This window comes from Leptodactylus fuscus, chromosome 6, assembly GCF_031893055.1.
Source record: "Leptodactylus fuscus isolate aLepFus1 chromosome 6, aLepFus1.hap2, whole genome shotgun sequence".
NCBI classification, from domain to species: Eukaryota; Metazoa; Chordata; class Amphibia; order Anura; family Leptodactylidae; genus Leptodactylus; species Leptodactylus fuscus.
The window spans coordinates 122,401,058-122,545,236 of record NC_134270.1 but is presented as its reverse complement, the minus strand read 5'-3'; the positions used below and the strand labels follow the sequence as shown (position 1 = coordinate 122,545,236).

Sequence of the window (144,179 nt, the reverse complement as noted above, 5' to 3'; positions counted from 1 at the left end):
ATAATGTCAAAAGTTTATTACATATGCCCATGAAAAGAAAAAAAAAAGTGGTAACCTCTGTGGTTAATTCTGTTCCTTTTTCTGTCCTTTGAAAGTTGGAAGGTATGTGTTATTATGTAGTTCACCTCTAGGGTGGTGCCACACAGTGTTCCGAAGGCAACTTTGGCTGTGAGTCCTATCTCCTTACCCCTTTACGGTAAAAAATGCCACCAGGACACTATCTGCATAAAAACATATCAGTGTTTTAAACCAAGATCTAGAAACATGTGTGTTTGAATGCTTAGAAGTAGAGATCCTCACCTACAAACCTACATAAGGGCACAGTTACAAAAAGCTACAGATCAGTGGTCTGAACTGGGCTGTACAGACAAACGAGTAATAATACATTTGTACTTTGTGTAACCCCTTAATATCAATCAATTTGCAAAATAGGCAAAAAACTAAAGTAAATGTATATTGATCGCGAAAAGCATAGCAGTGAAGCACTCAGTAAGAATGAATAAGGTCCCAACTCTTATTAAGGACCTGTAGTTGCCGGGTCCCTAGTATACAATCCAATAGATCTTACCATTCCTTAATTGCTTTTCATGTCACTGCCATTTACCAATGGTGTAACCCTTTCTATACTGTGGAAGCAAAAGGTTGAACTATTACCTGCCTGGCATTCTCTAAAACAATGCAATAACATAGAAGTACTAGATACATTGGTATTAATCCCATTCCCGTATCCTAATTTGTGCCTTAAGGATACCCCTATATGTGGCCACATATTGTTTTTGCAAGTTGAGCATTGTGACTTCTAGCCACAAGAAATATTGCTCAACTAGAAGTCATGGCCCACTAGTGATTGCAATGTGACTCACTCCATTTACTAATCTTAGTGAAGGAATCATGGTGTGACGAGTTCCAGCCAAAATTGCTATGCAGCCCCAGCCTTAATTTACTTAATGTTCTTTTGCATCCTGTATGCAGGACCGTTTTGAGACATCCAATGGCCAACTCAAAGCCATATATTCTTTGCAGGGTGTTGTAATGTGAAATACACTGTAAAACACGCCTTTGGGGATTTATTATGCCCTAATGTCCTTTCTAACACAAAAATCACAAAGTGTGGGTGTGTGACTTAAAAAGTCATAAGTTTGTTACATATAAGGTTTTTACATGTTGGGAAGGGGATCTCTTGAAAGGAATGAAAAATACTTATCTTGATAAATCCTTCACTAGTCGATTATGATATGGTATATGACAGGGCCACAACACTGAACAGAGTCAAGGGGTCCTTGTATTAGCTTGTTCCTGGTGGTATATAAAGTGGTGCTATGTGGACCAGAAGGAAAATATGACAGAAATAGCCTCTGCCCGGAACTTCTTTTGTCGTTGGTGTCCATGATCTGCCTATATTCAACAAAATGATGCTGTCGATGGTTCGCCTGCTCCGGCTTTTCAGCAGTTCTCAAGCTGTCCTGCTGCTGAACTTGTTTCTCGCGCTGTGCCTGTGATTGTTCCTGCATCTTAGCAGATGGCTGGGATGCCATATAATGAGCCTGTTGTTGGTGTCAATGATCTGCCTACTCCATCATTTCAGTAGTTGTCAAGCTGGCCTGTTGCTGAACCGTGCCTGTGATTGTGTCACAGCAGCTCGCTGGGATGCCATATAATGAGTGTGTTGTTGGCGTCGATGATCCACCTGCTCCGGCATTTTGGGTGCTCTAAGAGCCACTTGACGCCTAACTTCTGGCTACTTTTATAGCTCTCCTGTTTTTAGAATTTTGTCACAAATTAGATTTTCTTTTTCCCAGAATATTTAAAATAGGAAAACTGCGAATTTGGATTAAAGGGGTTTTCCCATCCAGTGTGTCAGCACTGGAGCAGATCAGATAATATGCAAATGCATGTACACAATGGGCTCAGTGTTATCTGTGTGTTTACATAGAGAGATAACAGACCTGGCTTTTTCAGCTTGCTGCCAAGAGCAGCTTAATGTAGTATGTGAACATAAATTCATAACAGTCGTATAGCCATGTCATTTACTGGGATAAAAAGTAGCCTATGGGTTAATCGAGGTTACAAACTACGTATGTGCCAAATTTCATCCAAATCCATTCAGCCATTTTTGTGTGAAAGACTAACAAACACACAAACATCCAAACATTCAAACTTTCGCATTTATAATATTAGTAGGATTGGTGAAACTGAAGGTGCAGCCACTAGTGAGAATGAAGAACCTTCCATTTTCATGGCAGTGGGTGTTAGTTACAGTTACTAATGGGTTCAGCAACCTAGGACTGGAAAATGCAGCACCAATGTGAAATATGTAGCACCAGTGGTGTTACCGTATCCACCTCACAGCTGACAATCACAGATAGTATGGGGATGCTGGATTACAGGTCATTTCTATGGTAAAAGCAGGAAACCAGGATCCAACTGCTGCCAGGGAATTGAGCAAAGGGGCTGCAACTCTTCCCCTGAAGCCCTAACAGGAATTGCCTAGTATTCCCTAAAATTTATAACTTTGAAGCCGCAGATTGCAACCTGACTCTATAAAAGCTAGACTGTGTGTAGACTTGCCTATGTCAAAAAAGTCCCATAGGAAATGCAGAAAGCCGTTCAAATGATATAAAGGATACCAATAATACACAGTGAAAATGTCAATACAGATACAATGTTAATACATAGGGGAAAAGAAGGCATGCATTAAAGTTAGCTAACCTCAACAATCACCTTCCAAGTATACAGAGACAAATGCCCCCATCCAATCCGCTTAATAAATCAACAAGGACTAGAGTGAACATTATCAAGGCAATGGTTAACTGGTAGCTCCACTAGGTTCACATGCATTGTTTATGTGCATAGAATTGCTAACCTGTTACAGATCTTAATACCTGTGGTGTATACACATATAGCAAATACCAAGGGGAAGGGGGGGTGTCATCTCCAATAGTACCTAGGATAGTGCTGTCTTCCCCTGTCTATTTTCTCGTGGCAGTCGGTCTGTCACTGACCATCTCTCTGCCCGCACATACTATGTATCTAAGTCAATGTGCCATCACCAATAGTAATAATAATATTAGTATTTTATTTATATAGCGCCAACTTATTCCACAGCACTTTACAAATTGTAGGGTTCAAGCACAAGCAGAATGAGACATTACAGGGTAATAGTCAATTCATACAATGGGACTGAGGGCCCTGGAGGTAAAGGAGGTTCTTGATATGTTCATATGCGTTTTCTGAGATATGCAAAAATGTGTTCAAGTCAGGGATTGAGATAAAATAATAAAAAAAACCTCCCCAAGCACTCTAGCACCATTGCTTTGGTGCCCCCTGCCAGTCTTAGTTTACTTGGTTATAAAGGTTATGTCCTCATAACCAGTGCAGCCTGTTATTGGCCTGAATGGTGCAGGACACAAGTCTATTGAAGCCAGTCATTGACCGCAGCGGTCTTGTGGATGTTTCGGCATGTGGTATACATCAACACCAAGAGTCACCTGATGGACAATGTGAGAGAGTCGGAGATTAAATGAGTGACTTGTTTTTTATGCTATTTTCACACAATATTATTTGCAAATCTTACAAAACCCCGAGCTTTACCATCCACAACCAGCCCTTTTCAGTATCATTTTGCTTTTGTAAGTGTTCATGGTCATGTAAAATAGGCCTACATATATGGAAATTACGCCGCGCATTGCATGTTCCTTGGATATATAGTATTCTGCATATAACTCTTCATGATTCTGTGAAATATTCATCGCTCATTGTAACAATTCTGCTGTACAATGTACGCCATGTGTTCTGACTATCTGCAAGTGTGTAATATTGTTCGGCACCTTTATACATCGATGAAACTTTTAAATCTATCCTTTATTCTATTTCCTGTGTTTCTTAAAAGCGAATTACCCCAGGACATTCTATTCTGTATATGCGAAAGATGAAAATTTCCTCACTTCCCCATCATTATGTTTCATCTTATGCACCCATAATAACAAGGTAAGGCACAAAATACAGAAGCATTGCAGTAATCTGTAAGATATTGGAAAACGTTGCTATCATATGTGCAGGTCAGGAGCGGATCTTTAAATAAGGTTTCTTCTAAAGCCTTTATAATGAAGATTTATGCTATGGCATAAATGTTCTACTATTTTGTCTTTCCACGTAGAGAGCAGAGAAAATCGTTTATCATTACAAGGGATTGACTACCCACTTCAGATCCCAAGAGTATACGAAAGAAGAATCTAACAAGTAATAGGATTCCTTTGTAATAGAGAGGGTCACAGTGATGAGGGCAATTCATGATGGCGCCTGCTCTGTAATTTACGAACAATGTAAAAAAAAATAAAAGGGCGATTCCAGTCACTACTGGTATTAACGTCAATGATATATTATAGATTTCTTGATTAAACAGGAAAGTTAAAAATTCCAAAAAATTGTATTTTTGCTAAAGCAATGGTTCCCAAGATTTCTGAAGATGGGATCCAATTTTGGGTGAGAATTACTACCTAGTCAAAAAAAAAAAAAGTCTATGTGAAATAAAAAAAAACAATACATAGTGTAACAATGACAAAATATTCAGTCTTATACGCCAACATCAATCATAGCGAGATGGCACCGGAGAAACAATTCAACTATATAGTTAAAAAAAAAAAAAAAAGCAAACTATGTGCCTTATTTTCAGAAACTAGCTTCTCAAATGTGGGCTCTGTATTCAACACACACAATGAGATTTTTAAGTTCAAGACGACTTCTTGCTTTTGTTTTGATAGCGGCTCTAGCTGAGAAACTTATTTCACATAAATAGGAGATTGCAAATGGTATCAAAAATTTAAGAGCTTCTTTGGAAGCTCTGGGTATTCTTGCATTCTTTTGATCCAAAACTGGTCTACGTTCTGGGAAAAAAGGTCTAGTTTCAATATTTCATCAGTACACATTTCGCTGAGTTTTTCCATCCTATTTCTTGCAATTTGTTGAGCGCAACTTTCTAAAAACGGATTCAAAATCCATCTGTGACTGTTGGAATTGTTATGACTTTCTTCAGGGAAATATTCAAGAAGTTGTCGCTTAAAATTGTGCAAACTTAATTGCATGTCCACATAAACAGACTCAGAATTTGCTGTATCATTTATAGCTAAATCTTCCATTAGTTCTTGAGGATACTGGAATGAATCATCTTCCTTTTTGTCAAGTGATGTTGACTAAAGATCAAGTATCATTATAAACCCGATGATTTTTAACCCTGACTGTTACTGTATTAACATTGCAGCCTTGCTAACTGCTCTTCAATAGGCTAAGGCCCCACGGGATGACCTACAGCTATAAAGCGCTGCGGGAAAAACCACGCCAGGAATACATTGCGGTTCTTCCCGCAGCCTTTTAACCAGAGTTTTTCTCCATGGATTTTCTGTTACAATTAGATCTTTGGGGAAGCCAACGGCTTTTCCGTAGATATAATAGACATGCTGCAATTTCCAAAACTACGCCGTAGTGCATGGGATTCACAAAAATCCTATCTATTTTGCAGTTACTGTAAAACGCTGCGATTTTTCCCATGGCGTTTCCGGTCCGTGGGGCCCCGGCCTAAGGAAAACATAAGCAAAGAAGGCCATGCCAGCTTAGGCCCAGTTCACATCCACATTCGGCAAATCTGTTCGATCTCAGTTTTTTAAATCTTCAAAAACTAATTTCGAACTGTCCAGATTAAAACGCATTGATCTCAATGGATTTTAAAAGTAGTTTGTGCCATTCTGTCTGGTTTCCACTTTGTTGTACGGAGAGAAAAGTAGAACTTGCAGGACTTTGTCTCTGTACTAAAAACTAAAAATAAGGATTCCAGATGGACAGCAACCTATCTGGGTTTTTTTTTTTTTTTTTTAACATTGAGGTCTATGGAAAACGGATTACAAACTGATTAAAATCTAGTAGCAATAGGGGCCACACAGTGGCTCAGTGGTTAGCACTGCAGCCTTGTAGCGCTGGAGTCCTGGTGTTCCAGTTCTGCCAAGGGCAAAAACCCATCTACAAGGAGTTTGTATGTTCTCTCCGTGTTTGCATGGATTTCCATCCCATATTCCAAAGACATACTGATAGGGAAAAAATGTACATTGTGAGCTCCATGTGGGGCTCACAATCTACGTTAAAAAAAACTGATAGCAATCGGTTTGTGTCTGTTTTGCAATACATTTTTCCCCCTGCGCATGCTCAGAATGAAGGAGGGGAAGAAAAAAAAACAAAAAACGGATTGGTCAAATTGGACACAGTCAGTTTTTTGAACGGATACCCATTGACTAATGGATTCGGGTATCCGCTGTGTCACTGTTTGGAATCCTTTTTGTACCAAACCTTTTTTTGTCTTAAAACGGTTTGCAAGTGGACAGATACCAGACACAGATGTGAACCCAGCCTAAGAAGCCAAAGAGAACTGGAAAATAAGTCTGCATATTCTGATTTCTCATCTTTCAGGTATGTGAAAAGTTCTGCTCAGAACTCGAACATTCTTTTTGACACATTACCCTTGGAAAGTCACCTGAACATGGCTCAGAAGATTTCAATATAACAAAGTCATGTCTTCACAGATTTTGCAACACTGTTACTTTAATGGCATTTACCACTGTAGCCCAGGGCCCATGTAGCCTAAACGCTGTGATTTTGCTGCGGTTGAAATGCCTAAAGGCATTAGGCTAAAGGGTTAAAGGCCATGTGTTACAGTCACGTAGCGTTTTTAGCTAAGCAGAGTGAATGAGAGTTCATTTAACCTGATCCCCATACTGCAAAAAATTTAACATTTTCAGAAAATGCAGCATAATAATTTTACCTGTGAAAATACTGCATTTCTACTGTAGACTTAAGGGTGAGGCATAAATGAAAAACGCAGCGGAAAATCAGTTAAAGGGGTTGTCCAGGAAAAACATTTTTTTCTCTGAGGTTTGAGGAAGGTAAAAAAAACCCAAAACATATTCACCTTTCCCCGGCACTTCGGTGACAACCTGGATCCTTTCCTTAGGCCACTGATTGGTCTCAGATGTCACGTGCGATGGGACTTCAGGCAGAACAAGCCATGGAGCATTGAGGACAAGTGAATATGTTTTTCTTTAATTTTTCACCTTCTCCAGTATTCAAAGAAAAAAAATATTCTTCCTGGACAACCCTTTTGATAATGTAAGCTTTTTTGCTGTGTTTTTTTTTATTGGGTTATTTTTCCCTGTGTCAACTCAATAGCCAGTGTACAGCCGCAATAACTTAATCGTAGTTCTGCCTTCATTCAGCCGTATTCTGCTTAGTATTCCATTTTCTGCTTATTTCACTCAACTCTGCCTCTTATTATAGTCTATTTTACCTCGGGACCTGCATTTCATGACTGTATTCTTCCTCGTATTCCCCTGTATTCTGCTTTTTATTTCCCCATATTCTGCCTTTCATTCCCCTCTAGTCTTCCTCTTCTACCGCTCTAATCTTCCTCTTATTCGGCTTTCGCCACTATACTGTGCCTCTCGGAGTTGAGCACAATTGCTGCCACATACACCAGCCATAATGGCCACACTAATGCCTGTAGGGCAAGGCATCCTACACAAACATCTCATTGGTCCTCTAGGAAATGTAGCTCGTTTTAATGGAGGCTTCATTATTAAGAAGTACCTCCTGGACTACTTTTCGCAGAGGGTCCAATGTGAGTGAATCTGTCTGCCTACTCCCTGCCCTAAGCTGTATATGGTCATATACTAGTATAGAACAATATAGGTACCCTGCAGAGAATATCTAGGGTTCTATGTGTATGGAGTCACAATGGGTACACATAGCCATGTATGAGGCCTTACTAGTATACAGCCATATTAGGCCACTGACAGAGATGCCTGGGGTTCTATGTCTATGGAGTCACAATGGGTACACATAGCTATGTATAAGGCCTTACTAGTATGCAGCCTTATTAGGCCACTTGCAGAGATGTCTGGAGTTCTATGTGTATGGAGTCACAATGGGTACACATAGCTATGTATGAGGCCATACAGGTATACAGCCTTATTAGGCCACTTACAGAGATGCCTGGAGTTCCATGTGTATGGAGTCACAATGGGTACACATAGCCATGTATGAGGCCATACTAGTATACAGCCTTATTAGGCCACTTGCAGAGATGTCTAAGGTTCTATGTGTATGGAGTCACAATGGGTACACATAGACATGTATGAAGCCTTACTAGTATACAGTCTTATTAGGCCACTTACAGAGATGCCTGGAGTTCTATGTGTATGGAGTCCCAATGGGTACACATAGCCATGTATGAGGCCATACAGGTATACAGCCTTATTAGGCCACTTACAGAGATGCCTGGAGTTCCATGTGTATGGAGTCACAATGGGTACACATAGCCATGTATGAGACCATACTAGTATACAGCCTTATTAGGCCACTTGCAGAGATGTCTAAGGTTGTATGTCTATGGAGTCACAATGGGTACACATAGCGATGTATGAGGCCTTACTAGTATACAGCCTTATTATGCCACTTGCAGAGATGTCTAAGGTTGTATGTCTATGGAGTCACAATGGGTACACATAGCGATGTATGAGGCCTTACTAGTATACAGCCTTATTAGGCCACTTGCAGAGATGTCTAAGGTTGTATGTCTATGGAGTCACAATGGGTACACATAGCGATGTATGAGGCCTTACTAGTATACAGCCTTATTAGGCCACTTACAGAGATGTCTGGAGCTCTATGTGTATGGAGTCACAATGGGTACACATAGTCATGTAGGAGGCCATACAGGTATACAGCCATATTAGACCACCTGCAGAGATGTCTGGAGATATATTTGTACAGAGCCAGAATGAGATACTCAAATAAATTTCTGGTGTCATCCTAGTACAGAGCCATAATGGGCCACCGGATGAGATGTCTGGAGCTTTATGGAGATGTATGGGGCCCTACTTTTACAGAGGCATAATACGGCACCTATAAAAGAATGGGACCAGGAGATTTTATGACATAGTTTGTCAGATATAATTTTCTCCCCATTTCTCAGTAATACAGTACTGTACTAAGTAACCTTCAGCGGTGTAGTATGAAGCTGTCTGAAGGCTGAGTTGTGTTCATCTTAACGTCATCATATCTTCTACATAACTCAGAAAGCTATTATATGTGGCAATTTGATTTTGGTTCCAGTGTTTTTGTAGTACCAAGCACAGGACACCTGCCATATGATATTATATTTGCCATGGTTCCTATAAGTGTTTATCACTATAAGTGTTTATCGTATAATTGTTTATGAGAGTGACTAAAGTTCCATTTTACAACATAAAGCTCCATATCAAAACACTTCACAGCTGGTTCCTGTTACACAGCATGTGCTTTGCTTGGTATCCTGATGTAAATTTATTTCATTTATTTGCAGAACTGCTGTATCAGTGAGAAACATAACTTGCTGTGCAGTGTTGTACTCTATAACTTTCTGTGGTATGCCCCGCTTTTAAAGGGCAATGGTTGTAATGCACTAAGGCTTCTGTATAATGATACCATCGAAGAATTGAAGAGGCCCTGTTAATATAATCTGTTAATATGCGCTGCTCCAGATTGTGGTGTGGCAGGAATTTCTTCTCTAGCCCCCTCCATTCCTGAGTAATTACTGCAGTTAAAGGGGTTGTTCAGGAATATCAGTATTTGTGCAGAAGGCATAAAAAAAAATCATGCTCTATAGCTTTTACAGTAACTATAAGATTAACCTAACTAAAAGTACTGCCCTTAATGTTTCCCTGCCGGAGACGGTCCTTGGTGCTCTGTGCTGCTCCTTTCCGTTCCCGTGGTCCTCTAAGTCTATTAAATACTTGGGGGTGCACCTCCATACTAATCAGATGGATACCTACTTGTTAAATTAGCGTGATGGGACAACAAGGGCCTTTCATGGCTGGGCCGCATTAACTTATTAAAAATGAACGTCCTCCCCCAACTGTTGTATCTCTTCCAAACTGTCCCTGTGATTCTACCATCCCGGTTTTTCTCAGTGGTGGGGCAGGCTTTCAGCATGTTCATCTGGGCTGCTGGGCCACCACGGATCACCAGGTACACCCTGTTCAGGTCCAAACGGAGAGGCGAGTTGGCTGTCCCGGATTGTGCAAAATATTTTTGGGCTGCGGTTGCCACGCGCATTCTTGACTGGCACCACTCCGGTTGCTCCAAACTCTGGGTTGCTCTTGAGGAGTCACTGTATCCTTTACCTCTTACTGCTCTACCTTTGCTTCATAAAAGGCACTGGTCTGACAGTAAAACTCTCCTGCTCCCCTTTGTTGCTCCACAGAATCTGGGGGTATGCCGCCTATATGGGGCAACGTAGAAGCTCTTCACGAACGACAGTCCTTTGACTCCGATCTCGAGCAACCCAGACTTCCCTCTGGCACTTCGTTCCCCGTTCTTGTTTCACCCTGTGGGTGACCCGATTCTGTGGTTTAGGCAGGTCACCTCAGCCTCCTCTCTTCTTCCCCGTGCTGTCTTATTAGCCCAGACTTCACACCGACTCAGTTGCCCTCCACTGGCAACATACGCCACTCTCCCATTTCTACTCCTCTTTGAAATTTCTGGTGATCTCCATAGGGTTCTGCTTCCCTTTGAACATCTTTGCCTTTCTTCTTTGCCTCTCACCCACACTGTTTCTCTCCTGTACGGTATGTTGATGGAGGATCCTGATGGTGCCTTGCCTGCATTCACGGATAGCTGGGAGAGGGAACTGGGGGTCTCATTCCCACTGGGTGCATGGTCCTCTGCATTCTGTACGTGCCACAAGTTCTCGATCTCATGCAAAGAGCAGGAGACTAATTCTAAAGTACTTTGTAGGTGGTAAAGAGTTCCGGCTGTCCTCCATAAAATTTTTCCCTCCACTTCGGATAGATGCTGGAGGTATCACTCTGAGCGAGGCACGATGGTCCACATCTGGTGGGGATGCTCCCTTCTACACCCCTTTTGGTCTGGAGTTTGTCAAATTTACCTACAGTACAAGTTATGGGGGTTGTCTTGCCGGATGACCCGTCCCACTACTCCTTTCCATCTTCTCTCGTGAGTTCAGGAAACCCACCTGTAGACTCATAGGATTCATGCTAGTGGCAGCGAGGTTGGTCATTCCCAGACTGTGGAAGTCTCCGACACCCCCCATGCTCCTATCTTGGCTAAAGAGCTCCTTACACTCAATGGAAAGCCTGGTGGCTGAGCTTCAGCAAGACAATAGAGTGCATCAGCAGACGTGGCTCCTTTACAACCACTTCTACTACTCTGCCAATTTCCTCTCCTTTTTCCCGTCTGTGTCCCCCTGACTTTGCTTTTCTGCTTGAATTCTTCTCTTTTACTGATGTTTTTTCTTATTGGTTCAGTTGATTGCTCATCTGTTATTTTCATGATTGTATTTTGACTCTGCTGCATCACAGTATTATGTTGCCTCCGTTATTTCCCCTGCCTACCCCCCCCAGCTGCCCTTGTTGCCTTTATACCGATATCCCGCCCTCACTTCTAGCTCCAGGTACTGCCCCTCTCCTGCCCCCCTCCCCCCTTCTCCCTCTTTTGGTGTGTTAATGTAAAACTTCAATAAAACTTTTAATGATGAAAAAAATCATGCTCATCTGTCACTGGCGCACTACTATCTGCCATCGCTCTTTAGTCCAGTGTATGCCATCGGAAGTCCTCTCTGCGCTTCAGTCCAATCAACGGTCTCAGGAAAAGAAACAGTGACATCACTCACATGCGTCATTGGTTCCTTTCCTTAGGATGCTGATTGATCTCAGTGGTCATGTGCGGGATAAGCCCCAACACACCGTAGATCGGACGGCGGAGGACACTTGAGGACATTAACCGTACTATGGAAAGTTAGTGTGATTTTTTCACCTAACTCGGCCCCCTGCCCAAATACTGAGATTCCTGGCCAAAGTCTTTAATTTTGGTGCCTTGCATGTTTCTTAGGCTCTGTACTATTAGTTGGGTGATCTCAGGCAGGAACAGGAAAAGCTTAGTAAGCACGCCGCTTGATTATTTCTGAAATATCCATGGAAGTGAACAAAGGGAGCCAAGTATGTGTGGCAATGTCTGCCAGGACTGAAGCCACATGAATGGGAGGATCCCTGTAGTCAATATAGGTATGGGTGTCAGAGGTGGGACTTGCATATATTGCATTTATATCCAAGATGAAAATAGTTCTTTAACCTATCCTCAACAAATATACATTGTTCAATTACTGGATGGTAGTGTGAACTATCAGTTGCTTATCTATGGATGTTTCAGCTACTGTACTGTGATATTGGGACCTACGCACCTCTTTATCTAAGCTAACAAATGCCTACCTCCTAATTCCCCATTCCTTTTCAGCTAGTTGTACCAAGACATATGAAAGCATCAATTTTTATTTCCATGGAAGACTCTCTTAAAATAGTTTTTTGGATTCTTGTGTCTTCATCAGACTTCTAGGTATTTTAGGCCAAACATAATATCCTTAGTGGCTGCTGTATTCCAGGTAACAGGTTCAGTAGATGTAATGTTGGCTTCCAATGAGCATCTGCTGTATATAAAGTAACATAATAATAAATGATGAATATACATATGTGGATAAAATTGTTGGTACACCTTGTCTAATGAAAGAAAAACCCACAATGGTCACAGAAAAAAACTTGAATCTGACAAAAGTAATAATAAATAAAAATTGTTTCTGGGAGAATGTCCTATGGACAGGTGAGACAAAAATCAAACTTTTTGACAAGGCACATCAGGTCTATGTTCACAGATAGAAAAATGAAGCATATCTTGAAAAGAACATTGTCCCTACTGTGAAACATGGATGAGGCTCTGTTATTTTCTGGGGCTGCTTTGCTACATCTGGCACTGGGTGTCTTGAATCTGTGCAGGGTACAATGAAATCTTAAGACAATCAATGGATTCTAGAGAGAAATGTGCTGCCCAGTGTCAGAGAGCTTGGTCTCAGTTGCAGGTCATGGGTCTATCAACAGGATAATGACCCAGAACACACAGCTAAGAACACCCAAGAGTGGCTAAGAGGAAAACTTTGGACTATTCTGAAGTGGCCTTCTATGAGCCCTGACCTAAATCCTATTGAGCATCTTTGGAAGGAGCTGAAACATGCCATCTGGAAAATGCACCCTTCAAACTCGAGACAACTGGTGTAGTTTGCACATGACCAGTGGGCCAAAATACCTGCTGAGAGGTGCAGAAATCTCATTGACAGTTACAGGACTCATTTGATTCCAGCAATTGTCTTAAAAGGTTGTGCAACAAAATATTAAGTTAAGGGAACCATCATTTCTGTCCGGGCCTGTTTCATTAGTTTTATTTTTTTTTTTAATTCCATTGAAGCGAAAAGCAATGTCTGACTTTCATTTGTTCATTTTTCTAGAATTTTTATGTATTATTACTTTCGTCAGATTCAAGTTATTTCTGTGACCATTGTGGGTTTTTCTTTCATTAAACGAGGGGAACCAACAATTTTGTCCACGTGTGTATTAAAAACAATCTTAAGTCAGAATTGATGGCATATTATGCATGGCTTGTCATGAGAATGAGAAATGTGTATCCCAGATATACATTATTTTATATTGCAATGTAAATGTATTTTACCCAGGGCTAGATGGGGACAATATTTCTTAGTAGCTGTAGTCATGTGACTTGAATTAAGATGTGGATAATCTAATACAACTTCAACTTCTAATAAAATGCAACTAAAAGGTGTTGTCTGGGACTTAAAGACTGATGTTTAAGCCTTGAGCCCCATGTGGCATAAATGCTGCAGTTTTACAGTCCCTTGCAAAGTGACTCCCATTCACACATTCCTGAAAAATGCACACAATGGAAATGCTGCAATTTCCAAAATTGGCGTAATTTTGGAAATCGCAGCATGACAATTATACCTACAGAAATGTGGGCGGGTTTCCCTATAAGTGTAATGGAAGCAAAAACCGTGATGCGTTTCTACTGTGGCTTTTCTCGCAACGCTTTTTCTCTGTGGCTGGTACATGGGCGATAAGTGTCTGCTGAGGTCCAATCATGGGGTGATTGAGGTGGCTTGAGGCAATGGCGTCTCATGGATAAATTGGGGGCTGCATTTTTTTAAATTGTCCACTACTTATTGTGTTATACAAAAAACAGCGACCAATACTTTTTTCTCACCTGTCCACACTCATGTCCTGGGCAACTTCTGCTTTGGCCTCTAGGCGGCGCTACACTTATGTCTCCACTCTGAAGAACACCAGGAAAATTTGTACAGTGTCTTCAGCATCAGCTACAGCATACCCTGGAGGTGGCACCAGAGGGCGGCCAGGATCATGGACAATTGAGTAAAAATTATAGGCTGGTACTCTGTGTGAGGGTGGTGGGAAAAGGGGATCCTAAACTTGTGGTGGTGGGGTGTGTGTAAAAAAAGGGGGTCATACACTGCATTTGGGCTTTAAAAAAGGAGCCATATACTATGTGAGGGGCGGTATAAAAGGGGGCCATACACTGTGTGGGAGCCATAAATAGGGAAATCATATGCTCAGTGTGAGAGGTTAAAAAAAAGCAGGTTATATACTGTATGGGGGCCACAAAAAAGGGGTCATATACTGTGCGTTTGGAAAAAAAAGGGGTCATATATTGTGGAGGAAAAAAAAGGAGTCATATACTATGTGGGGTCAAAAAAGGGGGACATATACCATATGGGGGGGGGCAAAAACAGGGATTCATATGTCATGTGGATGGTCAGAAAAAGGGATTTATATATAGTGTTGGTAGCCTGTGTGGTGGGCCAGATAAAAGAGGCCACGTATTGTGTTGTGGTCCAAAAAAGTGGATTATGTATTGTGTGGTGTGACAAAAAAAGAGGGTTTTATATCGTGTGGGGGTCAAAATAGGGGGGTGTTATACTATGTGGGGGCCAAATAAGGGGATTTTTTGATCTACCAATGGAGGGGTGTGTTCTAATCAGGGGGGCCCCATCATGCAACCAAAAATAGCTGGATGGGTAGAACTCCATAGATTGGTTTGTAGCTATGAGGTCCATACAAAATTTCCGTCACAGTCGCAGTCATACACTTTGGTTACATAAAGTGAGGAGGGCAATGCCTCATCTCCTGACTGCACATCTTGTATCTATCAAGTTATTAGCCTAATTGGGTACTTTAGCTTCTTCGAAGCTAAGCTTCTCCTAAGGAGGAAGACAAACTAAGTAGTCTCCTCTCCCTCCTTACTAGAATAACCAAAATTGAGGACTGTGCCAACAGCTCTGCTTCAGTGTAAATGGTTTGATCCAATGAAAGTGACATAGTTCCATACAGAAATAACATATTGGATGTACAAATTCACGTTAAATAACATCAGGTAAGTAAGGAAAGAATGAAGAGGCGAGACATGTTAAATGTGTAAATATGGTTCAGAGGGAAGTGTTTTAATAAAAATCTAAACACAAGAACAAGAAATTAGCTGGAGGGGAAATCAGAAGAAATGTCATGAAATATTATTTTACTGAAAAAAATACTTGAGGCTTGGAACAAATTTCCAGCAGATGTATTTGGGAAATCTACAGTACGTGAATTTAAGCTTGCCTGGTATAAACACATGCACATCCTAAGATGGTAATAATATAAGGGCAGACTAAAGGGGCCATGTTGTCTTTTGTTTGCTATCAATCATATGTTTCTTTATTTCTGTGCCAATACTGTGAGAAGGTGAAAGCAAAGTGCTGGAATGTCACTATATCAGCCCCAGATTCCTGACCTATGTGTGGTCCAGGGCAGGTCTGGAATAGGTTTCAGCACCAGGTGCGGGTCCAAGGCTCATTACTGGGCCATATAAGGCTGCAGAGCCTGCACTTCAGGGCAGATCCTGGGAGGAGAGGAAGTCACTGGGTCTGTCCTGACACTCAGAGCCCTGTGTATAGTACAGTGTTTTTTGGGTTGCTGGTAGTATGTCACACATACAGTTAGTATTTTCTGTTTAGTGAGTGCTCAGATGAGCAGAATTTTGTTTGACATTATTTTGCCTGAAGTTAAGGCTGTATTTTATTTTGCAAATTTTTTTGCATGATGTAAAGGTTTATTTATTTTTCTGTTTTTCTTAAATAAACCGCTTTGCTGCAAGATTTGTGTCCCTGTCTCTGACTGGTTGGGTCCGCACCACTGCTTTTACCGAGCTACCTTCCCCACAGTACAAACAAATTAGTTCTTTATATAGTGTCCCACTGGGATGTTACATTCTTACTAGGAAACCCCTTTAATCCCTTACTGTGGGAATCTAATCTCTTCCATCCCATTTAAGTGAGAAGGACAAGCTGCAGTACCAGTCATAGGTCACTGTGCCTGTGTACATTTTGTGCTAGAGTTACTCCAGCTGGTAACAGCCTATTAAAACCTCCACAAAAAAAAACAAAAAACAGCAGCAGCCACAGACACCCCTGCCTGTGTAGACAATGAAACAGAACCACAGAGGTCCTGAAAGTCAGATCTCCACTGATCAAATACTGATGGTCTATCCTGATGGGCTTGGGTTCAGTGGCGTAACTACCGCCATAGCAGCAGAGGCAGCTGCAAAGGGCCCGGGACATTAGGGGCCCGGTGACAGCCGCTATCGCTGCTATCATTATACTCGGGGGTCTTTTCGGACCCCCGAGTATAATGATTGGCAGACCGGGAGAGGTAAGAAACATAGAAAACACTGTTACTTACCTCTCCACGATCCGTACAGGCTTCGACCTAGTCGTCCGACGTCACATGAGCCGGGCCATGAGCCAGGGTCATGTGACGTCTGACGTAATTGAAGATCGACTACTTCTGAGGCCGACAGCGTGGGAGATAGGTGAGTAACAGAGGTTTTTTTTAATGTTTTTCTCCCCCTGGGTCTCCGATTATTATACTCTGGGGTCTGAAAAGATCCCAGAGTATAATAATTGTTTATGGATGTTCATTATGGGGCATAATACTGTGTGCAGGGGCCACTATGGGGGATAATACTGTGTGTAGGGGCCACTATGGGGGATAATACTGTGTGTAGGGGCCACTATGGGGCATAATACTGTGTGGAGGGGCCACTATGGGGGATAATACTGTGTGCAGGGGCCACTATTGGGGATAATACTGTATGGAGGGGCCACTATGGGGTGCAATACTGTGTGCAGGGGCCACTAAGGGACATATACCGTGTGCAGGGGCCACTATGGGGGATAATACTGTGTGTAGGGGCCACTATGGGGGATAATACTGTGTGCAGGGGCCACTATGGGGGATAATACTGTGTGCAGGGGCCACTATTGGGGATAATACTGTATGGAGGGGCCACTATGGGGTGCAATACTGTGTGCAGGGGCCACTAAGGGACATAATACCGTGTGCAGGGGCCACTATGGGAGATAATACTCTGTGCAGGGGCCACTATGGGGGATAAAACTGCGGAGGGGCCACTGAGGGACATAATAGTGTTTGCAGGGGCCACTAAGGGACATAATACTGTGTGCAGGGGCCACTATGGGGCATAATGCTGTGTGCAGGGGCCACTATGGGGCATAATAGAGTACGCAGGAATGCGTAGGAGGTTGTCGGTCGAGGTCGTCGGTGTTGGTCGGGGGGGGGGGGGGGCATGTCAAAAGTTCACCACGGGGCCCCGCCATTCCTAGTTACGCCACTGCTTGGGTTTGTACCAAGGGCAGCATCAACATGGAGCTTGTACGTTCTTCCTGTGTTTGCAAGGGTTCCCACCTACTCTACAAAAACATACTGATAGTTTAATTGGCTTCATATAAAACTTGGAGTGGAATATGAGTTATAGTGAATTTGCCAGGTTGATGTATCTCTGTGCTGGCCTGCCTTGCTCTTTGCCCTACTGTGGCCAGTTTTAAAAAGTAGTGGCGAGCAGGACTAGAGTGAACAATGCGGTGCATCTTTGGCGCAAGAAAGGGCTGTGTACCAAAGATGCGCCATATTAACAACCATCTAGGTCAGAAAACTGGTATGGTTAGGTTATTAAATCTCCTCCAATGTGTTTGAAATAAGTAAGTTAGAATTTGGGGGTAACAGGGTCTTATGTGACTTTCTGTAGCGTGCTGCAGAATATGTTGTGCTACCTAAGAAAGAGGAAATAACTTAATAATATCAGTCTATGTAACATTCATATCCTACCTCCAACATGCAGCTTAAAATACAGTAAGGAAGTGATTCGCCCAGTTAAATTCTTTGGAACAGCACATCAAGTCTTCTAGCACAGTCCTTAAATTTTTAATATATATGTATTCATTTCCTCATCGTGTAAGTCCCTTGTGTAATTCAGTCATGCAGTTTTCAGGGAATTGATAATGTTGCCTTGGTCGTTGTGCATGCACAGCGCTAGCCTGAGAATCTGCTGCTTGTTACATTACGTCCCTAGGGAGGATGAAGCAGTGGAGATTATTTAAATGAAAGCTTTCATAACTAACCAGAAATAGATACACATACTTTATCAGGTGCACCGGCCGCAGCTTCTTAATAAGCACTGAATGAGATATTAACTAAATCCTCATTACAGACTGTCAGATACATGACAGAGAGATAGTTTACCGCCTTCATAAAGTTTTCTTGTTTTAAAGGGATTGTCAACACGAAATTGACCCAAGATTAGAACTTTTCATTTTTGTGTTAGTTTCTCCCCTCTGCCTCCATATCAGTAAATAATACATCTTATCTTCCATCCTTATAAGTGTTTAGTCAATGGGACACTATTATATGACGCTTGAAGTGCTGGGACTTTCTGCTGTAAGAGGGGGAAGTAGAACTTCTTCATTGAGTCTACATGGCTACTTTAGATAAAACAATCTATAAGTTATGGAAGATAAAAATCTATTATTTTTGACAAAGGCCACAAAATATCGCCGCATATATGATCCCGGCTCCCATTGAAATCAATGGGAGCGTATACGGCCCGCAAAACCTCCCACAGCGTAGACGTGCCAGATTACGAGCCAAAATACATCGTGTGAACCCTCCCTTATACTTATACGGAAAACACCAGCATTTTCTTAGGTATAATTGACATGCTGAAATTAGCATTTTTTTCTGCAATGTGTGGATGAAATTAGCTAGAATCCCATTCACTTTGCAGGTACTGTAAAATGCGTCTTTTTTGCTGCAGTATTTCTGCCACATTCAAAACATTGCATTTTGACAATGTGGGGCCCAGGCTTAAAGAGAACTTTCACCACAGCAACCACCTCCAGCTCTTTGCATCCTTCAATAGGTGCTGCCACACTGATTCTGGCACAGTTGGCTTTTTTTTTTTTACTTGACTCTATTGTTCCTGGGTAATTGATGGTGTTAGTTATGACGCCTGGCATGCCCATATCACCTCTGAGGTCCAATATCAGGCCTTTGTGGTGAACCCGAATGGAAAACGCCAGCATTTCGTTAGGTATAAGTGACATGCTGCAATTTTCAAAAACGCGATTGTTTTTAAAACTGCGGCATTTTCGCTATGGATTTTTCTCTGCAGTGTGAGGATGGGATTAGCCAGAATCCAATCCACTTTGCAGGCACTGCTTTTTTTGCTGCATATTCACAACCTGGGGCACTGGCATAAATTGGCTTTTTCAATGGTTTTTGTTGTGAGTTACTAGGCTGTGGTAAGTTATCAGAATCAAGATAAAGAAGGATTCTGAATGATAATCTGTTTTCCCTTAGCCCAAACAGCAGCACAACTGGGGTATTCCTGCCCCTATGAGCTGTTAGGACAGGTGGAATTTTTAATTACCTAACAGCTTTTGACCCCTATAAGAGGCCAGAAGACCTGCTCCTCCCTTGTGTTAGTAACAAGTATGACATAAAAGAACAATTTAAAAAATAGTACACACATCCAAATCTGTACAACAGTACCTCCTAGGGAGGGAGCCTTGTGCTGCTGTTTGGGCTAAGGGAAAACAGATTATCATTCATAATCCTTCTTTCCCCCTATGCCCAACAGCAGCACAACTGGGGATTTAGCAAGTATTGTTTCTCCTAGGGCGGGTTATCCTGGCAGGCTGATGCCAAGACGGAATGTCCAAATGCTGTGGCATCGGGCGTACGCCAGTCCAGTCTGTAATGTTTGGCAAAAGTCAATTGCGAGCTCCAAGAAGCTGCTGCACATATCTGCTCCAAGGAGAGGAACCGTGTCTGTGCCCAAGATGTCGCCACAGCCCGGGTGGCATGGGCTCGTAAAAATTCTGGAACAGGAAGCTCTTGGGCCCGTAGGGAACAACTAATGGCCTCTCTGATCCATCTTGACAGGGTTGCCTTGGATGCCTTAGAGCCTCTATTGTGGCCAAACACATTGACTAGAAGATTCTCTGATCTTCGGAACGGTGCTGTACGGTCTAGGTAAATACGTAGTGCTCTTACCAGATCCAGTGTGTGTAGCTTCTCCTCCTGCTCTGAAGCAGGCGAGGGAAAGAAAGCCAGCAAGGCGATTACCTGGTTGGTATTCTGAAGTGTGGGTACCTTTGGCAAGAATCCTGGGATGAACCTCAGCTGGACCCTGTCTGGAAAGAAGGTTATGAAGGGCTCAGAGGCCGCTAGGGCCTGTAGTTCACCAACTCTCTTAGCGGAGGATATTGCCAGCAGGAAAGTCACTTTAAATGATAGGTACTTCCAGTCCACTTCAGATAATGGTTTGAAGGGGGGTGCACAGAGCCCTTGTAGAACCGCGGCCAGGTCCCACCTTGGGACAGGGGGCCGTACCTGGGGGCGGAGCCTGGCAGCCCCCCTCAGGAACTGTTTGACGAGAGGATCTTGTGATAATCGCGTCTCCAGGAGAGCAGATAGAGCTGACACTTGGACCCTAAGGGTGGCAGGTGCTAGTCCTCTCTCCAGGCCGTTCTGTAAGAACTCTAGGACTGCATCTCTGTCAGGATCGTGCTGGTTGCCTGTACACCAGTTTTGGAATATCCGGGCGATCCTTCGGTAGCTCTGATTGGTTGCCTCTGCTCTTGAGTGGGCTAGGGTACTTAGCACTCCCTGGGACGATCCTCTGTCTGTGCGTATGGCGCGGTTAACCTCCAGGCAGTGAGGTTGAATTTGTCTAGGCCCAGGCAAGGCCGACTGTTCAGTGACACCAGGTTCCTGACTGGTGGAAGCCTCCAGTAGTTCCCCCGACTCATTAGGATGAGGTCGGTGAACTATGCCCTTTTTGGCCAGAATGGCGTGATCACTATTGCTGAAGTCTGGTCTTGCTTGAGTTTCGCCAATACCTTTGGGATCATCGGGATGGGAGGGAACACATATGCCAGTTCGAACCTCCATGGTATTGACAGGGCATCCACAGCCAAAGGGTTGTCTTCCCGGTACAGGGAGCAAAACCTTTCTACTTTGGCGTTGTGTTGGGTGGCCATCAGATCCACCTCGGGGAGACCCCACCTCCTGGTCAGGTAGTGGAAGATGTCCTGATCCAAGGACAATTCGCCTGCGGTAGGGCGGCCTCTGCTGAGTTGATCTGCTACAATGTTCAGGCGGCCCTGGATGTGTACCGCGGCCAGCTGGGAGAGGTTCCGTTCTGCCCAAGAGAAGATCCGGTTGGCAACTTGCAGGAGCGAGGGGGACCTGGTTCCTCCCTGCTTGTTGATATAATGGACTGCCGTCAGATTGTCCGACCTTACCTTGACCGCTTTCCTCTGCAGAACCGGTGCAAACGACAGAAGAGCTCGATGAACTGCGGTAAGCTCGCGCCAGTTGGATGAGCGCGTCCTCTCCCGCTGATTCCACGTACCTTGTACCGGGGTCTCCCCCAGATGAGCTCCCCAACCTGTGAGGGAGGCATCTGTAGTCAACAGGGTCCAGGCGGGCTGGACCGAGGACTTCCCATCGCGCAGATGGGTCCACCAGAGCAGTGTTTGCCGGGTGCTGATGGTTAACTGGATAGGATTCTGTAATCCTGTAGGACTGTGGTTCCAGACTCTCAAGATCTCGTTTTGTAATGGGCGCATATGCCATAGGGCCCAAGGAACTGCTTCTATGGTGGCGGACATCAATCCTAGGACCTTCATAGCCGTCCTGATGGTGACCCTCCGTGTAGTGGCTAAGTGATGAACCGCCCGAGCAATCTTCCTTTTGCAAGAGGAGGGTAGAGAGATCGTCATACTGAGAGAGTCTAGAATAAGTCCCAGGAACTGAACTTGAGTTGATGGCACCACCACTGACTTCTGCCAGTTTACCAGCCACCCCAGCTTGTCTAGTAGAGCTACAACGGTCTGCACCTGCGTGGTAAGAACCTCCTTTGAATGAGCCTTGAGAAGCCAGTCGTCCAGGTACGGGACTATGAATATGTCTTGAAGGCGCAAGGCGGCAGCGACCGGAGCTATGACCTTTGTGAAGGTGTGGGGGGCGGAGGATATGCCGAACGGGAGGGCTGCGAACTGGAAGTGCGCCTCTTTCCCGTCTAGGTATACGGCAATCCTTAGGAACTTTCGGTGTGCCGGGAAGATAGGTACGTGGAGGTAGGCGTCCTTCAGGTCCAGAGTGACAAAGTGATCTCCCGGCTGTAAAAAAGGCAGCACTGACCTGATGGTTTCCATGCGGAAGCGCACCTTGCGGATGAAATGATTCAGGTATCTGAGATCGATGATCATGCGCCACTCGCCTGATGATTTGGGGACCAAGAAGACTGGAGAATAGACGCCTGTGCCTTGATCTGCGCGGGGTACCACCTCCAGCGCGGCCTTGTCCACATACTCCTGGATTGCTTTCTCCAGATGAAGTTGTTTGGAGCCCTGAAGAGGGCAGGTTCTTACCATCTTCTCTGGCGGCTGGGAAATAAAATTGATCTTATAACCCTCCTGGATCATCTGTATGACCCAGGGGTCCCCAACATTCTGGCGCCAGGCATCCACATAGTGGGAAAGACGACCGCCCACCACAGGGGGGAGGAAAGGGATGGGGAGGGGGGGGAAGAGGTGGGGGGATTAGAAGGAGGCACGCTTACGCCCACGGGGCGCACCCCTACCTCTTCCTCTACCAGACCGCCTCTGGCCCCTGGCTCCTCTTCTGGGGCCTCCACGTCCACGAAAGGAGGAGCCTTGACCCTCCAAGGGCTGAGGCAGATTTTTCCCTGTGGAGTCGGCCAATCCCTCCCTGATGCGGTCGAGCTCCTTCCCAAATAGGCGGCCGGGCTCGAAGGGGAGGCCGCACAGGCTGTTTTTGGAGGTTAGATCGGCCCTCCAGGGCTTCAGCCACAAAGGTCGACGAGCGGCTGTGGACAGGGCCATTGACTTGGCGACTAGCCGGGTCTGGAAATGAGTGGCCTCCGTCAGGTGGTCCACCAACAGGGTGATATCCTTCATTGCCGCCAGAAGGTCGTCCCGGTCCACTCCAGCGTCGATGTCCCTGGAGAGAGAGGAGAGTTCTGCCCACAAACCTGAGGCTACCTCATTGGCCACAATGCCAAGGGAGGCTTGGGCAGAGGAGGCAGAGTACACTCGCCTCAAAGTACTCTCCACTCTGCGATCCATGGGATCCCTCAGGCTTGAGCCATCTTCAGTAGGGAGGACCGTACGCCTAGACAACTTTGCCACAGCCACGTTAACTTTTGGCGGGGGACCCCAAGTTTTCAATTGCCCCTCAGAGATAGGAAATAGGGTCTTGAATCGTCTGGAAGGAGCGAAGGGCTTCTCCAGGCGTCTCCATTCTGCTTCCATCAGACGAAGCATCTCCGATGAGGGTCTGAAGGTGCGGTTCTTACGTCTAGAGGACTCCCCGCCGTCCCAGATCCTGAGTGTCTTGAACACCCTTGACATTTTTTCCATAGGAAAAATCTCCTTCTCGTCATCTGAATCCGCCTCAGAGGACTCCACATCTCTGAGGCGCAGGTATTCCAGGGGTGGGAGAGACATCTCACAGGATTCTAAGCGCAGTCTCTTGGCGAGGTGGGAGACGGACGTCTCCATCCTATTCATAGAATCCTGGACGAACCCCTTGACTCAGGAAACCATTTCCCGCATAGGAGTGGCCTCAGAGGAGGGCGCTCTGCATCCCGGACAGAATCTGTACTGGGAGTCATCTGGGAGCAGCATCCTACAGGTGGCACACAAAAGATGTTTTCTCTTGGACACCGCCTTTCTCCGAGGTGGATTAACCGAAGATGACGAAGAAGACATTCTAAGGAAAAGGAAAAACAGCACTAACAAAATTTGTCCCTCCATAACTTGGCCCCCTCCCCTGGCCACCTCCACCAAACCTCAGTAATGCAGAAAGGAACACTTCTTTTCTACAGGCACGAATCACTGCAAGGAGTTACTTCGTGATGCTTGGAACCGGAGCGACAAGCAATGACTGAAAGGTAGGTGAGGAATTTAAAGACCTAGGGGGAGGGGCTTCCCTGGAGGGACCGCCCCCGGCACGAGCAGCCAAAAAACAAGGATATGGAGGGTTCCCCCCCGGCGCCAGAGGAGCTGTAGGCTGCCTAGGGGAGAAACAAACTCCCCTCCAGTCCAGAAAGGGTGCTACTGCTCGTCCTTTAGGGGAAGGGCCCAGCCGGCGGACCCAGGAACCAGAAGAAAGGTTCCTAGGCCCGAAGTTTCCCCCTCCCCCCCTACCAGGGAGCCCCGGCGCGCAGTGGAGAGATGCAAGTGCGCGGCACGAGTACCCACCCGGCGGGGGGAGAGCCGGCCTGAAAGAAAAAGAAAACACGGTCTTCCGCTGCAGGTAACAACAGAAGGGGGGAGAGGGAGAACAGACCCCTATAGGAGGCCAGAACCCCTGCTCCCCCCTGTCCACCTGTCCTGTCCCACAGGACAGAAAAAAACGCAAGGGAGGAACAGGTCTTCCGGCCTCTTATAGGGGTCAAAAGCTGTTAGGTAATTAAAAATTCCACCTGTCCTAACAGCTCATAGGGGCAGGAATACCCCAGTTGTGCTGCTGTTGGGCGTAGGGGGAAAGGGCATTTGTCACAAGGGCCCAGTATATGAACCAAGCCCCTCATATAGGTTACAGTCAGAGGCATAACTTGTAGGCCCCTACAAACTAGTAGTTTATTTTATGTGGCAAAGAGTCATTTTGCACATACAGCTGAAAGCAGCGATTGCACACTAATGGGAAATCGTGTACCGGATTCCCCATTAGTGAACGATCAGGACGATTGCATGCATGCCAACAGAAAAGGCTCTGCGTGCCCTCTCTAGCATGCGTACATTAGGTTCACCATCATGGGCCTATAGCTACTCCCAAGTTAGAGTCTCCTGAGTCATACAGCATTTTCCCCTTGTGAATCGGTGCCACTGATATCAATGTTTTTCATAGCATGCAAATAAGCTCTTTGAAGAAACCACAATGTCCTCATTGCAGCTAAGAGCTAATTTGCATATCAACAAAATGACCAATATGAAAGAAGAGGAGGCAATGATTCACAAACCTATCTATTTGTGGGGATGGGTTGATGTTCGGTCTGGGGACAGACTAACTATAAAGGCTGCTACAACTATTTGTTTAACTTGTTAGGTATCACACTAAACTTTGCAACATATGTACCTTATTCTACACGTGCACCCCCTACAGCTGCCCCCCTGTAAGCAATATATTTCATATTTGATCAATGTTTTAGTAGAACAGGATTAAACATTTCTAGAAGCTAGTTTATAAAAAAATGTGTTTTTGCCTTAAAATTTGGAAGCAAGGGCATGCAAACCAGAGTGGTAGGCCATGGGACTATTATATAGCCATTAAAAAAAATTGCCTAGATCCTGGTTGGTCCCATCCCGCTCATCTTTGTCATGATTCTTGCTATGTGGTCCCTCTCTTGTATGTACATTAACATATGGCAGTACTGTATGTTAGAATGTGAGCCACGCATGCATGCTTCCGAGGTTAGGTATCAAAACACATTTGTATACATTGCAGCATGTCATAAGTCATCTTGCTGCCATAGTTTAGGGTTATCCCATTGACCTTGTAAAACTTAAAATGAAATAAACATACAGTATGGTCACAGTGGTACCAGGGTACTCTGCCCAGGATAAGAATTGCAGACTTGCTAGATATGGACAAACTCCACTGAGGACAAATAGCTTGCGCCCTCTGACTTCTAATCCTATGGATGGCTGTTATTATTACATTCATAACCTGGATCTGGGAAATAGAGAAGGAAAATGTCCGGATTTACTCTAATCCTACAGTCATGAAATATGTATGTAATAGACACCTTAATGCCCCTGGACAAGAATCTTTATTGTGGCTTCTTTTTAATGCTTTTATACTGATGGAATAAGGAATCCATTTTTATCATTTCGAAGACAAAAAATACAAAAACTGCAATTGGTTCTCGTTTCTACTTCTTCCATATATGAGATTTTATCTTTCAATTGTAACAAAGTCTTCATACTCTCCTCCAAAAACAAAAAACAATGTTAGGGCTTTTTTAATTTTTTTTTTTTTTAGAGAAAACTAAAGGAAACAAAATGACATATGGTCCTTAGCCCACTTTCATCTAACCATATGAATGTTCAGTGTGCTAGCTGGGTTTTTCCCGGATAGCACACTGATCCTTTCATTTCTGTGGGCCCATACACATGACCATAAATTACACGGTCATGAGTCTGTGCAGCAAAACATGGAACAAGTCCTATTCCTGTCTGATTTTGTGACCCTGTCTCTGCGGCTATTATTCATTGAATGAAAGGGGCTGTGGAAGCATGGCTGGTGCACGAGTAACACATGTGTGACATCAGTGTGTGTCCAGTGCTCTGCCCGTGCCATTCATTCATGGCAGCCAGTTAGCACATAGTCATGTACAACCAAGCTTTATATGGTGGCAGAGTTTTGGGCATGGAGTGTGTATGGCAATTGCAAGACACAAGACTCCATATGACAGTGAGTCCCTATAGCTTATATGATACTGTATTATGAAGATGATGTCCTCTAGTCCTCCAGTCTGCTATTGGGGTCATATTATGGCTCACTTGCTTGAAGTCTTAAAATTCTGTGTTTGAAAACATGAAGGCCTTAAAGGGAGTCTTCCATCTCCCCCAAGTATATTCAAGTGCTGCAATCACATTACAGAGCTCATTTGCAGTGATAATCCATGAGATGGTAGGGGTCTGAGTAGCAAGAGCAATGCTCCAGGGACCTGAATATCCACCCCTAGTGCTCCAACTGTATCATGTACATAAGACTTCAACGTTGTTTGTCTACAAAAGTTTAGGTCTGTAACATGATAGTGACTGATGAATATACTTGGGGAAAGCGGTAGACTCTCTTTAGGTTTGTTGTGTGTATATAAGGATTACATGTATTTCTAGCTATGTACAGTATGACTTGCATCCTTTATTTATCTGTGGTTTTACCTCTCTACAGTCTTCAGGTCTAATTGTTTGTTTTCTCATCGTCCCTGAGACTTACTGCTACAAAGTCTGTAACACACAGCACACAAAAAGAAGAGGAGATCTTGTTCTCTCTCTCACACTTGTAAGCCCCAAGCTGCAGAATGGAGGACATTAAGTAACACAGAAGACATTAAGAATACATTAGTACAGTACAATTTACTAGGACATAAACACAGTGATGAGAATTACATTTAGAATTATCTGTACAAGTTTCTCCATTTTATTAAAAATCACAATATATTACTAAGTTCGTTCTCTTTGCTTGTTGTATTGATTTCACTTACATTGGTGTATTAGATATTAGCCTTAGTCTTCTGTTGTTTCTTCATCTCTGGCACACAGTGTTAGTTGATTTGGATTCCGACTCTGTAACTAACTGGCATAAGTAACTTGTATAGGGCAGATTTCCCATCTGACTAATCTTTCTTTACCCTGATCAGTGGGAGCTACGTGATACTGGCTACAAATGGCAAAGTTCTTGTGGTCACCAATAGTAACCTTCCATCTAAGGGTTGGATCACACTACCATTATTAATACCTACCATAATAGGATGAGAGCAATTGACATAAAATCATAAGAGCACACTGAGGGTAGTCTTGCAAAAGGGTCTTAAGAATTCTCATCCTTTGACTTTCACATCTTGGGTCACTTAGGCCTTAAAGCTAAGGCACCACATTGCGGAAACAGCTTTTTTTGTTGCAATTTTTTGAGCAAAAGCTAAGAATTTCTACAAAAAGAAATTGAGATATATATAAACTTCTGTTTTTACCTTCTGCTCTATCCACTCCTGGCTTTGGCTCAAAAAACCACAACAAAATCTACAACAAAAAAAGCCGTGTCCGCAACGTGGGGCCTCAGCCTTAAATGGGTATTCCCATGAACATAACCATATTTACATTTTTGCAATTGTAAATAACAAAAAATTGCAGAGTTAGGCCAAGGCCCCACATTGCAGAAACACTGCTTTTTTGTTTCAAATTTTGCTGCATTTTTTCAAATCCAATAGTGGATTGAGCAGAAGGTAAAAGTATAAGATTATATATATATATCCCATGCCTCTTGTAGTCATTCTTAGCTTTGGCTCGAAACATTGCAACAAAAAAAAGCTGCTAAAAAAGGAATGGGAAATATATAGGAAGCTCTTATAGTTCATCCATATGCTCAATCCACTCCTGGCTTTGGCTCAAAAAATCTGCAGCAAAACCTATGTTTCCGCAACGTGGGTCCTTAAAAAGATATTCTTTAACCATCTTACTGCTGATAGTCTGTTGTTTTTATTGGTTGTCAATGGATAAACCATGAATGTAGGAACTTTGTATGATCTGGGACTTGTCAGAAATCCAGCCATCTCCCTTTTCATTACACAGAAGCAGACAGGGACTGTGGACGCATGACTAAATAATCCACCTACAAAAAGCAAGTTTTGCTGTGCCGGAACATGGAAAGTTTCTACATTCCTGGTCACATCTGTTGGTAACTGATCAATACAAAAATGGCTAGAGAAAATCTTTAAAATACTGCAAAAATGTTTAACTTTTAAGTATACAATTTTAACCCCTTCTCGACATCCCCCATAATAGTATGCTGGATGTTGGGTCGTTAAATATGGCAGCTGCTCTGCCACTGGGTCTCTACTATATTGCACAGTGGAGACAAAGTACTAATACCCGTGAACAAAAACTACAATTTTTACGCTCACTATTAAACTAGGAACAATCTCCTGATAAATAATTTAGCGACTTAAGATAGTGTTCAAGGCACTATGGAGAGTTATTTACTGTAGATGTAGCTGCAGCTGCTCCGAACCCCATCTGTGTTTTCACCTGCTGATATCTCCGGAAATAAGTGACTAATGCATATGGAGCCCCCTGTGTCTGGCATCCGTCTGCATTCACACTAATGTAACTTTGATATTTTGTGTGAGTGGTGCTTAAGTAAAAATCTTCGTAATAACTTCTTGTATCAGAGAGTTGGAACACACAAAACCTGCATAGGATCAATGTGAGACATGATATTGTTTCTGAGTCTAACAATAGCTGTATACCGAACATCAGATTGAACCTATAGCAGTCACACTTCCCAGGTATCAACAGTATCTCCTGGTATTCAGATATCCCCAGGACTTATAGATAGGGGTATAATGATCGTGGTCACAGGGAGTGCAACTGCAACGCCTCCGTATGGGGCCCGCAGCCAGCTGTAAATGTCCAGGGCCCTGGACCATAGAGGTTGGGAAAGCTTTGTTCCCCGATCGATATATATTGTTAATGGAAAGGGGCCTGACTTGCAGATCAGTGTGGGTTTGTCAATTCAGACCCCAATTGATCAGCGGGACTTTTGTCTTGTTTTGAATGGAGCAGTAGTCGGACAGCACATGCACTGCCCCATTCATTTCACAGGGAGCGCTGAAGATAGCTAAAGTACAGCGCTCGGCTATCTCCATCACTTCAATTCAAATGACCGAGCACAGCAAAGTTTCCTCTTCTCCTGACCAGCGTGGGTCTGAGTTGTTGAAGCCCTACTGAATTGTATGACCTTACGGCCCTTTACATAACTTGTTTTGTGGGAAAACCCCTTTAAGTATGGCGTAACAGCTGAGATAGTCAAAGGAACAAATGTATATGATGCACGTATATACACTATAGATATCAGGTAATGGAATGGAACACTCATCATTAGAAAGGGAATTGCATGAATGATGATAATGGATGATGGTTGAAGTGGATGATGGCGGCAGCTTAAGGTAATGGGGTAGATGAATGGTGATAAACAAATGAAGAGACAAGCACAACCCTGAACATTACTAGCACAGGATCCAGAAACTCTGAACAGCAGGACTAAAGCAAGAAGCAAGCCAAGCAGATGCAAACAGGGAATGAACACAGAAGAACTACAAGTTTCACACTACACCGAAGGAAAACACATAAAACAGAGCAGAAAAGGAACACATATAGACAGCTCTTCGAAGTCACATGATCTATGATGATCATACATGAACAGGAGGCAAAAGCACCACCTTCACTGCCTAAATCACATGATGTGGGGGTCATGTCATCATCAGCATTAAAAAAAAAAAATTACATAGGGGACACACATTAATATAAGTAACGTTTCATGTCCCCAGATAACCCCTTAAATGAAAGGCTTGTCCTTTAAGAACTCTCTGCTAAACAAGCCGCTCACTAATAGTATGCAGGTATCTACATAGCAGCCAGTATGTGGGATGTGAAGACAAAGCAGAAGAGTTTATGATGATCATAATAGAACAACTAGAATCCCCAGGACTATAGCGCTGAAAGTTATCAAGAGCAGGTTGTGCTGTAAGTTTGTAGTATACTCAATGTCATGACAAATATGCTTGGTAAGAGAAAGAGGATACCCCCCCCCCCCCCCCCGTCATGGACCTGTTTAAATGTTCAGTTTTACTTCATTCAGTTTTTGAAGTCAAAACCACTTGTTTATGGTTTTAAATAACTATCAAAAAACTAAACATGGAAACCGGGTGTGGATCATAAAGGGTGAGAACTTATAAATGACATATCATCCTTCTAATGCAGTGGGAATGACACGGTCTGATTTATATTGGGGCTGCTCCTGAGGTCATTTTCTAAGTGATCCCCTGTCTCACCCTTTAACCCCCGTATGGGGATCTAGTAGTCGCTGCAGGGAACCCCTTAGTTGACTTCTCAGTTTAGTGGCAGCTAAGCCCAAGGGGTTTGTTCCTTTTTGAAGGTATACATGCAGAGTTCATATATTATAAAGAAGACTGGAGTCGAACACTTTTCAAGACACAAAGATCCTTATTGCATAGGCAGTTTCCTGTGAAAAGGTGCCTAAACACCCTACAAACAGTGAGGATTTACTAGACTCAAACAGGATGCACATATTCGCTCTTTAAGAGTTGGGAACTTGCTGAAACTCATGGCCAAATAGTCACAGAGCGGAAAGTCAGTGGTTGCAGTCTCCCGATGTTACAGTATTTCTCTTCTTTTTTTCCCATCTACTCTGAGTCTTAATTCCAAAAATTGCATCAAAAAACTTGGACATGTGTTCTTACCTTCCAATTTATTTTCTGAGAATTTTATGGTGGCTTACCCTGAACACAAGTCATAAAAATTTGATTGTTGACGGCTCAACTGTAAAGTGATGGAAGTCAGCTCCCTCTAGAAGTGTGGCCTTAAAGAGGTTGTCCGGGCTCATTTTTTTTATGACCTATCCTCATGATAGGCCATATTTATATGATTGATAGGGAGCACATTGTATGAAGTCACTTTCAGCACCCATCCTGAAAACAGAACGGGGCTGGAATCAGAAAGTTCAGTCTGCTCTATCGCGGTCTGGCACTTTCACTACAACTCAGCCACAGGCTATAAAAAATTAAGCCTGCACAAGCCCTTTAAATGTTAGATTGACATAAAGTTCCCACTTGATATAAGCCTTGGGCTGTTATGTACATGCTCTCTGTGTGTTCTCTTTGCATTGTAACAATACAGTTTTTGCTTCATTCTGCATAGTTCATTACATTATTGTTGATTATGATGGCACTGTAGCATACTTCCCAACCGTCTCGGATTCCACGGATTGTCCCGGTTTCAGCTCATCCGCGTCCGGACAGCATGAAACTGTGGGCAGATGAAGGGGGGGGGGGGGTAACGGCATGAAATTTTGGGCAGAGATGCAGGGATATGAAACTGTGGGCAGAGATGGGGGGGACATGAAACTGTGGGCAGATGAAGGGGTTATATGAAACTGGGGGAGAGATGAAGGGGGGACTTATAATTTAAGGGTGACTGTAGGAGAATTATACTGTGTGGGGGCACATGGAAAATGAATGAGAATGGGCGGAGTCAACATAAAAGTGGGCAGAGCTAAAATTGTTGTGGCGCGCGCCGCGCTGCACATTTTGTCCCTCTTTCTGCTCTAGTTGGGAGGTATGCTGTAGAGCTAGATACTACTGTCACTTTAAGGGGTACTAATATTTGTACCACGTCTTGTTTTGGTAAATCTGAATCAGAGGCGGTATTATGAATTCCTCACTGGCAATATTTAGTCTAACTGAAACTTGGGCATTTTCCCGAAACCAGCAAGGGGATAGATGGCGATAGCCTTGTGTAGAAAAGTCTGTGTGAGCCCAGGAAATTCCCTGTGTGAACAGGTACGGTGTTTCTGCAGGCACTTCTAACATTACCTGCATTTTCTGAAACTTCTGTGAAGTTCTGTAACTGAAAAATATCTCCTAAAGTGCCTGATGAAATGAACTTTTTTGCCATAACTTCTGGAAGCATTGACATAGCTGGGAACTGGCTGTCCTGGAGTAACACAAGACGCAGTGTCCTTCCTTAAGGATCAGTTGCATAAAGGACCACAGAGCTCCTCTTCATTGTTTAGATATCTGGTACATGAGATGGGGCTGCAGTGCCAAACACATCCACATTGATTTGTTTGGTGATACAGATCTTTCATTTAGCTGCTAAGCTATAACACTGATTCTAAAGATAATTTATTAATATTAAATTCCTAGGAAATCTCTTGTGTATTTTTGTGTGTATTCTTGTGTGTAGAGATCACTATGGAACATTATACTGTAGTAAAGTATGTCACATTTACATACAATTACATGCAGGGTCTATATGAGCCATGTAGGTCACAGTTTGTCACTCTCTATGTGGTTTTGATGTCATCCAGGAGGGTGGAGGAAGATACCAAGGTTGTGCCGCATGCTGTAAGGAGCACAGGAGAGGTGAGGGAAGGTGAGTATAATTGTTTCATATGTTTTTTCATCTCCCCTGGGCCTCCATTTATTATTATACTAAATATTTTCTGGCTTAGGATGAAAAAGTTTGCTCTGAAATAAAACAGGCAGATAAACCCAGGAATATTTGACGAAATGAATCTTGTGAGGTTTACTTATCTCTAACTAGCCTCTGCCTGCGACTTTGTCTGTGGGTTGTTGGCGTCGATGATCCACCTATGTTCAGTAAATTGCTGACGTCGATTGTTTGCCTGCTCCGGCATTTCGGCAGCTTTCAAGCTGTCCTGGTGCTGAACTTGTTCCTTACACCGTGCCTGTGATTGTTCTGGTATCTCAGCAGCTCGCTGTGGCGCCATATAATGAGCCTGTTGTTGGTGTTGATGATCCGCCTGCTCCGGCGTTTCAACGGCTGTTAAGCTGGCTTGCCGCTGAACTCGTTCCTCGTGCTGTGCCTATGATTGTTCTGGCATCTCAGCAGCTTGCTGGGAAGCCATATAATGAGCGTGTTGATGGCGCTGATGATCCGCATACTCCGGCATTTTGGCAGCTCTCAAGCTGGCCTGCCGCTGAATTTGTTTCTTGCACTGTGCCTGTGATTGTTCCGGCATCTCAGCGCCTCGCTGGAACATCATATAATGAGCGTGTTGTTGGTGTTGATGATCCGCCTGCTCCGGCGTTTCAGCAGCTGTCAAGCTGGCCTGCCACTGAACTCATTCCTTGCGCTGTGCCCGTGATTGTTGCATCTCAGCACCGCCGTATAATGAGTGTGTTGTTGAAGTCGATGATCCCCTCAGCTGCGCTTGAGGAGAACTGTGCAACTAGATTTGCTCATAGACTGACTCCAGGGCTCAATGGCCTTACCAGGGTAAGCTCTGACTGGTTATATAGCCCCCAGATAACTGCAGGGGCAATGTCCTATAGTATTGCATGGCACTCATTCAAATAATAGTTGTGAGAATCCCCTTTAATTGGCTGTTTTTTGCTGTTTCCTTTATATTCCTACTTCTCTTTGTTTTTTATTACAATACTTTAGGTGACATTGGTCGGTTATTGTCCCTTTGCCTCTTTTCGATCATTATAAGACACCCTGTGATGTTTATTGGTGATGTGACATCTGCGTCTTTTTATTACACATGACTCAGTGTCGGCTAGAGGATGTGACTGTTATTATATTCCTCACTAACCATCTCATATTGTGCCTGTTGTGTTCCTCTGCAAAGAATCTGAGATTAACTAGCAAATGTCAGAATGTAAAGCTAGGCTGACATCTTGTTCCATGGTGAATTTACTGCATCGTATTATATGTAAGTTAGAGCAGAAAAGGAAATGTAAAGATTCACCTTTGCAGCTCCTTTACACATAATTGGAAAGATTCTTTACAATTTATGGCTACGCTGACTAAGAAAAATTAAGATCACCCCAAATCTCTCACCAAGATTGTCAAATCACTAAAAAGGACAACATGGCTATAAAATATATGACACTTGGATGTATACCAGGCAATACTATGTCTCCCATCAAGGGCGTCACTAACGGGGTAGCAGCGATAGTGGCTTCCACAGGGCCTGGGACATTAGGGAGCCCCGCAACAGCCGCTACCGCTGCTTTTTTTTTTTTTTAATAGGCCATTTCCTGCTAGAGTAACGGGCCCTATTTACTAACCGATCCTGGATCACTTCCCCTTTTGTGGAGGATGTGAGCATGAGCTAAGTGACGCTGCGGGCCCCACAAACACTATTATTATACTCGGGGGTCTTTTCAGACATATGAGTATAATGATCAGAGGCCCAAGAGACGTGAGGGAAAATAATAAAACATGTTACTTACCTCTCTTGGCTCCAGGCAGGCTTCAGGCCTACTTGTGTGACGTCCCTGAAGTCACATTGGTCGGGCTTGCATCATTATTAGAGATGAGCGAGTAGTGAAATATTCGATATTTGATATTCGTTTTGAGTAGCCCCTCAATATTCGACTATTCGACCGAATATTGAATCCCATTATAGTCTAAGGGGAAAAAATGCTCGTTTTAGGGGAAACCCAAATTCGACTAATTGGAGTCCCCAAGTCCACTATGACACTTCAGGAAATTATGCCAACACATCTGGAATGCAACTGGGACAGCAGGGGAAGCATGCCTGGGTGCATCTAACATGCCCAAGTCCCAGGATTACCCCACTATCACAGCCTATCAACTAGACACTTTCCAAACTCAATAGAACCTCTATGGAAAGTGGAAAAATACTTGGAAACCTTCTTTCCTCTACATTAATATGGACAGAAACAAATTTAAACCTAAAGAAACATTAGCATGTGCTTATCACAATTCCTGACTTGACAGCTGCGTTAAGTAGGGTAAAACGCAGACCAGGGCCGAGCACCAGGAACAGGTGTTTCAAGGGCTTTCGGATAATGCTTCTAGCGGCTTTTCCACCAGCCAGTCAGCCACTACCTCCAGTCATGTTCATACCCAAGAGTCTGCCCCTCCTTCCTCCTAACATGCCCAATCTTCCCAGCAGAGTCATCACAACCCCTGCCCCCTCCCAGGAGCTGTTTTTGGGTCCTTTTCCACTCCTCGACTCTGTTCAACCACTTCACGAATCCAAGGAGCTAACAGACGAATTTCTCTATCCTGATGCCTAAACACTGGAGCATCCGCCATCTCCTGCCGATTTTGTGGTTATGGACCTGCAACCAGCGTTTCTCGGCCTTAGTGATGATGACAAGACACAGTTGCCATCAGGGCAGGCTATGGTTATGTGCGGTTTGCAGTAAGAGGAGGGTGAACAATTGGAACAGGAGGTGGTGGACGACGAGGCCACCAACCCAACCTGGACAGGGGTAATGTGTAGCGTGGAAAGCAGTGTAGATGTGGAGGCAAGCGCAGCACCAAAAAAGGTGGCTAGAGGCAGAGGCCTGTCCAGAGGCACAGGACAGCTGCGTCACAGAAGCCAGGCCAGAGCCAGCAAGGTCCATTATGTTCCCTGTACTAGCCACTCGCCCAAAAGTCACCCATCGAGGCCCTCCCTCACATCCCTCAATGGTGTGTAGATTTTTCAAAGTATGTGCGGAGGACAAACTGAGTGCAATTTGCACACTGTGAAACTCAAAACTGAATAGGATCTCTGAGGAAAGCAACCTGAACACCTCAGATATGCACCGTAATTTGTAAGGCAAGCACTGGGCTCAGTGGGAGAGAGCAAACGCAGGACAACTGACTCTTCCACTGTTTCCAGTGCTGGCGCTGCAGTCCAGACCACCAGCCTGGAGACTTCCACATCTGCCTCTGACACTTTGGGGACTTCACCCTCATCCTCCCCTTTTCCTGCCTCTGCTCCTTTTGCCTGCACCGTCATGTGATTCTTCTCAGCAAATCTCCATCTCCCAGGTGTTTGATCGCAGGCAGAAGTACAGCGCAACCCACTCACATGCCCAAGCTTTAAACGGTCACACCTCAAAACTGCTGGCCTTGGAGATGTTGGCATTTCTGTTTGTGTAGACTCAGGCCTGATGGCAGCTGCTATGCTGCCCCTAGCCATCACTACTTCTCTTGGTGTGCCATCCCTGCCTTGCACCAGCAGGTGTCCCATAACATCAGGTGGGCCCTGAGTTCCGCGCATTGCCCTAAGGTCCTCTTGACCACTGATGCCTGGACAAGTGGATGGTCAAGTGGGTGAATGTAGTGGAGGCTGCGACCGGGTCGCAAACTGGTGCGGCCTATCTCCTCTCCCTGCCCAAGATTCCTGGCAGGGGAATTCCTCTGCCGTAACATCTACCCCAGCTGCAAGCTGGAAACACTGCAGCACTGGTGTGTGGAGACGTCAGCAGGTCGTGCTGAAGCTCATCAGCTTGGCCGACAGAAAACACACTTCCCCCAAGGTGAGGGATGCCATCCTAGAGGAGACTGCAATGTGGTTTTCGCCATTGCACCTGGGCCCAGGCTTGTTTGTTTGTGATAATGGCCAAAACCTGGTAGCGGCTTTGGAGCTTGCCAGACTCAAACCACGCCTGGCCCACGTTTTCAACTTGGTGGTGCCAACGTTTTTAAAAACTTACACCAATGTTCACGAGCTACTGATGAAAGAGTGGCCACTTCCGTAAGTCTACAGTAGCCGCTGCTAGCTGGACGCACCGGCTGTTGTGCAAGGTCACCACACGCTGAAACCCTAGATACCATATGTTGAGCAGGGTGTGTGAGCAGCAGAAACCTTTGATGGAGTTCCAGCTCCAAAACCCAAGGGTTCATCAAAGTCAGCTCCCTCAGTTTCTCAACCATGAGTGCCCATGGATGGCAGACTTATGTGAAATCCTATCCCATCCTTTCCACTGGACACTTTCCAAACTCAATAGAACCTCTATGAAAGTCTAAATACTTTGAAATCTTGTTTCCTCAACATTAGTATGGACAGAAACAAAAATTTAAAGCAAAAGAAACATTAGCATGAAACCCTTTAAATCACGTTGCCCATGACAACCACAGATGGCATAGGCAATAAGATATCAAACAGCCCCCACCCTTAACTGTCATTGTGTATGTCTGTGTGTGTGATGTGGTAAGCCTTAAAAAATTCACTTTTGTGGCACCTAACGTGAGCCCGTCAAAATTAACTTACAGTCCCTTAAGCTGAGCTACCATCAGAGATTGAGGCCCTTGAGATGACTTCAGCCTTTTACCAGCACAAAATTGGTATACAATCCATCAATTTGTGAAGTCACTGATTCCTGTATACTGTCATACAGTATATAGGACCTAATATACGCTCAATATAACTAGCCTCTGTGTATACCCTAAGAAAATGGAGAGTGACCCTTCCAGTGGGGGCAGCAAAATCATGCCAAGTAACACTCTGGCACACATGGCTGACTTCATGTTGGGCTGCTTTTCCAGAGACAAAGGCATTGTTCACATCATGGAGAGCAACCAATGCTGGATTTTTGCAATCCTCAACCCCCAGTATAAAAATAACATCTCGTCTTTCGTTCTGGTAGGGGAGAGGAACAATCGCATAAGTGATTGCCACAAACACCTGGTGCAGAATATGATGGAAATGTTTCCGTCAACCCTTGCTGGCGGCAGAGAGGAGATTTCCTCAAAGAGGCTAATATTCGATCGAATAACTACTCGATCGAATAGTATTCGCTCATCTCTAGTCATTATGCATCGTGATGCAAGCCTTGGCTCAAGTGACATCCCATACATCATTGAAGATGGCCTATGTCACCGGGGAGTGCGTTGGAGCCCAGGGAGAGGTAAGTAGCATTGTTTTTTTATGTTTGTATCCTCCCTTGGGCCTCTGATCATTATACCCTGGGGTCAAAAGACCCCAGAGTATAATGATTGTTCATTGGTGTCCACTGGGGCATAATACTGTGTGCAAGGGCCACTATGGGGCATCATACCATGTGCAGGGGCCACTATGGGGCATCATACCATGTGCAGGGGCCACTATGGGGCATAATACTATGTGTAGGGGCCACTATGGGGCATAATACTGTGTGCAGGGGCCACTATGAGGCATAATACTGTTTGCAGGGGCCACTACGAGGCATAATACTGTGTGTAGGGGTGTTAAATATTATAAAATGACACTTCTATATTTTGGGAACATGGGTGCGGTTAGAGTACACCATTTTAGGAATCTCCTTACATAGCAACAAGATGGAAGGTCTCATGAATATAAATGAGTAAGAAACACACGTCTGGGTCTTTGGGAAGACCAGGGTGGGTGGTCCTGGCAGGTGGTCAGTCATGGAGGACGTCGTGACCAGCCCAAGTCCATCAACCAGATGACAAGCATGAACCAAGCTGTAACTACAGGATATCCAGATGAAGAAATCTAACTTTTCTGAAGATGTAAGCTAATGAGACATTGACTGATATTTCTGTTATTTTGGACATTTTCCCTGTTCCTGTGTTTTCCCTCAAGATATTAATAAACCTCTACACTGATTTATAACAAGCTGACTCCTCCTATCATGATAAGGCCTCACAACACGCGGTCACAAGTTTCACCGTAATACAGAATATTTTACAAGGGGCCACTATGGGGTATAATACCATGTGCAGGGGCCACTATGAGGCATAATACTGTTTGCAGGGGCCACAATTAGGCATAATACTGTGTGTAGAGGCCACTATGAGGTATAATACTGTGTACAGGGGCCACAATGAGGCATAATACTGTGTGTAGGGGCCACTAAGGGACATAATACTGTGTGCAGGGGCCACTATGAGGTATAATACTGTGTACAGGGGCCACTATGGGGAATAATAGTGTGTGCACGGGCCACTATGAGGCATAATACTTCGTACAGGGGCCACTGTGGGGCATAATAGTGCATGCAGGAATCCGGGGGGAGGGGGGGGGCAGGTTTGGCATAGGGCCCTGCCTTTCTTAGTTATGCCTCTGTCTCCCATGGTGCAGAAACTATCTGTTATATCATCCCATACTTCTCATAATATGGAGGTAAAATGTGTCAGTCTTGGGTGGAACATTTACTAACTTATAAGGTATTTTTGGATGGAGTACTCCATCCCTACTCGGTACCTACATTGAGGGATATTTTGGAAAATAATGTATTGGATTTGAATATCCATGACCTGCTCCCTACTCTACTGTCCTGTTGGATGAACAATGAAGGTTGAATGGAATTGGTGAGTACATGGTTTTGTGTGAGTGCTGTTTTTAGAACACACTGGGTAAATTTATGAAGACTGGAGTTTTCAACATGAACATTATCCCTTGTGCTGGTGCACGTGCACCTCATTCATAACGAGACAAACTTTCCGCTGGGTCAAGCATAGATATCCAGCATCATTTTTGCAACTTTTTTACACCATTTTTTTTTTTAATGGACAAGTCCTATTACTGTCCATTTCCACATATCCATCAGTAGACTCAAGTCTATGAGGGATGTTTTTTTTGTTTTTTTTTAAATGTTTGTGTGCATTAGGTCTTAACAATGTGCTATCACTACAGGAGATGAAAAACCCTCTTTAATTTCATTGTACCGCCTGGCATACATTTTTGCTGCTTGCTATAAAAGGTTTCCTGTGTATGCTTAATAGGGTCTATCAGAGGCAGTGACACCGTGCTTTCAAACAACTAAGTACTGATGAATGAAACCCACAAAATGGTCTTGAATTTCTGTTCTTTTTCAGTCATCCTCTAACAAATGAATAAAAGGTTTCAATTATTTATACAATATGTTCTTCAAAATCTAAAAATATACATCTCACTTTGCAAACAATAAAGGCTCATATTGTTACATTAACAGAAAATTAAAGTTACATAACTTATGTGTTCTGAAATGCAGTAGTGAAAAATTAAAATTACTGGGTCCTTAAAGGGGTTCTCCGGGCAAAAAAAAAATATATTTTTTTTTTTTAAAAAAAGGTCTTTTAGTGCTATTAATGGGTTATTAAGTTCAGTGTTTTGATTTATGGGTTTCTCTAGGAGCTCTGGGCATCCTCTGCATTTGTTTACATAGCCAGCTTCTTGTTCTTTTATCCTACAACTACCATGATGCATTGCTCTTCAATCAGATCCCCCTCTCACTCCCTCCTCCTCCCTCTCTCACTCCCTCACCCCCCCTTCCCTATCTCCCTAGCTAACCTGTGTACTACTAACCGTACCTAACTAACTCAGCCAACCCCCACCCCTGTCTTCCAGTCTGGATCTTTTGCGCATGGAAGATCACTTCCCACTTCCTTCCGTCCATTTTCTCTTCACGTCTGCTGTTTCCTGCGCAATAGAGCTGCACAGATGTGTGAGACTGGCAGATCTCAAGAGGAGGAGCCGGCCCTCCTGAAGAAAGTGATGTTTTGTGCCCAGAAGATCCAGACATGAAGACAGGTAAGTATGATGTGGTGGGTGGGGGGTTAGTATTGGCGACCTTCTATTTCTAGAACCGGGGAAACAGAATGTCACTGGAAAATCAGAAAATGTGCCTGGGGCGGTCACATGACCACCTCCACTGATAAAGTAAGTAAGTAAGTTAGAAGATAGAGAGTGTTTAGTTTACTGTTAAATTATCATTTTATCCCAGACAACTCCCTTTAGGCCCAAAATAACTGTCAGTTCTCCTGACTTGCCTGTATTCAGTAAATATTGAGGCACCTTCTCTTCATTGTGTCAAACCTCTTTTATTACTATTGGAAATGCATGAATGACTTCACAACTGAATATCTGTACACAGTCTAACACTATCAAATCAGAACTGGCAATGTCAAACAATGTAAGGACAACCTGCCATCTAGTAACACTAATAAATTTCTAGGAGGGACAACAGAGGAAAAACTCAATGCAGAGTTCTAGGAAAAAATGCTCTGTGGAATAACATAAGAAAAGATAAGGTAATCATTTAACAGTCCCACCATCGGGAAATTCAGTGTGTTACAGCAGCATGGATAATACAGTATAATAATATATATCAAGAAAGAACACATAAAAGCTCATAGCAGATGGAAAAGATACTAGGAGTCATAGCAACTAAGAAGAAAAAGAAAGACTCAGGATCATTTAGTTCTCTGTGCGGAGTGATCTACGCTTAGCCCACTGTTGATTATACAGCCTGACCGTGGTTGGGAGGAAGGACCTCCGATAATGCTCCTTCTCACACTTGGGGGTGAAGCAGTTGGTCACTGACAGTACTGCCCAGTGCAGTGTACAGTATGAATCGGGCAAGAACTGTACCTTGTGGTGCCCCCGTACTACAGATCACAGTGTCACACACAGCTCCAGACTCTCACATACTGAGGTCGGTTTGTGAGGTAGTCTAGGATCCAACTGGAGAGGTGTTGGTCAATTCCAACAAGGTCCAGCTTGTCCCTCAGTAGCCCTGGCTGCATGGTTTTAAAAGCACTTGAGGAGTCAATGAACATTATTCTCACAGTGTTCCCGGGTTTCATAAGTATCTACTAAACTAGGGAGCTGATGGATCCTCTTCATGGAATGGTGATGTCATCATTCTTTCTGGCAGATTGGTATACTGATTAGGCTCGATTCAGAACATGCTTTTTTTGGTTCCGTTTCTGTCCGTTTTTTTTGGATGGACATAAAAGTATGGTATAATACATTTTTATGTCCTTCCAATAAAACCCGGACAGAAACAAATGCATTTTTTTACATTGATATCTATGTAAATGAATGGCCATTAGTGTGCATTTGTTTGTGTCAGTTCTTTGCATCCATTAAATGGATGTGCGAAGCAAATGTAAACAATGAAATCTGAATAGAGCCTTAGATTGAGATCTTTATTTGTATTTGTTTGTGATCTGAAACACATATCTGTTGACATTTTAGGGGGATAAATAATTCTGCAAAGAACTGTATAAAAAACAAGCAAAACAAGGCATCGCTAAAATTCTTTGTTATTCTGCAATGAACTGCTTGAAAATTGTTAGAAAAAATACAAAATTGCTTGCGCTCCCTGACGATAATCATTGTGTTTTGTTTATAATGTTTATGCAGATGAGGCGTAAAAAGATACCATGGGCAATGTAAAATTCATGGGCTGTTTTATTAAATCTATGGAAATAGCAATTAATTGCCATAGAGATTTGGATGTTTTACTAAATTTTAATAATACATTTCTATATTCATTTTATGTCTCCAGCCTGTGTCCCAGATAGCGTATAAAACAGTCATTTATTAATTGCCTTGCGCATTGTACAATTCACATCTTTATAACATAGATATCATGTTTTTGTTTTTACAAAATATTATATCCTCTTCATCAATGATATCTGATCTGTGGCAAAACTACATATCCCAGGATGCTCCGAATTACCTGAGGTTGCACAGCACTGATCTAGACTGTTTCTCTGGTTTCACAGAGAATGTTATTGCAGATCTATTCTAGACCATAATGATCCACCCTGGAGGAGGGTGGGGGTGGGGTGGGGGAGTGATTTAAACCTCCAGAGTTTATATATTGATGGTCTATTCTTAATGTTATTCTAATGTAACTTTATAGCATGTTACTAGATTCCATGATACCTATCTTAGCTACAAGCTGGTGTAGATGTCAGTACGGGCGAATGGCCTGATGGAGGGTGTGCCTGATTTATGAGTATCAGGTATTTTCTTTCCCAGTTAGAGAGCTGCAGCTTCCATGTTCTACTTCATACTGTGGAGTGTGTAGTTACCGTATTTTTCGGACTATAAGACGCACTTTTTTTCCCCAAAATTTTTGGGGAAAAGAAGGGTGCGTCTTATAGTCTGAAGGTGGCGCCTGGCATCTGCTGTAATAGAGAGGCGGAAGCCGGTAAGTGATAGACGCCATTACAGGTGCCGGGGCCTGCGACATCATTGCGCTCCTCTGCCCCGCATGAAGCCAGCAGCGGCAGGGGCTCCTCCGACCCCCCGCCGCTGGCTTCATGCAGGGGAGAGGATCGTAGCGATGTCTCAGGTCCCGGCGTCTATCCCTCCCCGACATCCGCCTCTCTAGTACAGCGGATGCCGGGTCAGTATCAGCGGCCCCTTCTCCCCCGGGGCCGGTCTCCACCGGCCCCGTACCTGTAAAGTTGCAGGCCGGCTCCTGCGCGGCGATATCGCAGGAGCCGACCTGTTCGGGTGACAGCCGGGAGCCTAATGAGGCTCCCAGGCCTGTCACTGCTATATATTAGTATTGCGGCTGGGTCTATGACCAGCCGTAATACTAATACACAGAATGTCCCATAGACGGCAATACAGTTGTATTGCCGTCTATGGGACTTGCGATCAAGTGACCGCAGGTTCAAGCCCCCGGGGGGGAATAAAATAGTAAAAAAAAAAAAGCTTTAAAAATATGAAATAAATAAAAGTTCTAAATCACCTCCTCTTTTTTTTTTCAATACAAGGTGATCTAAGCAATAGATATCCCCCAAAATGGTATAACTAAAAAGTACAGCTGGCCCCGCAAAAAAAACGCTCTATGCATCCCCGTACAGCTGCAGGGTCACCTGTCAATGTGGCCTTGCAGCTGTTGCAAAACTACAACTCCCATATATTAAATATTTTACCAGTTTTTGCTTCAAAAATTTTTTTCCCTATTTTCCTCCTCTAAAACCTAGGTGCGTCTTATAGTCCAGTGCGTCTTATAGTCCGAAAAATACGGTAGCTTAAAAGGGTATTTGTGACAAAAGAAGTTACTCCCTATTCACACTATAAAGCATGGGTGGGCAATTAATTTTCCCATGGGGCCACATGAGAAATAGTAACAGTTCTAGAGGGCCATGTGTGCCACGGCAAATTTAGCTCCACCCACTTCTCCACTGACTCCGCCCATTCTCAATCATTTTTCCATGTGCCCCACAAAGTAAAATCCTCCTACAGTCACCCTAACTTTATACCCCCCCATATTATAACGTTTCCCTTCAAATGTGTATTAAGTCCCTCTCCTGGTGCCCTAGTATAAACTAGCAGAAATTAGAGGGGACATTAAACTGGGGCAGCTGGAGGGGGACATTAAACTGGTTGCAACTAGAGGCAGACATGTCCCCCTCCAGTTACCCCCCCCACGGTTTAATATCCTCCTCCAGCTGCCCCAGTTTAATGTCACCCTCTATCTGCCCACTAGTTTAATGTCCCCCCTCCATGTGCATTCAGTTTAACTGCCCCCCTACATCTGCCCCTAGTTCCACCCTCTTGCTCACACATGCTGTCTCTTCTCTCTTTATCATTCAGCAGCCTCCATTGCCGGCAGCTTGCATCAATCAAACAGTCCTGTGTGGCTCCGCCCACTAACGAATCATAGCCTATCCTGGTGATATGCTGTGATGACATCATCACAGGTCCTTGAACCTCTGCCCGCTAATAGTTTAATGTCCCCCCTCCATGTGCATTCAGTTTAACTGCCCCCCTACATCTGCCCCTAGTCCTCCCTCTTGCTTACGCATGCTGTCTCTTCTCTCTTTATCATCCAGCAGCCTCCATTGCCGGCAGCTTGCAGAAAGCACACAGTCCCGTGTGGCTCTGCCCACTAACGAGTCATAGCCTATCCTGGTGATAGGCTGTGCTGACATCATTACAGGTCCTTGAAAAAACTTCAACTAGCTATGTGGGCCGGACAGAAGCAGTCAGAGGGCTGGATGTGGCCCCCAGGCCGCACATTGCCCAGGTCTGCTATAAAGAGTAACTTATTGATCATTGGGTATACAACCACTGGGTCTCTAATGATTACCAGAATGGGGGTGTTTTGCACACTAGTTAGAATGGAAGTGTAACACCTTTGCCTGTTCGGGTCTCTGAGCCACCCTCCGCTCGCACACTGCGGCACAGAAGGAGTGTCCACTTATGATTCCTTACTTTAGGTTCTTGTTGCTCTGTCTGAACACTGCTCTATTCCCTCATCTCTGTCTTGATTTTCCATCACACCCATCTCTTACACCTTTTTTTCCCTCTCCTCAAATAATTAATCTTAGCCTTACCTGTGTGATAGATATGCCTAACCAGCCTGGGGTGGGTTCTGGACGTCCTATTAATAGGTCATCAGACCACACATGTTGGCTGGCTATTGTGACTCTGTCCTTGCTAAGTGTTTCTCTTGCTATTGTATTGTATTACTGACTTCTGACCTTTAGATTCACTTGTGACTTCTCTTTTGGATTACGATTTGGTACTGGCTTCAACCCTTGGCTTTCTGACTCCTCTTCTGTCTTGTGTTGTCTTGTCTGCATTTTGTGTTTACACTTATCTAGAGCAGAGACTGTCGCACAGTTGTCCCTGTCATTAGGACAGTTATGGCAAGTAGGTAGGAACAGGGGCCAGGTCGAGTGTAGGACTCACTGACTCTGTATTTCCCTACTCCCAGGTTTCAGCAAGAGCAGCACTGGGAAATTGCTCAATTAGCAATTCCCTGACAGGAAGCTCAATGCATATCAATGGGGCTCAAGCTAGGGTGCAAACATACTCTTGTTCTCATGATCAGTGCTGGTCAGCAAGCTATCCCTTACCTCTTAGTGGAGAGGATGGGGGCATCCCTTGATGAAACAGGCTTATAATAACTGTATAAAATTATTGTACAAATCTATGCCTACCCATATCAAACATTTGTTTTTTGTGCGTACAACAAACCAGTGAAGGAATATGGAAAGGATGGGAATAGTAGTAGCCTGCCATGGTTAGGTTCCTGGTGTCTAGATTGGTCAGTACGAAAACATGTTGTACTCCTCAGGGCTTGTGCACTTATGAGGGGACCAATACTAATGTCACCTATCTGATGAAGCTGAAAGTTTTTACTTTAGTTCCAGTAAAGTAATTCAAACTTCTCAAAACAGGGTGCAAGTGCTACAAGTTATCTGCAGAATGGAGGAATAGATGGTTAAGACTGAGATGAAGAGCATGGAGGCAGAGATGTTTCTTGTAAGGTCAGTAGATTCACCTCTACTCTCTATCATCAACTCTACAAATTACCTACAACGTCCACAATGCCGTGTGTATGTGAAAAGGTGCTAGATCTGACCAGATGCTTATAGATCCAGCTGTGGCAGTGAGGCCCATCACTAATTCTTCTCATTTTTTTAACATACACAAAAATATCAGCAGAACTCAAATGACCGTATCAGTGGTTTAAGGGACTTCCCATTAACATAGCCATATTTATTTTTGTAGATAATTGAAAATGAATCATTTATGTAAATAGAAATATTTACAAATTTTGATGAGTTTTAAAGATTTTCTCTGACCATCTTACTGGTGACAGTCTTTTGTCTAATGGATATGACCATGAATGCATAAAGTTTCTGTGGTCTGGCATTTATCAGAAACTCAGCCAATATAATAATTTAATATTTGCAAAAACCGCATTGCGGTTTCCCTCAGCGTCTTTCACAGAAAGCCTGCAGAGGTTTCATCTGCAGACTTTCACCCCTATTGTACCCTTACAGAAATCACCAGCATTTCCATAGGGATAACTGACATTTTTGAAATCTCAGCTTTTCCGCTGCAGATTTTTTCAGTCTTGGTAAAAACTTTGTATATTTGCAGTGTGGGCCCAGGGCATAAGTTTTTGAGCCAAACCAAGGAGTATCTACAAAAGGAACAGGAAATATATAAGTACTTATACTGTACTTCTCCCTTCAGCTCCACCCACTGCTAACTCTGGTGCAAAAAAAGCAACTTTTCTTCAACATAGGGCCTCAGCCTTAAACTAAGGCCCCTCGTTGCGGAAACAAAGCATTTTTGGCTGCTGTGTATACGCATAGAAAAAAAACCCACTGTATTTTACAGTACGAATGTGAATGAGATTTTGGTCAATCTGATTTACACATTGCCGAACAAAAATGTAGCAAAAAGGTGAAAAACACCAGAAAAAAACATAATGTGTTTATTGTTGCATTTTGAGAAGTGTTTTCTAGCTGCATTTTGCTACTTAGCCTTAAACGTCAAATGTCTACTGAGATAGAATGGGGGGGGGGGGGGTGAGGAGAGCCTATATAGATTTACTAAGCCCCTGCTAAAACATTCTAAGGCTAAGGTTCCAAGTTGCAAAAACACAGGTTTTTTTGTTGCAAATTTTGCTGCGGTTTTTTGAACCAAAGCCAAGAATGACTACAAAAGAAATGGGAATATATAAGAAGTATTTATACTTCTACCTTCTGCTTAATCCACTCCTGGCTTTGGCTCATAAAACCTCAACAAAATCTGCAACAAAAAAGCTGCGTTTCTGCAACGGGGGCCTTAGCCGAAGGATGTATCAAGCTTCGAGTTGAGATTCTCTCTGTTCCCAGCTCGAGCCACAGTTGGTTCCAGCCAAAGTGCAAACCTCTTAAGTAAATATCAATGAACTTTTTTGCAACTAGGCAGGGAATTTGGAACCCTGTACCTTTTTCCTCAAAATTTGTGCATTCCTTCTATCTTCCCAATGCCATAGTATGTCAGTGTGTCAGTCTTACCTTAAATAAGGCATTGTATTCCTGAACAGGAATATGTTACATCATATTGAATTGTGTAAGGACATTTAAAGTGACAGTGCAGGCAAAAGCTGAAAGTCCAGTCCCCCACTCTACAATGTCTACATTTAACCAGCTGCATTCATCTACCATATCTATATGATGGCCAAGAAGATTAAAGCTGTTACACATTGAGTAACCTGAAAGGGTTATTAGGATGCAGCCACCTCTCCACATCATGTACAGGGTGATATCACTGGGAATTCTCACATCCTCTTAGCTCTTCAGTCCCCAGAATCATTGTGCAGAGATAAGGAGCCAGATGCTGTGACCAGAGGATACATTCAACTGAGAAGGATTAAGAAGGAGGAGAGAATCCTGCATCTGGGAGGAGGAGATAGTACTACCTGGGCTTGTGAGATGACAGCTGTAGCATTCCTAGGGAGGACCAGGCACAAGAGAGAACTACCTGAAGCTTTCTTTTGGAAAGAGGAATTGCACTGTAACAAGCAGATCTTTAAGGAGAACTAGTTACATATTCTTAATGAACTTACTTTATGTAAAGCATTTTGTCTACACTTTGACAAGACACTTGGAGCTTTGCATTTCTTTACTGAAAGCTACATTTGTTAGATTTTTCTACTCTAAGGACTTGAAGGAACATTATCTACAGATGACCATACTGTCCTGACATGTCTGACTCTCTACCATCCAAATTCATCCAGAGAAATATGTCTTTTCTTCTTCTGATGCTCTTTTCTGGGGTGGTAAGTGTGTGATATATTGTTTGTATGCATGTATCAGTGTATTGTGTGTGTGGGTGTTCAGCATCTGTTAACCCTTTCATACATGTATTGGACACACAGTGGAAAGCTACGAAGATACTGTCAACTTGGGAGATTAGACCAATATCTGTTAGACCATGACACCAAGGAAATGTGAATAGTGTATTCTTGGCTCCTGATATGATTAGTAACTTTCTGACAATGACTTAAAGGGGAACACCAGTATATATATAAAATATTTGCCACAGTGTGAAAATATTATGTTTGAAGACAATCTCACCTTTGTAAATGAAATAGCCAGTGATCCCTTAAAGGGCCTGTCCAAAATTCCAAAACATGGCTCCTTTTTCCAGAAACAGCACCACACTTGTCAATACGTTGTGTGTGGTATTGCAATTCAGCTCCACTGAAATGAATGAGAATTAGCTGTAATATCACACACAGCCTGTGGGCAGGTGGGGCGCTATTTGTGGATGAATACAATCATATTTTTCTAATCTTGTAAAACTCCTATACAGGAAATTTGCAACATCAGAAATTTTCTTTTTTCTTTTTCTGAAGCTATGCTACTCATGTCCATAGGCTATGTCTGGTATTGCATCTTAGTCCCAGTCTTGTCTCTTTCTATCAACAGCACAACCCTTGTCAACCGATTTTATTTGGTATTGCAATACCAGAGTTAACTCTTGGACACGAGTGGTGCCATTTCTAGAAAAAACAGCCATTGGCTATACTGTAGAACCCTGATGCAGCCCATAGAAGCATGGCACAGTATATTGAAAAACACAATTTCTATCTTTGTATATTTTGGACACCTTTTGAACCTGATTAATAGATTGGTGTTAGATTGGTGGGGGTCCACATGGTGGTCCTCATGATTACTAGATTGAGAGTCCCTAGTTCTTTCCAGCTACACCACCAGCAGAAAGAAGGCATATGAATGAAACAGTGTAGCAGTCAAGCATTCTTGTCCCTTAAAGGAGCTGCCCAGGAAATGAAGGTATTTGATACTATTGACTTATCCACAGGAAGGTCACCAGTATCATATCGGTTGGGGTCCAACACTCAAAACATATCCCAATCATTTTTTTGACTGCCAAAAGCCATAGATGAGGTATACAGCCAGAAGCAGCCCTGCTTCTATTCAAGTGAAAGGTAATGGGCTACAGTTCCAAGCACCACCGCTACAGTGTACTAAGCTCCATATATTGTACTGAGCTTCTGGTCCATACAGTGTATAGGTGGTGCTTATAAGAGGAAGAAGGATGATTCTGGCAGTATACTTAGTATAGGGCTTCTGGCACCCAAAATAGATGATTGGACAGGATTTGGGTATTGGACAAACCAATCTAGTGGATAGGTTGGATAGGTCCTCAGTGTCAAATAACTTCAGATCCTTGACAACCTCTTTCAGGGACAGCAAGCATTTCAAAAATCAAAATGGCCAAATTGCTGTTTTTTATTCCTCTCCCTAAAACTGAACTGATAAAAAAAATCCAAAAACCTCTAAAATAGTATCAATAAAAACTACAACTTGCTCTGCAAAAATTGTAATTTATATAGTAGATGAGGTTGGATGAAGATCCATCATGTCCAAATTATTACCCTACAGTGTTGATCCAGAGGAAAGCAAAAACAAATCCATGAGGTTTATGCCAATTGCCCCATGTCAAAGAAAAAAATTCCTTCCCGATTCCAATCTGGCAATCAGTATAAAACGCTGGATCAACTTGTCCTTACCAAAACCTAAAACCCATATCTCGTAATATTTTTCTGTTCGAGAGGCATCCAGTCCCTATTTGAACTTGTTCAATGAATCCACCATCATCACTTCTTGGAGCAGAGAGTTCCAGAGCCTCGCTGTTCTTACTGTAAAGAATCCCCTTCTATGTTGCTGGTGAAACTTTCCCTCCTCCAGATATGGGGAATGTCCCCTTGTCACTGTAACCAGCCTAGGAGTGAAAAGATCATTAGAAAGATCTTTGTGGTGTCCCTTCATGTATTTGTACATTGTTATTAGGTATTTTTTTCTAAACTGAATAATCCCAATTTTATAAATTTAGACATCCCCATATGAGAAAAAAATGCAAAATATGATAAAGAATATGGAGACTTAAAAAATAAAAAAAAATATTTGAAAGTTTAGAATTTTCATAAAAGTGTTAACAAAAACTATATAAATTTGGCATTGGTGTTTGTACCATCCTGCACCATATGGATAACATGTCATTCTGTCTCCACAGTAAATGCCGTAAAAACAAAACACATAAGAAAATGGCATAAAGGTAGTCCCCCCCCCCAGTACATCATACAGGATATTAAAGGGAGTCTGTATATAGTCCAATTTGCCTCACAAAAATGAAGCCTTTGGAACAGAAAAAGAAAAGGTTATGGCTTTTAGAAGTTGGGGAGTAAAAAAAGAAAATCCAAAAACAAAAAATGGCTGTGGAGGGAAGGGGTTAATGGTAAATTCCCAAGCTTTGAGATTGTCACAATTTTGACAGCTCTTGTCATGCTTCTGTTAGATAAAAAAGGGGGAAGAGGTTTCAATCTTGGAACAAACTGTTAAAGCCTGAGCTATAATTTCATCCTTTGTGCTTATTAGAGTATTGTCAGACCCTATAATTATTACATCAAGGTATTCCGTCTCTTAAGTGACTGCTCAATGGTCTTAATATGGCCCTTTTAGCATACCACCCACGCTATACAGCTGGGCGACATGTTAAATCCCTTCAAATGACTATAGCGTCGATTTAAACAGGTACAACATATATGGTAGTCAGGCATCGGCAGGCGCTTGCCAGTATTGGAACTGTGGCAACGTGGCTGCTCCACTGCAGCTGCACTCCTCAGTGGCCAACATGTCACTGTGTCCACCCTGTATTCTCTTCAGTTGTCACCCAGACACTGACCCCTGCAACCTACCGAAGTCTGCCCACCAGCAATGAGGGAACACAGAAACTCTGCTTTTTACTGAAGTCCTCTTTACTGAGGTAGATTTTGTACAAGGTTTAACCCTTAAGTGGCACACAGTGACCCATGACCGGTGTTGTGCCACAAGTGTGAGTTAGGCCTACTTTGCAAGATTGCAGGTGTCGGCGATGAATAACACACTTCCTCTATCGCATGTACTACTTGTCACTTAAGAACCTGTATTCTTACACAGGTGTGCCTAAGGTGATTTTGTTTGCAGAAATAAATCATGTTCTTAGCTCAGATGAGGCTACCCTTTTCAAGCTGGCCAACAAGTTCCCCAAGCAAGTTACACTGAGACCAGGACCCCACGTGGTGTAAAAGATGCAGTTTGGCCACGGCAGAAATGCTGCGGAAAAAACTGTGTTGCATTCACTGCAAAGTGAATGGGACTCTAGCGAATCCCACCACACGTTGTGGAAAAATACATGCAGCGGACACACTGTGACTTCCAAAAATGTTTAAAATTGCAGCATTTCGATCCTTCCCATTACTATCCCATCCCCTCATCTCCCTAGCTAACCTATTCCACTCACTCCTAGCAGAGAGGAAAAGGGGAGGAGCTGTTCCCAGACACAGGAAGCCTTGTTAAGTATTGATGGGAATGGGGGGGGGAGAATGGAAGAGTAATGGTGATGTTCCGTTTTGGAAGTGGTGAAACAGAACATCAACAGATTATCAGAAAGTGTCCCTGGGACGGTCAAATGGGTAATTATATATATTTTTTAAATTGAGGTAAATTAGAAGTTAGGTGGGGGGAAGGGGTTTCATTTATGGGTTAATTCTTAGTTTATCCTCGACAAACCCTTTAACACAAAGATGGTCAAAGAATGACTATTATGACACCAGAAGATAATAAAATAATAGGTGTTTTAATAAATGAAAAGAGATAATACCTATCTGTGGCTACATATGATGTAATAGCTCACGGTATGGGGAGCTCATTATATATCACGCACAATATATACCCATCGTTCGAAGACTTCCAGAGTTGCATGGCAGGCATTCATGGTCTAATACCGAAGCTACTGAACAATAGCTTTCTACAGCTTTGATAATACCTTTGGAGAGGGTGAGGGGCTAGATTTATGGCCTGAGCGGTCAGTTTATAATATGACCATTTATGGTACAGGAATTTGAAGAAATTCTTATCTACTGAGTAATATGGACTGGCCAGTCTTGATATACAGGTAAAACTACAGTGAACTTCCTATAGATATACAACAAATAGATATACCGTATATACTCGAGTATAAGCCGACCCAAATATAAGTCGAGGCCCCTAATTTTACCACAAAAAACTGGGAAAACTTATTGACTCGAGTATAAGCCTAGGGGGGAAATGCAGCAGCTACTGGAAAATTTCAAAAATTAAAATGGTCGGAGCTTTTGGGTGCAGTAGTTGCTGGGTGCTGGGGAAGGGGAGGGGGTGCTTTGGTTGTCTGTTTGCCCCTTCCCTGAGCTTGAGGTCTGGGTTTTTTCCCCCTACTTTGAATTCAGTCTGGCTGAATATAGGGTATCTGCAATGCTCCTATTAACCCCTTCCTGATGGACCAGAAGCACTGCAGATCCCCTATATTCAGTAGACCGGGCACTTTCAGACACAGGGATACCTAATGTGTATGTGTTTCATAGTCATTTTCTACTTTTAGGGTGCATTCAGACTACGTAACGCCGGGCGTGTATGAGAGCCGTACACGCCGGCATTACGGCAGACTGCCGAACACTTCCCATTCACTTCAATGGGAGCGCTCGTAACAGCGGCGTTTACGAGCGCTCCCATTGAAGTGAATGGGAAGTGTTCGGCAGTCTGCCGTAATGCCAGCGTGTACGGCTCTCATACACGCCCGGCGTTACGTAGTCTGAATGCACCCTTATATGTATTCTAGGGAAAGGCGTGATTTAGAACGTTTATTTATCTTATTTTTTTTATTATATTTTCTTAAAGCTTCTTTTTTTGTGCACTGTTTTATGGGAGATTCTATACATTACTATTGCGGCTGGTCATTGACCCCCCCCCCCAAAAAAAAAAAAAAAAAATATATATATATATATTTTTTTTTTTGCTTGACTCAAGTATGAGCCGAGGGGGCTTTTTCAGCACAAAAACTGTGCTGAAAAACTCGACTTATACTCGAGTATATACGGTACATTGATCAGTATGATATTAACCCTGTCATATCACATCACTAAGACTCTATGATTTCATGCATGGAAAAAATATGCCCTTTAAAGAAAGAGACACTCTTGCACAGAGATGAGGGATCCTGAATCTAAGGAGCACCCCTTTATTAACTCAATTTGCTAGTAGGGCAGTTTAAGGCTAAGGCCCCAAGTAGTGGGCTGCAGCTAAAAAGAGGTGCGGGAAACTCTGCGGTGGAAATGCATAATACTTATTCCGCAATGGTTTTGGAATTTGCAGTATTTCCGCTGTGCGAATTTTTCTGCAATGTGTGGATGGGGTTCTTTAGAATCTCATCCACTTTGCAGGAAGTATAAAAGGCCACGACCAAACTGCGGCGTTTACACTGCATAGGACCCCACTTGGGTTTTCTAAATTAGACAACCTCTAGGGGCTCTATCAGCAAAATCATGCTGATAGAGCCCCACATATGCGTGCATAGCCTTTAAAAAGGCTATGCACGCATAAAAAGATGGATTTTAAAAAGACGGATTTTGCTGATAGAGCCCCTTTAATGAAGGAGAACCTCTCATTTGGGATCCCCATCAATAGAACAGAGAACAGCCACAAAATTGGACCTAGAATGTCTGAGCATTAGTGTTGAATTTCCTCATAGTGAGGCTGCAGAGGAACTGAAGAAATTTCCAGCTTCCTTTGCAGATTACTTGGTCTTAGATTCTGCATAGACTATCATTATTAGAGGACTGTCATATGAAGCCTTTCGCAGATAGCTCAATTTCCTTAGTATAGCTTTAGTACAAGTATCTTGGATATCCAAGCTCCGTTTTATTGTAGTGCTTATTCAAAGTGACCCAATGTACTGGAAGTAGATTAGACAAGAAACCTTGAAGGGAATGTGTCACCAGAAAATGACCTTTTTTTTATTTTAAGTTTTATGTTAAACACATCTTTAAAGAATTTGTGGTCAGCTCCAGATCATTGTGTCTATGGCCCATGGTCCATTTCCAGAAAATAGGAAGTGACATTGTGAAATTATTTTTTACTTAGTAACAAGAGTTGGAGTTTCAGGATTGTTTTAAAATATAGACAATAAAATGGAAAATTAAAAATATCACCAAAAATGTACTTAAGAATATGTTTGAAGGGATTGTACCACTAAAACAACATTTTTTTTGTATTTACCACGTCGGAATAGCCTTAAGAAAGGTTATTCGTCTCCTACCTTGCTCAGTCGCCTCTGGCCCACAGTTCCGTAGAAATACCAGCTTTTACTGGTATGCAAATTAGTTCTCTCGCAACAATGGGGGCGGGTCCCAGCGATCAAACGGCAAAGGGGGCATCCCCACTTCTGCCAGAGTACTCTCTCCAGCGACGCCTCTATCTTCAGCTGCATCCTCCCCTTCTCTCCTCGTCTTCCGTCTGGGTGAACTCCGATGCCTGCGCAGTCGGCTCTGCTTGTGTCTCACTGGTAGAGCTCTCTTATACATTGGATTGTTGACCACTGTAGACCCTTCCAACAACTATATATTATTTATGCCCAGTGTAAGTTGGCTATTTGCTATATTATGCAACTATACAATCCTTGCCCAATTGTTTCCACTAACTTCATCCCAGCTCTAGAGGCTGGGGTCACACTAGTGTTCAGTTTCTGAAGGACAGAAACCCTGTCTGTTTAAGGCTGGGTTCACATCTGTGCTCGGTGAGTGCTCGGGAATTCAGTTCTTCCTTCCACTTTAAAAATGCGGAGAGGAAACCAGGAAATCCAGCGGACGCCATTATAGTCTATGAGGTCCATGGGTTTCCATGGGTAAGTGCTTTTTAAGCAGATTAGGTTTCTGTTTATCAGGTCCTCTTGCAGACCCGAAGAAGGGAAACCCAAGCACAGATGTGAACCAAGAGTAAAAAAGCAGTTACCTCCAGAAACCCATGAACCCCATCGACTATAATGGCGTCCTCTGGGATTCCACCTGGTTTCTGCTGATTTTATACTGAAAATGGCAGAGAGAAAAGTCATGCTTGCAAGACTTTTTAAGCCAATTTAAGCGGAATCTCGCTTGGATTCACCCAAACGCTAGTATGAACCTAATATCTGATGGGACAGAAGATTATTGGTTACTGTTGAATGTAGACATCCATAACAAATACTGCAGAAATTGTGATATATCTCCTGTGCTTGTCTCATGTCTCCATTAGGTCAGCTGTACTCACCCCGAATGTGAACTGGTCCTTCAGGTTCTAGAGCAGGAGGCTGAATGTTATAAGAGAATGCAATCAGAGAATGAGACATTACACAGACCAGCAAACGGAGGTAACAACAATCATGTGCCTGAAAATGTACAAAACTGTGAAACTAGTATACTTTTGACCCTAAAGAATTTGTCCATGTTTGGCTATTTCATGTTGAGTGATGGGTAAAATTAATTTTCCTCCACCACAGTCTTAGGCTTTCGCCTCAGAATCCACCTCCCATTGTTTTCAATGGGAGGCAGAGATCGCAGCAGGATGCGGTAAAAAGAAGCATTCTGAATAATCCTTCCCTGGGAGGAGGACTCTTCTATCCAAAACCACTCAGACCCACATTGCAATCTATATCAACCCATTTGACTAAACCGCACCCCCAATTATTCCTCATTACAAATAGATACCATAGATACAATATTGACCCTTGTTTTTTTCTATCAGATATCTGCTTTCTAAGATGTAGATAAATACTAAATCTATGTTGTTTATTGTAATTTTAAAGGAATTGTGCAGGATTAGAAAACATGGCTGCTTTCTGCTTCTCAAGAAGTGACATCATGTCCATTAGTCACATGGCCATTCTGCAGCTCAGTTCCAATTATTTGAATAGGACTGAGTTGTAGCATTACCATGGGATCAATTGACATGATGTCACTTCCTGTGAAGAAAAAAGAAGCCATGTTTTCTAATCACAAACCCTTTAATGTAACTCCCAACTGTTTGAATGGATCCCATTTGGTCATTGGTAGTAAATACTGAAGAACCTTTATACTTGACAACAAAATCTGCACAACTAGGGGTCTGTGTACTCAGTTTGCCTAAAATATACAGCCTACTTTAATTAGGGAAACACAACAATATGTAAACCAAGAAAATAAAATGTTTTATCCAACCAATTATCCTAAAAGTGATTAATGTCTTTAACATATTGCTGTCTTCTTGGCAGGCAATTGCTAACCTTGTCGAAAAAATTGGTACCAAGGATTAAATGTAACTATTTGGTTCTAGCGCAAAATTCTCAATGTCTTTTGATTTGTAATGGAGATAGCTGCCAATGGCCTCTGTGGAAATAAGTCGGTTTTCTTCACATTCTAAGAAATATAGAGCCCTCCACCCTCCAAATCAACAGCAACATGACTATCTCTATTTAACACAACTTTATTTCTCTGTCAGGGTGTCCAACTGAGTGGGATGGTGTTAACTGTTGGAATGCAGCTTCATTAGGAGAGACAGTGACTGTCTATTGTCCAGAAAGTCTTCAGATATTTCTTAAGACGAAAGGTAAGAGGTACATATATATATATATATAAAGGCTATTTTCAAGTTCTTGAGATGTATTTCAGAATGGAGTAAAGTTTTACTTTCAGGCTGGGTTCACCTTTATGTTGGTGTCTCAGTTGGAGAAGCAATTGCAGAATTCACCTAAAATTGTCAGAAAGAAGGAGGACTTTTCTCTCCACCCAATTCAGTATAAAACCGTCGGAAACCTGGTGGACCCATTATAGTCAATGAGATCCGCGAGTTTCCGCATGTAATCACTTTTTAAGCAGACTTGGGTCTCTGTCTTTCTGAAAAAATGTGCTAAAACAAAAGCGACCCAAATGCTAGTGTGAACCTAGTGTGACTGATGAAAAAAGGCTTGGGTTTTACCCTTGATTTCTCCTTGAAGAAGCAAAATCACGTTGAGGAGAATTCATTAAACTTTCACACCAGTTTTCCAGCAGTTTTCTGATACATAAGTGCACGTTTTTTGGTTCTTGGCCATTTGTGCCAAAAAACGCACCACGTTGTACAATTTCGCCATTTGGTAAAATGGAGTGGATCAAGGATTGAAGCGGATTAGTGCTTGAGTTATAGCTAACCTCTATGCCAGTCCCTTTGCCTATTTATTAAGTAGAGTACAGCTCACACCCAGTGTTTTTTCTACATAAAGTACTTGAAAACCATGAAAGGTTCACTCATTTTTTCCATAGGAAGACTTCACAATTCGGTTGAAATGTAAAGCTGGCCTTACACATTAAATGTCTAATGACCCAGCCCTTCAAAATTGGCCAGTGACCCACAGTATGATGCGTAGGGGTCCCTTGCGATAAGGATCAGACTGTAGGATTTCAAGGAGATAAGCCAGTGCTAGAGGTACATGCAACGTCTTCCTTCTCTCACCCCATTCAATATAGGTGCACCGCACAGCCAAGCTGAGGGGTGAGTTTGGAGAAATATATATATATAGCCTGATAGTTATCTAACTGACTGTCTGACTACACTAAGTATAGCACCTACAGTATATAAGGAATTCCATGAAATCATATGTAGTGGAGATAAAATTTGCCATGACATTCTGTATTAGAGAGAAATGAATTTAGTCATAATCATAAGCTCAGACTATCATGAAGTCAGACTACTACTAAAGAAGATGTGACAGGTAAGAATGCACACTGTAGGGAAGGCATGGTAGGGAGCGCAGTATCTAGCAGCCCTGAGGGTTAGGAGACGACAGCTTGTAGCCCCCGAACTCACGAAATCCTACCACAGGTGGTTACATTGATTCTTGCAGCCCAATGACCCTGTTACTGGGTAGAGGAAAAAATCTCTCTCAGCAACTCAATCACGTGGGTCAAATGTTACATACCGCATCCACATGGAAGGTATGAAGTGGATATCAGCGGCATTCCTTTTAGAGGGATGCTGTGTACTTGGATAGGTCCTACTTCTTATGGACATAAAGTATAAAGAAGAAAGCTGGCACTCCAATAGGTATATTGGCATCACATGTAGGCATGTAGGTTTAATATTTGAATGATCCAAACATATTCGTGAACTATCGGTCTGGTAATAGACCTTTATCAAATAGTCAGATTACTGTAATAGTGAATAGCCAGAGTGCAGGCGAGAAGCGGCCACCACTGATAAGGAGATGGGCCACCAGGGGAACGGTTTAAGTCTGCCGTAATAAATTCCCCACAATATGAGCAGCAATTTATACCTCATAATATGACTAATGCCATGTCCAAAGAGCTCTGTGTTACACTGGGTTACATTACTGGCAGTCAGTATAAGTACATACCATTATTGTTCTGTTCCTGTTGCCTTGGACACTCGCATATTTCCTTAGGCCCTGGATAAAAGAGAGACGTTACTTTGTTAGATTTACTCCATCCTCCTTTTGATTTATTTAATGGTGTGTCCTGTTGGACAGATCTAGTTATGGACTGCAGATATTTTGTTTTTTATGTATAACAGGGAATTGGTATGTGTATGGTATTTTACCAACAATTTTGCTATATGTTACTGTTATGTCCCTACTGTTTGTGGACACTGCTACTTTGTGCATGGATCCCTTGTACTAGAGACAGAGGCATAACAGGACCCCCACTTATTCTATGCTATGTATAATACTAGTCTTATTATGCTGTAGTGCAGCCTTTGGACACCCTAAGGGCTTGTTCACATCTGCGCCCGGGAGTCCTTTTTGCAGGTTTCCGTTTCCTGCACAAAACAGAGGCAGAAGATGGAAACCTGCAGGACTCTTCCAAACCAATTCATTTGTCCGGCCGTGAGCGCTGGTGAGCGTTTTATGCTCTCCGCGGCGAAACCATTTTTTTTTTTACGGACACAAAGTCGGACATGCAGCACTCTGTGTCCAGTTTAAAAAAAACGGTTTCGCTGCGGAGAGCATAAAACGCTTACCGGTGCTCACGGCCGGACTCGGCATGACAGGTTTCGGTCTTCTGCATGCAGAAGATGGAAACCTGAGAACAGACTGCCGAACGCTAGTGTAAACCCAGCGTCAGCCTTCAAGGCCTGACCAATAACAACTGCTACCTCTGTACCCCCAATGAAAGAGCCCTCAGGAGTATTACGTATGGGGGCCCATGGGTATACTGCACCAGCTCCAAATTGTGTTTTATTTTATATCTTAATTGGTATTTTCTCTCATTAATAAAATGGTTCTGGCTACTTTGATTACTTACCTTATTCTCTTCAGTTGATTGAAGGTCCATCACAGGTCAGGCTGTGGTAATCCATCAGCAGGTTCTAGGTCCTTCTGATATTCTGCCCAGCAGCAGCTTCTGTCAGCTGATTGGTCAGCTGAGTTTTGGCGGGAAGATTTCTTCCAGAAGTGGATTCTGCCCAGCAGCAATTCTAAACAGCTGATTGGACGGCTGTGCCGGCCGGCGGGAAAATCAACAAATAAAAAGAGGAGTTTACCGAGCTGAGGTCTTAGTTGTCACTATGTCAGGACATGGAGCAGCTCCCACCCGCCCACCATCTTTTATTGAAATCATATTTTATTCTCGCAATGCTTTATTAGTGGGGAATTTTAGTCTCCCAGCTGATGCTGTGAGGACTGGTTTCATTGACTTCTTGGTTATTGGTTGTAATTATTGATTATAATTATAACTACCCTAGAGGCAGCGGAGGCGGCTGCCACAGGGCCCGGGCCATTAGGGGGCCCGGTGACAGCCGCTACCGCTGCGTTATTTTATTTTTTTTTAATAGTCCGTTACGGGCCCTATTCACTTGCTGATCCTGGCTGGGCCGGGATCGGCAAGTGACACCGCGGGCACCACAAATACTATCATTATACTTGGGGGTCTTTGCAGACCCCTGAGTATAATGATCGGCGGACCGGGAGAGGTAAGGGAACGTAACAAACACTGTTACTTACCTCTCCACGATCCTGCCAGGCCTCCTTCATACTTGTCTGACGTCTCTGACGTCACATGAACTTGGCCTGCTTCCCAGGTCATGTGACGTCCGACGTCATTAAAGAAAGATGAGAGCGGCAGCCGACAGCATAGGAGCCGGGGACAGGTATGCAACTGTTTTTTTTTAATGTTTTTATTCCCCCAGGTCTCCGATTATTATATAGTATAATAATTGTTTATGGGTGTCCACAGTGGGACATAATACTGTGTGCAGGGGCCACTATTGGGGATAATACTGTGTGCAGGGGATACTATGGTGACATAATACTGTGTGCAGGGGCCCCTATGGGGCATAATAATGTGTGCAGGGGCCACTATGGGGGATAATACTGTGTGCAGGGGCCACTAAGGGACATAATACTGTGTGCAGGGGCCACTATGGGGTATAATACTGTGTGCAGGGGACACTATGGGGGATAATACTGTGTACAGGGGACACTATGGGGTATAATACTGTGTGCAGGGACCACTATGGGGCATAATAATGTGTGCAGGGCCACTAAGGGACATAATACTGTATGCAGGGGCCACTAAGGGACATAATACTGTGTGCAGGGGCCACTAATGGACATAATACTGTGTGCAGCGGCCACTAAGGGACATAATACTGTGTGCAGCGGCCACTAAGGGACATAATACTGTGTGCAGGGGCCACTAATGGACATAATACTGTGTGCAGAGCTTACTAAGGGACATAATAGAGTGCGGAGGAGGGGTCGGTTGAGGTCTTTGGTGTCGGTTAGGGGGGCATATCAAAAGTTTGCCACGGGGCCCCACCATTCCTAGTTACGCCACTGATTGTTATTATTATTATTAATTATTTATCTATTATTGGATTATTTTAATTAATTATACATTTGGATAACCTCATAATAAACGCATCACGGCCTTTTTTATCCAAAAGAGATATGTTGTTTGCCTATTATTTATTTAATGAATTAATTAATTTATAGGTTTATGGTCTAAATGTTAATAATTGGAGTATATCACCATGGCTATGCCTCTGACTAGACTATAGATGATATGATTTATATGTATATTGATTCTTGCATGTACTATATAGACAGCATGGGAGTATTTATTTTTGCCACCCATTGTGATGGTTATGTTACTACTGATAATGCCCACACATATATATTATATAGGGATATACTGTATCATCCAATGAATGTCTTTAGTGTGTGTCTAGGCTTGTCTCTGTTTGATCACTTTACCATTTAGCCCCATGTTTCTCTCTATTGAATTGCGATATTTTTAACATTCTTTCTAAAGTATTTGACTTATGGACATTGACATATTTCATTTATACTTTTCCCTACCTATTTTCTTCCTTTGATTTCCATTTTTTATATATGTTGTGTCATGTACAAGAACGTCTATATAAAGCAGGAACTTTGGAGTGTACAGCCATTCTTCCCAGCATCTTATACAGTTTCAGAGAAAAGGTCACAGCACGGATGGATTATTAAAGCAAGCTGAGAAATGCATTGATCTTGCAGGTTATCTAAGAACATCATCACTGGCAGAGTACAGTGGGTGTGAAGCCAAAGGAGTGGATTTAATAACATTCTAGAATTGTTAAAAAATCTTTATCTAGAACTAGTATGTTAGGTTTTTATCTGGAGAATTTCATTTTAAAGATAAATATTATTTTTTTTCTGTATGGAGGCTTAGATTATACAACTATTCACACTAGATTTGTATAGGAGCTACAAGAGATATAAAAGCAAAAGTCACATCTAGGTGCCTAATGGGCCCACAAGCCACATAGGACGAAATTAGTATTATAAATGGTACATGGTAGGTGGTGCCCCTGTTTACAGATTTTGGATCAGGGTCCAGAAGATTCACAAAGTGCAAAGAAGAGAATAACACTATACTGATCAGGGCGGGTTCACATCTGCGCCCCGGTCTCCGCTTTCAGGTTTCCATCTTCTGCCAACAGGAGACGGAGACCCAGAAGACAGTGTCCGCCCTTGAGCGCCTGTGAGCGTGTTGTGGTCTCCGCGGCGAAGCCACTTTTTTTAACTGGACACAAAGTCCTGCATGTCCGACTTTGTGTCCGGTTAAAAAAAAAAATGGTTTTGCTGCAGAGATCACAAAACACTCACAGGCGCTCAAGGGCGGACACTTCTTTGCAAACCCATTCAAATGAATGGGTTTAAAAACTGACTGCGGGTTTCCGTCTCCTGTCCAGTTTCTCGGGCAGAAGATGGAAACCTGAAAGCGGAGATCGGGGCGCGGATGTGAACTTGCCCTCACTTGTAATGCAGGAAAAAGTGAATGGAAGATGGAGACCTCCAAAGGGTGTTATGAACAGAAATGTAGTAACAATGACACCTCTTTTAAATCTCTTTTATCTTTATAGTATTAAATTAAAACATGTGAGCCGTCATATCTTGGCCAAATATATTACAGGCTTCAAAGTCCTTAGTCATGATCCTATAGTACAAGCCTAAAACAGCTTATGTTCTAACAGTACAAAAAGATAAGTATAAAAAGATCAAAGGAAGAAAAATATTCATATAATATATAATATATTATATGTATTTATATATTATAATATATAATATAATATTAATATTAATTACAATATTGTTAAAATATGACAAATCATTAAAACATAAAATTTTTCTTGATTTTGTCATATTATAATTTTACATTTTGGTGTTTTTGGGTTTTTTTTCACCTTGATGTCAGGCATCTCTATGTGTGACTGTGGTATCTTTTTATTCACATGCATAGTTTTTGGATTGTATTATAGGGACATTACTCAGGGATTTCAAGTTTGAAACATATCTGTTTCCACATTGTTATAAGGTGTAGTTATTCCTGTAGATTATAACTTTGATTAGCACAATATTCATGGGTGGGATTAATAGGTTCCCTAATTTGTGTGTGGGATATTAAACCATGCCCTCAACCTGCCAAGTCTCCTTTGCCACGCTCAAACACAGTAATTTGGTATTCACCAATTATGAAGCAAGGTGATCACTTATGATGTAAACAAATTTTAAAGGGGTTTCACCTTCTCTCCTCATCCTGGATTAATGACTAGTTGGTGGGTAGGCTTAGCCCCCAATACTAACAGTGTTCTTGACATTTACATACAGAGATAGCCGGGACTGTGCTCAAGCACTGGTGTAATCTGTATCAGGGCTCATAAGCGGAGTGCACAATCCACTGCTATTAGTTGTCATTGATCAACATGGAAAGAAGAGAATAGAAGTTGTCAGGAATAGATTGGTGTGTATAAATGGATAACACACATTACTCACTACAGCTTAACTATTTAGTTTGATCTGAGGATAAGAAACTATTGTGAAAATTTTCATTTTAGCTCATTCTTATTAGACCATTATTGCAAAATAAATCTTTTATGCTAGAAAGATAATTAATTATGTATTTTTTTCTGCAGTCGCCATCACTAGGAATTGCACAGACAATGGCTGGACTGCTCATTCCCCTCCATATCTGAAGGCCTGCTTCTTTAACATCAGTGAGACAGATGAAAAGGCAAGTTACAGGCAGAATGTTGTTACAATTATTGATATGAAGAACTAATGTCATATCTAACTCCTGTCGTTATCTATCTATCTATCTATCTATCTATCTATCTATCTATCTATCTATCTATCTATCATCTATCTATCTATCTATCTATCTACAAGACAAAGTCCCAAAAGAAAGGTGCTAGGGTTATAAATTCTAAACCAGCATATACAGAGATACATAGTCCAAGCTAGTAGCATAGAAAGAGCTACTGTAGTAACAGAGGAAGAGTTATTTGACTCCTGGGTGTACGTATTGACACAAATGGCATGTTTATACACATGGCACTTGGCAAGGTATTGCATGATACCACTATATACTGATAGATACCAGTTCTATACAGGCACTTAGCAGACTGTATAGATGATTACAGTAAAGTTAAATTCAGTGACTTGCAAGTGATACAAGTCTTGTCTATTTGTAGATATTCTATCCTTTTCTTCTCCATCCTGCCCAGACTTCTATGATAAATCCTCATAACTGCAGAGTTTACTACCGAAACATATTTGGCCTCTCTCTTCTACAAACATTTTAACCCTTTATATCAGCATAAATAAATTAGGACCTAAGATCAGGGCTGGTTTTAGACAAAGTGTAGCTCTGGGCAAAATTAAGAGCAGGGCCCCATATCCTGACATACCAACACCATCATATTCAGTCATTTCAGAAGTAAGGCTACACTTCTGGCGGCATTGATATAGTCTCAAAAGATCAGGAATACAAAATAAAATTGTAAAGATATATAGTTGTGAAACTGCTATGTGTGTACCGCTATACTGGGGTGAATAATTACAACTATACAGACAATTACCAGATAATACACATCATATAAAGACCAATAATACCTCTATACAAGGCCCAGATAGCACACTACCTCCACATTGTGATAACCTCTGTTACGTTGCATAGTGAATCAAAAACCAAAGTTGTGCACTACACAGACTTCTAACCTAATAAACATCACATCAATTAAAGGGTATTCTGGCCCCAAATAAATTATTTTATACTGATAATCTATCCACAGGATAACTCATCAGTATGTCAGTATGTGATCTGTCAGGGTTCATCACCCAAACCCCACACAGATCAGTTATTCTAGCGGCTTCTAGCTGCCAGACACTACTTGTGGACAGGATGCCGCACCGTCACTATTCAAGTAATAGGAGCGGCGCTGCAATTAACAAGAACCACCACTATACAGAGGATGGCGCTGCTGTGCCAGTCCTATTACTTGAATAGTAGCGGTGCTGCATCTTGTCCACGGGCAGCTTCAGGTTTGACCCCGACAGTTCACATACTGAGGTCCTGTTCTGTGGACAGGTTATCAGTATCAAAAATCAGTTTTTAACTAGAAAACTCCTTTTAAAATAGTGATTCAATAGTATTCTTTTCTGTCCCCAGTAATAACAACCCCCTTTTTCCCCCCGTATGCAATAGAAATCACCACCTTTTGTATTACCTTATGAGTTATTATTATAGCGCCCCCTTATAAATAATATATTTTTTTTCTTTTTTTGTTGCTGCACTGTTTCTTGTGGAGTAAAAATAAAACTCTACCTTTTTGGACTAAAAATCTGGACTTGTGTGTCTATGCCATCCCACCTAGCAACCTCAGCCTGACAATATATATTAGGCCCCTTCATTAATAATAGCTCCTCTCTCTATATAAATGTACATATAAAATTATATATATATATATATATATATATATATATATATATATATATATTATATATATATATATATATATATATATATATATATATATATATACACATATATATATGTATACGTGATCTATTTATAATAACTATTAATAATATGGCTGGGGAACTATCATATAAGGGGAGGAGGGGTTATAAGGAGGATCTATTGTTAATAAAGCTAGGGGAACTATTCCCCCCAGTCCTTACATAATAGTGCCCCTATGGTTAACAATAAACCCTCCTTATAAATAGCCCCCTCCTCTTATAAATGACTCTAGACTTATTAAATCTACTCCCTGTTAGTAAATATATGTGCCCCCTTATCCATAATAAAGCCTTTTAATTTGTGAGAAAATAATAAACCTTTTACTCACCTTCCCCCGCTCCCCTGCTGTGTCCTCCGCAGCTGAAGCCTCTCCCTGCTAGTGGCCTCCGCAGCAGGACCTGCATATCACGCCAATACATTTGTAACTACAGAAGAATATCCAAAACAAGAGAAGGATGATCCAGCAAATCATTTCCCAAATAAAACAATTTTTTTCTTCTTTGTCTTTATTTTATTGAAAAATGTCCATTAAAACACAAGTGTGTGCCAAGGAAAAAAAGAGTTCAGACGTGAAACAGAACAGACTGACGCGTTTCGAACTAAACGTTCTTAGTCATAGTCTAGACTATGACTAAGAACGTTTAGTTCGAAACGCGTCAGTCTGTTCTGTTTCACGTCTGAACTCTTTTTTTCCTTGGCACACACTTGTGTTTTAATGGACATTTTTCAATAAAATAAAGACAAAGAAGAAAAAAATTGTTTTATTTGGGAAATGATTTGCTGGATCATCCTTCTCTTGTTTTGGATATTCTTCTGAAGTTATTTCCTGGGTCGGAGGAAATTTGGAGTTCCGGGCAACTTTCCCATCCAAGGAATCGTGAGTGAGTCCTATTATATACACTCTTTAGTGCTGCATTGTGGGCTGTGTTTCCCTTCCCTCTTTTTCCCCTTTGTTACGGACATTTGTAACTAGGTCTCACCTGATCCAGGGGCATCAGACCAAAGGTCTGGTGCTGCAGATCCCGGGGCCCCTTTGGACTCGGGGGGCCCTGGGCATTTGCCTAGTTTGTCCCCCCCCTAACACTGGCCCTTGCCTAAGATCACAGTTAGACCTACAGTAAAGTGACTTTTACTGCTTTCTGAGGATCCAAAGGTCAGAAAAACCCAGTAAGGGCCATTTTTTTGACAAAGTTTACATTTTAGGCTGCTTCTGTCTTTCATCATTCATTAATATGAGTGAGTGATGGGAGAAGCCCCCGCCTCACATATACCAGCCTTACAAATGAAGACAGCTACAATTGATTATAAATATAGGTATATATCATATTTACTGTCTTTCGCTCATGTGATGTGATGTTTCAGTCCAAACAATGGGGCTTAAATATTCAAATGTATATTTAATGTTGCTTTAAGATAAAACATGACTAAATCACTGTGACAGCTACAGGATATATATATATATATATATATATATATATATATATATATATATATAATGTACACAATATATTTATCTCAGCCCACACATGCTTCTCAATAAAAGAAATCTGCATTACACATGTTGCACTGTGATATTTTGCTCTTTGTACTGTATATCTTATACTCTCCACATGCAATTACAGGAGACTGTCATACAGAATATTATAGTGGTTTCTATAGTAACTGACAATTGCCTAATTATATTTATGGTGCACATTTAGCGTGCACATCCACTTGTGGGATATTATGGTGGTATCATATGTAACAGATCTAAAGGGTTCTGCTGAAACAGCATCAAGTGATTAAATCTTTGTGTTTGCTGTTTCAATTGCTACAAAAGACAAACATGATCCAACACAGCTGAAAATGGTAGCATGAAAAATAGAAATAAACAATATGTGTGAATATATAAAGTTCTGCATTGTGCCTATGCAGAGGTGTATAGAGCCTTCATCATGCAAATAGTGCCTAGAGAATGGTAAGCTTAGCTGAATAGAGCTGTACATAGCTCAAATTGTTACCGACATAACACAACCTATTCTATACCAAGCCCACATAACAATGTTCTGTCTAATACATTCAGTTCAACATGGACTCCATAATAAGATACATGTAGCAATCTCCATCAACCAAAGATGTAATTTCAGGGGTTGCAGAGGGTGAAGTCACACCGGGGCCCAGGAGCGTTAGGGGGCCCATGAGCACTGCCATCAGTATTGAGAATGCAGCTTCCATCTGGGCCATAAACCAAGGAGACCCACAGATTACCCTAACCACACTAAGGTTGTGTTAGGGAATAGCCAGATGATAATTCCCCAGAAGCTGCTGGTGAACCCTGGAGGAAGGGGCACAAGAGACAGTGAGCCCAAAGATGAAGCCCCCAACTGACCCTTCCTTTTGCCAGGCCCTATCCTACGTAATAGGCAGCAACCACGAAGACAGTTCCTTCCTGTATAAGTGATACACAAAACGCAGACAAGACGAACAACAACAAAGGGAGGTCAGCTAGCCAGGGTTTGGTAACAGTCGAGCGATAAAGTGCCAAATCAGAGTCCAAAAGAATAGTCAGTAGGGAAGCCAGAGGTCAAGGATTAGAATACAAGTAAATAAACAGCAAGGGAAACCAGCAAGCAAGAGGCAATAACCGTCCCCAGTGTGAATGTGAGCCAAGACTGAATAGGGGAGGAAGAACCCGCCCTGAACCTGACAGGAAGGCAGCTGTCAATCACAGGCAAGACAAAATCAAACCACTGAATGGACAGAGGCAACAAGGGCAGAAGACAGGTGTGGTGCAAATACAATTACAGAACTAGAGCCGTGTTCACACAGTGCAACTTAAAACTTCACGCAAATTATCAAACTGCACCCGACTCCTGCGCCGCAGCACGCGAGCAGAGGGTGGCGCAGAGACCCGAACAGGCAGAGATGTTACAGTACCCCCCCTTTTATGAGGGGCCACTGGACCCTCACCAGACAAACTAGTTCTAGAGGGCTTCTGACTTTTCCCTGCCTTGTATTTTCGTTCTGCTTGAATCACAGACGCTTGAGAACCAGGCAAACATTTTTTATTCACCTGGAGTTTCTGATACCACCAGGTTTTAATACCGGAGGGGCGTTCCCAACTTTTAATAGCTGAGACCTTCTCCTCACTGACACATTCTAAAGAATGTAAAGTAATACAGTGGGATGAGCACTGATCTCCCCACTTTACCAACTCCTTTTTACCCCAATCAAAAATAGGGTTATGGAGGTTCAACCAAGGGAGCCCCAAAATGACATCAGAAGACAATATTTCCATAACAAAGAAACTTATGACTTCAGTGTGTGTTGAGCCCACTTGCAATGAGATTAAGGGGTTTTTAAAATGGACTTTACCCCTGGCCAGTGGAGTAGAATCCGCTCCAGTAACAGACATAGGCATGTCAAGTTGCAAAAGCTCAATGCCCAAAGATGCAACAACTGAATATTTAATAAAGTTTGCTGCAGATCCAGAGTCAACTAGGGCCTTGCCAGGAACAGACGTGTCCCCAGAGGACAGAGACACAGATAACATCATCTTATTCCCCCCAAATACCTGGTTGCCTGAGTGGTTCTTCTGATTACCACTCAGGCACTGAGTTTCGCAGGTGACAAGGGTCTGATCAAGCAGTCTCGGATGACATGACCAGAGGAACCACAGTACAGGCACAGATTATTCCTGAGACGATGCTCTCGTCGTGTCTTGGCGTCCATAGCTCCCAGTTGCATGGGTTCCTCACCAGAAGTGAGGGGAGGAAAGGTAGGTTTTTCAGAGGAGAGAGAGGAAGAGACAGAAAACTTGGAGGCAACAAGCCCTACTCTCTCTTTTAAATTTTCTCGGATCTTATGGTCAATACGGACATGTAAAAGTCATGGCCTGCTCAAGAGTGGGGGGATCTGGGTGACCAACCCAGAGCTCCTTCACACGGTCACACAAACCTTTTTTAAAGTGAGCCTTTAGCGCTGACTCACACCAACCTGCAGTTACATTGCACTTACGGAACTCTGCGCAATACTCCTCTGCAGAGCGCTTTCCCTGCCGCATAGTGAGGAGTTGCGATTCCGCAAGCGCAATGTGGTCTGGCTCAGCATAAATAGAGCCCAGGGACTTAAATTTTTTTTCAAAATCAGACCACTCATCAGTGTCAGGAGGGAGTTTAAGGGCCCAAGCTTGTGGATCCCCCTGTAGCAGAGATATAACCACTCCCACCATTTGGGCCTGAGTCACATGTGGATTAACACGGAAGTACAAGCGACAAGACTCCATGAAAGTCTCAAATTTTTCATGGTCCCATGAAAAACGATCCGGGAGTAACATCTTAACCCTAGGAAGGGAAGAAACAGCTGTGGATGGTGCAGCAGCCTCAGTTAGGATCTGAAGCTGTTTAGCTAGCTCAGCTACCAGGCCTGTCAATCCCTCCAACTTGGCTGCAAGGCACTGAATAGGATCCATGCTGTAGGGAAGCAATGGATGTAGGTTTTTTGGGGCCGGTTATTCTGTTAGGGAATAGCCAGATGATAATTCCCCAGAAGCTGCTGGCGAACACTGGAGGAAGGGGCACAAGAGACAGTGAGCCGTAAGCTGAAGGCCCCAACTGACCCTTCCTATCTCCAGGCCCTATGCTACGTGATAGTTTGCTTAAACTCCTTAGCACCACAACCATCAGTATGAAGAATTGTGGGCCCCGGACAAAAGATTGCAGCGGGGCCCACAAGACTTTAGTTACGCCACTGCTATCAACCTCCAACCCTTACTTACTTTTTCATTTTCTCATGCTGACTTCAATTCGTTCTTCATTAGACAGACAGTTATGTTACCTTTATCTTGCAGCACTTGAACTTATATGTCTACATACCTGTGCACAGTAGGTTGTACTTATTGTTGCACGGAAGGAAATATTGCTATATTATTTATAAAACAGTAAGGGACTGTTCATGTGGCTGAAATTGAAGAGGAATTTGAAGGGGGCATCTGACTGAAGTTCATCTTCATTTCGCCTCTCCAGCCTGCGGTATAGCAGAGCTTCAGCATTTCTACACAACTATCTGCCACTGACCCAGATAAATGGCCACGGACACTGAGGCTGGATCTTTTTCAGTATCCTGCAGCAATTTCATGGAAACTAATGGGAGGCAGAATTTGCGTGGAATGTGCCCTTGATTTTGAAGCCGAATTCACCTGAAATTCAGCACCAGATTCCATTGGATAAACGTGGCCTTCCAGATATATATTATGTCTACATAGAATAAAAACCAATGGTGCCCAGAGAATTCCATATTTTATACACATAGAACCAGATTGCGGTGACACGATGAGAAACATTTGGGGAAATTTACTAAGCAAAATTAATTTTGCTTAGTAAAAGTAATTAGAAATATAATTAGGTAAAATAATTAAGTCTTGCATCACATTTATCAAGTGTTTTAGATACTTTTTTAGACACTTTTCAACTTGTCCAAAGACTAATTGGAAATTAGATTAGATGGTCTTATAAGTGATGAGCTAAGGAAGATATATGGGCACAGCCTAAGATAACTAATGAATACTCACTCAAGTATCCCAAAAAGATAATTGAACAAAAGATACAAGAAGGATACCAATGGGGAATACACCAAGATTCAATTAAAGTCCAATCATAAAATACATGGCAAGATGGTAAAACCAAAACGCACAATATAGGTTCTAGTGTGAAGGTTATAACAATGTAATATATGAAAAACATTGTTATCCTTAAATAGCTGAATACTAGGTATAGTTGATTATGGTTGAAACTGGAATAATGTTATGTGAGAAGATGATACCTCCATTCCAGAATGAAGTTCTTTTGCGTGTAAAGAGCACATGCTTGGTTTGCTGCCACAAGCTTTATGAAACTGCTTAAACTTCCTCTCTTTGTATGATTGAGATGTGCTGCACCAATCAGGAATGAACACTGTTCTTATCTCTTTTCCTTTGTCTGCTGCTATTTAACCCCACTTGCCTTAAATAAACTGCATCAGTGCACATCCTCGACTAAGAGAGGAACTAATACCAACATTGTGAGTGGTGTCATTTCCTTACTGCCTGGCACTCAGCTTTATCAATTAGGATGGAGGACAGTTACCCAGGATTACTGGTCATTTGGTCATAAACACAGCCTCTGATCTTATCACTAGCGGAGCATCAGATAAGATGTAAAAAAAATCCCCTCCATTGTAATCCCTCATGCGGATGTTAAAGAATAATATCTATACAAAGTATCCCCTTGGTAGAATATACACTTCTTTGTAAAAACATATATAAACAAGTGGAAGCCTCAGGTGAAGTGAACTTCAATGGGAAAGAAAAAAGAGCAAACATAGAAGAAAAAGGCACATAAGTGAAAATATATAGGGGCTATAGATAGATTATGGTAATAAAGCAATCTGAGAACATTAGTATGCCCAATATGTCGACAGTATCAATGTATAACAATGGACTGCTGGGACTGCCTTATTGTTGTGTGCCGATGTCTTATCAGACAGTTTGATTCTATATTTTTCACTAACTTGCGTATCTGGGCTTACAATGAAAGGCTTTTCGTATCTGATGGTTCCCCTGGGATCTATATTGTGTATATTTTTTGGTTATTAACATTTTGTCTTGTCTTTTATGATTGTTTTGTACAATGAAGATGGATTTTTAATTCTGATTTGATGTACGCTGTGCTGGTATCATTTTTGTGTCTTTTGTTAGGTTTAGACAGTCTAATAATGCAACAGATTTATCATCCAGCGTCAGAAAGTATGATAATTCTGGCACATTTTAAGTTTGTCTTGTCTAACTTTGTACTGTCTAATGCTAGGAAATATTAGTAAACCTTCCCCTTTGTTCAAGATTTGGCTCACATGGAGTCTGATGATTGCCACCAAGTCCAAAACAGTTGTCAGACATTCGCACAGTGCTATACATTGCCCAGTAAAGTCGTACTGTACCCACATAAAGTTAGACCATACTCTTTTGATACCAGTGTTGTTAAAATTTCACCCTTTTAAATATTGTATACATCATTCATAGCAGTGTCCATACTTTAACCAATTAGAGCATGGCAGCACCATACAGTGGCCAGAAAGTATCTCACGTTGCTCAGATAACTCACACATACCACCCTTTTCTCTACACAGATTTTGCCCAATCTCTTCCCCTGTGGAGAGTAAACACAGAACAGAAAATAATGACATTTCTACATGCAGAACCACAATCCTAATTTTCACAGAATCAGTCCAAGGGATCTTTTGTACAACTGCTTCTCTAGACACATTATTTTTTAAGATGTGGTAATAATAAAACTTCCTTGTATAGGCAAATGTCAATGGACAGAGGCACAGATAGACATATACAGGGTGGCCATAAAATAACCTCAGGTGTTTGGAGTTGTGTGCAGGCTGACCCAATGGACGGAATTGCCTGAAAATTTGTATGTGTGCTAATCAAGGCATGGGGAAATGGACAGCATGAAAAAAATTAAAGAAAAAAAAAATTTAATACGAAAACTCTCCGCCAGGGGATAATGTGGCGCTGTACAGTGAGCGCGCGGTGCAAAACCCATCTGTCGATACTTGGGGATGTCCCATTTGGACCACAGACTAGCATGACTGTTCAATGTGGCCGCCATCATGCATGGTGAGCATGGTCATCCTATGCAGAACGTGCTTGACGCTTGCGTGTAACGTCTCTGGTGAGATGCTGCGCACTTCCAACGTGATGCAGTCTTTAAGGTCAGACAGGGTTTTGACATTCCCCCGATCAACACGCTCCTTCAAGAGTCCCCACAACCAGAAATCACAAGGAGTGAGATCCGGAGAGCGCGGTGACCACGCTGTAGGGAATGAGTGGCTCAAAATCCTGCCATCGGGAAAACGTGCACGAAGAGCGTTCTTCACAGGATTTGCAATGTGAGGATGGGGCTCCATCCTGCATGAAGGTGATCGTCTGCAGACACTGCCGCTGTTGGAGTTGGGGAACAACCACTGTTTCCAGCATTGTCCGGTACCTTGCTGCTGTGACGGAACAGGTGGCAACCCCAGTTGGGCCCAAATCCTCAAAACAGAATGGTCCGATCATGAACGATGAGGTGAACTCACACCAAACGGTCACCTTGGGCGAATGCAGCGGAACCCCCTCGAGCGCACGCGGGTTTTCGGTGGCCCATATGCAACAGTTCTGTGTGTTGACCGTTCCATTTAGGTAAAAATGTGCTTCGTCGCTCCACAGGATATTCCATGGCCAATTGGTATCCACTTACACTCTGGCCAGAAACATTAATGCAAATGTCATGCGGGTATCATTGTCACGAGGAAGCAGTTGGTGATGATTTTTATTTATTTTTTTTTTTTTCATGCCGTCCATTTCCCCATGCCTTGATTAGCACACATACAAATTTTCAGGCAATTCCGTCCATTGGGTCAGCCTGCACACGACTCCAAACACCGGAGGTTATATTATGGCCACCCTGTATATGGATGAAACATTAACATTTAGCCTAGGGCTACCTAGTGACATCCATTGCCTACAGTTTTGCCAGCAAAGTCTGAGTGTTGTCTGATACTTCAGACCTCAAATATTGTGAGTATTGTGGCTTTGATAGGTGTTGGATGAAAGTGTTTCAGTCTGTACTTGTCTATTCCAGAAGGGTCATTTCTACACAGTGAAGATTCTGTACACGTGCGGATATTCGGCCTCTTTATTAGCACTGGTGAGCGCCATTACCATTTTCTCCCTCTTTAGGTAAGTAGAAATGACATTTTTTTTATATTGCTATTGGTTTTCAAAAATGTTTGTTCTATATATAAGTCTGCCTATGAAGACCATCTGAATGGAGGATCTCAGACCATTTGTATGTATGCCCATTGGACAAGGGATTAAAGGGTAACCTTATGTTAAGGTGACTGTTTTGACAGTCATTTATGTTTGGTGACAGCATTTAATTGTTGGTCCCGTGTGTTGGTGCTGATGCACAGAAGTGACAAGTGTCCCATTGGGCTGTAAATGTTGGCCTACTGGGTCACTAACACAGTTCATAAATGTGTATCCATGGTCTCAAGATTAGAATTGGGCACAAAGCCGTCTTATAACTTATATTGTGTACAATAGAAAGAGGACCACATTCAATGGAGAAAAAGTAAAGTCAAGCATTCCTCGTTATGATAACATTATGATATGGATGAATCTTAAGAAGTTCTGTGTAAGAGCTCTCAAATATGAAAACACAAGACGTGCTTTAGATTTTAAAAAAATGTATATTATAAATCATGATTTTCCTGTCACTGTTGTATCATAAATAACATTAGCTTTATTGTGGTGATAGGAAAAAATGATGTCTTTACATCTATTCCATGAAGGGTATGGCCACAGGTAGGTTTTTGTATGGAAAATAAGGTCTTCTAGAACAAAACATAAGGCAGTGTCCTTAACCACTCATGGATAGGCCCTGCACAGGTTCTTATAGTTGAAAGAAACAAGGAATGGGATTACGGGGACCTGTGCTCCATCTTATGGGCACCAAAGCTTCGAGCCCTCAGCCTGGATCACATGCTACTTGTCCAGCCTTTGTTATGGTGGCTCTCCACTGAATATATTCTGAGCTCCATCTACATCTTATTTCTAATCCAGTCTATGTATTTTCCTTGTAATTATCAGCCATTTCAATCAGGAGCCAATCAGCCAATGTGTATTGTTATGCCCCAGTAGGCTCCTGGCATCACTAGAAGACAACTGATCTGTTGATGAGATGTTTTATGAAGATTAGGTAGACGAACAGGGTCGTCTGCCGAGAACTATTTCTCAGGAACCTTTTTTCCATAAAAAAAGCTTCTTAATAAATAGAGAAATAGAAGCCCTGATAAGAAAATAAGTATTCATGATTTGTTCATCCTGAGAGCTGTTCCTTCCGGAGAATATTTTTATTTTAATGTCATGGCTTCCCACCGGTATATAGAATTAAACACCTGATTGACACTCAATAGTAGTTTATAACCTTCCATTTCTTTGGTGTAATCTTCAAGGAATCACAGGTGTATTATGTAATGAACCATGGGATACAGCTGTATGACCCGGTAAAAATAAGAACACCACGTTCCCCTTCTGCAAATGTATAATGAACCCCGACAGCTCTTTAAATGCAAATAGAGTCAAAGTCTTAATTCTTTCCTTGGCAGACAGATAGGAAATGTAAGTTATAATAAAGTGGTTAAGCCTCAATGGAGGGGCAGGGGGACCAAACTGAAAAGTCATGTGTTATTCATTGGTGAATATTCTCGTTGTGCCTAATGCCTCTGGATCAGGAATGACTGACAACTACATAATTAGCTCGGTCTACAGGCGGCACTACTGCTTTGGGATCTAGTCGCTGTGTCTAATCCTCCCATAGGTTTTACCATTAAACTCGGTCAATATCAAGTAGTTATTTTCAGCAATGATGAGAATCTAATGTTTTTTTATTCATTTACAATATAAGTCCCTCTTGTCTCTGAGTAATGTATGCCTTACCAAAGACATAAGGCATCCATATGATTTCCTACAATGATGAACAGATTTTAAAAACTTTTTACTTCCCCTTCTTTAGATTCATATTGCTATAAAATGCTGTTACACTTCTCTTTCTACTTCCAACGAGAACTGAATTGCCCTCAATAGAGGCGACCGCTTGGTAAGATCTGGTAGATGCAGAGCATCCATTTGTTACATGGTCAGTTATTGATTTTAATGGCTGGCATATAATACTTAATCTCCATCTGCAGAGGGCGCTTGGTCTCCCCCAATAATATCAGCTGATTATCAGGGATTTTGTGAAGTTAAAGGGAATCGTCCAACTTATTTTAAAATATCAATGAATATAGAAATATGTTTAAAATAAATTAAAAAAGTTTCTCACCTTTTCTGTGTCCAAAGTCATTATAAAGACATAAGCCCTTTTAGTGTTCTATGCAAAGTAGGGTAGAAGTGAAGTGAGTGGTAACACTGTTCATTCTCTGTAGACGGAGTCTCTGTATGCTGTATGTCATGTAGTGCTACCACCTAGTTCTCTAGTACACGGTACACTCACCCCTTTTAAGGGCTCAACTTAGGCCGTTACCTGTTGGTTTATTCCAACAAATAGTTGACACTATTTTAATCACCAATCCCCGGTCTTGTTCAGGTCTGCATCCACTATAGCCTCAAAGGGGTGCCATGCACTGTCTGGACACTGAAGTTTGGATGTGAAGTTTGGATGTTGTTTGGCCTCTAGACATAGTGAGTGGTGCCCCCCTAGAGGCCAAAATGGAGTGGGCTTGGACAGGAGAGGGGATGGGTAAGTAAAATAGAGTCCATTTGTTGAATAATCGAGTAACTACTTCAAAACTGCCCGTATACCTTTTATAACCGTGCAATCCACTCTTAACATTGCAAGGACGTATATCAACATGATTGCAGTGTTAAAGGGGTATTCCCAACTTGTTCACCACCTTGCAGGCTGTATGCTCTGTTTGCTTCCTGGTTTTCTCGGTAAATTGGTGGGCGGGGTTTCACTTGCTATCTCACAGACCAGGCCAGTTCTGCTATCTCTCTTCATAGCAGTACATGTTTGCAGTCAGTAATGAGGGATGGTTGTAAATAAATTAGCACAGTATCACTGGAAGATGCACAATATAAAGCTGATGTAGCAGAGCTGGATTTGTTAGGTGATGAGAATCCCAAACTTACATGCTACAGGACCAAGAGTCAGTTTGCGATATACTCACTTTTAGGTCTGTGTTTAATGGACTCCCTGTCTCAGCTCTTATCATCAAAATTCAATTAGCCAACTGATAACTGGAAGAGCCGGAGATAAAGAGCTCAGAAATACAAGCTCCTCCGAGCACTCAGCTCCCCCTCCCCTCCTGAGAGCAGAGTCACTTGTCTTGGGCAGAGAGATAAGCTCAGAAATACAATCACCGAGCACTCAGCTCCCCCTCCCCTCCCTGAGAGCAAGGAGCAACGTCCCTTGTCCTGGGCGTAGAGATAAGATCATCCCCAGGTCAGTGGTTATGGAAACACAGTGTAAACAATGAAGTGAATAATCTCAGATAGCGGCCAAGTAAAGCAGTTTTGCGTAAGCAATGTATTTAGGAAAAGTCTTAAATCCACATAAACTAGCAGTATAGATAGGATCCTTGAGATGGGACAACCCCTTTAAGCAGTTGCACAAACTCATACAGCTGCAGAAGCAGGAGCCTACAAACAGAATGCCTGCAGAAAAGGGAAAAGTTTGTTACAATGAGCGCTGTATACACAGCTATGGGAAACACCATGATGTTGCTTCTCTTTGGTTTCCTGGAAGTGCATAAGCTGCTGGGTCTTACAAGCCTCAGATCAGGTCTGCAGGAATAACTAGAAGGCTGCATTCCTCCTGTACCTGAGGCTAATGTGCCACTACCATGCCTAAGCCATAGGTTTTAGTCATGGAGAGATCTACAGAGGGGAACTATTTAAAAATGTAATTAAGGAGAACTTTATACTATTAAAAAAATCATGAGAAGTGTAAAAAACAGACATATTTCCCCTTCATTTATGTTTCCATTTTCTTCAAAATGGATATTCAAAAACATGAAAAAAACATGAAAAAAGAAACATAAAAATAAAGCCCTATTTAAGATGAAAAAATTATTTTAATAACCCAAAACAAAAAATAGCCTTAAATATATATAATAGTATTGAAATAATAACAGGTTAAAAAGATCTGCAATACTTGTGTGTGCTACAAAGGATGGATTGTTTATTACAGCTACTCTGTTGGACAGTCACAATAGAGTATAGATGGTGACTATAACAGCATAAGCAAATTTATGCAGAGTCCTTTACACCAACGCCTGTACAAAACTCTCAATGGGACAGTCAGCTGCAAAGAAAATAGCGCTGGTTATTACCATCTGGTAAAACATTCCCAACATTCTCCCACAAACATTAAGCAGCCTCAGCTGCTGAAGAAAATGTATTCAAATCAAGCCCCTTATATACTGTAGCTTGTACACATTGTGGGGAAGTTAGCTCGGTAGCAGCAGTGGTACGGACTCAAACAGTCAATACAGGGACACAAAATATGGAGAAAACTGGTTTATTTAGGAAAACAGGAAAATAAATAAACCTTGACTTCAGGTACAAAATGAGCAAAACAAAATACAGCCTTAACTTCAGGCAAAAATAAAACAAAACCCTACTCGTCAAAGTGACTAACTAAACAGAAGTGATAACCTAACTATATGTGTGGCTTACTATCAGCCACACGAACAAAACAAGCACTATATAGTCTCACTGGACTCAGAATTACAGGTCAGAACCATACACCTCCTCTCACTCCATGGTTCTGCAGCCTTTTTCTGGCTCAGCAATGAGCCCAGGATCTACACCTGGAGTTCAGGCCTACTCCAGATCTGCCCCGGACCACACATAAGTTAAAAACCTGGGTGAGATATAGTGAGACCCCGACACTCTGCCTGTCACCTTCTCACAACAGATACACTCTGATACAATGTCTTGTCCAAGTGTACACAAAAACATGTAACTTTTTACAATCTCCACATATTGCCTCTCAATATTCATTGACATAGACTGCACCTTCTTCTAAACAGAATTGACCGTCTTCTCTTTTGTCTTCATAACATTAAGGCTGAGGCCCCACGTAGTGTCCCGCAGCAAAAAGCGCTGTGGGAAAAACCTGCAAACCACTTCTCACGGTGTTTCTGCCGAGGGCAAACAGAGGCGTTTACGCTGCTTGAGGCCCTGGCTCTTTCCAAGACTTGTATATTGATGACTTGTCCTAAAGATAGGTCCATCAATATGTGATTGGTGGGGGTCTGACACCTGGTGAGGGTCTGACACCAGGAACCCCTGCCAATCAACTATTTAAAGTGGTTGCAGAATACTTCACATTCATCAGTCACATGGTACAGCAAGCAGCTCAGTCCCATTCAAGTAAATGGGGCTGAGCTGCAATACCAAGCACAGTCCCTACAAAATGTATGGTGCTGTACATGATATTCAGTGAAGCTGTTGCAGTGCTCACCTGAACATTGTGGCTTCTTCAACCAGCTGGAGACCCCAATCACATATTGATGACCTATTCTAAGAATAGATCATCAATATCTAATTTCTGGAAAACTCCTTTAGGCTATGGCCCCACGTAACGAGCCACAGCAAAAAATACTGCGGCCTTTTTTTCCAGAGCACTTTTCACAGAAAGCCTGCAGAGTTTTTCTCTGCGGACTTTGTGCTCCTATTATACCTATACGGAGAAGCCAACATTTCCATAGGTATAATTGACGTGGCGATTTTCATAAATGCAATCGTTTTTGAAAACGCAGTTTCTCCAAGGTGAGTTTTTTCTGCAATATGAGCATGGGATTAGGCAGAATCCTATCCACTTTGCAGGTACTGTAAAACACAGTGTTTTCGCAAAGAGGGGCCCCAGCCTTAAGTATTCAGCCAGACAGGATCAGTCTCCTGTACTCATCATAACATCCCCGTTGTACAATGGTCCAGTGAAGTAGTCCAAATTTCCAACCAGGGGACAAGAGATTTGATCCTCATCCTAATCCCTTTTCCTTTCACAACTGTCGCTGATACTTTTGGATGTTTTAGAATTACTTTAAATCTTTCTCTAACAACATCTAGAAAAACTAATAACTCCATCCATCATTCTTGAGCCCGGATATCTGTTCTTTGTGTCTCTCGTTGTCCTTATCAGACTTTTACTTCTAATCCTTTTCTTACTATTTGTATAGTTTATTAATTGAAAATGTCTTTATCACCAGAGACAGGAAAAGGCTTTCATTCTGTGGATTTCACAATGCGTATGTATCGCAGACATGTAAAACTTTTAGACGTAGATAAATGAGCACAATAAGAGAGCGCAGTATGATGTTTATCTGGAATATGAATGAGAAGCGCTAATGAGCTGAATGTTTGATAACCACAGGGAATATATAGAACATTAGGAGTAGGAGTAGTCAGTAATTTCAATAGAATTAAGAAAAGAACAAAAGATAAGAGGTGACGGCTTCACTTTATTCAGAAATAAAATGTAACTAGATATAAGGAAAGAGATAGATAGATAGATAGATAGATAGATAGATAGATAGATAGATAGATAGGAGATAGATAGATAGATAGATAGATAGATAGATAGATAGATAGATAGGAGATAGATAGAAGATAGATAGATAGATAGATAGATAGATAGATAGATAGGAGATAGATAGATAGATAGATAGATAGATAGATAGATAGATAGAAGAAAGTCACATAGTATTTAGAGCAACACCATGTAAAAGTTTAAATGTGGCACAAATCCATAGGGTCTGGCAGTTGATCCCTCCAATAACAATCAAAAAGAGGCAGCACTTCAAAGTAGTGAAAAAAAAATTATATGAATTTATTCCAAGAACTACGTTTTTATCCTAGGAGTGTCGGACCTTTCTCAAGCCAAGCTCCAACACTCCTAGGACCAAAACATAATCCTTGGAATAAATTCACATCAGTTTTTTTTCCACTGTTTTGGAGCACTGCCTCTTAGATAGATAGATAGATAGATAGATAGATAGATAGATAGATAGATAGAAGAAAGTCCAAAGTAGCACATTGTTGATTAAAAAATATTCCATGGACCCAACAAAAAAAAAATAAAAAAAAAGCAGCACAATGTAATCAAGTTTGCGCATGCCCTGGGATCTTGGACGCCAATCCTCAGTTTCACATAAAACCTAACAACAGGCAGCACTCCATTGATACTGTGCTAAAAAAAGACTGTTTTATTCAACCATGCAACGTTTTGGCTCTTGCAACTGAGCCCTTCTCAAGCTCGAGAAAGGCTCAATTGTAAGAGCTGGAACATTACATAGGTGAATAAATCTCTCTATTATTGCACCATATATATAACTGGAGGATTGGCCAAATGAACAAAATAGTAGCAAAAATAAAAATTAGACAGACTCCGGAAATAGTGAAAAAAAAAAGACTTTATTCCAGGGATGCAACATTTTTATTCATTACAAACCTTTCTCCAGCTGAGGCCTGGTTCACATCTGCATTCAGTAGTTCATTCAGGGAGTTCACTTGGGGACCCCCCGAATGGAATACTGAACGCATTGACAAGCAGTGAGCAATGACAACACATGGACCCCATAGACTATAATGGGGTCAGTGCATTTTCCGCACGGTGTCCGCAAGAGTCATGCGGAGAGGAAAGTAGTTCATGAAGTACTTTTCTCTCTGCATGACACCGGACACCGCACTTTAAACACACGGACCCCATTATAGTCTATGGGCTCCGAGTGCTTTCATTGCTCACCGCTTGTCAATGCGTTCAATATTCTGTTCCAGGGGTGCCCAAGTGAACTTCCGGAATGGAATACCGAACGCAGATGTGATGCAGGCCTAAGAAGGCTCATAATGAACCAAAACGTTACATAACTGTGCTAAATAAAGTTTTTTTTTTTTTTCCACTATTTTCTGAGTGATGCCTAATTTTTATGTTGTCTTTTTTTCAGATAGATAGACACACAAATAGATGACCACCCAAAATTGCATTGAAAAATAATCTTCTGGTGGGGAAGGAGTCCTGGTCTTCTCAATGGAGGTGGCCAGTATACATAATATTTATGTCACGGAAAATCATTTCTGGATAGAGGGGTGGTCTTTTGAGAGGTTTCATTGTATGATATAGAGATAAATAGATTATATTGATTTGATATTTGGTATTTTTTCACAGGAAACTCCATTGCCCCAGAAATTATATCCACATGAACCTTTTTGTATCTTTCATTATACGTGGAGCTGCCGTGTTCATCAAAGATGCCATTCTCTTTGCAGATGAGAATATTGACCACTGCACCATGTCTACGGTAAAGGCTTAGCTGAATCTGGATAGATAAACGGGCTTCCTCCTCTACCAGATATTTCAACTGTATCAATCTCTTGCAGAAATTGATACTATTGAAAGTGCTGGCAGTAGTCCCACAAAGTTAATGGGGCTCAGAAGGACCGCTGCTAGCTATGACTCTATACACTGGTCTATGGCTTTGGCCACAGGTTCCCTCTCAACTCCAGATCTACACATTGATGCCCATTGCTATTATAACTGTCTGCACTACCGGGTGCCTGAGTGAGACCAGCCAGGGTTTGCCCTTGTACAGATGAAAAAATATTTAGAAAAGTGTGAGAATTATGTAAAAAAAATCTAATGAAAAGAATAATATTGATTCCCCTTCACCCCTGACTGACTTTGTCAGTCTCCACTTACTGGTCCCTTCCAACGCAGGATATGACTGTTCAGTTAGTTACTGGCCGTGTTAGTGACCTATTTAAGGCGTGGTTCACATCTGTGTTCGGTATTCTATTTGTGGAGTCCGCTTGGGGACCCCCGCCAATGGAATATCGAACGCATTAAAAAATGGTTAGCAATGAAAACACACGGACCCCATAGACTATAATGGGGTCCATGTGTTTTCCGTGCGGTGTCCACACAAATCATGCAGAGACGAAGGTACTGCTTGAAGTATATATGTGTATATACTTTATATATCATTCTGAATATTTTCTAAATAGTTTTTATTGGTCAAACAACCCTGGATAGAAAAGTGCAGCACCATAAGGTCAGTCTAATCTCAATAGCAGCTTCGAAAAATGGATTGTCCAAAGTGAATAACACCTTTAAATGAGTCCAAATGGTGTTGACATCCTGACTCATGCTAGTTACAATGTGAACATTGATTTGAAAGAAATTTGGATCCAGATGTCACCATGACAACAATGAACCTTGGAAATATAGGGGGCACAAGGGTTAGGAACAGACAAGCTGCAGGCTCTGCTCTTGGAAAATCGATGATATCTTGGCACAGTACTAAAATAATGAAAAAAGCTCTTCACATCCTCTAAGCATAAAAAAGCCTTTTGCATATTTCTCCTGGTAGTTCTGAGACTTTCAGTCACATTTCCAGAATTTTGCGCACCAGAGCATTCCTAAGTAGTGAAAAGCCTGAAAGCAGCGATGTTTTTAAAATCCTAGAAAATGACTTCAACTGTGTAAAGATCGGAACTTGCCACTTCCACAATTCAATGTCCTGCACCTTTTCATTCCAGGTAAGCTGCAAGGCGGCTGTGGTTTTCTTCCAGTATTCCATCCTTGCCAATTTCTCCTGGCTTCTAGTGGAGGGAATGTTTCTACATACTCTGCTCACCCTCACATTTACCTCGCAGAAGCGATATTTTTGGTGGTATATCGTCATTGGCTGGGGTAAGTGCACAAGGAAGTATTATAGGAAGTGCAATGGGGCAGTTGTCTAGAGACCCATAACTCTCAGTTTCTTGAAGAACTTTCCAGAGATTCTTATTAAAAAACACAGAGGTTGCAAAAATGGAATAGATACAGTTATTTTAATATGTGTATAAGCGGTGTAAACTGAATTAAAATAAATAATAAGTAGTGAATATTGCATATAGCTGTCGTATAGGGTGGTCCCCTGCTTTAGTACATGCTTCAAAGGGCAACTTTCACTCTATTTGTTGCATACTTTTCTATATATGACAAAGGGTCATTTATTTAAATAGGTAGTGTGTAAAATACATTTCTAGTGTGCTGGCAGCCTCCGGGTAGATGTACCCTGCCATATTTACCTGATGTCATGTAAAGCAATGGTTCACGGCAGGACACAGACAATGGTTCACAGCAGGACACAGACAGACCCAAATGTTATATGATGGGACCTGTACAGGTGCATAATAGTGAGAATGCAATCATTCACTCCCCTACAGTCCATGGTGGGGGAGGGGGAGCCTAGTATTCCAGGTAAGGCCTATATAAGGTGCCAGTCACATGATAATGTGGGGTACACAATACTGACCTATAGTCTATTAGTAACACCTATACTTTTAGACCAGACAGGCTGCTCAGCACCTATATACATAGACCCCACTAGTACCAGCACTCAATTTTCTCAACTTTACAGGGTTGAGAGAAAATGGGGTGATGGTTCTAATGGGGTGTAGGTGCTGGGCAACCTGTCTGGGAATATGGCAGTTTAAGCCCAGTTTAAGTGTACCATGTGTCAGTATAGGCAGATTACTTAAGGAAGAATTCTGTCTGACATTTTTAAGTCGTTCTATTATATGTGAACTATTATATGTAATTCATTTGAATAATATAAATTTTGGGGTTTACTACCGATCCCAATACCAATTGCAAACATACATTTATAGTCAGATACTGTATATGGCATATACTTAGATCCTTCATCCTTTACTTGTCTTCTTCAGGTCTCCCAGCACTCACAATTGCAGTGTGGATAAAGACCAGGATCAGCTTTGATAATAATGGGTAAGCTTCATTAGGTAATATCCAACCACAAGACAGACCCCAAATACGAATGCCACAATGGAGCCCATGAGAATTGCCTGGATTCTAAATGATAGCATATGGTATAGGGTTTCACTTCACAAATTACCACCCTTGGATGTATTGATGGTATTAAATCACAAATAAATATTTAAACAATTCAATACCGAACAGGGCATCAGTGCGGCGTCACTAGACGGTGGTCGCCTGTTTGCCCTAGACTTTAGGGAGAGATGAGAACTTGCAAATAATATATCCACCATAGAAACCCCTGATGAGCCTTGAGACATAGGCGAAACGCGTAGGGTTAAAAAGGAGGATAGAATACTTTAGGTGGATGCAACAGAGCATAGACTCCCAATGCAAGTTAGCTGGATATATAGCTACCAATGACCGACCCTATTGGACTAAGACACTGACTTAACAGAGGGATGGTGGTAACAGAACACTGAGTACTGGGCAAGGAGTTAAGATGTGATTGTGTGGAATGGAGTGTAGTCAACATATCCTCGTTCCGACGATAGATCTGTAAAACTCCCCGTATTTACAGGTGTGTCTGTAAAAATCCCTAGTCTGTGTACTTATCGGGGTATACCAACACTGCGGACGTCATAAGCAGTGTGATATATACAGATTGACAGTAAGATATAGGGGAAGTTTAAAGAGGGAGGAAACAATCATTACCTCTTTTCCCTACAATCTGTATATGTTTTGTTTTATTGTGGCTATACAGAAAGAATCAGAGCTTGGAGGAGTGAACTAAAATGTATCCCTCTAAAGTGTACTGTAATTAGCCATTTGACTTATATCTTTAGCCAAGTGCTACATTTTTAATATCACTATTTAAGAAGAGGGTTACGTACCCTAAATAAATAGAAGCAATATTTTAGCAGGTCATATGGTATAGGGATTTTACAGAACCTTAACCATATTCATCATTATAGATGAATCAAAGTTACATTTGTTATATAACTAATAAAAAATTGTTATAGTTTTAGAGATTTTCTCTACACATCTTATTGGTAACACTCTATTGTGTGAATATGCCAAAAATCAGGCACTTCCTATGGTCTGGAACGTGTTAATAACCCAGCCGTGAGTTCCTTCTTGTGGACGGGTTATCTTCTCATACATTGAGTGTCCCTCCATGATAACCTGTCCACAAGAAGGAACTCATGGCTGGGTTACTAACACGCTCCAGACCATAGGAAGTTCCCACATTTGACAATTGATCAAGACAAATGATTGTCTGTGATCACCAAAAAGGTCAGGGAAAATCCTTAAAAGCCTGTAAAATGTGTTAGTTATTTATATTTGTAAAATTGCTTAACTTTTAAAGGGGCTCTATTAGCAAAATCATGCTGATAGAGCCCCACATATGAGTGAATAGCCTTTAAAAAGGCTATTCAGGCACCTCTAAAGTTATATTAAACTACCCCCCATTTTAAAATAAAACCCTAAAACAGAATATGATCAACTTACCCATCGTGCACGGTGGGCGGGCATTCAGGGTCCACCGTCTTCTTCATCCACGCCTTCTCTTCCAGCAATGTCCTCGGGTCCTGTCTAACTCGCGAACTGACATTGATAAAAAATGGCATGGGCGCATGCGCAGTAGCCGTAGTAGAAGCAGCATGCTACTGCGCATGTGCCCGCGCCATTTTTTAACAATGTCAATTAGCTAGTTAGACAGGACCCGAGGACATCGCTGGAAGAGGAGGTGTGGCTGAAGAAGATGGCGGACCCTGAATGCCCGCCCACCGTGCATGATGGGTAAGTTGATCATATTCTGTTTTAGGGTTTTATTTTAAAACTGGGGGGTAGTTTAATATAACTTTAGCGGTGCCTGAATAGCCTTTTTAAAGGATATTCACTCATATGTGCTGCTCTATCAGCATGATTTTGCTGATAGAGCCCCTTTAATTGTCAAAAAATGTAAATATGGGAATATTTGTGGGAAAACCCATTTAAGGCTTTATGGTATGTTCTCTCATATTCTATACCTTGCACTGGGCCTGGATCATTATTAATACTCCCTATGGTTTATATAATGCCACCATTAGCTCAATGTCCATTTGAAAGCATTACTCTATGGATTAGCTCAGAGTCTAATTGAAGTTCCCTACGGTTTGGTGAAATGTTCTGGAAAAAGTGTTCCTAGTGTTTTACTGAACAGTCTTAGATTGTTGTTTGTTTGTTCTTATTGCACAAACTCATGCTTTCCTGCTTTTGAGAAGGGACATCATATAGAATCTGAAAAGTGACATATTAATGGGGTTTTCTTAGATTAGATTCCCTAAAGTTATTCTTAGGATAGGTCATTACTATGAGATGGTTGGTTCTTGTGCCATAACTATACAGTGGGCAGAGAAAGAAGCAGAAGGCTGTGTTTGGTTGGATCACTATCCTCTTTGGCTCTTAGCTTAAGATAAGATAATCCTTTAATAGTCCCACAGTGGGGAAATTTCAGAATTTTTAGAAACATATTTATATGGCCTTCATAGTGCATTTAGCCTTTTTGATGCAAAGCATCTTTTCTTTCTTTATTTGTATTTGAATAAAATCATTAAAGTAATCCACACCCCCAATATTAATACAGATGACCTATCCTGACCCTCTAGACTACTCTGGCCAGGGGTGAACCTGCCCCTTTCGCCGCCCGAGGCGAACTACAGAAAGCCGCCCACTCCCCCGCTGGGAGGATGGGTCAGAGCGGGGGCGTGGCTGAGCGGAGGGGGTGTGGCGAATCGAAGTGGGCAGGGCTTAGCGCCGTTCGCCGGCAGAGAGCAGGCACGGAGAGGGCCTGCTCTCTGCCTGAGCGTGAGGGGAGGCTGCTGGAGCAGCGCTGCTCCAGTGGCCTCCCCAAACCACCGCTCGGTGCTAAGCCAGTCCAGGACAGCTTATCCTGGACTGGCTTAGGTTAGCAAAAATGCCGCCCTCCCTGGGGCCCTGGCATAGCGCCGCCTGAAGCAGTCGCTTCAGGTCGCCTCATGGGAGGTGCAGCGCTGACTCTGGCTTTACCCTGGCAGCTTGTAATCCTCTTCAATCCCAGGCAACACTGCAGAAAACGTCCTGATGCTGGCTACGACATCAAAACGTTGTCTGCAGTAGTTCCCAAGAGTGAAGAGGACTCTAGAACAAGGTAACTATATTGTAAAGAGAATGAAAGATTCTTGGAAGATTAGACTATTCTACTAGGAGTTTGGATATCTTTCTTTTTCTGGGACTCTCTTGGGCTTTCCGAGATAAACTATCAAGTAGGGTTGAGCCGATCTTGAGATTTCAGGATCGATTTTAAAATCCGATTTCCAATAATTTTCCATCCAATCCCGATCGTGAAATTTACTCAATCACCAATCGGGATCCGATCTTTCCCCATCGCAATCGCTCAACCCCACTAGCAAGTATATACTGATGCATCAAACTATCTTCCATTTATTAACTTGCTGTAGCCTGATAGCTTTTCACAAACGCCATTTAAGAAGTCAAGTAAAAGTCTTGGAACTGTTAATTTAACTCTTTTAGAGCCAATATTTTACTCACCTGCTCCTGTTCAGCCTGGCCTCTGTTTCTTCTACCAGAAGGCACTGCAGCATTCTTCAGGACATACTGTGTAGTGTACCCTGGGGAAAGAAGCGGGGGCCACATTTCTTGGAAGAGGGGATTGGTGAATAAAATATTGGCCTCTACCTGTTGGAATAATCCAGAAGGTAGTGACCTAACATTAGAAATGGTCCGTACTTGTTCCGCATGAATCTGAAGTGCTAACATTATTATACTCTGAGGTCTTCTGTATAGAAATAACACACAGTTATACTCACCTCTCCTGAGCATCCTTGCAGTATCTAACAATCCACTGGTGTAATCTTCAGCACTGTGGCTAACATCACTGCTGAGGCTTAATCTCAGGTCTCAGTAGTGACCCCATAACGTCAGCCAGACTTTTGGGTAATTTGTGTTGAATCCAGTGTGATCCTAATTGGTTCGCTAATCCCTATGTTGGGCTAACATATCACTGTGGGGCCAAAAAAAGGGCCAGTATACTGTATGGGTGCCAAAAAGAAGATGGCAATGTTATTTGTGGGGGCCAAAAAAGAACAAAATACTGTGTGGGGGACAAAGAGTAGAGGGCAATATTATTTGTGGGGCCAAAAAAGAATAAAATACTGTGTGGGGGACAAAGACATGTTGGGTCCTAAGAAGGAGCAATATACTTTGTGGGTACCAGTAAAGGGGGCAATATACTGTGTGTGAGCCTGTATAGTGGGTGTTATACTGTGTGGGGGCCAATAATGGGGGTACTACACTGTGGGATCCAGTAAAGGGGTATATACTATGTGGAAGCCGTTAAAGGGAAATTTATACTGTATGGGGTTCAGTAAAAGGAGTAATATACCCTGGGGGCCACTAAAGGGGACTTTATACTTTGTGCTTGTGATTCCTTCACTAATATTGGTGATAGGAGTTGCATTGCAATCCCTACTATTCCGTAACTGACCACGACTTCCAGTTCTGGAAGTCAAACATCCTGGTCCCCTTTTGTGGACGTCCAGTATTTATACTTTTTTTTTTTTTTAAATGTAGATTGTGAGCCCCACACAGAGCTCACAATGCACATTTTTCCCTATCAGTATGTCTTTGGAATATGGGATGGAAATCCATGCAAACACGGGGAGAACATACAAACTCCTTGCAGATGGTTTTCTGCCCTTGGCGGGATTTGAACACCAGGACTCCAGCGCTGCAGGGCTGCAGTGCTAACCACTGAGCCACCGTGTGGCCCCTTATTTATACCTTTTCTGCTAGCGCTGTGACTCTGGGTCGGACCCCGCTCTAGTCCTACTGCTTGAACACCACACAGAGCATTGATCATTTGGTATATTACTTTTAAGCTAAATTCACATCTGCATCAGGGTCTGGCAAAAAGTTCTGCAAGTTATTTATTCCATTCTTCCTCTGAGGGACCTAAAGAATAAAAATCAAAGCACATATAGCATAAGTGGGTACAATGCAAAAAATGTATTCCAAATATCCCCTTTATGTTTGCTACATCTGCATATATTTAGAATAAACAAATTCATTGTAAAACTACTTCTTCATAGCACATAGCAAATGACATGGTGCCATCTTATGGAGAACATTGAAATACCTTCTCTGGATGAAAGTCAGTAAGGAAATGTTCAAGTCTGCTAAGAAAAATGAACATATCCCTGTAAGAGACAGGGGAGAAATCTTTAGGGAAATATATTTGTGTGAACTTGTCTGTAAAGGAATGGATCATCTATGTACCAGAAATTCAGGACATTTACTGATGTATTCCTAATGTACCACATGCAAGGGAATGATTATTGTGCTACGTCCGTGTTCTGATATATACTGTGTAATATATATATATATATATATATATATATATATATATATATATATATATTTCTAATATTTCTCTATGTTGATATCTGGTATAGGTGCTGGGATGATTATGAAAACATTTACTGGTGGATCATCAAAACCCCAATCCTAGTTGCCATATTTGTAAGTACCAGCTGATAAAACAGATTTCTCTGTATTGTTCTGTTTTGTTCAGTGAACTTGAAAACTTTGAGCTTCCCTGTGAGCGGTGCCATTATTGACCACAAGGTGGTGTACTAATAAATATAGATATACAGTAATGCAGCGTTTCTTCTCTTAGTTACCGCTTATTCTCAGTTCAGTTTATGTATCAAGATTGTTTGGATCCTCAATATAAATGGTTTAGAAGACACATTATAATCCCAATCCATAGTCATATGAGTTCTGACTCAGGGTGACTACTATACTATAGCTAGACTATTGAAATCCTAGTAATAGAACACATTAGCTAATTCCACCCTATTGTTACCTTTAACCCCTTCATGCTACAGCCATTTTTCACATTTTTTTTTTTCCTACCACTCTCGCCACACAATGTACTGGACAGCTGCAAACAATTCAGAAGGGGGGTGGGGGGGGGGTGGGGGGTGGAGGGATTGAGAAGAAAACTGCACATGTGCCATTTTCTTATGGGTTTTGTTATTATGATGTTCACTGTGCAGCCAAATGATATGATATCTATATTATCGGGTCTTTACCAAATGTATATAATTTTTATTATGTTCTGACACCTTATGAAAATTCCAAAACTTTGAAAATATGTTTTTTTTATTGGAGTTGCCATATTCTGATACCCATGACTTTTTTCTATTTTGGCTGCATAAAGATTTTTTTTGTTATTCTATTGTGTTAAAATTTGTGGGGGAAGGAAAAATGGTAAAAAAAAATCGCAATTCAGCCATCTTGATTCTTTTTTTCCAGCTAGGGCATTCATCATATGGGAAAACTAATTATATGTCTTTAGTTTGGGCGTTTTCGGATGCGGGGTATGTAATGTCTGTCTTTGCTTATTTATTTTTATTTGGAATCTCGGCAGTGGGAGGGATTTGAAATTTTATATTTTTTTACTTTGCTGATATTTTGTTTAAAAAATATTTGAAAATTTGATCGTTAGATCACTCATAGCATAGACTGCAATACAACTATATACCTGGCAGTTTTATATAAAGTGCCAATATCTGACGTACTTTTACAGCAGATGTCGGTGTAGGCACACCTACACTTCTGAACAGCTTTTGATTTCCTGTTTTTGATTTTGTGACATTAATAAATTTAATAATATTTTGGTGTCTTTCTGTGACATTCTCTATTGAAATCCACTTTCTCTCTGTACACAGCGGGGCAGGCTCTTGTATTATGTAGGGAAGCTGAGCCTGGGGATGAAGAACGGGGGTAACTTCAAACAGTTATGTCTCAGGCATTTTAAAACACAGCATCAGATGAAATTCTCATATTTCATTGCAGTTTTACTTCCAGATATATGAGCAGATGGAGACACATTCAGAATTGGCATATTTATATGCAGCTGCGGCAATTTATTATTTTTTTTTAAACTGTAATTTTTGTTAAAAGGGTTTTAACAATATAACAAAATGTGCCATGGCATATGGCCAGCGGAAGCAATAAAGAATATCAGTGTAACAAAAGTAAATATATCAGAACAAATAAACACAAGAGACAAGGATAGGAATGAAGAACACATAGGGAAGTAAGGGAAGGGATCGGCTTTAGAGACCTTGTGTAATACAATAGCATACCTCCCAACCGTCCTAGACTCTGTGGGACAGTCCCAGATTGTGGGTCTTGTCCCATGGTCCCAGTTGGCGGGAGGTATGTCCTGGATTGAATTCATCTGTGTCCAGAGAGGAACCAGATAAGTTGAATACAGTGGTGAAGCAGGAGCGGACAGTCCCTTACTGACCACTGTTCCCCTCCCTATGCTCCGGCCCTGGGAGCTGTAGGCGCGATGTGATGATGTCACTCACATCGCCCCTACAGCTCCCTGAACAGTCCAGGAGAAGAGACTGCACAGAGCAGCAGGGGAGCGAGGAGAGGTAAGTATCAGTGATTTTATTATGTTAAACTTTCGGGAGTGACTTAGACTGGGGAGAGATAAAGGAGACATTAAACTGTTGATAGATGAAGGGGGGCAATTAAACTTGGGGAAGATGAAGGGGGGCATTAAGCTGGTGGTAGATGAAGGGGAGACATTAAATTTGTGGTAGATGAAGGGGGGACATTAAACTGGTGACAGATGAAGAGGGACAATTAAACTGGAAGCAGATGAAGGTGGGCATTAAGCTGGTGGCAGATGAGGAGAGGCAATTAAACCGGGGTAGATACAGGGGGCATTAAAGGGGTATTCCCATGTCCCTTGCTCACCAGTCTTCACTGCTGTAAAGACTTCTTTCTTCCTGGTTTTCGGCGTCAATTGGTGGGCAGGGTTTCATATGCAAAGCAAGCGGCGAGATGACGTCGCTTCTATGCCGCTGGCCTTGCCTGCGCGCTCCTGGTGCAGCTAGGCATCGGACATACAGTTCTTTAATAAGATGGTGAGACAAGTCTCCCAGCCCTCATATATCTCCCAAGTATAATTTTCAGCTCCGCTCATTCTGAACGTAAAACTCGTTCAGAATGAGCGCATAAAAAGCAGCTCCCATTCATTTCTATAGGTGTCAGCATTCACGTGCTACCCATTGAAATGAATGGGAGGCTTTTTTACCTATTGCTTTCAATGTGATACATGCGTAGAGGCAGCAGCACAGTGGCAATGCCCACAAAATGAGGCTTCCTGGCAACTTCTGGCAGCCTCACTAAGCCCCGCCCACCACTTCCGCCGCCGTGATCAACAACAGCACCAACGCTGCTATGAAGATGGGGAAGGTAAGTAGCCTACCTCCCCCTCCTCTCGCCTAACCTACTGCATGTCTTATGGAGTGGGTTGTCCCCCGCTCCATAAGATACCCCCCAGAAAATAAGACATGTCTTATATTTAGGACGAACACGGTAGGTCTCATGTGTGGTGCAGACACAGGAACAGCTACAGACACAGGCTCGCTCCCGTGCACTTAGCCCCCCTCCCTCCCCCCTGAGAGCAGGCAGCTAAGTCACTTGGGAAATGAGCAGATATAATCCCAAGGACCATAGAAACGCAGTGTCAACAATGAAGTGAATAAATTAAGATAGTGGACAAACAAAGCAGTTTTGCTGATGCAGTGTATTTAGGAAAAGTCTTAAATCCACATTAACAAGCACTATAGATATGATCCTTGTTATGGGACAACCCCTTTAAGGTGGTGACAGATGAAGGGGGACATTAAATTGGCAGATGAAGGGGGACATTAAACTGGTGGCAGTTGGAGGGTGCAATTAAACTGTGGGCAAATGCAGGGGACATTAAATTGATGGCAGATGAAGGGGGACATTAAACTGGGGACAGATGGCGGAGAGGACATTAAACTAGAGGGGCAGATGGAAGGTGACATTAAACTGGGGCCAACTGGAGGAGAACATTAAATGGTGGGGATAGCTGGAGAGGGACATTCCGCCTTTAGTTGCTCCAAGTTTAATGCCCCTCCACCAGCTTCCCCAGTTTAATGTTGCTCTCTATTCTACCCCAGTGTAAACTGGGGTTCAAGTAGACGGACTTCATACTATGGGGCAATTGAAGGGGAACATTATAATGTGGGGTCATATAACGTTAGGGTCACTGTAGGAGCATTATATTGTGTGGGAGCAGTATAAGAAAAGTGGGTGAGAATGGGCGGAGTCATTGTATAAGTGAGTAGAGCTACATTTGCTGTGGCGCACATAGCACACCACACATTTTGTCCCTCTTTTTGTCCTTTCAAAGTTGGGAGGTATTTAATAGGTATCCTAGTGAGATTAATTTGCATTGAAGGCCTCAGTCTTGTGATTGAGGGAGGCAGCTGTGGCAATTTATAACTGGCTATATCTCCAGATATAATACAGATATAACTGTGATCTTGGTGTCATATGATAGTTGAGAATCTCATCTGCTGCTAGGTCTCATCATGCCAGAAGTTTCACTGCATAATTCAAGAGCCTGCCCCCCTGCACTTCAGTGAAATGTGGAGTACACATTTTATACTGAAATGGATTTCAGCGCAGGATTTGACAGTAAGGAACCAAAATTCCAATGGTATAATTTTGCCCCTATTAAAGGGCCACGCACACCACTGCTATTGGTTTGGGAGGAGGGAGGAGCAGGGGCATTTTAGACCTGACAGACTCCCTTTAATGATACAAATGCTGCTAGAAAATCCAAAGGTGTTAAAAGGTTTATGTGTACTTTAAACTACGCTTATAAGTCCTTCATACAGTTATGTTTCATTTTTCCGACTTGTTACCACTGAAAGTAGAAAAAAGTACAATACAGATGAAGAAGGATAATAACTGAGATCATTTTTCACAATGTTTGGTAGGGGTGTAAACCATTCTAGTTTGAGGGCCATATTGTCAGACTGTTCTACTTCAAGGAGCTGCAATAAAACTTCTGATGTTTGAGGCTGAGGCCCCAAAGCTTCATTTTTAGGCTGAGGCCCCACGTTGCAGAATTGCAGCTTTTTTTGTTGCAGATTTTGCAATGTTTTTTTGAGTCAAAGTCAAGAGTGGAATCAGCAGAAGGAAGAAGTATAAGAACTTTCTTGATAAATCTCATTCCTTTGGTAGCCACTCTTGGTTTTTGCTTTAATAAACACAGCAAATTCTGCAACAAAAAAAGCTGTGTTTCCGCACAGTGGGGCCTCAGCCTGAAAGTGTAAAGACTTGTAGGTTAGACTATACATAAATTATAATTTTTTTGGCTGGAAAATGACTTTACTGAATGTAGTGGCACATACTTTATGCTATTGGTCACAGTGTTATGAGAATATGCCGATAAATTAATGAAACAGCGTACAGTACTCCATTACAAATGATGTATGGTGAATAAAACTTCTAAAGCAGTAGTTCATACTGGCACTGACATTAGTGCAATAATGGCAGTAATGTAACACTATAATTCCACTCAGCATCATTATTAATCAGAGGAACCATCCAAAATAGCATTGCATCAGGATGGACCATCTCCAAAGGCAGCAGAATACATAAAGAGATAGGATAACTCTATTGAAACGCATTCAATCAATAGATCAGTCAGTGTTGCCCCTAAACAAATATATCCACAACAGTCCAAAATTTCCCAGGATTGACCCTATTTATAGTAGAAAACTAGTAAATGTGTTGTGTCCCAATTCTAAAAGGATGGTTTGTATAAACTTTGCCCCAAGGTGGTGTTCCCAAGTGGGTCAGAATCACCCCCTTGCTGACGAATAAATGACATGATTTTTGCCAACCAGAAACTTGTAAGTATAGTACAAACACTATACAAGCAGCATCTGCTAAAGGGGTCTTCAGTAGAGATGAGCGAACACTAAAATGTTCGAGGTTCGAAATTCGATTCGAACAGCCGCTCACTGTTCGAGTGTTCGAATGGGTTTCGAACCCCATTATAGTCTATGGGGAACATAAACTCGTTAAGGGGGAAACCCAAATTCGTGTCTGGAGGGTCACCAAGTCCACTATGACACCCCAGGAAATGATACCAACACCCTGGAATGACACTGGGACAGCAGGGGAAGCATGTCTGGGGGCATAAAAGTCACTTTATTTCATGGAAATCCCTGTCAGTTTGCGATTTTCGCAAGCTAACTTTTCCCCATAGAAATGCATTGGCCAGTGCTGATTGGCCAGAGTACGGAACTCGACCAATCAGCGCTGGCTCTGCTGGAGGAGGCGGAGTCTAAGATCGCTCCACACCAGTCTCCATTCAGGTCCGACCTTAGACTCCGCCTCCTCCGGCAGAGCCAGCGCTGATTGGCCGAAGGCTGGCCAATGCATTCCTATGCGAATGCAGACTTAGCAGTGCTGAGTCAGTTTTGCTCAACTACACATCTGATGCACACTCGGCACTGCTACATCAGATGTAGCAATCTGATGTAGCAGAGCCGAGGGTGCACTAGAACCCCTGTGCAAACTCAGTTCACGCTAATAGAATGCATTGGCCAGCGCTGATTGGCCAATGCATTCTATTAGCCCGATGAAGTAGAGCTGAATGTGTGTGCTAAGCACACACATTCAGCACTGCTTCATCACGCCAATACAATGCATTAGCCAGTGCTGATTGGCCAGAGTACGGAATTCGGCCAATCAGCGCTGGCCAATGCATTCTATTAGCCCGATGAAGTAGAGCTGAATGTGTGTGCTAAGCACACACATTCAGCACTGCTTCATCACGCCAATACAATGCATTAGCCAGTGCTGATTGGCCAGAGTACGGAATTCGGCCAATCAGCGCTGGCTCTGCCGGAGGAGGCGGAGTCTAAGGTCGGACCTGAATGGAGACTGGTGTGGAGCGATCTTAGACTCCGCCTCCTCCAGCAGAGCCAGCGCTGATTGGTCGAGTTCCGTACTCTGGCCAATCAGCGCTGGCCAATGCATTCTATTAGCCCGATGAAGTAGAGCTGAATGTGTGTGCTTAGCACACACATTCAGCTCTACTTCATCAGGCTAATAGAATACATTGGCCAATCAGCGCTGGCCAATGCATTCTATTAGCTTGATGAAGCAGAGTGTGCACAAGGGTTCAAGCGCACCCTCGGCTCTGATGTAGCAGAGCCGAGGCTGCACAAGGGTTCAAGCGCACCCTCGGCTCTGATGTAGGAGAGCCGAGGGTGCACTTGAACCCTTGTGCACCCTCGGCTCTGCTACATCAGAGCCGAGGGTGCGCTTGAACCCTTGTGCACACTCTGCTTCATCAAGCTAATAGAATGCATTGGCCAGCACTGATTGGCCAGAGTACGGAATTCGGCCAATCAGCGCTGGCCAATGCATCCCTATGGGAAAAAGTTTATCTCACAAAAATCACAATTACACACCCGATAGAGCCCCAAAAAGTTATTTTTAATAACATTCCCCCCTAAATAAAGGTTATCCCTAGCTATCCCTGCCTGTACAGCTATCCCTGTCTCATAGTCACAAAGTTCACATTCTCATATGACCCGGATTTGAAATCCACTATTCGTCTAAAATGGAGGTCACCTGATTTCGGCAGCCAATGACTTTTTCCAATTTTTTTCAATGCCCCCGGTGTCGTAGTTCCTGTCCCACCTCCCCTGCGCTGTTATTGGTGCAAAAAAGGCGCCAGGGAAGGTGGGAGGGGAATCGAATTTTGGCGCACTTTACCACGTGGTGTTCGATTCGATTCGAACATGGCGAACACCCTGATATCCGATCGAACATGTGTTCGATAGAACACTGTTCGCTCATCTCTAGTCTTCAGACACCGAGTAAAGAATTTCTAGTGCTACAGAAGTGAAATAGCTAGGTTAGGAGAATCATTCAATACTGCCCTGCTGCAAATGTACATAGAAAGAGAGCAGAGGTCAGAATGGCTGACAGTAATAGGTGTCAAGTAGCTACTGACTGTACCAGAAACTAAGAACATGTTATTTTCTCTATTCTTTAGCTGAATTTCATCATATTTCTAAATGTGATCAGAATTCTTCTGCAGAAAATACGATGTCCAGATATCAGTAAAAACTACAAGCAGCAGTATATGTAAGTAATACTGAGACATTATGGTACTTTGTGTTTCATGCCAAATCTAATTGGACTTAAAGTGGGTCTGGCAACAGAATCCAGCATATCAACCCAGCCCAGAGATCGATAGGTTAGGGTACTCTGAATCAAACCGTGTTTTCCCCTTGTGTTGCAATACCTTGGCTCCGGAGGCACAAGGGGAAACCACCATTTGATATGTTGAGTTCTAACTAATGGTACTCAGAACTTGTTTTTCCTACATAGTGTAACATAGGCTGTTATATATTATGGCTGTTATATATTTGTAATGTAGAGGCTTTTCCCTATGAGGGATATCTGTTTTGGTTGATATTCCATTTATGAGTTGACTGCCATCTTGACTTCTTCTTTCCCTCTTTCCCATTATATCTCTGGCTTGACAGAGAGGGCAGAGTCTCAACACACTTCACATGCTTTATGTCATATTTAAAGGGCTTAAGCAACATTGACAGCCTATCTGTTAGGGAATTGCTAGATGTGCAATTCCCCAGTAGCTGCTGGTAAAAACTGGGAGGAAGGGAATGACAAGAGAGTGTCCTAAGACTGAACCCGTCTCCAGTCCCTGCCTATTTGCCTCACCTACTCTAGGCGGTAGGCAGGGGTGAACCTGGGCTTTCTGCTGCCTGAAGCGGCGTCAGAAAGCCCCCCCCCCCAGAGGAGGGGCGGAGCTGAGGGGACGGGGCCGAGCGGAAAGGGGCGGGTTGAGCGGAAAGGGGGCATGGCCGAGCGGCGTTCGCAGGCAGGGAGAGGACCTGCTCTCTGCCTGAGTGTGAGGGGCGGCCGCTGGAGCAACGCTGCGTCCAGCAGGGCCGCCCCAATACAACGCTCGCTTCCCGTGTCGGGCTGCAGACACGGTGATGCTAAGCCAGTCCAGGACAGCTTGTCCTGGACTGGCTTAGGTCAGCAAAAATGCCGCCATCCTGAGGCCCTGGCATAGCGCCGCCTGAAGCGGTCACTTCAGGTCGCCTCATGGGAGGTGCGGCGCTGGCGGTAGGGGACAACTGGGCAACAGTCCCTTCCTGTTATAAAAATGATAACACAGAATGCAGACTAGACGAACAACAACAAACGGGATGTCAGCTAGCCAAGGGGTCAGAAACAGTCAAGCAGTGAGGTACAGAATCATAATCCAAGAGAGTAGTCACAAGAAAAAAACAAGGGTCAGAAATATAAATACAAACAGCAAAACAATATAGAGCCAGCACACACAGAAAGGCAATAGCATGCATTAGGGAATGGGCTGGAAAGATAGTTAAAGGAATCCACCCTAGACTTGATTGGCCTAGAGGAATGTCCATGAAAAGCACTAAGTTAACTCCCTAGTAGCCAAATGAACAAAAGCACTGGCTGGACTGACACACAGCAGTGGATCCTCAGCTGTGCTAGATCAGCAGGTACAAAGTATCACAACTGAACACACCTCCATTGCTGAAGCGTGTTACTGGATGATGGCGCAGAGGCCCAAACAGGCAAAGATGTTACACTATCCTTTGAAAAGCCATCAATTTAAGATCAGTGGGGGGGTCTGCGTTTCAGCACATCTGTTGATCAGCAATGTGTATAGGCCACAATGCTTACTGTATATAAATGCTGCGGCTTCTCATTGCTTAAGTTGGGAATCTGATTTCTGGAAATGCCAAAGGTTGGACACCCACCTACTTCACACTAATGGCAAATCTTAAGGTTAGACCATTTATTTCTATGCACTGCAGTTTCACATTGTCCTCCTCTGCCCCTTGCTTGTGATTGCTACAATTCTACCTATTAGTAGGAGTCAGGAGAGAGCAGAGTGAAGTTGCATCACATAGAAATACACTGGAGATTCTGCACACAGCACACACATGTATTGCAGACAGGCAGTGGTAGTCAGTGCAGTTTTATACATCAGCAGCTAATCATTAAATAGACTTCTAAGCTATATCACTCTGCTTTTGATCTCTTAGACTCGGTTCACATCTGCGCCTGGTCTCTGTATGTGCATTCCGTTCTTCTCTCCGAATGAAAAATGTGGAGAAAAAAGCGCCGCAATATATGGATGCAAGTGAGCTGAGATAAATCAGAATGCACAGTAGAATATTGCTGTGAGCTAGCATTATATGCCCAACAAATTCCCACAGTGTTTCTGTTAAGAGGGGCGTAGAGAGGTGCCCAAAGTGCTGGATGTGGGTGAGTGGCGCCAACTTGACATGTGACATTTAGTTACATGGCTAAGGAACTAAAACTCTGCTCCCCATGAAGAAACGTCTAAACTTATATTCATCTCACTGAGAATGTATGTCCATGTACAGCCAAAACCAGGAAAGAATTGAAGAAACAGCCACATTATCTACCCGTCATAGCTGTTTTTCTTAATACCCACAACTGGTTTTGGCTTCAATTTTTTTTTTTTTTTTTTTTAAAACGAACAAAAAAACTCCAAACTTATAAACACACCCTTTGGTTGGGGCAACACAGGCAGTAGTCGCGTTCGCGGCTGAGAACTTGCCAGCAAGCAGATAACCTGTTACAATGGACAGTAGGAGCATAGCGGGTAAGAGAAATCATATCTATATGCTGCGACTAAAACTTGCAATATGTCAGTTTATTTGAGTTTCAGTTGTGACTGGAATCAGAAATCGATAGTTTTGTGAGCCGGCAGTGATTCCTGCAGGTGCGCAGAAGGAAAAACTCTCTGATTTCAGGTGGTGATTGCCATGCCAACGTGCAGAGGAACCTGTGGCAGCTCCACTAATGGAATCCCCAACCTAAGAGAAGCAAATATAGTAATAAGAGATAATAGACTTGTGGATATCCTACCTGTTAATAGTTACAGCTTTAGAGACAGGTCTGTCCTATCTATCTATCTATCTATCTATCTATCTATCTATCTATCTATCTATTGTGGGGAATCGCTCAGGTAGATGCTTGTAGCAGTGCAGGAAACAGGGACACGGACACTGGATTGCACACAGGTTCAGGCTCTATTCACATGTAGAGCATACACGGCTTTTGCAAAGCTACAGGATAAACAAAACAAAATCCTTCTCGGCTGAGAAAACTAACTTAAACGTAAGGAAACTTTTCCCTGACTATACAGGAGACTGGCTACCAGTCTCCCACTTTGGCAACAACAACGGGTGGCACAGTACCTGCTTTGGAGGTCTGGTCTGGACAGTTCAACTCTGTCTGTGTGGTGCCACACTGCTAGTCTTCACACTCAGGGGGCATTCACACGGAGTAACGCCGGGCGTGTATCACAGCCGTACACGCCGGCGTTACGGCAGACTGCCGAACACTTCCCATTCACTTCAAAGGGAGCGCTCGTAAACGCCGCTGTTACGAGCACTCCCATTGAAGTGAATGGGAAGTGTTCGGCAGTCTGCTGTAACGCCGGTGTGTACGGCTGTGATACACGCCCGGCGTTACTCTGTGTGAATGCTCCCTCAGACTGTTATTAGGGCCTGATTAGTCAGCTGACCTCCCTGGTGTGTCTTTACCAAACACCCTTTAGCTGCTTGGCTGGGACATACCTGTCTTCCCAGACCACACCCTTCACTCTCTCACACTATCTATCTATCTATCTATCTATCTATCTATCTATCTATCTATCTATCTATCTATCTATCTATCTATCTATCCATCTCCTATCTATCTATCTATCTATCCATCTCCTATCTATCTATCTATCTATCTATCTATCTCTCTATCTAACTCCAAAAAAGCAGGCAGCACACCAATTATTGTGAAAATAAGTGAAGGAGGTTTATTGCCTCATACTGCGACGTTTCAAGCAAGCTCTTGGAGCTGAAACGTCTCAGTGTGAGGCAATAAACCTCCTTCTCTTATTTTCACAATTTGTGAACCATAGAATGCTATGTATTCCACTTGTTTATCAGACTGGAGCACTTATCGGGTGTTGATACATTAAAGACTAAGATAAGGGCTCTGCAGAACAGACAGGTTATATCAGGGATAGGGGACCTTCGGCTGTCCAGCTGCTGTGAAACTACAGCTCCCAACATGCTCCATTCACTTCCATGGGAGTTCCAAGAACAGCAGAGCAAGTATGCATGCTGGGAGTTGTAGTATTACAACAGCTGGAGAGCCGTACGTTCCCTACCCCTGGGTTATATGAACACAGTAAATTAACTTCTACAGCCCATCACCCACTTCTGCCAGGCTATATGACACACCAGTCCATGCATATCTAAATGATACATGTGTAAGGGAGGTGTAAAATAAAAAATAAAGTCTAGTCACCCATTCCTAGATCTAGGTCTTTGGTCCAGGGCCAGAGCATCAATGCCTTAAGTGATCTCAATGTGATTAGCGGCTTCAGTGGCCACATTACTGGTATTTAGAATGTTTTACACTTGAAGGGGTTAAGGCACCGTGTGCCCTTAAGATGTTTTGTAATTGCTTTTGCTTTGTCATGTACATTTAATACTCTACCTTTAACTTCAGAGTTTGGCTGTTGGTAAATGGTATAGGAGAGCCTTAGGGCCGGGGGAGTAGCACGACCCCAGAGTATTGGTCAGTTATATGGGGACTCTGTGCCTTAGGGGCCGTATCACCCTCTGGTGTGGAGTTCAAAATCCAGCTTGCCAACACTTAAATTTTTTTTCCTGTGATCATGGCCAGGAGTGTAGCTGTAGGGGGTATATATATATATATATATATATATATATATATATATATATATATATCTCTTGTCATGTTGTTATGTATACATATTTCTATAGAACAACTTAGTCTTCAGCTTTGTGCCCCAATTGCTGGTTGACAAGTATGCTGGAAGGAGCTCAGTATTAGGATTCTCTATGTGGGCAGTTGTCAAGTTGTGGTTGCCACTGCATAGACAATGTAATATTTCATGGTGGACATTCAGTTTTTTGGAGATCTATGTAACATGCTCTTATTTAGCTTTTTGGGGTGGATGATAGTTTCTAAAAGTGGGATCAGGATGTCCATATCACTATTAGGGAATAAGGACAGGGGTTATCTTGATTGGACAATTCCTTTGATGATCTATAAGTAATGATCAGAAATGAAGTAATGCACTCACCACTCACAGGTAGTTACCGTATATACTCGAGCATAAGCCGAATTTTTCAGCACAGTTTTTGCCACAATATCAATGTATAGAATCTCCCATAAAATAGTGCAAAAAAAAAAAAAAAAAAAGTTCTAAATCACTCCTCTCCCTAAGGATACATACAAAAGTAGAAAATTACTGCGAAACACATACACATTAGGTATCCCTGTGTCTGAAAGTGCCCAGTCTATTGAATATAGGGTATCTGCAGTGCTCCTGTTCCGCCGGGAAGGGGTTAATAGGATCACTGCAGATACCCTATATTCAGCCAGACTGAATTCCAAGTGGGGGAAGAAAAAACAGTCCTCAAGCTCAGGGAAGGGGCAGACAGACAACCAAAACACTCCCTTCCCTTCCCCAGCACCCAGCATCTACTGTACCCCAAAACTCCAACCATTATAATTTTTGAAATTTTCCAATAGCTGCTGCATTTCCCCCCCTAGGCTTATACTCGAGTCAATAAGTTTTCCCTGTTTTTTGTGGTAAAATTAGGGTCCTTGGCTTATATTCGGGTCGGCTTATACTCGAGTATATACGGTATGTGATATTGGCAGCTTTGCCTAGGATGTCATAAGAACGCTATGCCTGTATCTGCATGTATTCAATAAATCACTTACTTACACAAGGTGTTCTGCACAACATGTTTCTGTTTTCTTTTTATGAGCTACATAGAATCTCATCTTAGACGTATTACCATACAAGAAAGCTTTGCCATTTGCCATGAATATGTCAAAATATTCTGATCTCTGTGAGGTCAGGATCTGTTTGCAGTCATTGAATGATAATCAAGAGATGAAAATCTGGGGATAATCAATTTTTACGGATCCCAATGTGCTGGATAGTCACTTTATAAATCCATATGCAGTGATTGGCAGTAATTTTCCAAAGGTGGATAACCCTTTTAACTAGTAATATCTTAATATTTACTACAGGCAGAGCTGCGGCTCTCAGCTGTAATATGACATCATAACCACTTTTCTAGGTAGAATAAAACTGGAGATGCAGCTATTTGAAGAAACCCACACTTTGGCAACTACTATACTGCCGGGTCTTTAAAGATGCAGCAGAGCTGCCACTATAGCTACCAGGTGTCTGCTGTCTACTCTGATCATGGGCATTGTGTGGCTCAACCAACCGCCCAAAGCCTAAAACTGGTCTCCTGGGGCCAGTTTCCACTGGCCTTTTACCTTCTTCGTTGTAGGATGGCTACCACATGGTGAGATTGCAGGAGCCGTCCTGTTGCTTTAGCAGCTGGAAGCCTTCTGAAGGATTCCAGTCCTGCAATAGTAAAATAAGGAAAGTCCCATAGACTACACTACAGTGGGATCAAACAAGTCCCCCAGGGGGCTAAAAAATTGTAAAAAATAATCATCGCCCTTTGCCTAGATTTGAAATGAAAGTTAATTATACATCCCCATTTCCGAAAATACCTGGTCTACAAACTTAAAAATATTTTTCCCATAAAAAAATCATGAGCCAAACTGCAGTTTTTTGCCATTTCGCCTCCCATAAAAATTTGAATAAAAGCGATCAAAACATCAGATATTCCCCAAAATGGTATCCATAAAAAGTACCTGGCCCTGCAAAAAAAAAAACATCCCAGCACACGAAAATATAAAAGTTACGGGTGTCCAAATATGGTGACTTCAAAATTTTTTTTTACATTTATTTTGCAAAGCTTTGGATTTTGGTTGGCTTTGGTTAGATTGTAAGAAAAAAAAAAATAATAAAAAATATATATATATATATATATATATATATATATATATATATATATATATATATATATAAATTTGGTATCCCTAAAATCTTACTGACCCAGCATGGAAATTGCAGCAAGTCAATTATACCTACAGAAACACTGGTGGTTTCCTTATAGGTATAATGGAAGAGGAAAGTCTGCAGAGGTTTCCTACTTTCTGTGAAAAGTGATTCGGGAAAACCATAATGCGTTCGTTTCTGCAGCAGTTTTTCCCGCAATGGATTTTGCTGCGGTCTACTACGTTAGGCCTTAGCATAAAATGGAAAATTCATGTGACTGGTTTCCTTCAGTAAATTCTGTGGGTAGGTGGGTAGATTGTCGAGAGGATTGGAGAAGTACATTTACATATAGCGTCTTCTGTCTGTCTGTGACTCAGATTGGGGGATGTTTTTTAGTTATAACTGTGCTGAGTAGCAATTTGGTAATAAATAGAGATGAGCGAACACTAAAATGTCCGAGGTTCGAAATCCGATTCGAACAGCCACACACTGTTCAACTGTTCGAACGGATTTCAAACCCCATTATAGTCTATGGGGGGAAATGCTCGTTTCAGGGGTATGCACAATTGGATAAAATTATACTTACCAAGTCCACGAGTGACGGTCGGGCTGGATTCTCCTTGAAGTCTTCTCCCGGCGCAGCGCCCCCACGTCTTCTTCCGGCTGGAATTCACTCTGCCTAGGCATCGGGGCCTAGGCAGAGCCAACTGCGCATGCGCAGTCGGCTCTGCCCGGCCCGACGCCTGAGCAGAGCATGAGCAGTCGGCTCTGCCTAGGCCGGATGCCTAGGCAGAGTGAATTCCAGCCTGAAGACGCCGCGGGGACGCTGCACGGAGAAGACTTCTAAAGGTAAGAGAAGAACCAGCGTTGATTGGCAGAATGTATAGCATTCTGCCAATCAACGCTGGTTCTGCATCGAACCTTAAACTTCGAACAGCTAGTAGTGTTCGATCGAGTACGAGTATTTCGAATACCGTAGTATTCGATCGAACACCTACTCGATCGAACACTACTCGCTCATCTCTAGTAATAAAGTATTTATCTATCTAGTAACAAATCCTCTTTCAATCCCATATTTATATTGCAAATGATAAATAGCACATTCCAGTTTTTGTTGATTTTTTGCTTTCCTCTTTTCTAGGAGACTAGCTAAATCTACACTTCTTCTCATCCCTCTATTTGGAATTCATTACGTCATATTTGCCTTGTTTCCTGAGCACATTGGCGTGTGGGCCAGGCTATATTTTGAGCTTGTTCTTGGATCAAATCAGGTGATTCTTCATTTGGCTACCATTATTTATGTAATTAAGAAGCTATAATATATATTGGCCTGGTGATTACGTACCATGACTGATAATAAATTTAGAGCAACTCCTAAGCCACGTTCCTTTCCGTGAAAGTGGCATGGGTGGCACAAAAGTGAAAAAGTCACAACTTTTTGAGCAAAACCCGATTTGTGGAAAAAGGTGAGACTTTTTATGCCTTGTATGCCAGAAAACCAGTACACAAAGCATAATAGATCTCCCCAATGCATTCATCAGTAAACTTTTCACGTGCTATAATAGTGCAAAATGTTCTGTATTTTATTAAAGCAAACCTGTCATCACCCTGTCATTGTGTCAAATTTTGGTGCAGAGAAAATAAATTTTCGATCTGTATGCAACCAAACTGTTTGGTGCATCCAGGGTATTGACTACACCTTCATTTAACTTTGATTTTTGCCCATTACTGCCTCATAAATGGGCAGTATGGTTGAATTAAATGCACTCTAAAAAATAGCAATATTTTATAATCAAGTTTCCTGCCACTAGAAGCCTCCATCTTTCCTAATTTGCTGTTCACTCTCTGGTAGAAGGGAAAGTCCTTCTTTAGAAACCAAGAGGTTCAAAACAGGGTGTGGAGTGGAAGGGGCAGGTCTCTTTATCCAGCCTTGACATGTTAACACAAAGCTTTGCTGTTCTGTGGCCCCTGCCAGCAGACTGCTCAGAGAGGGTCTGCAATTTACAGTAAGTGTAATGGAAATCTACTTCTCACAGGTTCTAGTGTTATTGTTGATAGTATGCTATTCAGAGATCCTTTCAGCTGCATCATAACCTGGATTTTCAGGCCAGTGTACCTGGATCTCCCACATCTATGTAGAATCTTTTCACATTCAATTTAATTTCATCAGTTGTCACATGCAATGTATACCATCAATAAGATCTAATAGGTTATCTGTGATCAAACCACAAAAGATACCCAGACCATTGTGTCACATGGTTTTCCAGGGCTTTGTCTATCTTTGTCACTGGGCAAATTAGGTTTCCTAACCAGATTTTCCTGGTACCCAATGACTTTCAAATGCGGTTGTCTTCTGTTGGACCTGAAGGACTCTTCCAAATGGGGTTGTTTGCTGTTGAAACTATGATGTTCATTATTGTATCAGAGCATAGTGTCACTAGAGGTTCCTCTGGTACCCTGGTTGGCCAGTCCGAGCTTGGAAAATTAAAAGGAAGGATGTAGAAGTGTCACTGGTTTCCTAGTTAGATTGCCCACCCTACCCAGTAGACTAACGATCCACAATATAGAGATTGTCATGAAATGACTGGTGGTCTTCTACATCTTGATCAATACATATATTGAGAACCTAGTGTATATTTTTGTAGCTAAGGGAGGCATGTCTGTCTGTGGAAGCGACAACCACTACTGCCAATAGATGCCATTGGATGTGATTGAAGAATTTTGTGTGATATGACTTTCTGTGTTTTTACGAGAATAACGGAAACTTTCAAAATTGATAATTTTATGATATTTTCAGTATATTGTCCTTTTTTTAACAAATATTTGCAAAGTATAATGACCAAAATTTATCACCAACATAAAGTACAATGTGTCACGAAAAAACAGTCTTGGAATCACCTGGATAGGTAAATGTATTATGAAGCTATCCTCACATAAAGTAAAAGACGTCGTATTTGAAAAACAGGGTCTGAGCCTTAAGGCCCAAAGTACCCTGCGTCCTTAAGGGGTTAACAAAAATGATCTATTTTGTATCACTCCCACACAGTATATTTAACTAATAAATAAATATGTTATTTCTATATACATTTTCTATGATGTATTTAATTTATTAAGAAAAAAAATCATTGGTATAAGCATAAGATAACTTTATGAGCACCCTTTTTTATGTATGAGGCCAAATGATCACCAAGTTATCCCCTATCCTCAAGAAATTTGTTTTGGACACTTACTTCAATTGTGCCACTGGTAGAAGAGCCCACAACTGCTATTTGATTTCAATTGCCGTCTTGAACTTGGATTCCATTGACGCTTTTGAAGTTATGAGCAAGACAACCGGTTTATCTTTTTTTAACTTCACATAGGTCTATATCGCTGAAGACTAAATGATCACACTTAAAATTAAAAGCGATCATAGTATCTTCTGAGATTTGTATATTTTAAGAAATAATATAAAATATATAAATAAAAAAACACAAGTTTTATCATATCAATAAATTTATTACCAAAATAATAATAAAAAAAAGTATATACTGTGTATATGGAGGGGAGGGGATTTTAATTTTATTATATATATACAGTCCTATGAAAAAGTTTGGGCACCCCTATTAATCTTAATCATTTTTAGTTCTAAATATTTTGGTATTTGCAACAGCCATTTCAGTTTGATATATCTAATAACTGATGGACACAGTAATATTTCAGGATTGAAATGAGGTTTATTGTACTAACAGAAAATGTGCAATATGCATTAAAACAAAATTTGACCGGTGCAAAAGTATGGGCACCTCAACAGAAAAGTGACATTAATATTTAGTAGATCCTCCTTTTGCAAAGATAACAGCCTCTAGTCGCTTCCTGTAGCTTTAAATCAGTTCCTGGATCCTGGATAAAGGTATTTTGGACAAACAATTCAAGTTCAGTTAAGTTAGATGGTCGCCGAGCATGGACAGCCCGCTTCAAATCATCCCACAGATGTTCAATGATATTCAGGTCTGGGGACTGGGATGGCCATTCCAGAACATTGTAATTGTTCCTCTGCATGAATGCCTGAGGATTTGGAGCGGTGTTTTGGATCATTGTCTTGCTGAAATATCCATCCCCGGCGTAACTTCAACTTCGTCACTGATTCTTGAACATTATTCTCAAGAATCTGCTGATACTGAGTGGAATCCATGCGACTCTCAACTTTAACAAAATTCCCGATGCCGGCATTGGCCACACAGCCCCAAAGCATGATGGAACCTCCACCAAATTTTACAGTGGGTAGCATGTGTTTTTCTTGGAATGCTGTTTCTTTTTGGACGCCATGCATAACGCCTTTTTTTATAACCAAACAACTCAATTTTTGTTTCCAAAATGAAGCTGCCTTGTCCAAATGTGCTTTTTCATACCTCAGGCAACTCTATTTGTGGCGTACGTGCAGAAACAGCTTCTTTCTCATCACTCTCCCATACAGCTTCTATTTGTGCAAAGTGCGCTGTATAGTTGACCGATGCACAGTGACACCATCTGCAGCAAGATGATGCTGCAGCTCTTTGGAGGTGGTCTGTGGATTGTCCTTGACTGTTCTCACCATTCTTCTTCTCTGCCTTTCTGATATTTTTCTTGGCCTGCCACTTCTGGGCTTAACAAGAACTGTCCCTGTGGTCTTCCATTTCCTTACTATGTTCCTCACAGTGGAAACTGACAGGTTAAATCTCTGAGACAACGTTTTGTATCCTTCCCCTGAACAACTATGTTGAACAATCTTTGTTTTCAGATCATTTGAGAGCGGGCTGTCCATGCTCGGCGACCATCAAACTTAACTGAACTTGAATTGTTTTGTAGAAAGAAATGGTCCAAAATACCTTCATCCAGGATCCAGGAACTGATTAAAAGCTACAGGAAGCGACTAGAGGCTGTTATCTTTGCAAAAGGAGGATGTACTAAATATTAATGTCACTTTTCTGTTGAGGTGCCCATATTTTTGCACCGGTCAAATTTTGGTTTAATGCATATTGCGCATTTTCTGTTAGTACAATAAACCTCATTTCAATCCTGAAATATTACTGTGTCCATCAGTTATTAGATATATCAAACTGAAATGGCTGTTGCAAACACCAAAATATTTAGAACTAAAAATGATTAAGATTAATAGGGGTGCCCAAACTTTTTCATAGGACTGTATATATATATATATATATATATATATATATATATATATATATATATATATATATATTAAAATTAACCCCCCCCTCCAAACTTCCCACGTAACAACCATAACAACCACCCCATCCCGTATCCCATATAAGCAATGAACCCTTCCCACTGTCTCCAGAAACATAAATAATAATAAATACAACTAAAAATTGGAAGAGTTAAAGATAAGGTTGGAAAAAATGAAGAATAAAATTGGGAACCCGGAGGAGGAGGAGAGAGAGGCAGTGAGAGGTGGGAACAACAATTGGGTCTATGTCTGTGTTCACAGACCGAACCATTGGTGCTGTTGAGCTGGCTATGGATATGAAACTCATAGTCTGTGGGAAACAAAAAAATTAAATTACCCATTTCCGGCATGCTGGGAAAGGACCTGAAGTCTGCTACTATGATATGGACAATAGACATAAGGATTCGTGGGCTTTCTGGACACATCTAGTGGCAGCAGGATGAGATCATATGAAAGAAGAAGTCTATTTTGTCATTGCTGTGCACCCTCTGAATAAGGGACATGGCTTTGGATTCAAATTCCAGTTGCCTGTTGGTTATCTGGGGGTCCTTTGTTCCCTGGTAGAAGGTGTACTGGAAGGAAGGGGAGCCCGACATTTGCAATGGGCGACTGCAGGGGGGCACCAGCAGCTGGAATGGATAATGGTGAAAACTCAGAATCAGTGATGCAGGTGGAGGTGAGAAATGTTCCTTCCCTGGCAATATATATAGTCCAGGTTGTTCTTTCTCCCCCTCCAGTTCATGAAGGACATCCGCAGAGGTCGATGAATTGGGATCACTATCCTCCTGCTCCTGTTCCTCTTGGATCACATTGTAGTTGGTATTCTTCTGTTTAGAAGGAGGGGGCCCACGCTAATCAGCCTTAAAGAGGACCTTTCACCATTTGGGGCACATGCGGTATACTGCTAGAAAGCTGACAGTGCGCTGAATTTGGCACACTATCGGCTTTCCCTTTCTGTGCCCCTGGTGAAGAGCTATCAGTGCCAGTACCATAGCTCTTCACTGTCAGAAGGGTGTTTCTGACAGTCAGTCAGGATCGCTCTTCCTCACAGCAGTATCTATAGCGCTGTACTGTGAGAGCAGTGAGAAACGTCCTCTTCCCTCCTGACAGTACTCGTTTATGGACGAGTACTGGGGGAGGGGGCGTTCCTCACCGCTCAGCGTCATCGCTGGGCAGTAAGGAACGCCCCCTCTCACAGTACAGCGTAATAGACGGAGGAAGACTGTCAGAAATGTCCTTCTGACAGTGAAGAGCTATGGTATCGGCACCGATAGCTCTTCACCAGGGGCACAGAAAGAGAAAGTCAATAGTGTGCTGAATTCAGCACATTGTTGGCTTTCTAGCGGTGTATTAAACCACATGTGCCCCAAATGGTGAAAGGTCCTCTTTAAGGATGTTCTTCATAAACTGGTCACATACACTTTTTCACCGGCTTTTTATATCCTTCACTGTCAAAACAATCTAATCTTGTTATAAATTAATTATTTTTTTTTTTAAAAAAATTAATCCTATAGAAAATGATTTTGAAAAAATTTGACTCACCAGTGCACTCTTCTGCATCAAAGTTTTCCCACTCACAAAAGAGGCCCTGGCAGACATCCAACCACGCATCCATCCTGGCATGTTTGCCAGCATACACCTTTTGTCTCACAGGCATGGGTGTGAATGAATCTGCTTAAAAGAAGGAAAGAACCATAAACAATAAAAAATTATAATAGACAATGCTTCAACCTTGAATATAATGCAGTTATGGTACTATGGTAAGAATGATAGAGAAGAACAATGTAGAACAAAAGCCTGGTGTATGTGACCAGGACAAACCCAAGAATGAGAAAAATCCATGTGCATCTGAGGGAGACTCATCAGTCCGAAAAGTTGTGGAACATTCATATACATCCAATGATATGGAAATTGTCATGGCATTTTAAATACTTTGAAATGCAAAAATTTATATTTTTTGCATTATTAATTTCAAAATCTAAACTCAAGCAAATAATTTCTAACAAATATTATATAACATATTATAAATATGAAAATATTACATATATGTGCTCATCACATGACCATGGACCGTAAATCATATGACCATGGTCACAGTTTTATCCACTAGAAGTAACAGAATGAATGACACCATGCCGAAATCTAGCAAACCGTGAGGAATTGATACAAAAAGTAAATTGGAAAATTGTACAGCTTTTTATTGTACATTTGTTTGTCAATATTGGTCTGGATGTGGCCAACCCCTTTCATTTTCTGGCAGAAAACAGGAGCTTCTCATGTGAGGAGATGAGATGGTTGAAAGTTCTTTTGCATCCACAAAATGGCTGCAATATCGTCATACAAGCTTAATATTTGGCCTTATTATCCTATAGCATTTAGTGCCTGGGTGAAGTCAGAAGGTGAAACATGTCTGGATTTTCTTTGGCACCTGATCTGGTTTCATTATGCAGTAGTTGAACAGGTTTCACCTGCTACCTACTTGTGGAGTCAGACTGGCTCTCAAACAATAATGGGTCCCAAATACAATAGTGTCTTAAAGATTCTGCAGAAGACAACGCATTTTGAAGTGACTTTGGAGCCAGGCCTTCGTCACTGTGGTCTATTTCTTATAGGATGATTTACAAATAATCTGTTAAACCCTATTGATGAAATGTCCAGTGTGAGCAATGACAAAAACAAAGATCCCAACCTAAAAAGATAAAAGGGCACTGCTTGGATGAAAGGATGGAAGAGACTCTGGCTCTTGGGGCAATATTCTGACTTGTTTAATAGAGTTCCTCTGTAGATTGGAGTCATTCACAGGTGAAGGCACTAACCAGAGTTGGATCCCCTCTCTCCATAGACCCCTTATGGGCTGCCCTATAATATTGTATGTATGTCCTTGGCCAGAGTATTCCTTTCTGTAATTCTCTAATACGGACTAAAAATTTAAGGTGACAATTCTTGTTCGTAAGAGAATAGTAATGGTAAAAAAATATTAATGTAATGCAAGGTAAAATAATCTTTATTAATAATCTTTATTAATTAATTTATTTATAGGGAACCATACAGTTGTCCAATATACACATGTTTAAAGGAGGTTTTCTGGGACAGTATTATTGCTTCAATATGTGATCCTAGAGGTCCAACTCTCAGCATGTCTACAGATCAGCTAACATGCTGTTTATTTGGTTGCAGTTATAGCTGCTTTTGGGGCTCAAGTGTTTAGTTCCATTTTGAACAGATGAAGCTCTTAGGCCTGGTTCGCATCTACATTCGGTATTCCGTTTGGGGACCCCCAGGACGGTTTACTGAATGCATTGGCAAATGGTGAGCAGTGAAAGCACATGGACCCCATAGACTATAATGGGGTCCATGTGCATTTGCTATTCCTTATAATTAGAACATAGACATTGAATATAACAGGATGGAGCAATGCATGTATATATAGCATATCCCAATATATTCATATGAAGATAAAAAAGTAAGTAATATTGCACTGAAGGTATTTGACCTAAATAATGGGCTAGACACTTGTTATTATAGAGCCTATGCCTTAGCAGATTTATCAGATGGCCATAATGTGTTAAAGCAGATAATGCATTATTGGAAAATATATTTTGGGGTGACTTATAGACAGTTGTAGCTTGTCAAGTGATTGAGGTGGAATGTGATAATATAGATTGGTGAGTTAGCCCATCAGTGTATCATAAGGATCCTGTAGTGCAGTGGTCCCCAACCTTTTTTCCACCAGGGATCAGTTTCAGAAAGACAATTTTTTTATGGCCCGGTGGGGGCAGGAAGGGGTGTGGATTTGGGCGGGGAAGGGGTGTGGTTGGGGGTGGGGTTAAGTATGGGGGTGTAGATTAGAATTATGTACATATGAAAACACAAGAGAAAGTGGAAACTATATAATTTTTACTACTTTACTACATCTACTGATGACGGACACTGCAGGTTATGAGGATGGCTACTGATGACAGACACTGTTATGAAGATGGATACTGATGACGTATATCACTCCTAATGCTGCTATTAACTTCACTACAGCCTCACTACAGCTACTTTACACATCACAGGGACACGTGACGTGTAATGTAGTTGCCCAAAGTTTGGTAGGCGAGTGTGGGATGGAGCCAAGACCCACTGCATGTCCTGCATAGTACTAGAATCCCGGATATACAGTGGGTCCCGGCTCAACCCCGCATTTTGCTCACCTTATCCCAATGAGCAACAACCAAGCGTCAGTGTTGACTGTAGCTGCAGCTGCTGACTCCTCGCCGCTGGTACGTGGACCGGTGCAACATGCCCCGCGGCCCGGTACTGGTTGGGTTGGGGCAGTTGGAGACCCCTGCTGTAGTGAGCCCTGGCTCTGACTCAGTGATTTACCCCAATGGTCAACTTTGGCAGCACGCTTGGCTCTTCTACACTCACTGTGGCTGTGAGAGTTTGGGGTTCACAAGATAGATGCGTGTCCTAGAGGTTGGATCAGAATCTATTGGACATTTATGGCATATTTAGAGTCAGAAATTACTTTTATCTTCTCCCTTGAGGTACAATTGGGCTACAGATGGGACAGCGGGGATTGAGAAAGATTGAACTTGTAAGACTTGTGACTAATTTTTTTTACCTACTCTAAACAGGGCCTTAAGTAACGTAAGTTTTTTTATTTACCCTTAGGGTTTTATTGTCGCCTTATTATATTGCTTCCTCAATGGAGAGGTGAGAATTTGCATTGCTAAATACTTCATTATTTCTTGATGATATTATAATGTCATGGAAGTATTTATTACACTTTTATCATCCAACATCAAAACAGGTAATACAGCAAATGTAAAAAAAAGTTCCATAGATCTAGATCAAGACAGTTATAAGGGCTTGTCTCATAGAGATGTAGTGTATAAGTGTATACATACAGACATTTCTGTGGATTAGTCAGTTCTTAGAAGTAGAATGTACAGAATAAGGTCTAGCATTCTCATGAAGAGCTAGTTATATAGTTCTGGATCAGGATATTCTGCTCATATCTTCCGTACTTAAAGGGGTTTTCCCATTTCAGTATATCAGCAGTGTCTTCTTCTTACTTCCTGTACTTCTCTCCCCCTCCTCCCTCTTGCTGAATGGGTCACAGAACACTTATATAGATCAGATAATACAATACAATACAACTCTGCTACATCTGAGATGTAGCAGTGCTGAGTATACAGTAAAGCAGGGATGAAGCAGAAGAGTAGATAGTATCTATCTACTTGCGAACATCGCTCAACTTTCCTGCACAGAAGTGCTGCCACTGCTGCAGCCTGTTCTTCTTGCTCCTCTTCTGTTAGAAGTGCTGCGAGAAGGCGGGGTTTGTGGCTTAGGAGAGTGTGGGCAGGTACTGGGAGGGGAGATGTGAGTGATGCACTCATTTCTCCCTGCCCACACTTTCCTAAGCCACAACAAGCCACAACTACTCCCATCATCTCTAACACTAGCCTAGGGAGGTGGGGGCATGCACGGTGCTCTGAAGGCATACTGTATCAATGAGAGAGTATCGGACCGACAAGAACGGGGAGCGGTAGCGGCAGCGAATCTGTACAGGTAAGTGGACACTAGGGGGGCTAAGTAGCTAATTTTTTTTTAATCACTACACAGCGTGGAGTCCAAAAACTTAAACAATTTTTGGACTCCATGCTGTGTAGTGAATAGGATCGTTTTTAAAATCCGATCTTCGATTATTAAAAAAAATCCCATTGACTTGCATTGGGATCGGAATTGGGTTTGGGATCGGGTTCGAATGGAAACTGATCGGAAATCGGATTTTAAAAACAATCCTAAAATTTCAAGATCGGCTCAACCCTATTAAGGACTTGAAGTGTGCCCCTGTATGACAACCTTGACTTTATTGTTGATGAATCTGCCATATTTGTTGACCCTGAAATCAGTTCTTTGGCTTGAAATATTAGGAAGTGTCAGTACAGTGAGGGTGATTTATTAAGGTCTTGGTAATCCCTGCCTCACCAGACTTTGCACCTAATGTATGGTGAAGTGCATGCCTTGTCATAAATGATGTGTATCCTCGGGCTCTGTGCACCTAAACAGAAATCTACAACAGCTCCTTGACAGAGCTGATGGCCTCACTCCCATCACATATGGCCCTTATCACATCCTTTGAGGAAAGTAGTGTGTGGGACACAGAATCAGACCCAATGTCTTCTAATTTATAATACCTACGAAAACTTCTTCTTGTGCTGATACTATTTTTTACCCATATTTCCTACAGGTACAGACTGAGATCCAGCGACACTGGGGCAAGTGGCAAACTTCATTGGAGAGCAATGTGTTTAATCTGGTAACACAGGACTTCACAGCGTAATATTACATCTGTGGCCAGCGGCCAGTATGCCAATACAAGATGAACAACATATACCAGGAGTCTGGATAATAAAATCTAGAACTGTGGACTACAAACAATGATTTTGGTGTCATGCATTTATAAATATTAATACTCAGAGAACATTATATCTACAGATCAATATCCTACCATGTTTGTTACTTTATATACAGTCCTATGAAAAAGTTTGGGCACCCCTATTAATCTTAATAATTTTTAGTTGTAAATATTTTGGTGTTTGCAGCGGCCATTTCACTTTGATATATCTAATAACTGATGGACACAGTAATATTTCAGGATTGAAATGAGGTTTATTGTACTAACAGAAAATGTGCAATATGCATTAAACCAAAATTTGACCGGTGCAAAAATATGGGCACCTCAACAGAAAAGTGACATTAATATTTAGTAGATCCTCCTTTTGCAGAGATAACAGCCTCTAGTCGCTTCCTGTAGCTTTTAATCAGTTCCTGGATCCTGGATGAAGGGATTTTGGACCATTTCTTTCTACAAAACAATTCAAATTCAGTTAAGTTAGATGGTCGCCGAGCATGGACAGCCCGCCCTCAAATGATCTGAAAACAAAGATTGTTCAACATAGTTGTTCAGGGGAAGGATACAAAACGTTGTCTCAGAGATTTAACCTGTCAGTTTCCACTGTGAGGAACATAGTAAGGAAATGGAAGACCACAGGGACAGTTCTTGTTAAGCCCAGAAGTGGCAGGCCAAGAAAAATATCAGAAAGGCAGAGAAGAAGAATGGTGAGAACAGTCAAGGACAATCCACAGACACCTCCAAAGAGCTGCAGCATCATCTTGCTGCAGATGGTGTCACTGTGCATCGGTCAACTATACAGCGCACTTTGCACAAATAGAAGCTGTATGGGAGAGTGATGAGAAAGAAGCCGTTTCTGCACGTACGCCACAAACAGAGTTGCCTGAGGTATGCAAAAGCACATTTGGAGAAGCCAACTTCATTTTGGAAACAAAGATTGAGTTGTTTGGTCATAAAAAAAGGCGTTATGCATGGCGTCCAAAAAGAAACAGCATTCCAAGAAAAACACTTGCTACCCACTGTAAAATTTGGTGGAGGTTCCATCATGCTTTGGGGCTGTGTGGCCAATGCCGGCATCGGGAATCTTGATAAAGTTGAGAGTCGCATGGATTCCACTCAGTATCAGCAGATTCTTGAGAATAATGTTCAAGAATCAGTGATGAAGTTGAAGTTACGCCGGGGATGGATATTTCAGCAAGACAATGATCCAAAACACCTCTCCAAATCCTCAGGCATTCATGCAGAGGAACAAGTACAATGTTCTGGAATGGCCATCCCAGTCCCCAGACCTGAATATCATTGAACATCTGTGGGATGATTGGAAGCGGGCTGTCCATGCTCGGCGACCATCTAACTTAACTGAACTTGAATTGTTTGTCCAAAATACCTTTATCCAGGATCCAGGAACTGATTAAAAGCTACAGGAAGCGACTAGAGGCTGTTATCTCTGCAAAAGGAGGATCTACTAAATATTAATGTCACTTTTCTGTTGAGGTGCCCATACTTTTGCACCGGTCAAATTTTGGTTTAATGCATATTGCACATTTTCTGTTAGTACAATAAACCTCATTTCAATCCTGAAATATTACTGTGTCCATCAGTTATTAGATATATCAAACTGAAATGGCTGTTATAAACACCAAAATATTTAGAACTAAAAATGATTAAGATTAATAGGGGTGCCCAAACTTTTTCATAGGACTGTATAGTCATACATAAATATATTACATGTATATGTGATAATAACCAGCAGAATGATTTAAGGTTTACAATAAAATCAATGACCATTTGGTGTGTCTGATTATTGGGCAGTGGTTAGCAATGAAGGCCTTCACATGGAGTTACGCTCCGTACTTTTTGCTACATTTTAAAAATGTAGTAAGCCATTGAGTTCAATGTTTTTTTTTTCATATAACGCGCGTCTTTTTGCGTGCACAAAAAGATGCGCGCAAACAGACGCGCGTTAAAAAAAAAGGCCATGGAACTCAATGGCTAACTACATTTTACACGTGTAAAATGGTCCAAAAGCACGGAGCGTAACTCCGTGTGAAGGCACCCTTAGGTTCTGTTCCAAGCAGATCCGCCAACTGTATGCCTTCCACCATTTATAAGTCTGGTTTTCTGCAATACTTAAAGGAGTTGTCTAGTTTCAGCAAATAAATGTTACTGTTTGTATAGTAAAGTTATACAATTTTCCAATGTACGTTCTTTATCAGTTTGGTTTTCCACATCTCTTTTTGGTGTGATTCATTATTTACTTCAAGTGGATAAAAATGAATCCATGGTCATATGATGGACGGTCTATGATCATATGATGGACGGTCCATGGTCATATGATGGACACAAAGCAAAACTCTGATATCTGTGACTGTAAAAAACAATTATTTGCTGAAACTGGACAACCCTTATAAGATGTTGCAGGGTCACATGGCAACTTGTATTGCTGTTTAAGGCTGAAGCCCCAGGTGGTATCTTCTGGTTCTACACAGGGCATTGTAGACCATTTAGGTGAATACAGCACTGGAAAATGTTAGTGACTTACAGGTGTTGTACCTAATTGTAATAGTTCCTAGTTCACATTCCCATCTCCATTAATAGGACTGAATTACCATGGCCGCATCTTTGCCATGATTTGTTTCTGTAAAGTTTGCAACATGAACATCTTTGGTTTCTCACTTTTTCAGGAACCAGTAACTTGTAGGCTGGCAGCCACGTCAGGCCTGTGGCTTATAAGATGCCATGACCACAGACAAAAATGTCTGTAACCTGAGCCAGTGCAATTCAGTGATGTCATCACATACATGTGCGAGACACCTGTCTTGGATGTAGTTAGAAAATCTTGTAGCCTGCATGCCAGACATGGCACCTTCTCTACCATATTCTGTTTCTGGCAGCCTGAGATAGGCCCCACAGAATGAGTGGGCCTGGGACTTCTGCCCTATCTGCTATCGCCCCCAATAACTACAATACTGGTTAAGGCATAAGTGGCCCACTTTTCGGATTTGCAAAAAATTGCAGCTGGCCTTGTGAGCCGGCACAAAAATTTGTCTTCAGCATATCATCCCATATAAATAGGATGTGCTGCCAATATCAGTGTTGGTGTATCAGAGGAGGGGTTTAACCCTTTCCTGACATCAGGGGTGAACCTACCCCTTTCGCCGCCCGAGGCAAACAACGTAAAGCCGCCGCCCCCCCCCCCCAGAGGAGGGGGCGGGTGGGGAGAAGGAGGCGGGGCGAAGCAAAGGGGGCGGGGCTTAGCAGCATTCGCATGGAGAGGACCTGCTCTCTGCCTGAGCGTGAGTGGAGGCCACTGGAGCAGCGCTGCTTCAGCGGCCTCCCCAATCCACCGCTCGGTGCTAAGCCAGTCCAGGACAGCTTGTCCTGGACTGGCTTAGGTAAGCAAAAATGCCGTCCTCCCTGGGGCCCTGACATAGCGCCGCCTGAAGCGGTCGCTTCAGGTCGCCTCATGGGAGGTGTGGCGCTGCATCCTCCATAATAGTACGGCACATGTCGAGTATTCAAATATGGAGGCTGCTCAGGATCTGAGCGGCTGTCAAAACAGCCTTATCTCTGCTGTATTATACAGCAGAGACACGGAGCTAATACCTGCAATCAGTGCAAGCACTGCTCGTGGGCATTAACCTCCCTGGCGCCTCAGTCAAAGTTGACCTATGTGCCATTTTGCTGTCCCTTTGGCCAGACAGCCGGGAGCTTATGGAAGGGTTCTAGGCTTGTCTGCCATTCATTTGTATGGCAGGCTGCTTTATATAGCCTGCCAGACAAATACCAATATTTTGCAATGCATTGAATTAGTGATCCGACCCCCTGGGGTTCAATACCCCTAGAAGATCTAATATATGCAATAAAAGTATTAAAAAAAAAAAAAAAAAAATTATAAAAAAATAAAAAAAATTATTAAAAGTTCAAATCACCCCCAGTACTTAAATATTGCGAAACACATACACATTAGGTATCCCTGTGTCTGAAAATGCCTGGTCTACAAACCTATAAAAATATTTATATATAAAGTGCGAACCGTCTTTTTTTCCACTATTTTGCCTCTGATAAAAATTTTAATAAAAAGTGATCAAAGCAATAGACATACCCCAAAATAGTATAACTAGAAAGTACACTGGCCCCACGAAAGGACACCCTATGCTTCCCCAAATATGGAAATATATAAAAAGTTGTGGATTAGAGATGAGCGAACAGTAAAATGTTCGCGGTTCGATATTCGTTTTGAGTAGCCCCTCAATATTCAACTACTCGAATCGAATATCGTACCCTATTATAGTCTATGGGGGGAAAATGCTCGTTTCAGGGGTAGGCAACATTTGATCAAATTATACTTACCAAGTCCACGAGTGAGGGTCGGGCTGGATCCTCCGAGAAGTATTCTCCGTGCAGCTTCCCCGCGGCATCTTCCGGCTCTGAATTCACTCTGCCAGGCATCGGGCCTGGGCAGAGCCGACTGCGCATGCCTGCACTACAAGCGGACATGCGCAGTCGGCTCTGCCCAGGCCCGATGCCTGGCCGAGTGAATTCAGAGCCGGAAGACGCCGCGGGGAAGCTGCACGGAGAAGACTTCTAAAGGTAGGAGAAGAACCAGCATTGATTGGCCGACTGTATAGCATTCGGCCAATCAACGCTGGTTCTGCATCAAATTTTTCCATTCGAACAGTGAGTGGTACTCGATCGAGTATAAGTATTTTGAATACCGTAGTGTTCGATCGAATACTCGCTCACCTCTATTGTAGATGTCAGACTATGGCGATTTTAATAAATGTTATTTATTTATATTTTTACATAGTTCTAGATTTTTGTTTTGTTAAGGGTTAAAATGTAAGTAAAAGTATATAAATTAGTTCCCAAAAATAGAATACAGTTGATAGGTCATTTAGGCTTCAGAGTGCACGCCGTAAAAATAAAGCCCGCAAAAAGACGCACAAAGGTACTTTTTTCTTTATTTCCACCCAATTCTGATTTTTTTTCTAGCTTCCCAGTACATTGTACAGAATACCGTATTTTTCGGACTATAAGACGCACTTTTTTTCCCCCAAATTTGGGGGGAAAAGAAGGGTGCGTCTTATAGGCCGAATGTGGCGCCTGGCACCCGCTCTAATAGAGAGGCGGAAGCCGGCAAGTGATAGACGCCATTACAGGTGCCGGGGCCTGAGACATCGCTGCCCTGCCCTGCATGAAGCCAGCAGCAGCGGTGATGCTATTCCGCTCCTCCGTCCCCCCCGCCGCTGGCTTCATGCAGAGCAGGGCAGCGATGTCTCAGGCCCCGGCGTCTATCCCTCCCCGGCATCCGCCTCTCTAGTACAGCGGATGCCGGGTCAGTATCAGCGGCCCCTTCTCCCCCGGGCCAGTCCCCACCGGCCCCGTACCTGTAAAGATGCAGGCCGGCTCCTGCGCGGCGATATCGCAGGAGCCGACCTGTTCGGGTGACAGCCGGGAGCCTAATGAGGCTCCCCGGCCTGTCACTGCTGTATTAGTATTGCGGCTGGTCTCTATGACCAGCCGTAATACTAATAGATAGAATGTCCCATAGACGGCAATACAGTTGTATTGCCGTCTATGGGACTTGCGATCAAGCGACCGCAGGTTCAAGCCCCCGGGGGGGAATAAAATAGTAAAAAAAAAAAAAAAAAGCTTTAAAAATATATAATAAAAATATAAAATAAATAAAAGTTCTAAATCACCTCCTCTCCCTAGAATATATATATAAAAGTAGAAAATCATATATCATAAACCACCGTTTTTTTTTTTCAATAAAAGGTGATCTAAGCAATAGATATTCCCCAAAATGGTATAACTAAAAAGTACTTCTGGCCCCGCAAAAAAAAACCACTCTATGCATCCCCGTACAGCTGCAGGGTCACCTGTCAATGTGGCCTTGCAGCTGTTGCAAAACTACAACTCCCATATATTAAATATTTTACCAGTTTTTGCTTCAAAATTTTTTTTCCCTATTTTCTTCCTCTAAAGCCTTATAGTCTTATAGTCTTAGTCCAGTGCGTCTTATAGTCCGAAAAATACGGTAATAAATGGTACCATTAAGAAGAACAATTTGTCCCACAAACATTAAGCCCTATTATGGCTTTGTGAATGGAAAAAAAAAAAAAAAAAATGGGGTTTACAAGAAGGAAAAAAGCATTGAAACATCAACCTGCAAGAAAATAACTTGAGCAGTATATTCAGATATTGCCATTTGTCTGTAAAGGGAACTACACATTATGAATGTTGCCTAGAAACAGACTTTATAGCTTGCAGGTGGGTGTGCGGGACCCCTGTGCTCATGTGAAGACCACTGTAGTCACCCACTATTCTATTCAGGTTTTGGTGGGGAATAATGATACGCCACCACCTCTGGATTTTTCCTGAGAAGGAATACATTTTTGGAACATGCAATACAAGCAGGTAAATATAGGACCCAAAAAGTAAGAAAAGTCTAAGACTTTAATATCCAATTACATTTCCTTAAATTAGGAAAATGCTGCAATACTTCTTTCTGTCCTTAGGGAACTAGAATGCAGACTTCCCTATTATTATTACATAACAATTTAGTTTTACAAGAACTCAACTCCTCCCTTTCTACATAAATAAGGAATTCTTTCCAGTCTGAACACTTCATTCACATCTGACTGCAACAGGTAAGTGAAGAGTTTTTGTAATTTCCCATCTTATATTCTGATTCAGATGTAGCAGAGCTGAAGCTGGTTTGTAAATGTCTTGTTTGTGCACAGATATTGTTTTTAATAGCGACACAAATTTTTTTATGGCAAACTTCTGATCAAAACTCTGCTAATCCACAAACTCACCTTTGCCACATTTGATAAACCTAGGGTGCATTCACACGGAGTAACATGCCGCGTGACCTGGCATGTATACGCCATGTGAGATTTTGAGCGCTGTATACGCTCCCATTGATTTCAATGGGAGCCTGGATCGTATACGCCGCGTTATTTTGCAGCCGTGATTTTGCGGACGCAAAATCATGGCCGCAAAATAACGCGGCGTATACGAGACTAACTCCCATTGAAATCAATGGGAGCATATACGGCGCTCAAAATCTCACACGGCGTATACTACTTCATAGTTTTATTCTCATTGGTTTTGTACTTCTAGCATCCCTGTGTGGTATGTCAAGCTACCAATATTCTAAAACTTTGAAAAATCAAATAAATTCTAATACCCATATTAATTTTCCATATTTTCATGGCAGCATAACAACAGATTTGCACTATACAGATAGACAGATAAATCAGGCGCTTCCAAGGGTTTTAGATTTCCTTTTCAGCTTTCTTTGAACTACGTTCTCGAAATATTCCCTAAAGTAAATATAGCACTACTTGTGTCCATATCAAGGACCTTCCTCCATGATTACTTGGGAATGGTGGGAGCTAGAGAAAAAATTCCAACTGTGCTGGAATCAGTAGAGCCACATCTATTGATTGATGAACAGAACTGAACATGATGGAATTGGTGAAAGGTCTTCTTCAATGGTATAATATACCCAGAGCTTCACTTTGAGGATGGCACAGAGAATCAAATTGAGGAGACAGTTGCAGCGGTTTAGCTACAAGGCTCTTGCGACAGCAGTCGTGGTGAAGCCACAATCCCATATTTTGCTTTGGGGTACATGAGCTTCAAGCTATGTCTGTGGAAATTTTAACAGAATAAAATCCAACAAGTATCAAGGTACTGATTCAATTCTTAACTATTCACACTAGTTCAAATACAGTATATCACCAATTGGAATAGATATCATAAAACATAACCTTTAATCATTTATATTAAAATACAAATTATAAATATATGGGAAGAAAACATGAAGGTCAATGTGTTCAGTAACAAAAACACAGGCTCAGCGGCCTCCAAGAAAAATAAACCATTCAACTCACCACTCTGATGTTGTTGTGGCAGTTGAAATTCAGGAAAGATAGAGGTCGATTGTGAATAAACTTGACCATTCAACAAGGTTAACCCCATAGATCTGAGGCCATAAATATATACATTCAAATGGGGAAGTCAAAACAAGTCAGGAAAAAACTAGACAGTGGGTATTGCTGTCAAGTCTCTAAATACCTAACTCAGAACCAATACCCTAATGTATACTGGTCTGACCAGAACCTCCCCCTGAATATATGGCCACCCTATGGGAGAAACCAGCTAGTGCACTCAATAAAGTGAAATAAAATAAAATGAGCATATCACAGGGTAGGATGGGGGTGCCACGGGAGGAAGTAGGGAGGGGGGCCAGGGTGCGGAAGGTGCAGCAGGAGGGGGGTAAAAGAACCACGGGGGCAAAAGGGTTCCGCGTTGGCGCACGGCGGATTATCTCCACCAGCAATTAACGAACTGTATGTGGCTCAGCGCCAACGCCAACCCACAGACGCAGTCGTGGGCAGATGCTAATATATATATATATATTATATATATATATATATATATATATATATATATATATATATATATATATTATAAAAATTAATTCTTGTCTGTCTGTCTGTCTGTTCACTATGCGCGACCAAACGACAGGACCGATCTCCACCAAATTTGGCACACAGATACTTCAGGTGTCCGGGAGGGTTAAAGGCAAGGCCCCAAGTCACTCGGGCGTACCTTTCTGGAGATACAGCTTTCCCAACACCCTGACTCCCCATTAGCCAATACAAACCTGCAAGTCTTTCACTCATATTCCAACTGCAATACACATGGTCACTCCACATGTACAATCCAACACTGATATCCAAATTGAGATACACACAGAGGATTAGATACACAGGTAAGCACCCAGTATCACATTCCAGAGGATTAGATATGCGCGTCTTCACACACTTCCACACGCTAGAGGATTAAATATGCACATCTGCACACAGTTCCACAAGCAAAAGGATTAGATTCGCACGACTGCTCAAAGTACCACATGCTGAAGGATTAGATACACAGGTCAGCACACAGTATCACATGCCAGAGATTAGATATGCATGTCTGCACACAGTTTCACAACCCAAAGGATTAGATACGCACGTCTGTACACAGTACAACACGCCAGAGGATTAGATACACAGATCAGCACACAGTATCACACGCCAGAGGATTATATAAACGTGTCTGCACGCAGTTCCACATGCCAAAGGATTAGATACACGCATCTGCACACAGTTCCCCATGCCAGAGGATTAGATATGCGTGTCTGCACAAAGAACCACACACCAGAGGATTAGATACACAGGTCAGTACACAATATCATACACCAGAGGATTAGATACGCACATCTGCACACAGTTCCACATGCCACAGGATTAGATACGCATCATTGCACACAATACCGCACGCCGGAGGATTGGATACATGCCAATGCACACAGTTACACTTCACTGTAAAATTAACTTACCACAGTTACAGTTCACTGGTAAAATTAACTTACCCTTAAAATTATAGACTGTTCATGTCTTTGTCAGTGGGAAAACTTACAAAATTAGCAAGGGATCAAATACTTATTTCCTTCACTGTACATAGGCCGAATCCCCCCCCCCCCCCTAAAAAAACAAGAGCTGTTCTCAAACCAAATAAATCCTATCTAATCCAAAATTCAGCTATATTAAACAATTATTCATTTTGATAATGTTAACATAAAAACAATTAAAAAGACCAGTGTAGTACAAAAGAATGGCAACTCGTGATGACATTAAAATTTAGCACATGATAAGCAAATATATACGTCAATACGCACTATCATGATATAAATTAGAACCCAATGGAATTCATAAATAAATATACATCAATATCCAGAAATAATTAGATAAAATTCATATAAATTAATATTAAATTGATAAGGTAAATAAACCCAGACAGCTGCAAGTCATAACCCCAGATATAAGTACACCAGCGCTGCGTGCAGCAACAAAGGTACCAATGGGCTCCGCACACATATTTTACCATGAGGCAGTTTAAAGTGAAACGCGTTGGGTGCTGGTCAGTGTGGTTACAGGACTTCTGGTTTGATGGCTGGTTGGTATTCAAAGACTCAACTCTATAAAGGATCCGTGACTATGAAGAATATCCTTTCTCACAGCCATTTTGCACATTGTTCATATGCAGCAAGGCTTATAGTTTACTGTATGAGGGTTTCAGATTTCTTTGCATAGGTATGAATAGGTCTTGAATAGGTCTTATTAAAATATTAACAAGACTAACATGTGAATGTAGTCATGTTAAGGTACAACATATTTAAGTTTATTAATGCACATCTATTTCCAACATCAAAGAGAGGGACATTTAAGGAGAAAAGAGGGACAAGGGGACTTCGATCAAAAGTAGGGACACTCTGAAGGTATGCATGTATATTCCTGGAATTTGGCGTCTCAGAGCAACATGTTTCAACAGAATGTATGCTCACACTACATATTATACTGGTTAATTATAATGTTCAACAGGGTGTATCCCCCCAAGCCTAGTATAAATAATGAGCACAGTATTCTTAGGGGTGTAACACTAGGGTCATGTGATGAAATGTTTGGCATTTGGAACTTTACCATAATTAATAATACAAAAATTAATGTCCTCTAAAACATTTCACAGCAACTTCAAAGAACACAAGCAGTTGTCTTCCTAACAGCAACACGGGAAGAATATGCAAATCTGTCTCCCAAGATGTAAACAGGGAGACAGTGCCTCTGTTATGCTGCCCTCTATAGCAAGCACCCTGAACAACATGCCCGACTTCCCAGAAGTCTTTACTGCATGATGCGAGGTTATAACCAAATCAATTTCTCAGCTACTCCCTTGCAGTGGAGCAACTATGGCTGTATAAGTCTCCACACACCTGAGAAGGTGGTCTCTCCCTAAGGATAGACGTTATCCCCATAATCTGGTCTCACAGCCTCTCACTTAAACCAAATCAATTCTCTCTAGGCTGCGCTGATGAAGTCCAAAGAGACAGAAACGGTGCCGTCCGTAGCTGAGAAATTGATTTGGTTATAACCTCGCATCATGCAGTAAAGACTTCTGGGAAGTCGGGCATGATGTTCATGGTGCTTCCTATAGAGGGCAGCATAACAGAAGCACTGTCTCCCTATTTACATCTTGGGAGACAGATTTGCATATTCTTCCCATGTTCCCTTGCAGTGGAGCAACTATGGCTGTATAAGTCTCCACACACCTGAGAAGGTGGTCTCTCCCTAAGGATAGACGTTATCCCCACTAACAGCAACACCGTAGCTTTCCTTATTACACAGGAGATGTGCGAGGACCCTGCTACTCAAGGCTACTGTGGCCACCCAGGAAAGAGCCCAGGTTCCACACTTACACCATCACTCCGCACAGACTGGTACCACATTGTCTGCCAGAAAATCCTGGACCGAATTGATAAAAGTGATGGTAATATCCAATTATACAGAGTAACATTAGTATTAGTCAATCAGGCAATGTATATCCAACATACTGTTGCATCTTTGGAAATCGCAGCACGAAACTCTTGCAGATTCCTTTTAGGTATAATGGAAGCAGAAACCTCTGTGGTCTTTCTGTGAAAAGCACTGAGGGAAAAAACGCAATAAGTTGCCGCTAGGGTTTTTCCCGTAGCAATTTTTTGCTACAGCCCACTGTATGAGGCCTTAGCCTAAGGTTTCTGTGTAATAATAACTACGACCAAATGCATTCTGTGGTAACTGCTGGAACACACCAGTACATGGCTACGTTAAGCAAGGTAAGTATATGCATTTACCAGTAATTATAGCCTGCACCTATTATTTTTTTAGCTTACTTATATAGCACCATCATCAGTGGTGAACCTAGCCCCTCTACTTCCTGAGGCGGACAATCAAAAGACGCCCCCCCCCCATTGGACTGAAGAGAAGGGGGGTAGGGGAATGGGGGTTTTCGATATGGCTTACTTTTGATCGTCCACATCAGGCAGCACGGGGGGTTGATAGCGGTAACATTACAGTGAATACAGTGCAGTAATGTTTTGTTACTTACAGGAGACGTCTTCCCACATTTCCAGGCTCCCTCATTTCCAGACGTCTTCCCTTAGGACCACCATGACCACTTCTTCCAGCTGCAACACAGACATCTTTGACTCCTCCCTAGAGATGAGAGAGTAGTAAAATATTCGATATTTGATATTCGTTTCAAGTAGGCCCTCAATATTCAACTATTCGAATATCGAATCCCATTATAGTTTATGGGGAAAAAAAGCTCGTTTCAGGGGAAACCACGATTCAACTAAGGAGAGTCACCAAGTCCACAATGACACCCCAGGAAATGATGCCAATACCTCTGGAATGAGAGTGGAAGTATGCCTGGGTGCATCTAACACGCCCAAGTCCCTGTATTACCCCGATATCGCAGCCTATCAACTAGACACTTTCCAAACTCAATAGAACCTCTATGAAAGTGGAAAAATACTTGGAAATCTTCTTTCCTCCACAATTGTATGGACAGAAACACAAATTTAAAGCTAAAGAAACATTAGCATGCACCCCTTTAAATCACATTGCCCATGATAACTACAGATGGCACAGGTTGTGTGATGTGGTGAGACCTCCATAAATTACTTTTCTGGCCATTCACATAATCTCTTCCAAATCAAGTTATAGGCCCTTAAACTGAGCTACCAGCAGAGATTGAGCATTTTACCAGCATAGTTTTAGGCCCTTTAATTTAGTTCAGCTTTGCACCAGCAGAGTTTTTTGCCCTTGGGGTGAGTTTAGCCTTTAACCAGCAGTGTTTTTAGCCCTTGGAGTGAATTGAGCCTTTAACCAGCAGTGTTTTTGGTCCTTGGCGTGAGTTGAGCCTTTAATCAGCAGTGTTTTTGGCCCTTGGGGTGAACTGAGCCTTGTAGCAGAAGAGTTTTAGTTTTTGGCCCTTTGGGTGAATTGAGTCTTTAAACAGCAGAGTTTTAGTTTTTTGCTCTTGGGATGAATTGAAGATTGTAGGAGCCTAATATTATGCTCTTGGTATGAATTGACCCTTGTAGGAGCCTAATATTATGCTCTATGAATGAATAGAGCCTTGTCGGAGCATAATATTAAGCCCTTGAGGTGAGCCTTAATGGGATGATTTTAAATTTTGTTTTTCAACTGTGATGGTGGAGGAGGAGAAGGAACTGAAGACCTGGAGTACACACATCCAACTTCATGTTGGGGTGCTTGACACTGGTGGACATGAAAATGATGGGTCAATCCAGTGGTAGTTCATTTTGATCAGCATCAGCTGGTCAGCACTGTCAACTGACAGACGGCTGTGCTTATCTGTGATGATGCCACTGGCTGCGCTGAAGACCCTTTCTGATAGAATGCTGGCGGCAGGGCAGGACAGCACCTCCAAGGTGTAAAGCGCAAGCTCCAGCCACAAACCCAACTTTGACACCCAATAAGTGTAGGGCGCAGAGGGATCGGAGAGGACAGGGCTGTGGTCAGCCAGGTATTCCCGCAACATGTGCCTATACTTGTCCCTCCTGGTGACACTAGGCCCCTCAGTGGTGGTAGTTTGGCGAGGGGGTGCCATTAAGGTTTCGCACACCTTGGAGAGTGTGCCCCTGGTGGGTGTGGACCGGATGGCAGTTGTTAGCCTCTTGGAGGTACTGTCCTCTCTGCCGCCAATGAGAGTTGATGGAAACATTTCCATCATATTTTGCAAAAGTTGCTTGTGACAATCATAAATGCGATTGGCCCTCCCCTCTACTGGAATGAAAGATGATATGTTATTTTCATACCGGGGGCTCGAGGATTGCAAATATCCAGTATTGGTTGCTCTCTAGGATTTTGACAATGCGTTTTTCACTAAAAAAGCAGCCCAACATGAAGTCAGCTATGTGTGCCAGAGTGTTAGTCGGCATGACTTCACTGCCCCCAGCGGAAGAGTCACTGTCCATTTCCTCCTCTTCTTCCTCCCCTTCACCCCATCTGTGCTGAAGTAATGGGATGCACTGCACTTCCCCGCTAGCCTCGTGTGTGACAATCATCTCATCTGCCACTTCATCCTCCTCCTCTTCCTCCATCATTACAGGCTGAGAAGCTGACAGGAGTGTGCAGTGACTATCCTGCTGGGATGGGTCTGCTCCTATCCCCGACTCCTCAGAGTGCAATGCGTTATCCCTGATGGCGATGAAGGATTCTCGTATCACACACCAGAGTGGGATTGTTATGCTCACTAGTGCGTCGTCACAGCTGACCCTCTTGGTGGACTCATCAAAGACGCGTAAGATCTTACATAAGTCCGCCATCCATGGCCACTCATGGTACAGAAACTGCGGGAGTTGACTAGGAGGAGCCCTTGGGTTTTGGAGATGGTACTCCATCAACGGTCTCTGCTGTTCACACACCCTGTTCAACATGTGGTACGTTGAGTTCCAGCGTGTGGGGACGTCACACAACAGCCAGTGTTCGGGAAGATGTAGGCATTGCTGGAGGCTAGCAGCGGCTACTGTTGACTTACGAAAGTGGGCGCACAAGCGCTGCACTTTCACCAGTAGCTCATGAACGTTGGGGTACGTTTTTAAAAACCGTTGCACCACTAAGTTGAAAATGTGGGCCAGGCATGGAACGTGTTGGAAGCTGGCAAGCTCCAGAGCCGCTACCAAGTTCCGGCCGTTATCGCAAATGACCATGCCTGGGCCCAGGTGCAGCAGCGCAAACCACATTGCCGTCTCATCGAGGATGGCATCCCTCACCTTGGAGGCAGTGTGCTGTCTGTCCCCCAAGCTGATGAGCTTTAGCACGGCCTGCTGATGTCTCCCCATACCAGTGCTGCAGCGTTTCCAGCTCGCAGCTGGGGTTGATGTTATGGCTGAAGAAGAGGAGGAGGAGGGGGAGGGGGAGGGTGGTTCTGAACCCCTGCCAGGAATCTTGGGCGGGGAGAGGAGATAGGTTGCCCCACTTTGCAATCTGGTCCCAGCCTACACTACATTCACCCAGTGAGTGATGTGTAACGTCCCTGTCCGCATGCACTTGTCCACGTGTTGATGGTTAAGTGGACCTTAGTGCAAAGTGGGAAACTAAGGGCACGCCTGATGTTACGCAACACGTGCTGGTGCAAGGCAGGGACGGCACACCGGGAAAAGTAGTGATGGCTAGTCTCCACAAGCCTGAATGGCAATATCTCCAGGGCCAGCAGTTTGGAGATGTGCCCGTTTAAGGCTTGGGCATGTGGGTGGGTTGTGCTATACTTTTGCCTGCGCTGAAACGCCTGGGAGATGGTGGGTTGCTGGGAAGAGGTGCATGATGGTGTAGGATAAGGAGTGGAGGCAGGAAAGGGGGAAGATGATGGTGAAGTCCTCAAAGTGACAGAGGCAGATGTGGAGGTGTCCTGGCTGGTGGTCTGGACTGCAGCAACAGCACTGGACACAGTGGAAGAGGCAGTGGCTGCAATGCTGGACGACAATTGTCCTGCATTTGCTCTCTCCCACTGAGCCCAGTGCTTGCCTTCCAAATGACGACGCATGCCTGATGTGGTAAGGTTGCTCTTTTCAGAGCCCCTACTCAGTTTGGAGTTGCACAGTGTGCAAACTGCACTAAATTTGTCCTCCACGCATACATTTATGATGTAGTCGCCTCTCTTTATTAAATGTTGTGCACATGTGTTAGTTTACATGTGTCTTTGGAATTGCTCCTTTTTTGTGTTGTCTGACGTTATGGCTTTTTTTTTTACATTGCTCATATACAGTCCTTTGAAAAAGTTTGGGCACCCCTATTAATCTTAATTAGAGATGAGCGAACAGTGTTCTATAGAACTCATGTTCGATCGGATATTAGGCTGTTCGGCATGTTCGAATCGAATCGAACACCGCGTGGTAAAGTGCGCCATTACTCGATTCCCCTCCCACCTTCCCTGGCGCCTTTTTTGCTCCAATAACAGCGCAGGGTAGGTGGGACAGGAACTACGACACCGGTGACGTTGAAAAAAGTAGGCAAAACCCATTGGCTGCCGAAAACATGTGACCTCTAATTTAAAAGAACAGCGCCGCCCAGGTTCGCGTCATTCTGAGCTTGCAATTCACCGAGGACGGAGGTTTCCGTCCAGCTAGCTAGGGCTTAGATTCTGGGTAGGCAGGGACAGGCTAGGATAGGAAGGAGAAGACAACCAACAGCTCTTGTAAGAGCTAAATTCCAGGGAGAAGCTTGTCAGTGTAACGTGGCACTGACGGGCTCAATCGCCGCAACCCAGCTTTCCCAGGATCCTGAATGGAATACACTGTCAGTGTATTCCCGTATACCCGATATATACCCCGATACCCGTTCCAACGGTGTGCCCCCCCACCTTCACCCCAGAAATACCCTGCAAGTCCCCTAGCAATAGAATTGGGGCTATATACACCCACAATTTTTACTACTGGTATACAGTGCCATTGTCTGACTGGGAATTCAAAGAATATATTGGGAATACAAATACCCTCATTTCTTGCTACTGCCATATAGTGCCAGTTTCTGACTGGTAATTCAAAGAATATATTGGGGTTACGTGCACCCACAATTTTTACTACTGGTATACAGTGCCATTGTCTGACTGGGAATTCAAAGAATATATTGGGAATACAAATACCCTCATTTCTTGCTACTGCCATATAGTGCCAGTGTCTGACTGGGAATTCAAAGAATATATTGGGGTTACGTGCACCCACAATTTTTACTACTGGTATACAGTGCCATTGTCTGACTGGGAATTCAAAGAATATATTGGGAATACAAATACCCTCATTTCTTGCTACTGCCATATAGTGCCAGTGTCTGACTGGGAATTCAAAGAATATATTGGGGTTACGTGCACCCACAATTTTTACTACTGGTATACAGTGCCATTGTCTGACTGGGAATTCAAAGAATATATTGGGAATACAAATACCCTCATTTCTTGCTACTGCCATATAGTGCCAGTGTCTGACTGGGAATTCAAAGAATATATTGGGGTTACGTGCACCCACAATTTTTACTACTGGTATACAGTGCCATTGTCTGACTGGGAATTCAAAGAATATATTGGGGTTATAAATACCCTCATTTCTTGCTACTGCCATATAGTGCCAGTTTCTGACTGGTAATTCAAAGAATATATTGGGGTTACGTGCACCCACAATTTTTACTACTGGTATACAGTGCCATTGTCTGACTGGGAATTCAAAGAGTATATTGGGAATACAAATACCCTCATTTCTTGCTATTGCCATATAGTGCCAGTTTCTGACTGGTAATTCAAAGAATATATTGGGGTTACGTGCACCCACAATTTTTACTACTGGTATACAGTGCCATTGTCTGACTGGGAATTCAAAGAATATATTGGGAATACAAATACCCTCATTTCTTGCTACTGCCATATAGTGCCAGTGTCTGACTGGGAATTCAAAGAATATATTGGGGTTACGTGCACCCACAATTTTTACTACTGGTATACAGTGCCATTGTCTGACTGGGAATTCAAAGAGTATATTGGGAATACAAATACCCTCATTTCTTGCTACTGCCATATAGTGCCAGTTTCTGACTGGTAATTCAAAGAATATATTGGGGTTACGTGCACCCACAATTTTTACTACTGGTATACAGTGCCATTGTCTGACTGGGAATTCAAAGAGTATATTGGGAATACAAATACCCTCATTTCTTGCTACTGCCATATAGTGCCAGTTTCTGACTGGGAATTCAAAGAATATATTGGGGTTACGTGCACCCACAATTTTTACTACTGGTATACAGTGCCATTGTCTGACTGGGAATTCAAAGAATATATTGGGGTTATAAATACCCTCATTTCTTGCTACTGCCATATAGTGCCAGTTTCTGACTGGTAATTCAAAGAATATATTGGGGTTACGTGCACCCACAATTTTTACTACTGGTATACAGTGCCATTGTCTGACTGGGAATTCAAAGAGTATATTGGGAATACAAATACCCTCATTTCTTGCTACTGCCATATAGTGCCAGTTTCTGACTGGTAATTCAAAGAATATATTGGGGTTACGTGCACCCACAATTTTTACTACTGGTATACAGTGCCATTGTCTGACTGGGAATTCAAAGAGTATATTGGGAATACAAATACCCTCATTTCTTGCTACTGCCATATAGTGCCAGTTTCTGACTGGTAATTCAAAGAATATATTGGGGTTACGTGCACCCACAATTTTTACTACTGGTATACAGTGCCATTGTCTGACTGGGAATTCGAAGAGTATATTGGGAATACAAATACCCTCATTTCTTGCTACTGCCATATAGTGCCAGTTTCTGACTGGTAATTCAAAGAATATATTGGGGTTACGTGCACCCACAATTTTTACTACTGGTATACAGTGCCATTGTCTGACTGGGAATTCAAAGAATATATTGGGGTTATAAATACCCTCATTTCTTGCTACTGCCATATAGTGCCAGTTTCTGACTGGTAATTCAAAGAATATATTGGGGTTACGTGCACCCACAATTTTTACTACTGGTATACAGTGCCATTGTCTGACTGGGAATTCAAAGAATATATTGGGGTTATAAATACCCTCATTTCTTGCTACTGCCATATAGTGCCAGTTTCTGACTGGTAATTCAAAGAATATATTGGGGTTACGTGCACCCACAATTTTTACTACTGGTATACAGTGCCATTGTCTGACTGGGAATTCAAAGAATATATTGGGAATACAAATACCCTCATTTCTTGCTACTGCCATATAGTGCCAGTGTCTGACTGGGAATTCAAAGAATATATTGGGGTTACGTGCACCCACAATTTTTACTACTGGTATACAGTGCCATTGTCTGACTGGGAATTCAAAGAATATATTGGGAATACAAATACCCTCATTTCTTGCTACTGCCATATAGTGCCAGTGTCTGACTGGTAATTCAAAGAATATATTGGGGTTACGTGCACCCACAATTTTTACTACTGGTATACAGTGCCATTGTCTGACTGGGAATTCAAAGAATATATTGGGAATACAAATACCCTCATTTCTTGCTACTGCCATATAGTGCCAGTGTCTGACTGGGAATTCAAAGAATATATTGGGGTTACGTGCACCCACAATTTTTACTACTGGTATACAGTGCCATTGTCTGACTGGGAATTCAAAGAGTATATTGGGAATACAAATACCCTCATTTCTTGCTACTGCCATATAGTGCCAGTTTCTGACTGGTAATTCAAAGAATATATTGGGGTTACGTGCACCCACAATTTTTACTACTGGTATACAGTGCCATTGTCTGACTGGGAATTCAAAGAGTATATTGGGAATACAAATACCCTCATTTCTTGCTACTGCCATATAGTGCCAGTTTCTGACTGGGAATTCAAAGAATATATTGGGGTTACGTGCACCCACAATTTTTACTACTGGTATACAGTGCCATTGTCTGACTGGGAATTCAAAGAATATATTGGGGTTATAAATACCCTCATTTCTTGCTACTGCCATATAGTGCCAGTTTCTGACTGGTAATTCAAAGAATATATTGGGGTTACGTGCACCCACAATTTTTACTACTGGTATACAGTGCCATTGTCTGACTGGGAATTCAAAGAGTATATTGGGAATACAAATACCCTCATTTCTTGCTACTGCCATATAGTGCCAGTTTCTGACTGGTAATTCAAAGAATATATTGGGGTTACGTGCACCCACAATTTTTACTACTGGTATACAGTGCCATTGTCTGACTGGGAATTCAAAGAGTATATTGGGAATACAAATACCCTCATTTCTTGCTACTGCCATATAGTGCCAGTTTCTGACTGGTAATTCAAAGAATATATTGGGGTTACGTGCACCCACAATTTTTACTACTGGTATACAGTGCCATTGTCTGACTGGGAATTCAAAGAGTATATTGGGAATACAAATACCCTCATTTCTTGCTACTGCCATATAGTGCCAGTTTCTGACTGGTAATTCAAAGAATATATTGGGGTTACGTGCACCCACAATTTTTACTACTGGTATACAGTGCCATTGTCTGACTGGGAATTCAAAGAGTATATTGGGAATACAAATACCCTCATTTCTTGCTACTGCCATATAGTGCCAGTTTCTGACTGGTAATTCAAAGAATATATTGGGGTTACGTGCACCCACAATTTTTACTACTGGTATACAGTGCCATTGTCTGACTGGGAATTCAAAGAATATATTGGGGTTATAAATACCCTCATTTCTTGCTACTGCCATATAGTGCCAGTTTCTGACTGGTAATTCAAAGAATATATTGGGGTTACGTGCACCCACAATTTTTACTACTGGTATACAGTGCCATTGTCTGACTGGGAATTCAAAGAGTATATTGGGAATACAAATACCCTCATTTCTTGCTACTGCCATATAGTGCCAGTTTCTGACTGGTAATTCAAAGAATATATTGGGGTTACGTGCACCCACAATTTTTACTACTGGTATACAGTGCCATTGTCTGACTGGGAATTCAAAGAATATATTGGGGTTATAAATACCCTCATTTCTTGCTACTGCCATATAGTGCCAGTTTCTGACTGGTAATTCAAAGAATATATTGGGGTTACGTGCACCCACAATTTTTACTACTGGTATACAGTGCCATTGTCTGACTGGGAATTCAAAGAGTATATTGGGAATACAAATACCCTCATTTCTTGCTACTGCCATATAGTGCCAGTTTCTGACTGGTAATTCAAAGAATATATTGGGGTTACGTGCACCCACAATTTTTACTACTGGTATACAGTGCCATTGTCTGACTGGGAATTCAAAGAATATATTGGGGTTATAAATACCCTCATTTCTTGCTACTGCCATATAGTGCCAGTTTCTGACTGGTAATTCAAAGAATATATTGGGGTTACGTGCACCCACAATTTTTACTACTGGTATACAGTGCCATTGTCTGACTGGGAATTCAAAGAGTATATTGGGAATACAAATACCCTCATTTCTTGCTACTGCCATATAGTGCCAGTGTCTGACTGGGAATTCAAAGAATATATTGGGGTTACGTGCACCCACAATTTTTACTACTGGTATACAGTGCCAATTTCTAACTAGGAATTCAAAATGCGCAAGGCTCCCGGAAAGGGACGTGGACGAGGCCGTGGGCGAGGTCGGGGGAATGGTTCTGGGGAGCAAGGTAGCAGTGAAGCCACAGGGCGTCCCGTGCCTACTCCTGTGGGGCAGCAAGCATTGCGCCACTCCACAGTGCCAGGGTTGCTTGCCACATTAACTAAACTGCAGGGTACAAACCTTAGTAGGCCCGAGAACCAGGAACAGGTCTTGCAATGGCTGTCAGAGAACGCTTACAGCACATTGTCCAGCAGCCAGTCAGACTCTGCCTCCTCTCCTCCTATTACCCAACAGTCTTGTCTTCCTTCCTCCCAAAATTCCGAAGCTTTACAGAACAATAACCCAAACTGTCCCTGCTCCCCAGAGCTGTTCTCCGCTCCTTTTATTGTCCCTCAACCTGCCTCTCCACGTCACGATTCCACGAACCTAACAGAGGAGCATCTGTGTCCAGATGCTCAAACACTAGAGTCTCCTCCATCTCCGTTCGATTTGGTGGTGGATGACCAGCAACCCACCCTCATCGACGATGATGTGACGCAGTTGCCGTCAGGGCATCCAGTTGACCGGCGCATTGTGCGGGAGGAGGAGATGAGACAGGAGTTGGAAGAGGAAGTGGTGGATGATGAGGACACTGACCCGACCTGGACAGGGGGGATGTCAAGCGGGGAAAGTAGTGTGGATGTTGAGGCAGGTGCAGCACCAAAAAGGGTAGCTAGAGGCAGAGGCAGAGGTCAGCAGCTTAGGCGAAGCCAGGCCACACCCGGAATCTCCCAAGATGTTCCAGTTCGTACCCAGCCCCGAAAAACTCCCACCTCGAGGGCACGTTTCTCGAAGGTGTGGAGTTTTTTCAAGGAATGCGCCGAGGACAGATATAGTGTTGTCTGCACAATTTGCCTCTCGAAATTGATTAGGGGCTCTGAGAAGAGCAACCTGTCCACCACTTCAATGCGCCGTCATTTGGAATCCAAGCACTGGAATCAGTGGCAGGCAGCAACGGCAGGACAAAGGCCGCCTGCCGTTCACGCCACTGCCACTGCCTCTGCCACTGCCTCTGCCTCTGCCACTGCCACTGCTGACTGTGCTGGCGATGCACTCCAGAGGACGAGCCAGGACACCACTTCATCTGCCTCCGCCACTTTGTTGACTTCTACCTCATCCTCCCCTGGTCCTGTCTTATCTCCTTCTCCTGCACCATCAAAGGCACCATCAGGCGTTTCTTTACAACAACCCACCATCTCTCAGACATTGGAGCGGCGGCAGAAATACACTGCTAACCACCCACACGCGCAAGCCTTGAACGCCAACATCGCTAAACTGCTGGCCCAGGAGATGTTGGCGTTCCGGCTTGTTGAAACTCCCGCCTTCCTGGACCTGATGGCAACTGCGGCACCTCGCTATGCCGTCCCTAGCCGTCACTACTTCTCCCGGTGTGCCGTCCCCGCCTTGCACCAGCACGTGTCACTCAACATCAGGCGGGCCCTTAGTTCCGCGCTTTGCACAAAGGTCCACTTGACCACCGACGCGTGGACAAGTGCATGCGGACAGGGACGCTACATTTCACTGACGGCACACTGGGTGAATGTAGTTGAGGCTGGGACTGCTTCCCAAACTGGCCCGGTGTACCTCGTCTCCCCGCCTAACATTCCTGGCAGGGACACGAGAAGAACACCCCCCTCCTCCTCCTCCTCTACCGCCTCCTCCTCCGCCACCGCCTCCTCCTCCGCCACCGCCTCCTCCTCCGCTGTTAGATTGACCCCAGCTACGAGTTGGAAACGTTGCAGCACTGGCGTTGGTAGACGTCAGCAGGCTGTGCTGAAGCTGATCAGCTTGGGGGACAGACAGCACACTGCCTCCGAGGTGAGGGATGCCCTCCTCGATGAGACGGCAATATGGTTTGAGCCGCTGCACCTGGGCCCAGGCATGGTCGTTTGTGATAACGGCCGGAACCTGGTAGCAGCTCTGGAGCTTGCCGGACTCCAACATGTTCCATGCCTGGCCCACGTCTTCAACCTAGTGGTGCAACGTTTCCTAAAGAGCTACCCCAATGTTCCAGAGCTACTGGTGAAAGTGCGGCGCATGTGCGCCCACTTTCGCAAGTCGACAGTAGCCGCTGCTAGCTTAAAATCTCTCCAGCAACGCCTGCATGTGCCACAACACCGGCTTTTGTGCGACGTCCCCACACGCTGGAACTCAACGTTTCAGATGTTGAATAGAGTGGTTGAGCAGCAGAGACCTTTGATGGAATACCAGCTACAAAACCCTAGGGTGCCACAAAGTCAGCTGCCTCAGTTTCACATCCATGAGTGGCCATGGATGAGAGACCTTTGTGACATCCTACGGGTCTTTGAGGAGTCCACAAGGAGGGTGAGCTCTGAGGATGCGATGGTGAGCCTTACAATCCCGCTCTTGTGTGTTCTGAGAGAATCCCTGATTGACATCAGGGATAACTCAGATCACACAGAGGAGTTAGGGATAGCATCCGATCCGTCACAGCTGGAGAGTAGGTCCACACATCTGTCCGCTTCACTGCGTTTAATGGAGGAGGAGGAGGAGGAGGAGGAGGAAGAAGAGTTGTCCGATGATGTGATGGTGATACAGGAGGCTTCCGGGCAACTTCGAATCGTCCCATTGTTGCAGCGCGGATGGGTAGACATGGAGGATGAGGAGGAAATGGAGATTGAACTTTCCGGTGGGGCCAGAGGAGTCATGCCAACTAACACTGTGGCAGACATGGCTGAGTTCATGTTGGGGTGCTTTACAACCGACAAGCGTATTGTCAAAATCATGGAGGACAACCAGTACTGGATCTTTGCTATCCTTGACCCCCGGTATAAAAACAACATCTCGTCTTTTATTCCGGTAGAGGGGAGGGCCAATCGCATCAATGCTTGCCACAGGCAATTGGTGCAGAATATGATGGAGATGTTTCCAGCATGTGACGTTGGCGGCAGGGAGGGCAGTTCCTCCAGTAGGCAACCAAGTTCTCACCGGTCCACACAAACGAGGGGCACACTGTCTAAGGTCTGGGACACCTTGATGGCACCCCCTCGCCAAAGTGCCGCCACGGAGGGTCCTAGTGTCACCAGGCGTGAGAAGTATAGGCGCATGTTGCGGGAATACCTTTCCGACCACAGCCCTGTCCTCTCCGACCCCTCTGCGCCCTACACGTATTGGGTGTCGAAGTTGGACCTGTGGCTTGAACTTGCCCTATATGCCTTGGAGGTGCTGTCCTGTCCTGCCGCCAGCGTCCTATCTGAGAGGGTGTTCAGTGCAGCCGGTGGCATCATCACTGACAAGCGCACCCGTCTGTCAGCTGAGAGTGCCGACCGGCTCACTTTGATAAAAATGAACCACCACTGGGTAGAGCCGTCATTTTTGTGCCCACCTGTGTAAAGCACCCCAACATGAAACTCCATGTCTGTACTCAACCTCTCCAATTCCTCCGCATCCTCATACTCATCCACCATAAGCGTTGCACAATTCTGCTAATACTAGGCTCCCTCCAACATGATTTCCCCCAACTCTGCTGGTTAGAGGCTCCCTCCACCCTGATTTCCACCAACTCTGCTGGTTAGAGGCTCCCTCCACCCTGCTTTCCCACAACTCTGCTGGTTAGAGGCTCCTTCCACCATGAATTTGCCCAAACTGGGCTGTTTAGAGGCTCCCTCCACCATGAATTGGTCCAAACTGGGCTGTTTAGAGGCTCCCTCCACCATGAATTTGCCCAAACTGGGCTGTTTAGAGGCTCCCTCCACCATGAATTGGTCCAAACTGGGTTTTTTAGAGGCTCCCTCCACCATTAATTGGTCCAAACTGGGCTGGTTAGAGGCTCCCTCCACCATGAATTGGTCCAAACTGGGTTTTTTAGAGGCTCCCTCCACCATGAATTTGCCCAAACTGGGCTGTTTAGAGGCTCCCTCCACCATGAATTTGCCCAAACTGGGCTGGTTAGAGGCTCCCTCCACCATGAATTGGTCCAAACTGGGTTTTTTAGAGGCTCCCTCCACCATTAATTGGTCCAAACTGGGCTGGTTAGAGGCTCCCTCCACCATGAATTTGCCCAAACTGGGCTGTTTAGAGGCTCCCTCCACCATGAATTTGCCCAAACTGGGCTGGTTAGAGGCTCCCTCCACCATGAATTGGTCCAAACGGGTTTTTAGAGGCTCCCTTCACCATGAATTGGTCCAAACTTGGCTGTTTAGAGGCTCCCTCCACCATGAATTGGTCCAAACTTGGCTGTTTAGAGGCTCCCTCCACCATGAATTGGTCCAAACTGGGTTTTTTAGAGGCTCCCTCCACCATGAATTTGCCCAAACTGGGCTGTTTAGAGGCTCCCTCCACCATGAATTTGCCCAAACTGGGCTGGTTAGAGGCTCCCTCCACCATGAATTGGTCCAAACGGGTTTTTAGAGGCTCCCTTCACCATGAATTGGTCCAAACTTGGCTGGTTAGAGGCTCCCTCCACCATTAATTGGTCCAAACTGGGCTGGTTAGAGGCTCCCTCCACCATGAATTGGTCCAAACTGGGGTTTTTAGAGGCTCCCTCCACCATGAATTGGTCCAAACTTGGCTGTTTAGAGGCTCCCTCCACCATTAATTGGTCCAAACTGGGCTGGTTAGAGGCTCCCTCCACCATTAATTGGTCCAAACTGGGCTGGTTAGAGGCTCCCTCCACCATTAATTGGTCCAAACTGGGCTGGTTAGAGGCTCCCTACACCATGAATTTGCCCAAACTGGGCTGTTTAGAGGCTCCCTCCACCATGAATTTGCCCAAACTGGGCTGTTTAGAGGCTCCCTCCACCATGAATTGGTCCAAACTGGGTTTTTTAGAGGCTCCCTCCACCATGAATTGGTCCAAACTGGGCTGGTTAGAGGCTCCCTCCACCATGAATTGGTCCAAACTGGGGTGGTTAGAGGCTCCCTCCACCATTAATTGGTCCAAACTGGGCTGGTTAGAGGCTCCCTCCACCATGAATTGGTCCAAACGGGTTTTTAGAGGCTCCCTTCACCATGAATTGGTCCAAACTTGGCTGTTTAGAGGCTCCCTCCACCATGAATTGGTCCAAACTTGGCTGTTTAGAGGCTCCCTCCACCATGAATTGGTCCAAACTGGGTTTTTTAGAGGCTCCCTCCACCATGAATTTGCCCAAACTGGGCTGTTTAGAGGCTCCCTCCACCATGAATTTGCCCAAACTGGGCTGGTTAGAGGCTCCCTCCACCATGAATTGGTCCAAACGGGTTTTTAGAGGCTCCCTTCACCATGAATTGGTCCAAACTTGGCTGGTTAGAGGCTCCCTCCACCATTAATTGGTCCAAACTGGGCTGGTTAGAGGCTCCCTCCACCATGAATTGGTCCAAACTGGGGTTTTTAGAGGCTCCCTCCACCATGAATTGGTCCAAACTTGGCTGTTTAGAGGCTCCCTCCACCATTAATTGGTCCAAACTGGGCTGGTTAGAGGCTCCCTCCACCATTAATTGGTCCAAACTGGGCTGGTTAGAGGCTCCCTCCACCATTAATTGGTCCAAACTGGGCTGGTTAGAGGCTCCCTCCACCATGAATTTGCCCAAACTGGGCTGTTTAGAGGCTCCCTCCACCATGAATTTGCCCAAACTGGGCTGTTTAGAGGCTCCCTCCACCATGAATTGGTCCAAACTGGGTTTTTTAGAGGCTCCCTCCACCATGAATTGGTCCAAACTGGGCTGGTTAGAGGCTCCCTCCACCATGAATTGGTCCAAACTGGGGTGGTTAGAGGCTCCCTCCACCATTAATTGGTCCAAACTGGGCTGGTTAGAGGCTCCCTCCACCATGAATTGGTCCAAACGGGTTTTTAGAGGCTCCCTTCACCATGAATTGGTCCAAACTTGGCTGTTTAGAGGCTCCCTCCACCATGAATTGGTCCAAACTTGGCTGTTTAGAGGCTCCCTCCACCATGAATTGGTCCAAACTGGGTTTTTTAGAGGCTCCCTCCACCATGAATTTGCCCAAACTGGGCTGTTTAGAGGCTCCCTCCACCATGAATTTGCCCAAACTGGGCTAGTTAGAGGCTCCCTCCACCATGAATTGGTCCAAACTGGGGTTTTTAGAGGCTCCCTCCACCATGAATTGGTCCAAACTTGGCTGTTTAGAGGCTCCCTCCACCATGAATTGGTCCAAACTGGGGTGGTTAGAGGCTCCCTCCACCATTAATTGGTCCAAACTG

The 144,179-nt window shown here is 42.8% G+C and overlaps 1 protein-coding gene across 1 annotated transcript; it reads left to right on the top strand.

Annotated features, from left to right (window-relative positions):
- Positions 1-48,621: 48,621 nt before the first annotated feature.
- LOC142210042 (vasoactive intestinal polypeptide receptor 1-like) lies at positions 48,622-116,954 on the top strand. The gene is made up of 13 exons (XM_075279072.1): positions 48,622-48,696; positions 56,024-56,138; positions 57,245-57,352; positions 64,199-64,296; positions 74,730-74,827; positions 82,824-82,956; positions 84,194-84,347; positions 85,367-85,427; positions 90,911-90,977; positions 98,383-98,474; positions 106,472-106,601; positions 115,199-115,240; positions 116,781-116,954. The coding sequence occupies exons 1-13, from the start codon at positions 48,622-48,624 to the stop codon at positions 116,871-116,873; spliced, it is 1,266 nt and encodes a 421-aa protein (XP_075135173.1). The 3' UTR covers positions 116,874-116,954.
- Positions 116,955-144,179: the final 27,225 nt, after the last annotated feature.

What these genes read in the sequence shown, in the direction of transcription:
- LOC142210042 (XM_075279072.1), top strand. Translation starts at nt 48,622, where the DNA reads ATGTCTGACTCTCTACCATCCAAATTCATCCAGAGAAATATGTCTTTT. An exon ending in GATATTTCTTAAGACGAAAG is followed by an intron (nt 57,353 to 64,198) that starts GTAAGAGGTACA and finishes TTTTTTCTGCAG; the next exon opens with TCGCCATCACTAGGAATTGC. An exon ending in ACCACTGCACCATGTCTACG is followed by an intron (nt 82,957 to 84,193) that starts GTAAAGGCTTAG and finishes TTTTCATTCCAG; the next exon opens with GTAAGCTGCAAGGCGGCTGT.